Source organism: Electrophorus electricus, chromosome 11 (genome assembly GCF_013358815.1).
Source record: "Electrophorus electricus isolate fEleEle1 chromosome 11, fEleEle1.pri, whole genome shotgun sequence".
NCBI classification, from domain to species: domain Eukaryota; kingdom Metazoa; phylum Chordata; class Actinopteri; order Gymnotiformes; family Gymnotidae; genus Electrophorus; species Electrophorus electricus.
In genome coordinates this window covers 9916059-10029548 of record NC_049545.1, presented here as the reverse complement: position 1 = coordinate 10029548, position 113490 = coordinate 9916059, and the positions used below count along the sequence as shown (strand labels likewise).

Sequence of the window (113490 nt, the reverse complement as noted above, 5' to 3'; positions counted from 1 at the left end):
ATTATTAATGCCGCATTATACTGGAGCAGTTGATATTACTCTGTGGCCCATTTTCTAAGAGGTGTATTAGGCCTAGACTTCATCTGAATTGTCACTCATGATTCACCATTGACATTACCTTTTTATCCAGGTTAAGTGTGGTCTGGATCTTGGAAATCAATCCTAGACATTCTGGGAGCACTCTCAAATTTGGAATCTCAAGCATATATTACAACAGTTGCAGTTGGGGGAAAAATGTGAGTCAGCTAAGAGAAAGATGATGTCTTTATGAACATGCACACATGATTATGAAGGTTGCCCAACTTAATTAATTTTCTTTACAAATCTTCATTCTGTGACAACTGTCTCCAGTGGGAACACTATTATTAGTGTATATTTGCAGTCTTTATAATGATGCAGAATTTAGTGGAAGAGGAGGTTTTTCCACTGAAACCCTGGTTATTTTGATGCTGTGACAAACTGGTTTTCTTCTCCAGGGGTGACTGAAAGCTACATCATTATTTATCTAGACTTCCATCCGAAAGCTCTAATATTTTAATCACTAAACGCTAACAGAAGGAGAGGGGAAACAAAACATTCAGATGTAAAAGCAAAGTCAGAGAAAATGTTCCTAGACAGCTAATCATTTGTCAATACATGGCAAGGCATGTGAAAATTTTTCTGTGGAGGGGTATTACAAAGTTACATTTATAAATAATAAAAATAGGCTACATTGTCTAGTATGGCAATAAACATACCATAAAATGAAATGTGACCATAATAGAGAACCAAATGTATATATTATTAAATATTTATTTGATTATTTATTTTAATGATGCAGTATAAGATGAAATTTGTCTTGATTATTTAAACTGTCACAGTCAGCCTTCAAATGCAAATAACTAATGACTGGATGGATGAATGTTTCAAACTGGTAGCAGTCCAAAACGAGAACGAAAGGCGATAAGATTTTGAGGACAAGCAAAGTATTGGTGCTCAAGACCAATAACCATCCATCAGTTTGACAGTATCCACAAAAACAAATATCAATGCCACAGTCTGACAAGACATCCGTCAATACAACTTTGTCAAGCCCTGCTCACTAAGGTACTGTTACTAATGCTAACCCTAGCTTCTCATGATTTAAAACCTCTAATGCAACCAAAGTATACTTTTTGTAGTGCAGTAGCTATACTTCTATAAGTTACATTGCTACATTGCCTGTCAGACCCATGATGGGAACCTAGAAAAATTCAGTCTCTCTCCCTTCATGGTGGACTACACTTGGGTAATCAAGGCTGATCTGTTAAGTTGCCTACAGTAGACCATGACTTTTCCAGCACAATCTTCATACCTTATATCAATGAAAAACTTGGAAGGGCCAACAGAGTGTATGTTGTATGGAGTTACTATGAAGTTAACAGGTTAAAGTTCCAGAGACAGAAAAAAAGCATTCAAGAGGACGTAATTTGCATTGTGGACCACTTCACAATTCTCCTCTGTGATTGTACCAACAGCCAACTCACCATTGATCATCTTGAGTTGCTCACGAAGAAAGGAAGCGGAAAGGCGCAATCCCTCCTCCCACTAAGGATGCACTGGTGCAGCACCTTAAAAGAGCACTGTACCAAGGAGGACACTGCTAGGCACCAAATATATCTCCAGCAGACTGGGGTTGGATGGGCCCAAGTGACTGAAGACCATTGTGGTCAACTCTTCCACAGGCAAGCCAGTCTTGATCTCTTACATTATGACTGTAAGAATGGCTACTGGGTAGGTTGCAAATGTAGAAAAGCCTCCTTAAAGTGCATGGCTCTGTGTAATATGGAGGTGTATCGAAAGGAGACAGTGAATTATAGGTTCATCAACAGGAAGAAAATGTGTCTCTCTGAATTTTTAAAAAGGTATTTCTTTTTGTTTGACAGATTCTTTTTAAGGCATGATGTTAAGGCCATGTTGAATATTATTCATGCTTTTTATGAAAAGTGAACAACAACTGAACTGAAGTGCTTTGTCATATTTATGTTTTTCTTTTTTTTTGTTTAATGTTAGATAGATAGATAGATAGATAGATAGATAGATAGATAGATAGATAGATAGATAGATAGATAGATAGATAGATAGATAGATATCTTGCACCTGGATTAAAGAAATTACTTTGTTAATGAATTAATGGATACTTCATGACACATTTAATTATGTATAGATTAAATTTCACTGAATTCCCCACATTTAACTGTATGATTAGGCCTACTTGTCATACCACGGAAAATATTTATTTATATATATTTATTTAACTTCGTTAGTTAATTCTGTCTAAAAAAATACTGTTCTCGCTGAGGAGAATGAAAATGGATTGAGTTTATCCATTTTCTCTAAGTGTCAGGTAGCCTGCCCATGGTAGCTGGTTGTGTTGTTAGAAACCAGAGTACACATCCGGGAGACACCAAGAACATCGTTCCAATGCAACCTAACCCCACCTTTTCTTTGCCTCTATTGGATAGTAGAATGTTTTGACCTCAAATAAAGTTTAACGTCATAGGGTTTCTGTTATGTCAGTCACAAAGTATCAAAAATAGGCTGATTCTAGCGTCGTCCCTGAGGTAAACTAAGAGGTGTATGGTTTGTAGAGAAGATGCCCTAAAAAATAACAATGTTTTCTTAAGGAACGCTATAAAAATAAATCATGTTTAGAATACGTCTTTTACATCTCATAAAAATCAGTTAGAGACCTACTGGCATCAGTAGCGATACTCGTTGTTAGCTCGTGTATGCTACAAAACAGTTGGTAGCTAGGTAGGTAATTAGGTTAGCGAGCTAGCGAGCAGAACGCTTGTAAGGTTACTTTAGCTAATATTTTCGTCATTGTTTCCTGTTGACTTGTTTTTACTTTTGTGGAGTTGACTCTCAGTACGTTGTTTTTTTTTTCTCGATTGGGACGTCCAAGAAGTACTTTTGCCAAGTTAAACTCTTGTACTAGCCAGCCATCCAGCTAGCTAAATCATTAGATTGCAGCTTCCTTCGATGGTGCTGCCGTCAAGGTAAGGGCTGTCGTTAACGGTCTTTAATTCAGTTTATGTATAGCTAAGTAAAGCTTTACTGTATTTGATACAAGTACAATATTGTTCCTTGTAAAGGCTGAGTTACTGGCTCAGCCTCCTGTAGAAGACAATTTAGCTAGCTAGCTTGTCTTTCAAAGTTGCTACAAAGTAAAATGATAGAATGCTACTTAGCTATTTTTCTGTTTCGATGAATGAATGTTGTCACTCACGTTAGCGTTCTTGATTTTTAAATATAGATAGGTGTGTAGCATTAGGTAGCTAGCTAGAATCTTAACCTACATAAAAATATTTTGGTTCCTGTTTTGTTGTTAATTTTACATAATATGATTGGTTGTTTTAAAGATGTAGCTAACCAGCTGTTTTCATTGCAAGATAGCTAGCGTTAGCTAATCTAGGTAGCTAGGTTAACTTGGCTAGGTTAGCCAGCTGCATAGCCCATCTTAAACGTGCAGGCAGAGTGGCGAAAAGTCCTCAAAGTTGATCATTTATTTTGGGTTGACTTTAGTGATGCAAACATTAGCTAACTAGATACCAACCTTAATTCCAATATCAATAACCTTTTTACCTATAGCACTATTAAAAATCACGCTAAAAATCACTAGTGAGGAGAGGTTTTTAAGTGTTGTGTGCGTAATTTTTAAAATGTTTCAGGGTACTGTTATTTTACTGCTGATGTATGCTATTATTAAACAAGTTTCTGAGTGCTTGTCTTTGCTGACGAATTTTTATCCATTAGATTTTTTGTTAGGAAATATTTGATCTTGTATGATCACCCTTTCTCATTTAATTTGTGAGCTTCCAGCATTTGTAACCCTATCCACACCTGATTTAGTGTTTTCTGCAAGAGTACAGCTTTCAAAAACCAAATAAGAAACATTGATTAGCTGTACTGGCATGTGTCTGGCTCTCATTTAGTGTGTACAAGCTATTTATAAAGATATTATAACAAGGAGACACTGCTTGTACACACCTTTATGCAAACAGACCTTTAGGGATATTAAACTGTCAATCAATAGCAGTTTTATTCATGCTGTGGTGTTTGTTGCACAGTTTTTATTAAACCGTGTGTTTTGTCTTTTCAACAGCATAGAACTCTTTACAGGATGAGTGTCTACAGAGGTAGTAGTGAGATCACAGCCCTCAATCTTCCTCTGTGGGCAGAAGTAATCTCAGTCTCCTCCTGAGTGCCTGCCTCTCCATGTAAACATGGCTGACAAGAGGGAGCCACCATTTTTCAATGATGATAACTTGGGGGTTGTCCACTACAAGCTGCCCTTCTATGAGACTATGGAGCTGTTCATAGAGACTCTGACAGGGACCTGCTTCCAGCTGCGAGTCTCTCCATTTGAGACGGTCATCTCGGTCAAAGCCAAAATTCAGCGCCTAGAGGGTATGTTTGCTTTCATAAATAACTTTTTATAGGCCTTTTTAATCAATTGGTTTGCTTTATTATGGTGACATTGACATTGCCAGCAAATTACACAATGCAGGCTGTCATCAGGTGTAAGCGAGTTTGTTTCCTGGTTTGCTTGAGTTTTTCTGTGTTCTTATGTCTGGCTATGTACAGAGGGAATTATGGTATGACTTGTCATAATTTTATGGAATAACACCATACATAATGAAGCTGTAACCAAATATCCTTTATTATCATCTGTTATTATTAATGAGTCCAAACAGAGCTTTGTATTCTAGTTGTAATGAAACAAGCATACATTTACTGGCATTTCTAAGTCACTAACATTTACCACCAAATGTTCTGTCATCTCTTTGAAACTTGACTTAAGTCTTATAAATACAATGAATTCTTGGAATCATCAGAAATACCTCTTGAGGGAAAAAAAGCAATATTGCACTATGCTTCCTTGAAAAAGGTTACATTTGCTATTTTGAAACACCTTTCCTGTCTCTGATAAAAAGAGATGAGCATTGGTTGTCTCACAGGGAGATGAGCATAGTGAGCTGATTTCAGTTGCCTGCAGTAATTTATTTTCTTTTTCTTCTTTAGCAAGTCATTGTATTCTGCTTGTGTGCTTGATTAACACTATACACTTTACAGATAAGTGTGAAAAACACAGACGGAACATTAGTTTGCCTCCTGAATGGGAATACAGAGTATTGGCTTGGATCACTATTGGCTTGGGTTGCTGTTCTATAGTGCACATGGGTCTGTAAACGTGCCAGACTGTGATGCATGGAGATCTGCCTGTCAGCCTCATGCTCTGATTTGCTTGTAGGTGTCAGACAGCCTGCAGCCTGAGCACACGTCTACTACCTTGCTGTAGCAAGCTTGGCTCTCTCCTTCACTCCTTGCCAAAACTAAGCAAGTTACACTGTGCTATGTAGTATGTCTTTGCATTGTCTCGCTCATAAATGTGAATCTTTTGTGTCAGCAGCCTTTTTTTCTAGTAGTTTTGCAGCTCTGTAATTTAATACTAGTTTACTAATGTGGTTTTATTTCACTTATTTATGAGCAAGGAACACAAATGAACAATTGATGATGCACTGTTAATTATCCAGTCAAGGGATTATTTTGCTAATAAGATTTCTACATTGACTAAGCAATAATGTTAACATAAACGCCATACCTGAGTGTATATGTTAGTATAAATAATAATATTAATGTTTTATTAAGTGCCTTTCATGGACTCAAGGATGCTTTACAATAAAAGAGAAACAGTAAAAAAAAAAAATTATATGGACCCCCTATGTAGAAAAACTCTGAGTGAGTTTTGATTAGTATCCTTGTGGTCTTGCGGAGTCTCTGTTTTGAATTTGGTGGTATCACAGTAGAGACGTCAGGTGATCTTGTCCCTGGAAATCAAGGCTGCGGTCTGTGGAGGTTTATAGTATCCCAGGACTGTGTGTGTGGCAGCTAAAGGGCATGATCAGGCATGTTTTAGGACAATAGGTGAGACAAAGCCCTGCCCACTGCATCTTGCAAAATATAAGCTGTCTATCCATCTCACAGTATTATGGTTTTCATCTCACCTCAGTCATTTCTGAAGGCTTGGGCTGGCAGGGTAGGGATTAGACAGAGCCCCCCCCCCCCCCCCCCCCCAAAAAAAAACAAATGCCAAATCTGTCATGAATGATTGCCCACTATTTGAAACATTACTATTTTATTAATTGTATTGACAAAATGTATAAATATATGGATAATTTTCCATTTTATGAAAATCATTCACTTCTGATGGTCTAGCTATTTGGTATTTTGGGCATGCATGGTTTTTGAAGTTTGTGATAAGTGAGAAATCGCAAGTTTCAATTAATGCAATTTAGTATTATGGCTGCTTCAACATATTTATTCCAGCTATATATTCTGTTCCTCATCAAATGAATGTTATAAGAAACAAGAATTTCTGTTGTGTGTGTTGAGCTCTCTGAGCCAAAAATAAAAATAGAGTGAAATATTTATTTTGAATATTCTGAGAGTGCTGGCAAATGACATGTAGTCATGCACATGCAACCTAAGAAGGCTTGTGTGTTGTGATGTGATGTGATTTATTCATAGGCAAGTACTAAGAACTGCTAATCGCAAACATAGCCTATTTCTCAGAAATAGCACAAATGTATTTTGCAAGTCAAACAGATCTATTTATTTATCCCAGGAAAAGTGAACTCTTTCTTGATTTAAAAGTCCTGTGTGGCTTTTTGATTTCTATTTTATGGATTATTTGAGAAGTTATGCTGAACTACTGAGTAGAACGTTACTGAGCCACACAGCAAGAGAGAGTAGCACACTTTCTAGTAGTAGAAAGTTTTACAATAATTAATGTTGAGTTCAGTCTCGTCATTGTCACTTGTTCTAACAGCTATTATATAAGCATTTTAAAAATGGACTGCACTGTGAGAAAGCTATTGTGTTAAGTAGACTGCTTATTATGGTGTGGTATTTTATTGCTTATATCTAAACATCACATTAAACAGCATATATAGTGTTTGAACTAAATAAAGATGTTTCTTAGTACTATTATTATTAATGCATCTAAACTTTAAGATTTGAAAGGCACTATGAAGCTTAAAAGAAATTGTGAAGGAAGACAAATATTTGGCTGCCCATATCAAACTTGCTTGTCAGTAGAAACAGCTGAGACCTGTGAGCAAGGACTCATTTTAAACAACAAAAAAGTTAATCATTGGCATCTGGTAACCAAAAACACACAACCTGATATGATGAAAATCTACACTGGTGCTGTAATATATTCCAGGAACAAGCTTGATCTATATCCAGAAAACTGGTGACATATTGTGTAAAATGTAAATAAACAGAGTTCAATTTTATGGTAAAAGAGGAAAATGATGGCTTCCCCAGTTTGTAATGCTCTTCTTCCTGATGGTAGGTAAATTAGGGTGAGCCCTGTCTTTTCAGTGTTACCTGGCACATTTAATCACAGCAAGAAATATTGATTGTGAGTAAGTATGCTTTAAGGACTGATCCTGGCCTCATATATTGAGGTGCTCTGACTCATGTTGCTCTTGTATTTGTTATATATTAGATAAAATCTGGCCATAAACTGGGTATTGCAAGCAATGTCATTCATTTACCCTGCCCCCATTTGTTATTTCCTTTAGTTTCCTGACCTCTACTCTGCCCCACTTAGATGTAGGAGCTGCAGAGAATTGATGTCTTATATCCCTGTGCTCAGATGCTACTATGCAGAACAAACTAGTTGTTACCGAAATAAGCCCTTTTCAGGAAATTTCTTTAAAAATGTAAATCCACTGCTATTATCAAATTTAGCTTCAGTGCCAGACGAAGATGAAGCACTTAAAAGCAGCCTATGTGAAGGTAATGATGCTAAGAACAAAAGTGGCAATAACCACCTTATATACCTGTTTAACAAAAATGGCCCATATTCTTTGGCAGAAATGAGAACAGAAGAGCACCCTGTATCATTCTGCTGAAGTGTATACTGTATGTAAGCTACAGAAGGTGGCAGCACTGAGTCATATTTGTTCTTCTGCATGTCAAACCTGGGAGACATTATGAGGAACTTTGCTCGATTTCATTTACTATTTTTTTTCTTTAATGTTTCAGATGAATTTCCAATGAAAGGCCTATTAGCATCACCTGTTCGTTATTAAATTTGGTTCTCTCTCTCGTTGTCTCTCACGCTCTTTATAATGCTTACTGGCCTTGAGGTTAGATGAGAGCTGTTTAGACAGATACGTGTGCAGTTTTTGAATGGTTTCAAATTTATTTTTAGTTTTATTTATCTCTTCTTATTTATGCTGCTGTTTGCTGCATAGTTCACCCTTAAGTGAAAATCCAATGCACTGTACAAGGTGGTTATTGCAAATGGTATATAATATGAGGTTTTGCCCACAGCCATTCTCAGAAGCCTTCCACTATCAGCAAGGTCAGACTCTACCCAGTGGCACTTTTGGGTATTTTGCAATGTAGATGTTGGTTATCACAGACTCCTTATGTCTTTTTTTTTTAAATTTATTTATTTTTTTAATTTTTTTATTTTTTTCTCTCTAGGTATCCCAGCCACCCAGCAGCATTTGATCTGGAACAGTCTGGAACTTGAAGATGAGTATTGTTTGCATGACTACAGGTAATTATTTTCCTTTCTGCAGTACTTTACATTGATTAGGAACAACGTGGCACCAAGGCATTTCATTGTGTTTACTGGAATGTTAGCCACATCAAGTGAAGTTCTCAAATTCCGAAATGTTCTCTCAGACTGAATTTGCAGATGGTAAATTCTTGCCGGTTAGCTCCCCACTTGGTGGTTGGTGGAAAGATGTTTTGCTGCTGGGTGCCACATGTCTGTAAATGTTGTTTATGTTGCATAAAGAGAAGAGTTTATAGTCTGGGGAATTTTTTAATGAGATGGTAATTCATTAAAATTCCTGCACATTATTGATGGGTCTTGTGAGATGGTGCTGCTTGGGGTGACAGTAACTGACTGACTGCCATTTCAGCATTGCAGAAGGCTGCACTCTTAAGCTGGTCCTTGCCATGAGGGGTGGGCCTATCAATACCAGACGAGGTATCTGACCAGTACTATCTACTTTTATTATATAGCAATACAAAAAAGCTGGGAAGCATGAATTTAGCTAATTTACTGATTAAGATGATATGTCTGGCTTTTTTTAATGAGGTTTATGGAATGTCTGGTATTACTGTAGGTTCTAAAGTTTGGAGGGATGGTCATTTAAAATGTGATTATGGATTGATAAAGGGTTGTTTTGCTCATCAGCTGATGGATATTTCATAGAAGCCCAAATCTTTTTTCCTTTTTAGTGACTGTGGATGATTCGGTGAAAGATGCATCTGACTGCTTGAATTCAAGACAGGATGAGGTGTGGGAAAAGTCTCTGTCTAATAAACAGGTTACTTTCCTGGTATACAGAGAGGGCGACCAGCTCAACTTCTTCCGGGTTGTGGATCGTGGAGATGGAACCCTTACACCTGTGTCTGAGTCACTAAGGTCTGTTCAAAGAAAAAAGAGACAGTTCATGTTAAGAGGAACCATGTATTGCTTTAATTTTTAGATAGAAACAGATGTGTCCAGGAGCTAATTGTTTATAACTTGGCCAACTTGGCTGGCTCTCTCTCTCTCTCTCTCTCTCTCTCTCTCTGTCTCTCTCTCTCTCTCTCTCTCTCTCTCTCTCTCTCTCTCTCTCTCTCTCTCTCTCTCTCTCTCTCTCTCTCTCTCTCTCTCATTCTCTTCACTCTAAATTATATATACACTTAACAGCCATTTTATTAGAAATACATATTTTGTACCTACACTTATTACCACTTAACTAGGTTGTTATAGGTACCTTTTGTGAATGTATACTCGTATACTCCATTTGTTACAAAACATAGGTCATCAGTTTTCTTCTACTTGATGTCAGTTTCTGTCCACCAGGGCTGACCAGTTTCTATTCAAGACTATAGCTGGACAAGCGTTATTTGGGTGGTGGACCCTTCTCTATGCTCTGTGCTCTGACTGTTCACCTGCAAGCGGTCTCTAATATGCTGCTGATTATTGCAACTGTAATGTTATTTTACATAATGTATTTCCTCTTAGGTGAACATGCATTGTGAATTGAGGGAAAATGAGAATATCAAATTGGTCCAAAAGCTAGAATATTTTTTTTTCATAGCTGGCAGGGTAGTATTAGAATGGTAAGTGGGTTGCCAGAGGCTCTAGTAATGTTTGTCTTCAAACAGACCTAGTCTAGACCAGGACAGTTTTGGTTATGAATAGCTTTATATAGCAGTTTTGCCCTTTGAAGTTAGATAAGCTTAGTCATAGCTTCAGAAGTGAGGTTTAACTGATCCATGTCTTAGACAAAGCACTTCTAGTGGAGGTTTGTTGAGAAGAACATATTATAATCAGACTGCAACTGCTGCATATGCACAGTGTATGTAAACAATAACACTACATCGCAACACGTCATGTCACCAGTAATGGCTTTTGAGTGTTTTAGCATATTACACTGAATTGTGTTAATGCTATTACAAATTTTCACTACCTTTTGTCATATAAACTCTGGGGTATAAGCATGTATAAACATGTAGTTGCAATCCTAATGGCAGTTGGCTTGTCATTTAAACCAGTACAAGAAAAACTTTGTGAACTAATAAAAAAAAATTGTTGAAAAAATCTGGAAGGATTAAGTCACTCGGTTTGGAAGTACAGAATTTGGTATGAAACCGTGTTTGCTGCAGTGATCTAGAAAACAACAAGAGTACTGAACAGGCTTGAGGATTTATGCTAAAGGATTTGTGCTTGTATGTTGGTGATCATTTCAGTGGTGGTCCCCAGCATAATGTGTACACTGAGGAAGAGGAAGAGGGTGTTGGCAGTTCCTCTAGTCATCTGACACTGGAGAACTCCATCACCATGAACAAAATGAAGTTGCTCAAAGCCAAGATGGAGAATATGAACCTCAATAAAAAGGTACCAAAAACAGAAATTTATAGATTTTTCTTTAACCTTTCTGATGTGTTTATTTTGATGTTCTTATATTTAAGTGCTACTGAATCAGTACTTGCTCAGCATATAAAACAGCAGCCTCTAAAGGAGACCCAGTGGAATGCAGTTTTCCAGCTGTCTGCAGGAGTGTCACCAAGCCCACAGTGATTTTGATTAAAACACCCGGTTGATAACTACAAGCTCAGCACACTGACACATTGAATTCGTTATTCATACTTAACTCAGTAGTCATTAGGATCCTGACAAATTGTTTGGATTCTCCTGCAAGTATTTATGTGCATTTAATATCTAGAGGAAACCTAGATATTGGGCTTGAGTCCCCATTTGAGTCCATGACTGATGATGGTGTGTGTGTAAATGTTTACACATCCCAGAGAAATGCATTGTGTGTTGTTTTGTTCCTGTCGTATGTGTGGTGTGGTTTGATTTTCAGCCCAAGAAGTCTGCTAAGTTAAAAGTCAGGCCTCCAGTTGGCCCGCGGCCTTGCAGTAGCTCGCTTGGCTCTGCTCGCCACCACCGAATGTTCCGGGTCCTTCCTCAGATAGGCCACACCTCTGCAACACATCTACCTCCAACTGGTGACCAGCAGCAACCTGTGACCCCCTCCTCAGCTGCCAGCCCCTCCAGCATGCTTGTCGTCCCGCACAGGAGTTCTGCCTCTAGCAGAGCTACTCCTGCACTGGCAACTTCTAGCATATACATGCTTCAAGAAGGGGAGCCTTGGAATAATCCCACCCCTAGGAAGATTAGGCTGCCTCCCAAAGTCTCCCGACTAGATGTGGCTGGGTCTAAGGTTATGAGGGACTGTGTGTACCCACCTCTCTCCATCCTATCCAGTCCCTCAAGTCAAGATGAGGCAGATCCCCCGAGTGACAGAGTAGCTCTAGTGGAAGATGCAGTTTTAATGGAGTCACCCAAACCTGTTGCGTTCAACAGCCAGCTTCCAGAACCACTTAGCCTAGATGTGTCTGCTCAGCAGGAAGCCAGACTAGACTCCTTAGGACCCATGGCCAAGCCAGTGGCAACAGCTCCACTGCTCTCCCAAGCCATTGGCGCAGACCCTGTGAGCACGTGGCCGATGGGCACTAAGATGCTGCAGGATGAAGGGCCTTCGTTGAGCTCCCTGCACCTATCCGCAGAGCCACTTATCCCTCCACAGATGCCTCAGCCCTTTGAGTTCACCGGGACTTCCCTGCGGCCCGGCCCATCTCGCACACTCCTCGCCCCTGCTGATGGCTCTCCTGCCCCGCCCTGCACGCCTCCCCAGACCACGCATCTGCGGAGTTTCAGTGTGTCCTCTCCTGGCGAGCGTCTGGAAGTGATCTCCAAGAGCGAGGTGCGGGATATGACTACGGCAGCCAACAAGGCCTCCAAAGAGCAGCTGGGTTGCATGAGGAATGCTGCGCTGCTGGCGTCACTGGCTGGCCCTGGCAGTGAAGCGACGCTGGCAGGGCCCTGCGCGCTGGGCAGATTGTGTGGCACTTCAGCTCCCTTGCCAGCCAGCATCCATCTGCTGCAAGAGGACCTGCTGCGGAGGTTATCACCCATGCAGACATCAGCTGCATACATGGTGAGGACACCTGTATCTGTATATCCCTGAATTTCTCGTCAGAGAGCTCAGCCTTATTTGAGCTCAGTGTAGTGGAAGGGGAAATGTGATCGCTTCTGTTTGATAAGTTGATTTTGTTCAAATCTTTGATAGTACCGATGGATTTCTTGAGAACCGCACTTTAGGACTAATGTCAAAATTATGCCTCTCAGCCTGCACTCACACAGGAATACACACTAGGCTATAAATGAGCTCTTGCAATGAAAAACCATGCATGTCCATATACTGTTTTTCTGCAATCTACAATATAAAAACAATAATGTAAACCATTATTGCAAGTTTTATTTTTAAATGCCCTCATGAATCAAGCAAGGTAACACTTATTTATCATTTGAATGTAATTTTAATGTAAAAGTTGTAAAAAAAAATAAAAGTTCTAAAAAAATTACAAAAACTAAACTGATTACACAAAAAGGGGATACATATGGTTTTCATTACAAAGGCTCAAATAGTACCAGTATTCCATAGTTTTACAAAACTTTTTTTTTTTTCCCCCCCTTCAGCCATCAGGAATCCTAGGCTCATCAAGTGGACCCTCCACTTCAGTGAAAAGACTAGGTGAGGTTGTACACTTTATAATCAGGGTGTGTGTATTGGGAGAGATGAATCTATAAGATAGAATGCAATGATCCTAGTACACCATGTCTCTGTGTTCCGGTGCCACATCACGTCCACCAGCACTCCTTGTCATCTGCTGTAAAATGGCTGTTTAGCTTCTCTTTGCCAAGTGCGTCATCTATGTGGGGAATCAAGTGTGTGATGCTTTTCCAGCTGTGACTGTTTTCAACATTTTTCTGCCCCTCTTTCACATGCTGCCCAATTGCTCTGCATCCCAGACAACTATTTAATGCTACACTGAACAACATTGGGAGGAATGCCTTATCATTTCTTGAGCCTTGGAGGCTGCTGACGAGCTGAATCTCTCGGTCTTGGAAACCGCACAGTTCAGGCCTTGAAATGATCTTTGCTACTGCTAGGCTCATTATCTTAATGATAGGATGCATTAAGCACCTCATGTCGAGGGTGCCAGAAAGTTACTGAGTTCTCGCCTCCTGGCTGGCTTCATTTTTCTCCTGAAGTGCCTTACTTCAGAGGTGACCTGATGTGGTCTGAGCCAGCGGTGACATGAATAAGTGAAATGCATCACCTCCTGTAGTTATTTATGTATCAGATAGGATTTAAGAGTTTATAAATACACTGATGAAACAGATAATATGAAACACAGCTGTCCAGCTTGGCTCTAGCTGTATTTCGTGACTGACTACTTTGTGTGGATTTCCTGTAGTGAGTTGAGCTCACCTGTGATGGGGGGGCAGGACTGTACTGCTTTATAGGGACTGATGCATGTTGTATGGGGCCAGCAGTGGGGTGGCAGGACTTTAATTATTCACTAGCATTCAAAAAAGAACTGCTGCTGACTACTGATAGAAACCAAGCAACAGGGAATGCAATCTGCACCTCTCCTGCCACAGCTCTGCCCCCCTTGCTAAAACACATGTACCTGTTCTCAAATTCACACTCATACAAGCAGTTGTGGTCAGAGGGATGCACAGTTGATATAAAATAGCCCACAAGATACCAACTGTTTAGACTAATACTTCAGGGTTGCAGAAATGAAGAAGTCTTAAGGGTGCGTGGGTTGAATGCAAAACATTGTTCAGCTTTTGGTGTTCGTGGTTTTCTGCCGTGATCCCAGAACCATTGCTGCCAGTGTCCTTGCACCATCTCCAGTGCTCTGTCATATCTGAGACTGTCAGTGGCACAGAGGCACGTCTGTCGCTGAATGGATCAGAACTGATGGCTCTCAGAATGCAACCACAAATCCGGTCTCATGTCTCAGCACCTGGCCTAGTGCCACTCCTGGCAGTGTTGTGACAAAAACGTTCCTTTTTCATGTTGCTGTGTGCTTCTCTCACTTTGTAACTTTGTGACTCGTTAACTGTATAATCTAAAACATGACTTTATGTGGCGACCCGACTGACTGTTGTGATTTTGTGAAGTGCTTTTTTGTGGGTATTGCTTCTGTAGTTCAGAGGTGAAATCTACATTTGAGAACTTGTTCTCATTTCCAGTGCGTTGCATGTAGCTTGGGTTCCACAGCAGAACTGACCATACTACAATTAGAAGGGAAAGATGGCAGGGCTCCAGTCCTATCCCAGTGATGCTGGTCACATATAGTACCAACCAGAATGGTTGTCTGGGAGTTGTAGATGAAGTCAGAAGGTTATTGCATTATTCAGCATGAGGTTGCATGGCCAGTAGTTCAAGCAGATGCTATTGCTGATTTAATGTGTTTTGGTAGTGTGGTAAACCAGAAATAAACCTGCAGCACTGGGAGATGGCTGAACTACAGGATAATGTTTAAAAAGATGCAAGAAATCTTAGAATCTTGAACATCTTCCACCAATTTTTTATTTCAGTGAGGCTTTCAATATTGAATATACTGGAGTTTTCCTTATGATATTGCTTTCTATAATGTTTTAGGCACTCCAACATATCACCTCCCTCCTGTGAAAGCCCCTGTTGGCACAAAGAAGAAGACTTCAAAGCACTGCTTCCTATGTGGGAAGAAGACTGGGCTAGCCACCAGCTACGACTGCAGGTACTTATCTTAGACCACAGGGAATAGCTGTTAGTCTCTTGCATCTTTTGAGCATTTCTTACTGAACCTGCATAGACTAGATCTTTTACTCTAAGCAATATGATGTAGAGTGTTTTGATCAGAACGGTAAAGTTTGTGGACCTTTTAAATATGTGGAGTCGGATTCCTTTTCAAACACAGGATTTGTCTCACACGTTTTTGATCTTGCATCCCTAGAGAGTCCTTTGTAGAGGACTTCTGTTGTTTTACAATATGCCGTGCTGTATTCCACACAGCGCTCTGAGCAGGGGTACCGATGTGGGATCAGACTCCTCCTCTGTTTATAGTGAGCGTAGTCAGAATAAAACAGGTCCAGGATCAGTACCTCTGCTCCAATAGCTTTGTGAATACATACTTCTGTGTTTTGGCATTGTCAGGTATGGTGTGCCATCCATGGCTGGCCTCTGTATTATCTACATCGCTAGTTCTCCTAATGCACAGAACCATGTGCATCAACTGTGGAATAAAATTTTAAACAGCATTATTTCAGTCTTTGCTCTGTGAGATGCCCTATCTTTCCAGTAAAACTGAAACGTTTCTTTTTTTTATACATGGCTTGAGTTTTGTTGAATTGACAGAACAGACAAGTGATGATGCCCATAGAATCTAAGTTTAAGAAGAGTGAGACTTGGTTGCAATCACTCCAAATCCTGAAAAACAAAGAACATCTCATTTTTCTGAACTGTCTGTACTGTAAACTGATACGCCATTGTTAATGATTGACTTCTGGTTGCTTATTATCTGTGTTCATGTCCCTGGAAAACAAAACTGACCACTCTAATAGGATCTGACTACTTACCAGATTTTCAATCTGTATATTGTAGTATCTTGTAGGGTTATATAATCTGACAGTAATTTAAATGAGATGTTATAGGATCTATCATTGCCTTGCTAGGCTAGTTTCATATTTCATCGCCATACATTTTAATATATATAAATATCTCCTGATGATGCTCCTCTGTTTTCCTAAGATGTGGCAACAACTTCTGCTCCATGCACCGCTATGCAGAGACCCATGACTGCAGTTATGACTACAAAAGTACTGGTCGACGCTTTCTACAAGAGTCTAACCCTATCATTAGTGGACAAAAGCTGCCCAAAATATGAAAGCACTATATGGACAAAAGAAGAGGAAAGAGATGATGACCATGAGTGATTAAAAGCACATGACCTTGACCACCAGATTGTGCATTTATCACACACTCTGCTTAAATGTCAAGGGCTTATGTGTAGAAACGAAAACTAAAGTAGCACACTATTTTTTTTTGTTGTTGTTAGTTACTTTTGCACAAACATGATCTTTTTTTTTTTTACTCTGTTGTCTTATTGTAAGAAACGTTATAGAACAAGGCATGAGAAATAGCCCAAGTTGTTTCTAAACAAGTTTCCATCATACTACAAAATTTTAAATGAACACAATGCATGGCTTTAGATATATATGTATACATATTTTTGTTTTGTTTAAAAAAAAAAAGATACCTTTTATGAGACAAGTCTTTGAGAGATGCACTTTAGAAATAATGTATATTTCTTGAGAGGAAGCGGACTGTAATGGACTGTAATGTCTTTGTGATGAAGTGTTATGTTGATTGAATGTCCCAATATCCAACAGTTCAGGCATCTTATGTTTTCCTTTCTCTTAATTGGTCAGGCTTGCGCCACTCTAGACATCATATCAGATGTCACACATTTATGGTAAAAGAGGATCTCTATAACTTGAGTTTCACTTTGAATGCAAGGTGTACATGTTTGTGAACTGTAAACACCACTATGCAGTATGGCCTCGTAGCATTAATTTTGGGGAGAGGTTGATATGGTAGAATTTGACACCTAGCTGGTTGCCATTGTGAAGGTTCTGTTTTGTACTTTGGAATCATTTTTTGAATACAAAGCACAGTCAGCAGTCGATGCTTAACATTTTCAGTATTTATTTGGAAGATTAAACTTATAAAAATACCTGTGTTTCTGTAGCTGTTTTATTGATTTGATTTTGAACTGGAGACTTGCTGATGCATGAATATGGGGATGTTTTGCTTCACCACCACATATATATTATGCTTTTATATCGAGAGAGGCAGAAAAAATACTTTAATTTGTCCTCGTACTTTTTGAAAATACTTTTTGTCTACCTCTCCTTGATAAAACAATGGAAACCCTATTCATTACCTGATATATTTCAAATTGGGCTCAATAAAAAAAAATAAATAAATATAAATAAATTAATATATATATATATATATATATATATATATATATATATATATATATATATATATATATATATATATTAGTTATTCTTTGTTTTAGATCTGGCTGTTATTTAAAGTAATGCCTGACAATGCCAACACCAGTTGCTTGAGACATGGTTTCAGAAGCATTCCCTTGAGCATGTCATTTCTACATTAAAAAATATGACTCCCTTTTCAAACCTTCCTTCATGTTGTTGAATATGTGAACAATTTTTGGCCACTCTAAAACTAGCATAACATTGTATGGATTCATTATACTTAAAGACCCTAAATGATGGCTAAGAAAGTGTATTGATTGATTAATTTTATACTCAAAATAAGGTGTTTTGCAAAAATAATAAGCAGTGTCCAAGAGCATTTCCCTATGTTCATCTGACCTGCAAGGTTTGTATTGGTGCTTCTGAATGCAAACGTAAAGTTAACAGTTCGATTCCTTGCAGTTAGATTCTGCAAATGATCGACTCCATTGTTGATCATCTTAGGCACTATGTATGCCTTTGTTATTACATGCACAAGTTCCTTGTGGGGAAGTCTTATGTTGTGTAATCCAGATAATCTAAAATTTATATAAGTAGATAACAAGGATGTAATCTTAGACAATAACCTGTTGTATCACTTTTTGTTGTAAAAAGGTGGGAAAGATGGAACATGCATTTGGCAAAGAAAAAAACCCCACCTAAAACCTTGGATGGGGAGACTGGACTTCTCTTTGTTTGACAGGATCCTTTCTCAAACCAAGAGACATTATAGAGCATTGTTCATAGAAGGTCAGCAGTGCTCAGAGGGAGTGTGCTCTAGCTACACACTTATTTTACTGCATAAACCCAGCCAAGCATTGTCAGAAGCTCTTTAAAATATACAATTTACCCAAATCAGTTACTATTGTATTAAACTAAAAATGAAAAGTATCCATTTCTGCCATTTCTTAACAGTTAGGATTCTACTCTTGTGCAACATAAAGCATGAATTGACCCATTAAACCATGAAACTATGGAACAAATAACAAATCCCCCCTACAAACTGGATTTTGGTTTTACTTGCTTACTTGATATGAAATTGGATGCCTACTGCAGATACATGTTTGAGAAAAACTGGGCAACAAGAACTTGCCTAACAGGTTAATCTCTACACATCCACTCCTTCACCATGATTAAGCATCTTTTTTTCTTTTTGGAACAGCGAATCATGTGTCATCCATTTGCATAAAATACCCGTTCCTGACAAATGCTATATAATAATGAACTGGGCCTATTGTTCAAAAGAATATCTAAAGAATAACTTTTCCAAAGCCCAACACATGGCCTTTAGCCTTTCCTTTCCTGTGGCTCACACAATGCAAACACACAGAAGTGCCTGGGTACTCAATGAGAAAGGCAGAGAATTGCAAATGTAACCATACACAACAAATGAGCTACTAATGAATTCCAAGAAACACGAAAGGAAGCTTTCTAAAATCAATAGTTCCTGATTTTGTCTCTGTATTTATATCTGAAAATAGAGATCACTATAATCTGACATTCAATTTATCAACCAAATAATCGACACAGTAAAACCATTTATTTAAATAAGGTGAACCTTCCAATTAGTGTAACAAATTAGATGACCAGTGAAATTTCCATGAGTTTGTGTTTAAATGACATAGGAGGTCACCGCACCCAGAAAATAAGAGACAATTGGGGTTGATAGGAGGCACAGCTGACGCGCATGCCCTCTTCCATTGATTTTTTTCTCCTTCAATTTTTTTCACCTCCACTAACGCGGAAGTCAGTGACATGACGCATGCAATCAGATGGGGACTATGAAATAAACAAAACATCGCCTTTTAATCCGGACAAGGAAAAGGTGAGTAAAATCATTTTAAATAAGCGTGACCATACACTGGAAGATTAATTTATCCATTTTTGTTAGACATGCTGACGCGAAACATCCTAAAATTCCCCAGCAAGAAATTATAGGCATTACTCTCTAACATAGAGCTTGAATCGCATATCCGAATTTCTATACCCCGTGTCATTTTGAATTTGGCATTGTATTTCCACTCTAAAGCATAGTAATTTAGTTACTGCTTTTCGGTAATGATGTTCCTAATAAGAACTTGCCTTCTTCTCCGTTACGAGACTCGAATGGCTCAAATAGTCTACCACACAAAGCCCACACTTTAGTTTTATTTTAAGTAGGAAGTCGGTCAGTTCGTAAAATATCTGGTGTGTAAAACCTTTTATCCTAATAATTATCTACCTTATCTTACACTACACTAGTCAAAGAAAATAGTGTGTGAGAAAATTGTTGGAATATTGCACTGAAATTATCGTACCTAATTACTAATACAAATATTACATTATTTCCAATCGCAAATAGCCTAGAATATTTATATGCGATTCGATTACATTTATGCTTCTAAAAGTCAAATGTCTGAACCTGGTGAGTTCATTTTGTTTCATGACGAAGTAGGCGAATATCGAATCGGGTTTTGTTGAGACAACGCATCCAAAGACATACGATGCCTTTTGCAATCTAGTGACCGCGCCGACTAAGTCTATCATCACTCACTGAAGCCAAAATAGTCTGTACTCGTGTCTACAGCTGTACACAAAGTGTGGGGTCACTCGCGACTAACAAAATCGAGGATCGCAGTGGATGGCAGCAGTTCCAAACCCACAATCGCATCGATTCGGTGTTGCGGCACCTCGATGCATGCTTGTCGTGGGTTATGGATTACAACGCATCCATGTATGTAGCCTACTATCTTCAGTAATAATGACAGCATTTATTTTTTGCAATGTTGTTGTTAATAATAATAATAATAATAATAATAAACAATAATAATAATAATAATGTTATTATTATTATTATTATTATTATTGCTATTATTAGTAGTATTATTATGCATTCGTGTCTCGTCAGGTTTGGCATTTCTTTGTCATGGAATAATCTCTGAAGTACGTTAATGGGCATGGCCAGCACATTTCGGTCATATTAGCGAGAGTGTGTCAAATGGAACGAGCAGTGTGCTGTAAAACTAGTTCACTTGTTTTGCTGGTTAATGCAGGTTTTGCTCGCGTATCACTACATTACGCTACCAACTATGCGCTTCGCCTCGTCTTAGTATCTTGTATGACTTTGTTATCGCATTTAAGTTGCTAAATATTTTCAAGTAACCCTTTAATATTTAGTAAGTTGTCTGTGCGTTTATCATTAAACACTTTAATTTATATTTTTTTGCTGCTTCCATCAGTTTTGTTTCGGTTTCCGAAAGTGCAACGCCGAGCAGCCTGGAAATCTCTTGCTTAACATCCTCTTGCTGTGTCATCTTATTGTTCCTTTATTGTGGCCTCTCCTTTACGAATAACTCTGCATTCTGGGACTTATTTAGTGGTCCTGTCCATTTGTAGACACAACATTCATTCCTAACCTCTTTGGGTATAAGAGGGTAGATACCATCTTTTGGGTATATATTCAATAATGTTAACGTTTTTCTCATGCTGTTTTCAAATGCGGATGTATTACTGGCATAGTATACAAATTTTTCATTTTGAGCCTGTTTAGCATATAAGAAACCTGTGCTGAAAATAAGTGACCAAGTGTTTTGAGATTTTTGACCGATTTCACGCACTGTTGAAAATACCATGTGCACTATTTTTAAAGGTTTGTTGAAGGCTTTGTCTCGCCCAGCTGTGAAGCTGATTGGTGACGTCATTCCCACCTTCAACCAAAATTTGATACAATGGAAAGGTAACGGGTTGTTTTTATTTATTTGTTTGTTTTTGTTTTTGTTTATCTATCTATCTCTATTTATTTATTTATTTCACAGGAAGGGAAACTGCTGGGATGGATGTTCTTATATTGCACCAGCTTACAGTCAGGTCAACTGTGTTGTGAAACCTTGGTCACTTTATCAACACATCCCTGTTTAGGGACAGTATGGAGATCTATGGACCCTGTTGCATGCTGTCTCTGAGAACAACTGTGCCATCCCTTTAAAGGCTCAGTTGTGTTGTCCTAGTGACATGATGATTTTGTACATAGAGTCCAATTCCTCTCTCTGTACTCGTGTGCATGAAAGAGAGGTTGGCTGTGCTCAGTGGCACAATACTCAAGCTAAATTGGAGACACCTCTTCTACTCTAGTTTGTTTAATAGGATAAAGTAAAGTAACAGTATCTGTCACTGACTTGCAAGGTAATATTTATTGCTAAATACATCCGCATTACTTGATAATGTTCCTACTTACAAGTTTTTAGTACCGCACAAAGCTTCCTTTTTGCCCAGTCAGTTGACAATTCCTATGCAACAGTAACAATGGCTTGGTTATGAACAAATACCCAGAAACACAAGATTTTAATGACCTTGCAGAGCGATTAATATAAATGGAAAAGCAGCCAATAGGGTAGCAAAAAATTTGCTTGCAGTTGCTGCTGCCCAGTATATTTTTGCTATAAAAAGAAACCAAGTCTTCAAGGAAACCATATGAAGGTTGTGTTTCTGTCGGTAAGCAGAAGGCATTTTTATTAAGTGTTGAATAATTATTAATTTTGCAGTAGGTAAGCCATCACAGAGCTTTACAGTGACAGAATATAATGTATTGCTTCTGTGATGCAGAATCTGTCATTTATTTCAAGGCTAGCTGGAGGTGGAAGCCCTGTTTTGTCAGTATTGTAGGGAATAATCAAAGCTGCATCTTATCTTGTTGGCATGCTTGGCCCTGTGCATCCTTTGCTTCACAAAATGTTTATAAAAAATTTAATTCCAATGTCATATTCTGTTTGGCTATTCTGTTTGGGAACAAGACAAAGATCTGTAGGATCCTTGTGCTTGTCTCTCTCTCTCTCTCTCTCTCTCTCTCTCTCTCTCTCTCTCTCTCTCTCTCTCTCTCTCTCTCTCTCTCTCTCTCTCTCTCTCTATCTAAATATTAATAATGGTGGACAGATCTTGTTAAGGTGATGCAAGTAATTTTTTATTTGTTTCTTTTCTCTAACTGTCTGTGCTTAGTAAATTTATTTAGAAGTGTGAGGGCTTATCCCTCCTCATTCCTTCAGGGAACCAAGGGTCCAACATGAACCTGGATCTTCCCTTTCAGTTTCAGTGATTGATCGGGGGATCTGCATCATAGTTGTGCCCATACCACAGACCGTACCCTTGCCGTCTAAAAGCTCTGAATTCTCGGCTCAGCCACATATATCAGAAGGCCGAGGTGCTGGTGCTCTGGAGTGAGCTTAGCTGTGAGCAGGCTAGAGTGTCCCACACTGAGCAGATGATGGAAAAAATGAGAAACGCAGAATTGCATAACTCTGGACCTCAGCTATTCAGTCCAATCATCAGGGGTTTGTTTTAATGCTCCTGGGACTAGTATTTGCTGCCCACCCCCTTACCTGCCAACACAATTCTCATTGGTCTGTTAAGCAAAAGGGAGGATGTTAACCTAGAAAATGTAAAGGTTTGGAAGCAAAGTCCAACCCTTGGTAAAGGCCGAAGTGGTGATTGATAGGGCAGTGGGAAAAACGGGGTTTTCCTGCACTGATTTTGCTTTAGCGGTATCGCAGTGACTTTTGCCCTCAGATGCCTCCTGAAGCTGAGAAACAGCTGGAGTTTTTGTGACTCATGTTAGCCAAGGTAGGCCACATGTGGCACTGTTCAAAATTCTGCCTTTGGCTAGGTTGGAACATCTTGTGCCCTTGTTAATATAAGTGAACTCCAAATGTTCAACCCTGTTGAGCCTATTCCGTATCTTAAAATCTACCTCGGCTTGACCCCACAAGTGATTTGACTTGAATCCATCCATGTTACTGCCAGCTGTAAATATCTCTTATTGTACAAATGAGTTGAATGTCTTCGCTTTAGGGCTCTGTGTTTGGGGGAATTTGAGAGAATCGGTGCCTCCTCTGAGCTCCTCGATAGTCTCTAGAAAGAGATTCTGTACACTGGCACTGTGAGTCAACATGCATTGCTTGCACTGAGTGTGCTGTTGCCCTCTGATGTCCCTTCCTCTTTGTTCACTTGAGATTTTCTGTCCATTTCCCGAGTCTGTTGCCAGTGGCTTCACTCTCACTTTCAGAGGAAGTGTCCCTGAGTGATGAGGTTAGCTGAATCTACAGTACTCATTTTCAGTATCATCAGAATGTCCAGTGTTGTCCAGAGCTCTCTTTGGGAACTTATAATGACCCAGTGTTTGTTCAGTATTAGCATGTAACTGCGTTTATCAGAGTAATGCTTAGATTGTGCTTTGCAAGTATACTGAATTGGTGATCATGTTGCACTTTGAATGCCTTTTAATTTCAATTTTCATAACAAAGTTTCTGAACTCTTCAATATAGAAGGCCTAGGAGTTTTGTTTCATACAGGATATAGCTCTGTGCCATAGCCAAAATGAACATGCCCACGTTAAAGGAAATTGGCTGAAAGGCTATCGACAGTGTCTGTGTGTATGTGTAGGTGAGGCATGAGAAGAATCTTTTTAGTTTTTGTTTCACTCACTGGTTAGTATAGATGTGTGTTTGTTTTTTCTAAGCTATATTCTACAAGTTACTATAATACAGTATACATAGTATTCTGTTCACTACATTCAACTTTCTCTTGAACAGCATGTCAGTTTATTTTAGTCACTTTTTTGCATGTTTTGGTGAAAGCTTTTTTTTCCATGTCAAATCAAATATACAGTATTTTTGCTGTCACAGTTAATTAACATAATAAAACCTCTATTGTGAAGACATCACCGATTGAATGTCACATTTGTGATATTGTTAACATAACAGCACTATATCAGCGAAAACATTCTCTGTTTAAGATGCCTGCACGAGCTTGTACATTCTTTTGGGTTCTGTCTGCCTGTAAGGTTACATAACATCCTGGAATGCAGTTTCTGATGCATTCCTGTTCTTTGTGATTTGTCTAGTTTTAACTTGTGTGTGTGTTTGTAATGCAGGAAGTGCAGTGCTTGGCTAGACACACATTTTAAGATGTCATGTCATCTACTTTTACATATTAAATTTAGCCTAGATCAAAAGGAAACAGTCTAGTTCAAGCTAAACTTAATCGAATGGATATATGACTTACTATGAAAGTAAGGATAACCCAGCAGTCCTGCATCATGAGAGATCTTTTGCTGGCTTGGTAAACACAGCTCTATACAGTTAATGGGTATTGATCATATGTGATCTGCGGTGATTTGATTTCATACCATAAGTCTGTAGTAATTATTGCCCTAGATCTCAGACGTGGCATGAGAACGGGCCATTAAACAAAAATGTTTACGTAGTTCGTTCCAAAGGAAAACGGCACAGTTTAATAGAATAATTTTAAAACCTTGTACTTTAGAGTTTTGCTTCAGCTAAATAGTTATGCAGAAGTGGGTTCTTTTCTTTCTTTTTTTTTCCTTCTGATGTGTAAAGAAGCAGCCTTTTTAATTACACGAGAAGATGGTTTTTCCCTATGAGCTAAGAAGCCAGGCGTTTAATACTCTCTGTCCTGTGTGTCTGATGTCACATGCACATTTTAAAGGCGTGACCATGTCAAAGCTTTAAATGTACTGCTTGGCATATAGATTTTCAGAACAGCATTTATGACTGTGAAATACAGACTTACAAGTATTAGAAGGATTTGTGGTCAGTTTTGATTAGTTAATTTATGATTTTGTTTGCTGACTTGATTGCATCATTGAAATCAATGAGGAGCTTTTTTTTAATTTTTTAATTTTTTTATTTTGAGGTTTGAGCAAATTTCTTTGCCATCAAAGGAAAGTTCAGAATTCTCCCCTTGTTGCCTTGCAGCCTCAAAGCAAAAAGAATTCTGCTTCATATGCTCTGGAGTTCTTTCAGCAAACACAGAAATTCTTTTGTCTACTAATGTTACACCCAGGCTTGCTTATGTCTCACACGCGCGCACAAAGATGAGCCAGTGTGAGTAGGCTAGCTGTAAACCAAGGGAAATGATGTTGGAGAGAGTGTCTGTTGCCTTTGGCGTTAATGCTCTTATCTCGGGCTTTCCCGAATGCTGTATGGTACTGAATATTCCAAATGTCATGAGTTGGTCTGAGCTAACCTTGCCCTGCCCATAACACAGATTATTTGCCTATTCTATTATCAGTGGTCAGCAGACAAAAGAATGGGCTCATGTACTTTAGCTCCAGCCACTCAGCTTGACCTCTCCTCCTCCTGTTTGTGATGCTGTCCAAAGCCAAGGGCCTCCAGTGTTCATCTCACTCTTTGCAGCTCCGTGACTGGGCAATTTCACCTCCCGTGTTTTGTTTTTTCCAGCAAGGATCGTGTTGGGGCTGAATCCTAGCAGAAATCCGGCTAGAGGTTTGGGCGTCAGGTTTCTTTGTCTAACAGTTTGTCTCCAGTGTAACTTATTTTTAGTCCAAAGATATTTAAGTAGTAGTTTCCATTCAAAGTGCGGGAGCCTGATGTGACTGTCATCACATGAATAGATTTAAAGCAGCCACAGGCTTTGTTATGCAGACGAAGCACGATACAGACTATAGCATTATTCTGAGAATGTGATGGACTGGAACTGCCATCACTGCTTTTCTGGAGCTGTGCGCTGCTTAACAAATCGAGTTTGATTTATTTATTTTTTCTGTTTCCAGGTGGACAATGGTATCCACTGAGGATACAGAATGTAGAAAGCATTGGGTATACTGTGAGTATACTGTTCTGTCATGAAGTTAAATTCATTACATGAAGGACCTTGTATACTTAAAAGTACATGCTCTAATATTTTGTGTCTTTGGGGCTTCACTACAGTGCTGTTCACCTGTAGCTCAGTTATGCATTGCTGATGAGATTGCCGATGAATGGTGTAGATTTACTGTCAGAAAAAAGTCCCTATTTAAGGTGTGATGTGGCTCCATAACTGCTGCAAACATTGCTCATCATTGTTCTGCTGGTAGCATAGCAACCGGGAGCTTTATTTAATGTCAAGGAGCTAGCCACTGTGATTCGCTCCAGTTCATGAGGAGAAATCAATAATCCAGAATTCCACACTTCCTGTTAAATGTCCTGCCCCACGGAGTATGGAAATTAATACTGATGGCAGTGGCCAATGATGTAGCTCACACTTCCAACCCAAAACAAGGATTTGATTTAACTAAATGTTTTTCCTCCACATTATGCAATATTGACATCTGTGGATTTGGGTGGGTGACAACATTTAAGAAATGAAATGTAACTAAACATTAAGCTTTCATGTAGAAAGGATAACTTTTATTTCTTCTTTTAACTTGGTCATTTTATGGCTGTAGTTCCCCCCCCCCCCCCAAGATTTGAAATGTTTCGTTGCACTCTGTTTGCAAAATGTCATCAGCTGCCACTGTGTGGTTTTTTTGTTTGTGTGTTTTTGTTTTTTTAAAGCCAGAGGTTGTCTGCTTTATGAGGTGTGCTTGTTAAAGCCTGTGGACGGATTGCCTCAGAAGAAAGCATTATTTACCTCTAGGCAGAGCACTCCTGTTCTGTGCAATAGAGTGATGCATTCTTTTGATTCAGGGCTGATGTTTGTGAATTTTGAAGACAATTAATTTTTTCCCTTCATTTTGTGACCAGTCACAATATTCCTTACAAGCTGTTCTTATTCATCCTCTTTTGTATTAAAAAAAAATCTTAAAAACAAAATTATTCACTATAGAGACCATTTTATTGTCTGCTCACGTATTAGGTCTAATTGAGAACTCAGGCAGGTAGACTGACTCTTTTGAAATGTCTGTCAGGGTTTTTCTTCTGCCACAGTTTTGCAGTTAAAGACCTTTTATGAGGGCAATGCATTTTTCACTTCTCCAGCATTTCAGCACCACTGAGCTAATGGTATTGTCTAATTACCATAAAGTGGAAATTTACAAATATTATGCGGAAGTGGAACTTTAAATGTTGTGAATCTGACCTTTTTTTGGTCATGCTGCAAAGGCAGGCAATTTGCAACAAATTCACAGAGCCTCAAAAGCACGGCGTGTTCAGAAGAAAACATGATGATGATTGTGATTTTATTCTGCCCTTTTATTTATTTTCCTTTCACTGTACTTTTAGAGTTGGAGAGAAGAAAGTGTCACTCTGCGTTGGTGTGCACAAACAGCAAATGGGCTGGAATTAAAACATAAAAAAAGGGCTCATAAAACAAATGGCTTTTATTATTGAAAATAACCATTTGAACCATACAGTGCAAATAAAGACAATATGATCCTAGTAGTGTACAGTCAGGTTGTACTTTTAAGAGTAAGTTTTCAATGTGGAAAGATATATCAGTTATATTGGTGTCTGTATAGCTCCTTGTTACGGGTCAGTGGCGTGAAGAAGCAGATATGCTTTCCTGTAGCATTAGGGAAGTCTGCAATAAATGGGATTCATATAACTATGCTGAACTGCCAAGCAGCATTATATGTAAACATCAAATGTACAAATCTATGGCATCAGTAATGCTGCTGCAGAGTTTGCAATAGTGCTTATAATGTATGTGCACCATAAGGTATAGTGCAGTCTGTAAGTAACTAACAGTGAGGCAATTCAGGACATTGCATTTATATAATGAAACTGTGATTATGCATTAAGGTTAAAGTGCAGACTGTTCACTTTTAATAGTAAATGCTCAAGGGTCCATGTCTAAAAGAAGGCTCTGAACCCTCTATGGTTTATCTAGTATAGATCACCTAATCAAATTATAGCTCCAGTTTGGTACTCAGGAGTAACCTGAAAGTTGTTGTTTTGTACTCAAGCATCGAGGATTTGAAAAAGAGCAAAGAATCCAGGACAAACTGTAAAAATCAGATTGAACTGTGTATATATTTACTGTGTTTGTGTGTCTGTGTGTGGGTGCATGCATGTGTTGTACACATCTCCCAGAACATAGACCTCCTTCTCTAAGATGCTGTTACTGTAGACCTAAATTACTGTTGAATCCCTGTTCTAAACAATGTTACAAGATCTGATCTGCTGTCAGTGACAAAATATTAAAATTGATGTATTCACAGAGATGAGCAGGGATGGAGGCTAAATTTGCAGCTAATCAGAGTCCAAATCCTGACTTTATTTTACATTTATCTTCACATTTAACCTCTAACCTGGCCAGTACATTCTCCTTAATTGCATGCTTCCTTTTGGCAGTACTATTAGACAGCATGGTCTCTGGTTCATTGCTATACTGATGAACAAATCTACATCCACGCCACACCCTCAAACATGTTGCCACCTTTTTGTTTTGATTAACTGCCTGACTGATGTAAAGACCTGGCTGGCTTCCATTAAATAATATTACATTTGAAGCCATTCTATTTGCATCCCCAGCCAACCTGAATATTACAGATTTTGTTATGCCCTCCATAGTCGGTCTTGTTTTCAACTTAGATTCCACATTGTCATTTGATGGTTGCATTTAAAAAATATCACCAATACTGCATACTTGCATCTCGGTAACATTGCCAAATTCGTCCTGCTCTTTCCCAGTCTGTAGCTGATCTCCTTACCCATGCTTTTATCCTATCTAGTGTAGACTACAGCAATGCTGTTCTTGATGAATTTCCTGCCTGTGGATTAAAAACATTGCTGAATGTCCAGCGCATGGCTGCTAGCATTTTTGGATAGATCATTTTAAAAGAACATGCAACTCTCATACTTAGATTTACGCTGTTTTGCTGTTCACGTTTGCATACAGTACAGAACTTTTGATTTGTAAGTGCCGTCATGGTCTGTATTCATCTTCCCACTGTTCTTCTGATGTTGGCCTGCTCGTGGACCATCCCTCCAGGCTCTGGAGAAGGAGTTGTGTGGTAGACATTTCGTATTTCTGGAGGGGCCAGAACAGGGACAGATATACAAAGGCTCTTGTATTTTCATGGTGGTGTTGGGTATCATGAAACACACTTATGAACACTTTTAAAAAAATTATTATTATTTAACCAGGATTGCCAGTGTTCATTAAACAAAGAATGTTTAGTATAAATAAAATATTAATTGGACATAGTGTTAAGGAGTAGGCAGTGTTAAGCGCTTCCTATGTGTATCCCACTGCACAGCAGGCTTTCATACTTGCTTGTCAACTGACATTTCTCCCACCCTAATCCAACATGCAAGGCCCATGCTCCTGTATAGGCTTGTTTTAAAGCTCCTGATCATTAAAGCACACACCATTTGTCCATTTCCTGGGCGTGTGTGTGTGTGTGTGTGTGTGTGTGTGTGTGTGTGTGTGTGTGTGTGTGTGTGATGGAACTTTAGAACCCCAATGAATGTTATTTTTTAAACTACTTTTTTATATATATAAACTGGCTCCTCCCACTACTAATTCAGAAGCACTTTGCTTGTACAGCTGATGAAGGACCTCTGTTCCAAACGTACTGTTTCTCTGTTAACTGTACTTTACTACAACTTTTTATATATAATTTCATTCAGCTTTGCTTCATGGCATTATTTAAGGAAGATCATATCACAGCCTGCAGGCAGTGTTCACTCTGGACTCACTCAGAAAGGCATGACAGCTGATAAACCATGAGATGTAGATACAGATAGAGATTAATCTCCAAGACATCTAGTGGATCCAAACACTATCTGGTACAATTTAAGACCCTGTGATTTAAGTTAAGAACAAGATGGAATAATATGACTTCCTCCCTGCATGCGCTGCCTTAAACTGCTTTAGTATCTTTGCTGTTTTCATTTTTTTTCAGTCCATGGGGATTTTCTAACTATGCATCTTCGGCGAGGTGCAAATGAGGAACCTTATCTGGAGTCGCTGGATTCTTATTGCTTACCATTTTACTGTGAATGGCCATTGCAAGTTTATTGTGGCTTCTGGGACTAGGAATACCTGAAAAAGATGGGGTTGACCCCTACAGTTGGATTGGTCTTCTGTTGTTGAGCTCAGGTCATTAGTGCTGAGTATTGTGCTATGCATGGCTCTAATAGTACACAAATTATTTATGATTACTTTTGTAGTCGAGTACTTTTGCAAGACACTTTTTAAGCACTGAATATTAGCAGAATTAATATATGGCAGTTTGCAGAGTGTTTGCACTGTGATCCAATACTTCTCATGTTGCTCATTTTGACTTTGACAGTCCAGGATAGTAAAGCTGGATATCTCTCTATCTCTCTATCTCTCTGTGTGTGTGTGTATATGTATATGTATATGTATATATATATATATATATATATATATATATATATATATATAATATGCGCGCACACACACACTCTTGGAACTTTAGAACCCCACTGAATGTTATTTTTTAAACTACTTTTTTATATATAAACTTGCTCCTCCCACTACTAATTCAGAAGCACTTTGCTTGCGTAACTGATGAAGGACGTCTGTTCCAAACGTTCTCTTTCTCTGGTAACTGTACTTTATATATAACCTGACATGGGAAAGGAACCAATCGGTCCCTGCACTCTCAGTTTTTCCCCTCCTTGAACTGCATTATGACCTCTCAGACTGAATAGCTTGATGAATCTAGAAAAAAATTTGCTCTGCTCCTGTTGCGCATAAAACAGGAATCCAGGAAGCTTGCTTTGTTAATGACACAAAAAACAAGCCAACTGGGCTGGTCATATGATAGCAACACCTGCTGACTGGATTTTGCTTGTATGCTTCCTTGGGGTTGGTTGATGCATAATGCAGCTCTCTGGTAGTCTGGGGTTATATAGCATTTCAGCTCAAGCCTCACAAAATAGGCTGTAGTATCAAGAAAACTATTTCAGTGAGCTTTTTTTCCCCCCCCACATTGCCAAACTGAACAACCTTTTGAACTTTGGTATTTTGAGACATTGGAAAATGTTGTATGGTTAACATGTGCCTATTTGCCTAGTTGTTGTTGTTGTTGTTGTTGTTTTCTATATTAAAAAAAAGCAGAACCCCCCCCCCCCCCCCCAAGTAAATAAATCATTTCCTTTTGCCAGTCATAGTTATTTATTCCTTCTACATTGCCTGTTGTCAGTTTTTTTTAGCTGGACTAATGCCTGTTGTTGGCTATATGTAAAGGAGGAAAAGGATGAAATACTGGAATATCGATGCATTTTCTCAGCCAGCCCTTTCTATCAGCCCTTTTCAGATATTTCTTGGTTTTGTTTTGTTTAGCTTTTTAATAGATGCCCAAGCAAGAGGTACTCCACTAAAGTGATACCCAGAAAAGATCCAAACCAGTTTGTGGCAAAATGTTTTTGACATGTATACTATAAATTAGAGCTCATCAGATTCCTGATGCTAGACCAGTGACCCTGAAGTCATTTTATAGGTTTTGTACCCAGTGCAGAGCAGTGTGCATATTTTGAAGTTTTGGATAATTTTGATGAACTCTCTCTGCAAGCCTAATGTATTCTACCTATATTAAGATCTCTCGGTGAACCTTGTTTTATCAATGTGCTGACTCCATGCTGCATGGCTTGAAGCAGAGGAACCAATGTGTCTTATTGATAACTGATGCTGGACCTGCCATTAATAACTGATGCTGGAGCTGTCTCTCAGAGTGGACCACAGACTCTTAGAGTTAGGTTTACAGAACTTGTTTGGTAACCTTATTTATCCAGCCTTTCCTGCGTGTGAGGTGTGTAACGTGTTTAGTGGTAACTACCATCTCCTGTGTGTCAAGGTGTCATTATGGATGCTTTTCCCATCAATACTACAGGTTCCCGAAATGACCATAGCCATTTATAAAGCACCACTTAAACCTCACTGAAGCTGCGTGCCGCTCTTGACAATAGTGGAGGTACTTTATTCCCAGCGGATGTTCATCCAACGAAGTGGTCTGCTCTCGCGTTTGGGCTCTGGCCCCGAGTCACTGAATGCGATTGCTATGCCTCCACCCCAACACACAAAGCTAAGCCTGCATGGCCGCACTGAGCTGACCCCATTTTTTCTCCCGGCTAGAGCTCTTTGCCATTGGCCAGTTCCCAGCTCTGCCCATATGGTGGCATAGCGCACTTGGCACAGGCCATACCAGAGAGAAATGTAAATGCTGGGTGAGTAGCTGGACAAGGGTAAGAATGCAGGTTATTTCTAAGTGGGAACTGTATAACTTCTCAGCATGGGAATAGTACTCACTTTCCTGTGAATAAGCGCCTCATTATTTACAAGATCAAGAAGGCGACTAGCAGTGTGTCTGTAGTGCCAAGGCATTACGACTTTGTCTCCATGATGTATTGTAATTGTGAATGTTTTGGCTTACATGAATTGTGATTATTGGATATTTCAGTGTAAACTCTCAATAGAAATGTGTATTACATCTTTCAATGGGAATATCGGAGTCAAGAAAATTTCAGATATTTGTTAGTGTTCTCATTTGCTGAGGGGAACTGCTTATAATGATTGTAAGCTACTCCTACAAGGAATGCATTAATTACACCTTTGTGCAATTAACTGCTTGGAGCCCTACTGGTAATTTTTGCAATTTTTCTGTCAATGTCTGGCTGTGTCAGTGCTGGTGTACAGTCTCCTTCTCCCTCTCCCTCAGGTTGGGATTAATGGTTCTCCGCATCATGCTGCTGGTGGTGGGCTGGTTCCGGTTTGAGTGTGTGTGAGCTCCACTGGCCTGCTGGGATGAACATGCCACTGCATCAGATATCTGTCATCCCCCGGGATGTCACTTCCTCCAGGGGGTCGGGCAGCAGTGGGAAGGCCAAGGACAAGGACCGGGACAAACAGGTGAGCTTCCTCCATGCCGTAGAGACCAGCTACCTCTCCAGTCCTCCACTTTAATAAGCCCATGGTTCATTTCTGTAGCTCCTTTCAGTGGTTGGCACAGCCAGAAGTGGATCTCCAGGCACTCTGTGCTGCAGTCCCTGTAAAAATTTGGGTTTACTGCATTCCTGCTGTTTTGTTTTGCTGCTTGTGAAAGCACAGGCAGTGTAACACCTTCCCTCCATTTTCATGCTTTGGCTACAATAAGGGAAGTAGGTGAGCCAGAGGAAGGGGTGTGAGTGTGTGGCGAGGAGGGTGGGGGGTTCCAGTAAGAGAAGTTGAGCAGGATGATTAGGCAAAACCTACTATATGACAAGAACTAGAAAAGAAAGTGGCTGTTCCTGTAATACAAGGCTCATCCAGACTCAGTTTTCTTTTGCTGTCCAGCAATAGCCTGAAATGAAAACCTCAGAGATCCTCCCTGCCCCCTCCAAGGCTGGAGCATGTGGGTTAAGGTGGGGATTAGTGTCCAGCGTCAAGCCTATGTCTGGGCTCCTGCCCAGACATTAGGACCGCAGGCAGCTCCACTCACTTCATCCTGGCAAGGTAATGACATCAGGCTGTGTCAGGCCACCAGGAGGCCAGATGTCTGTAGCTTGAGCCACGCAACGGAAGCAGTGCTATCTCTCAGCATTGTAGGGTGATGAGTAGGTCTGCTATGAGTTTTCTGGTTTTTGTTTTTTTGCCGAGTCACTGGTTCATAACTTTCTCAGTGCATGTTTGAGCTCACTGTTTACTGTAAGCCCACCCCCACATATACACTCTCATTCAGGCATTCATGCATGCACAAGCACTTCTGCAGCCTTGCAGGAAAGGCTAAAATACCTCGACTGTGCCATCTGTTTTAGTCCTGGAGATTGTTTGAGGAAGGTGATTGGGAGATGACACTAATGAGCATGCTATCAGTGGACAGCCATGGGCTGCCAAGGTTTGTCAAAGCCCAGCAGAAAAGAGACTTAAGTAGCTGGAAGGTAATACTTGTATACAAACGCATCAGTCACTAATCCTGGCTGGTTTCAGAGTGATCATCTTCCAATGTGCACTGCATGCCACAGCTTAAAATAAACCCTAGATAAAGGTGCTATCTAAGTCGCTGACAGCACCACTCAGTGCTTCCTGATCTTTAAACGCACAGTTAATGTGTCTGCCCTGGTTCATTGGGCCCAGTTCACTTCTCTTAATTGTCTGTTGTGCTGTTGAATTCCTCAACTGTCATGGCAGTGGGTTGCTTCACCTCAGGCTTGTGTCCTCACTCTCATTGGGCCGTGACGAGGCTCCTGCAGGCTGCTGCCTATATGGGCGCAACGGCACGGTGTGCTGGATGCCACTGCCACTTTCACTCGCGCACACTCCTTTTGGCCTTGTGGAGTGAGGTTAGCCCGCTGGTGCTTAAGCATTGGCCTGGATGGCACAGAGTCTTCACACAGCTCCATTAAGTGCAGACGCTTCCAGTTTGCAGATTTTGGCTTCAAGATTCTCACAGGGATGGTGGAATTTGCACGTGGGCGTTAGTCGGTGAATCAAAGAAAAAGGGATTGTTCTACATTTGGGTCTTGTTCAAGAACATGATGCGCACAGTCTGTCAAACCTCCAGCAACACGCCCGGACGCCCTATTCAGAGCCAAGGTCTGATTCGGGTTTTCGCATTACCTTCACTCTCACCCCAGTCAACTTCTCACATCTTGCATTATCAGCTGCTCTGAGATTTACTGGTGCACTTTTTGACTGTATCTTTAATGTACAGATATCAGCATGGCTCTTTTGCCTTGCACAGAAGGCCTGCCTAGTCTGTGTGTGTGGCTGTTGCGCTTGCCTGGGTTCACTGCACCCATAGAGCTAGTTGTAGGGGTGGGTGGGTGTGTGTCTGTGTTCATGCTCTCCCAGCATGCACAGCAATGCCTGGCACTCAGTCAGAGAGTGCCCAGCCCATCTGCTTGTTGCAGACAACTCCTCTTCTGTGTGCCTGTGGATTAAAATAAATAAATAAAAAAAACCACTTCCCTCTGCTTTAGATTCAGTGTCCGCTGCCTTTCACACACAAAGCGCTCGCAAATGTTCATGGCAGGACAAGTGGGTCACATGTCCTGGATGTGAAGACGTGCTGCTATTTCTTTTGCTGTTTGTTGACTGCCTCACTGTTTTCAGACGAGGTTGGCCATCGTAAAACTGACCCATGTGAATCATGCTGGGCCGCCTGTTTGCGTCCCGCTGCACCCTAATACATATTGATGACATGATTAAAGACATCGCTGCCTTGATTGATTAGTATGTAATGATGAAGCAGCTTATGTTGGCTGCATCAAGTGACTCTCTTCTTGGATGCATCTATGGCGCCGATCACTGCTCTGGAGGCAGGGTGGAAATGGGTAAGAAATCCAGAAAGTCCAGTCTGATCGGCTGGTGACTTCCAGGGAATATATACGCCCTCTTCTCTGGAGAAGACTTTTTCTGTTTTTGATGTTAAGTTGGGCGTGGGTAGTTTACACACCCATGTTTGACTAAACAGCATCTCTACACACACTTCAAGTGAACCAGAACAGGAGAAATGTTGTGTATTCAAGGCTTCTCCGTGCTGTGGGTATTTAAATACTATTTTGTTTATTTGCACCAAAGAAAAATTCAAAAAATAAAACAAACCCCCCTACTGTGCTGTGGTCTCTGGCTGGGGTGATTCTCTCAAAGGCCTAGTTGATGCACCTGGTGCCTGCCTGTGAAGGACGGGGTGGAACAGGAGCAGGCTGGGACTCACCCTGCTTCCACTTCTCTGGATCCTGTCCAAGCAACTTGAATTGCACTGGACAAATGTGCATGAAGCCTCATGAAGTACCTTTACTTCGGACAACGTTTTCATGACTCACATGGCAGTATTACACGGGCCAAACATCAGGGCTGCCATTTTGCCCAAAAGTATTTCTTGCAGAATAAATCAAAGCTTGCCAACGTGAAGGCCGACAGTCTCGTAGCTCTGTGAAGTAACGTATGTCAGTGAAGGCACCAGGCTGCTTGAGGGAATGCAGCTGCAGTACGTCGGCAGGGTTTTAATGCAGGTGCTATCTTGCTGGGGCACTTTTCAAGCGTTGTCAACACTGTAATCTCTCTGGTGGAGATGAAGTTGCCATTTTGATTACTGACGTGCCTGTTGAACCCACTGACTTTTGTTCGATTCCCTGGTTGACATTAGGAGTGTTATTGCCACAGCTTGTAGCGTGTGCTAAGTGCTGGGCTAACAGACAAATCTGACAGCAGTTTGCATGGACCATCAGCGTGAAGAAGGCATTCCAATTTCTCTGTATAGGAAGCACCTGTAAAACACATTTTTAGTTCTGCTTATCGCAGTTTTAAGTTGATGTTTCTGACCTACCAAATGGCCAGCCTCTTGCAACAAAGACAAACTTTGAAAACATGCAGGTGGTCTGGCCACTTGATACAAAGACTGGATTTGGTGGGGGGTGGCTGGCCCTTCCCTTTCACAAACATTGAAAATGTACTTTTAATGTACATGTGAGTCTGCACTATCAGCACAGATGACTGCTCCTCTTTCTGTCTGAATATTACTGATAGATAGGCAGTTTGCTTCAGCATGGGCAACATTTGATTGCGAAGCAGCTTGCTTTTTCTTTTCTTTTATTTATTTATTTATTAAACCCTTGCACCCTGCTGTGCAGTCAGGTTTTGGTTCCTTCCTGAGCTGATTAGAACTACTCCAATAGCTGTAATCGCCACTGTTCCCCCTCTGTTGGAGTAGAGGTGGACGTGTGTGGCTCCTCATGATTGTGAGATGACTCTTGTGGGGGTTGGCAGCAGCTGCACTCATTAGGGACATGGGCCTCCCCTCAGGGCTCAGGCCCAGACACGGAGCAGCACTCCCCGTGGGGTGTGCTGTGCATGGACAGATGCAAGATGTTTGAAGTTAATGCATGAGACGTGTTCTGTGGAATTTCACAGTTTTGCTGCTAGCAGTAGAAGAGAAATATAGTTTGCATTATCTAATCATGTCCAGCATTATGGATGATGCTCTGCTCATTATTAGAACTTTTTTTTGTCATACTGTGCTAACTAGATGTGAGCTCGGAAACTGTTGTTCTCCTGCCCCACAGGTTTGTGTACAACATGTTTTAAATGAAATATTTTTGGCTGGATGAATACAGTGCTCGTGTCCTGGATGCTCAGGATGGTGTGGAGTTTGGTGACCATGCTTGCTGTAATGCTTCTTATTTTCATGGAGAGCATGGTTATGAACAGAGTTTGTCTGTTGGGGGCATACCCTAACCTGTGTGAGGGTACTCCAGGGCTGGCTTGAGACAGTTCTGGGTTGAGACAGGGCCATTTCCCCAGTGGGCTGTCTAATATTGCCACTACAGGTCACCTGCGACGTGCAAGGTCAACTGCATAAATAGCCATTATGTGGCTTTTTTTTTTTTTTTTTTTTTTGTTTCAGATCAGCCCTAGACTTTTTGTGGCTTGTGTTTTATAAGGAGCAGTCAACCAGACAGAAGAGTCCCTGAAGCTCCCAACAGATATGACATGGCCACTTGAGATCTGGAGTGTTGAAAAACATAATTAAATTTGGAGTGGAGGACACGATGCTCCTAGCCTCAAGGCATTAAGAGCCATGCTGGGAAATGACTTTAAATACACATTGTTGCATTAAAGTTTTATTACATGGACCTCACATTAGTTCTTTCATTTTGTGTTAATTAGCTGATATTTTTATTTTTTCTGCCTTAAAATGCATTTTTACGAAGGGCCGGGGGAGGTAGAAACAACATGCAGTTGTAAGGTTGTACTTGATGTCTGGTTGCTGAGATGTCAGAGCAGAGGGTCAGTGAGGAGCTGCAACGGCAGGATGCTTAGGAAGCCGTGGGTCTGCCATACCCTTTTTAGCAGACATGACATCCTTGCGAGGTGAGCTGTGAAGTTACCAATATTGTTGCCCATCACGCTGTAGGTGTGATGCTCCATTGCTTCTTTCTCTTTTTCATGCTCTCTCTCTCCATCTCTCGTTCTTCTTCTTTCATAGACTGCACCCATTTAAAAACAAACTTACTATGCCCTGAGCTAATCTGCTTTTAAGCTTAAAAGTGCATTATATATTTAAAAAATAATAGAACAGTTTCTTAAATGGTAGTGCTAGATAAAGATATTCTTTTCTTAAACTGCAGAGTGCCTTTTTGCACCCTGAGTGGTGGAGCAATTAATAAGGAGAGGAGCTGAGCAGCAATGTAATGGCCCTTAATTAACCCTGAGGCAATGCTTCCTCTCTGCCTAGCCCTCCCTGCCTGCTTTAGGGCTTGACCAGTGCAGCTGGCAACACTGCCTCTTCTGCCCTGCCATAGCTGGGCCTGCATGGATCAGAGGCACCTGCCTCCTCTGTCGCATCGCAGAGAAGGAACTGTTCTCCAGTGAGTCTGAGAGAGCTCTCCTCCCCTCCGCTCCCCTCATGCGTGTCTTCAAGTGGGGCCTAATTAATAGTGACATGTTGATTGTGGTTCTTAGACTCCCACAGCCCTCATGATTCACTTGCTGAGGAATCAATTGCTACATTCCTTTAAAAAAAAAAAATTAAACATTTAAGCGCACTGCCAAAGTGGAGGAAGAAGCAGGAGGCTTTAGCCTGCCACTTCCTCTTCTTGATCTTCGAACACTTGTGCGCGTGTGTATGTTTGTATGTACGTGCACACACTAAAGGTTGATCATTTTCTCAAAGTTACCATTAGCCTATCAGACTGAGGAGATTGGATTGTTTAAGGTCCTTAAGTGTGTGAATGTGCCAGTGTGAGCGGATGAGGATGGGTGCTCCTTCTGGACAGCCGGCCTGTCCTTAGGGAAGGACAAATCGCTGTTTAAGCCTCATGCTGTGTAAAGAGATTAGCGGTCACAGCTACACAAAGTTGGAGGTAGTATTTCTGTTCATTCTATTCAAAGAATAAATTGCCCAAACATGCTAACATGGCTAAAAGTCAATAGAAACAGCCATCCCCCGTTAGCATTACACCATTTGCATAATGCTAATTGGTGGCTATTGGTATTCACTTGCTGTCGGCTAGATTAGCATTTTTCACTGCACTACTCCTTTAAGCTCTGCTTGAATATCTGTTCAGTACTTCTGTCTTCGGCAGTATGTTCATCACTTGTCCAAAGGCACAAAGCCTCTGCAGATTCTGTAGAGAACTATAGTCTGTACAGTGGTCAGGAATCTCCCCTCACAAAGCTCCAAAGCTGACAGCCATATGTGGCTGCAGATGGTTAATTTTGTGTGTGTGTGTGTGTGTGTGTGTGTGTGTGTGTGTGTTCTCAAAGGCTGCAATGCTGGTTCTCAACTACAGTTTCTTTTGTCTTGGAATGTTGTGTGGGGACTGAGGGACGGGTAATCTCCTCGGAGCGCCTTGAGGAAGCTGGGAGTAATATAGGTGTTGCTGAGGTCCCCAAAGAAAAATCAGAACAGAAAATGTATTTTTATTTGAAGATTTCTTTATTTTCTCTGATATTCAGTTATGATGCACACTGGCAGTTGGAGAGAGATGATTCATCTGGAAAATGAAGGTTTAGGCTGCAGCAACAAAGGGGAGGGGGGGGCGAGTTGAAGAGATGTTTTTGCTCGGTGGGTGGGTTTGTGTGTATTTTAATAAATAAATCTATATATATATGCGCCGCCTTGTGTGTTTTGCTTCATCACTCCTGTTAAGTCCATCATGCAACAGAAATTGCATCTTGGACCATCCTGGTTAAATAAACACATGTAGGACCAGAGAATGAGCTGGCTGACATGTTGAACATGAGCACTGTTGTAAAGGAGCGAGAAGCAGAGAGGGAGGAATCTGATATCCATATCCTCAGACAGACGAGCCAAGACTGCTGGTTGCTGGGGTAACCATTTCCCCTCAGATAGTAGCTTGGGCTAAATAAGGGTTTACTTTCCTCCTTTTATCTAACAATGCCCCTTGACCGTGGATTTGTTGCATTTGACCATGTATTTGACAGCACTACTAAAGCGTTTGCAGCGGTACCATTTTGTCTGGATGTTAATCAGGTGACTGGATACACTCGGGGAAGCTCTCCTAAATTGTATGTGGAGTATGTCTGCTGTTTTATAATGGACATGCATATGTAACATGATTTCAAGGAAGACTTTTCACAAGGTTGCTGAGTTCATGTTGATCCTTTTTTCTTCTCAGTGAAAATATGACACATTTCAAATGGGGTTGTGAGCTGGATGCTGCTTCCTTTGGACAGCACTGAGTGACTAAAGCTTCCTCTCTTCAGACGAAGAGCTGGCAAAAGGGCCTTGTGGGTGTAGTAAACCGGGTGAGGCAGGCATCCATGTCTTTTATGTACAGTGATGCACAGGCTTCAAGGCCTCCACATGAGAAATGACTGTAGTCAGAGCAGAGCCTGCAGAGAAAGCAGTATACCCCATAAGGGGCATGAATAGGATGGGGAGGCTTCCGAATATGATTGTAGAGGATTGCATAGGTCAGCACTGGGAGGCTCCTCTGAGAACAAGAATTGTGTTCGAATGGAAGTCTAAATTGCCATAGCAACCATAGTAGCTCTACTTTTGGTAGTTTATTTCTCCTCATCAGTCATTTCAGTTGCAGTCAAAATGACTTGTTTGGACAAGAATAGTTTGACAGATTGACTACAGGATTTCTCACAGGTGATGTTTCGTTTTCAACGAGTTCTGATCAACCCATGCTCATTTATAGAGAGATGATTTTGAAGTTGGATGCATCGACATAGACTGGTTAGATACTTGGCTTGCTGTTTATGGGATGTGAAAATAACCTGTTCCCTTTGCCGAGATGCATGTTTGGCAGGAAATGAGGGGAAATGATCACAGGCTTTGTTACAACCATTAGGCTGGAGCCCTGCAGCTCTTTCACTTCCCTATTCTACCAGCAAATGCATGCACAGCTCGCTCTTCAAGGGATTTCTGCAAAAGCACGCTGCTGCCAGAGAGGTCTGATAAGCAGACCAGAACAAACAAGGTGGCGGCTGCCTTTTAAAAGCAGAGCCTGATTTTGGAAAAGGGAGGGAGGGCGGAGCAGAGGCAGCACCGCACTGGGGGCTTAGCCCCCGTCCAGGGAATGCAGAGGCAAAGAGCAGATCCGGGCACAGAAGGAACCTTTTCAAGTGGCTTTCCTTTTCTGCTCCTGAGCTCTGAACCTGTCGAGGAGCAGCAGCTGTCAGAAGTGGTCCCCGGGCATTACTGTGAAGCTCTCGCCTGCAGGCAACGTGCCGAATAAGTGAAAGGAGTGCTGCAGCAGCAGCGAACAGTCGAGCGCTAACACCAGACAATGGCACTCCCCTTCTAACCAAATAGTCCCCAGTGCTGGCGTCAGCCTCAAACGTGTGGAAACTATGGACTTTTAGGTTGACAAGGGTGAAGTGACTGAAAACCAACCTTTTTTGATTGGTTGCCTTTGAACCTAAAAAACATGTATAATGAGGTGATGTTTTAAATGACACTAACATACTACCTATAATAGTTTAATGGAACAAGGCATGTGGTGCGTACAGTATCTTCATCCACTTCTCAATTCCGGTGACATCTCATGCACTGCATTAGTGATTATGGCAATTTACCATTTCATTTCCTGTATGGACTTTGTTGTTTTAAAATTATTCCATTTCTCTCACTGTATATATGATCTAATCCTTTTAACAAATCACAGCTGATTTATGTGGCTTATTTCTTATTTTGCTTTTTCTTTTTTTTTTGACCCAAAATGAATATGGGTCACTGTGACTCATGGAGTCTGCAGCGGGAGCAGAGAGACTCTTGCTTCCGTCACCTAGCTCCATTCCGTGTTCTCTCCTTAAGCCTCCCTGTACAATAGGTGCCTGGATAGCTTTTTACAACCTTGTTCACTTGCTGCCGTGAACATTGTTCATAAAAGAATGAGCTAAGTAACAAGGGGTCAGACACACCAGAAGATGTCATTGGGAAAATATCACCATCTGCTCCGGGTGTCGCTTTGGATTTTGTACAGAACTCTGTAGGGAAGATGAATTAGATATTCGTTCAAGATGTCTGTAATCATGGACATTCTCTTTAGTACCAATTTTTTGTCCAACTACCTCCAAAGATCTTTAGGGTGTTTTAGCTATTTCATAATTATTTTTATTTATTTATTTATTTATTTATTTATTTATTTATTTATTTATTTATTTATTTTAAAGATGGAGCAAAAATAATCACAATAAGCTGCTGGAGAGCTGTCTGTGCTTGTTAATTGGATATTGGTGTATGACACTGATTTGCTCTGTAGCAGAGATGGACCTGGTTGGATATACCATTGGCGCCCTGGAGGACATGCCAGATGCTGTCTCCACTTGTCCATGGAAGTTATGTTATGTGAAGGAGCTATTACTTTCCCTATTAGAAAGAAGAATGTGCACTGAATGCTCCTCTCCACTGGCACTTAGCCGTCCATGTTCCATCAGTCACATGTCACAGTGAGGACTAACTTGGACAGCTGTTTGACAACAGCTTGGCGCCTCACAACCATTTTTAAAGAGAAAACGTGTCTGTGCATCTGAGTCAGGGGAGATGGTCAGTAGAGGTCATCGAGAACCGCCTGAGTGAGAATAGTCAGCCCTCACAGAGATTTTTCCTAGTTGGGTCAAAGGAAATGACTAAAAAAATCACTAAATTGTTATTCAAGGAGTGAATGATCTCTTGAGTCTCAATAAAACAAAGGAAAGCTTCATCACTGTTGGCCTCTTTGTGTCTGTGATCAAATGCAGGATCTTTCCTCGGCACTTATAATTTAAATAGTAAATCTGTTCCTGGTTGAACATGTTTGGATGTTTGCATTGTTTCCCAAATGCCCTCTTCATCTCGGCATGTTTCTCTTGTGTTCTTAAGTGTCTGACCAGTTGAAGCTGTTGGAATGCCTTCAGAATGCTTGCCTTACAATTATTTAAAATCTGATTGTGGTGGTGGTTGTTGTTGTTCCTTCCTGATCCAAACACAAATGTGGCTTTTTCTATTTCTCTAGTTGGAGTGAACAAAGGCAGCAAAGGGCACTGTTTTAGTGGTGTTTGTGGGTAGTTATGCCCCTTTTAAAAAGATGCATTTCACAGCCCCTCTGTTGCATTCAGTATTGCATTCAGTATTGCATTCAGTATTGCATTCAGTCCTTAATTACGATAAAGAACTCTTTAGCATTCAGCCGGATATAATGGGGTGAAGCTGTTTTGCCATTATGCAAGGCACGTTTTCGTCTTTTTGAATATTTTGATCTTTTGTATTCAGTAGTAAAATTAGTTAATGAACAAATTGGCATACTCTTGTGAACTCCTAGTGTGCATCAGGGAAATTAAATTAAATCAGCCATAATTTCCCACATTTGCCTCTTGGGGCACATTCACTAGTGCTGAGGTAAGCTGTCAGTTGTACAACCTGGGGGCACAAGGAGTTCGGACAGCCACTGGAGTTACTGTGCCTTGAGCACAGGAGTGCTTCAAATTCTAGAACCATCAAGGGTGGGTTCACAGGTTTTTACAAGGCAATTGGACCCTCAATTCTAAATTGTAACCCCTCTAAAGAAAACACCAGAAGAGATTAGAATAAAATACTTCAACCATCTAATGTTACATGCCTGTTGTCAATCAACATGTAATTTGAATACTCATAAAACAAGTTTAGATATTGTTTCCTACACTTTATAATACAAAAAAAAAAGTCTGCTAGCTAGTTTTGTTTGAGAAGAAGACTGGTGTTTCTTAATTTTTTTTTTCACCGCTTCCCTTTCAGATGGCAATATAAACTTTCTGATTTCAGTGCTCATAATGCTAATATATGAGCTACCTTGTTCAGATGCAGACTTCCAAATGGATGGCATTTTAAATGCAAAATTCTGTGCCGTGTTGCAGATGTATTTCAGGCATAGTAAACAAGAAATGACATTTTCATTACAGCAGTGCTAACTTTCAGATGAGAAGGAGCATATTTGGTGGGGAGCAATACAAGGCCTGAACACTGCCTGGTCCAGGTCCCCTGCTCTCATTACCCATGCGTCTGTTCCAACTCTGACACTATGCCTTTCCCCTTACAATCAGTGATATAAAACAAAAACATTTGGCAGGGGTAGTGGGATGTAAGACTCTGCCTTGATATCCACCTCCACCAATAAATTGACTCACAGAGCAAAAAACCTACAATTGATTTAACCTTTATTGAACCACATGGGTCAATGGACAGCCAATACACATCTACTTGCTGAGAGATTGAGGGTAACAAATACATTGAACATGTTGCTGAATAATGTGTTTTTTGCTTATACAAGGATTCCCATTTTCCAGTGTATTTGCTGTTATGCATGTGGAGAGGCCCAATTAACTGGTGCAATGCAGAATAAAGGGGTGTTTCTCTGACGAAACTGACGACAGCACTGTGGTGTCCAGTCTGTCAATGGATTTCTTGAACACCAGCTTGTGAATAATGAAGATAACATTCCCATATACCAATGTAAGGAAATTTTAATTTGCACATAAGTACGCCTGAGAGAGCAAGTGAAATAAGCCTTATTGCACGAAGTGGATTCTGCTTTTAACTTTTAACTAAAGGTCAATGATGTGGAAATGAAAGAATTAAGCCACATCCCTGGCTCCAAATCCATCCAGAGAGGGGATTTACTTGCAAGTTGGTTATGACTGAAGAGCATAAATTTGGTTTCCCATTTATTCAGGAGAAAATGGATTCTAGGATGGGGGGGGGGGAAACAAAAACTGTTTCAAGATGGATTCCAAGAGTACTTGGACTTCAGTTTTTTTCATTCAGTGCCAATCACATCTTCCAGATTAGCTGATTATTCTAATTAATTGCAAGTAATTAAAGGCCTGGACTTAATCACTGAATTTTTCTCATTTTTCTCACACAGATCTGAAGAAGCAGATTGGTTATCTCTAACCCCTAAAAGCTATCAAACTACAGACCAAATTCAAGCAGAACCCCCCCCCCCCCCCCCGACAATAATTCAGAGACTGATAAATGGCTCTTGGGAATTTAGATGACTTTAGGCCTCTTTCTACTGATGGGGTGAGAGGGGAGTTCTTTTGCCCAATGGAAATGGCAAACTGTCCCAGAGATGTAAGCCCAGAAACAGATGGCGGCACCCACACTAGCCGAGGGTGTATGTGCGGCTGTAGCAGGTGTTCAGAGGCCAGTGTGTGGTGCTGACATCTGCTCAGTCTGTGCTATGCTGTGTAACCTGCTGAAGACCATTTAGGGAGAGTAGCCCTCAGACTGAGACTGACTGGCCCTTAGCAGCGGTAGTTCCTTATTTTTTCTTTACATGTCTTGCTCTCATAGCTGAGAGGTGCTGCCGCACATTTATGTTAAATGGGTGCCCGCTTGCTGAGAACTGCAGGCATGATGACCCAGCTTGTGAAGCCACAAACGGGCTGGTGGCATGGAAATGCACAGCACGGTGCTGGTCGGGTCCTTTTGGAGCCAATTACGCCTCCCCAGTTTTGCGTTAAACTACGAAGTCTGATGCCAGGCCACACTGCATGTCATCAAAGCATTTTCGCCACACGCTGCTGTCTCCCCAGTGGCCCTCACGAGCGGTCTCTATTAGAAGCGCCGTTTGCGTGGTGGACCCCAGTCTACAGTGCTGCTTTGCTGTCCTCCACTGTTCATCAGCCTTCATGTGCTCCAGCTCCAGCCCAAGTGGTATCGGTGGAGCTGCTGCCCACAGCTTTCTACCCTGCTGCCCACAGCTTTCTACCCTGCTGCTCACAGCTTTCTACCCTGCTGCTCTTTCTACCCTGCTGCTCATAGATTGTGCTCTTTAACTCAGTCTAGGGCATGGTTACTGTTCTTGAGTTAGATTTTGCCCATTAGAGCCAGACTACATAAAAGACCTAGTTTTTAGCTAAACAACTAGCAACAGCAGCCAATAGTAGTTGTTGCATTTCCTATGGAAAGGAAGGTAAGATGACCTTGAGGATGACCCTGAGGCAGGGCTAAATGGCAGTACTTCAGAAACAGTAGACTTGTTGCTTTTGAGACCTTGGTCCAAGAATTATTTTAGGCTGTATGTATAATCTTGGCTCAAAGGAGCAATGTTTCTGAATTTAATCCTCTTCATTTCTCTTTTAACAAGCATAGCAAAGTTAAACCCCCTGTGCGTTTCGGGTTCTCTGTTTAAATATGTACAAAAAATACCATTGTGAAATATTTCGCACCAAAGGATGAGTGCAATGCTAAACTTTTCAGGATGGCTAAAAGGGCACAAACACAATGTTTTCAGTGAATGAAAGATGAATTGTAAGGGGAAAGGAAGGAGGCCATTGAGCTAAGGAGTCGCTCCGGGTACACAGAGGTATTACCCTGTGTGATGCACTGTGTGGTGTGAACCATCTGACTCCAGTCCCATGCTGTGACAGTCCTTGGATGCCCTTCCTGTTGTCCCAGGAGCTGTCTGGGCCAGTGAAGTTGTCAATATGAAGCTTCACTTGGTGGCCACCATCTGCTTAGAGCTAGCCACTGGTGCAGCAGTGGCCAGTGCAAACTTCTGCATTTCTTATTCACAACCACCTACAAAAAACATTTAATATTACAACAAAGGGTTTTATACTATGGCAGAGCTGTTCAAAATAACCTGGTTCACATTTCATTGTGGTTTGGTGTGAAATATTCCCCTTTTTTCCTTGTATTGCTGACATTTACTCTTGTTTAACCCAGGAAATCCTTCTTGTCCTTGAGTAATGTCATCTTCACCATTCATCTTCCACTTCATTTCCTTTGCCATGATTGTGTGTGCGCAGCTGGAGCAGGCAACTCCTCACTCTCCATGCCTTTGTCTTGAAGTTTCGCTTTTTCGAGCTACAGGGGGAACTTCAATATGAGGCCTGGCCTGGGCTCCAGCCCTGCAGTTTCCTCACTGCTTGCTCTGGCTAGGCAGCTTTGCCTTGGGGCTTGACTATGCTGTACCATGCTCACTCTGGAAAGCCTATGATCCATAGGCAGACTCTGTTTCTGCCTGGCATCGCTTCCATACTGGTTGCTTTAACTCCAGGCAAAACATGGCCCACCCTGGAGAGGAGGTAGAGCAGTGCTTTTTACGTTATGTACAACCCGCTGAATTAAAACATGAAATGCCGTTTAATCTCCCTTAATTACACTGATGGGCTGCCAAGTGTAGTTGTGTAGGCAAGGGCTGGCAAAATCTGTTCCATTGATTTCACTTTTGAATATGATCATATTGCAGACATCCATCAACTCCCTTAGGAGTTAAATAGGGTTATAAGTACATGGTTAGTGGTTTTCTCTAGTAGTCTTCACCATCTGCATTGTCAGGCACTTTTCTTATGGAGCAGAACACCAACTACATCTTCAGACCATGTAGGTAGAACATTGCTCAGGTCAAGATTTTAGCTGGGTGTGGATTTTTGGAGTTATGGCTATATGAACACTTGTTAATATAAGGCTGAGTTTCTAGATTGTTCCCACAATGGTCATCACAATTCCAGCCTCAATTTATAGCTGCTGGTCACAATTTCTTTTTTTTTTTTTGGGAAGGGACGTGGGGTTTCATTACAAACTCTATTCATATTTCGCCTGTAATAAAGCTGTGGAAATACAGTTGGCTGTAGAAAATATACAGTTGGATCTCATGATTGCAAACAATTTGCCCTGTGCAATTTGTATGGAAAGCTATGAATGGTTAAGGTCAATGCTAGCAACATAGCTTTTCTCTTTATGACCTTGGTACACTTTTTAAATGTTTTTATTTATTTTTTTTGGTGCACACTGACATTGATAATAGATTGCAAACATTTCATGTCTTCTGATGAGCATAGTGTTCATATGCCACTGCACTGTACTCTGACGTTCTTCACAGGTAAGTGAATGGGGGGAGGCTGAAAAGGGAGATGCACTTTTCTGTGCTCTCCCTTTAGCCTCGAGCACTATTTTCAGTTACCTTCTATGAATAATGTGGAAAAATCTTTTACATGAAAATGAGACCTTGCTACATTGCTGTGTATTCCAGATAAATGAAAGCCATGCAAAATTCAGTGGATGTAAACAAGGAAAGAAAGTTCTCTCTCTTTGCATCCCATTTCGTGAAAGCTTTTTCAGCTGGGATGATTACAGCTACCACTCGTGCACTCGGTGGCTCACTGTATTCCAGTTTTGGAGCAAAATATGCATTAATTTGAAAGTGGTAGACCTGCTGCAGAAATAGTGCTTCAGCAGCACTAATGTCTTGTATCTGAACTCAATAACCTCTCTGCTTGCTGGTGGGTTTTTCACTGCTGATTTGACTTCCCCACCTCTAGAGTCTGCATCGTACCTGGCCAAGCCAGCTCAGACTGTAAAAATAGCCCACCAGAACAGGAGTGCGATTCCCAGAATGAGGCCTCATGAGAGTTTTATCCCTCATCGACAGATGCACTCATTTCTATTTCGAGATATGTAGAGTTTTAGACTTTTGAGTAGTTCGTTTTAAAATGTAACTATCATGAATAATCCACCAACCCACATAAATCTGTGAATATACTGTGCATGTAAATCGGATGGTATATTGTGGATGAAAAGTATCTTTTCTATATGAACCGTTTCTGCTCAGAATAAAACTTCCTTATGTGCCCTCGGTAGTGGGGGCTAATAAATGAATTCTGGAGCGGTAGGATATGACTGTATTTAAACATGGAGTTGTTAAACCCATCTCCCTCTCCTGCACAGTCCTGATGGAGAGTGTTCTTAGGAGAAGATCTGCCTCTGGCATCCATTAGTATGCATGATTTTATTTTTGAATATGGACTGAAAGGACTATTACATTGCAATTTCATGCCCCAGGGGTTATCTGATGTCTTTTTTTTTTTTTTTTTTTTTTTTATATTTTGGCCAGATTTAGCTCAGGGAAAGTTGCCTGCTCTCACTCTCCTTGCTATTCTTACCTACACCCAATTTGTCTCTCTTGCTTTCTTTCTAGCTTTCTCTCTTTTTGCCCTAACACACTCATATTCTGTCTGTCTGTCTGTCTCTGTCTCTCTCTCTCTCCCCCCATTTTCTTGCTTAAACAGTGAGAAAATTACCATAAAAGGACTATAGATAAACTATTATATTAATCCTGAAAATTAAATAGAAATAAATTAGCTTCTACAAAATTCACTCTTGGTTAATACACACAATTTATGCTTTGAATGGTTTTAATAGTTGATAAAAAAAAAATAGAGTGGAACAGAAGTAATTTTTCCACTTATCCACTTATGTTTCAATAATAAGAGTCTGCTTTTAATTTTTTTCATTGATTTTGTTCATTTTAATTGATATTTCTAATTGATGTGATTGTTTTATTGTACTGCTTATGGTTTAACGAAATGTAAGTAGTCTTTATTGATGTGTGATGTATTCAAAGAAGTTAATTCATACTGAAGGTTCATATCTAAAACATGTGAGTGTTCAAACCTTCTTTCAAAAGGCATAACTTTCCTTATAATCTCTCTCTTTTGAATTTTCTTAAACCTGTGGGGAGTCTGTCTGCTGTCCGTCACTAGCAGCAGTTGGGGCCTTTGGTACAGAATGAATCTGAGTGACTGAAATCCATGCAGGGGAGCTTTAAATATCATTGAGCAGAGGTTAGGAAAGGATGGGCCATTTAGCAGCATGGCCCAGCAAGAATGGTCGGTGTGGGGAGTGCTTAGTTCATTATCCCTTGAAGGAGCTTGTGCCATTTCCGAACTTAAGCAGGATTGCCCCAGGTGAAGGCCCACAGGCCTGCCTCCGGCTCATCTTCCCTCCCGCACTCTTCTACTGGTGCACATCTCACCGTAAGCAAGGGAGAATGGCTTTTTTAACCGTTTCGTGCATTAGGCACATGTTATTGGCACCTATTTGCTCATTCTTCTATGATTTATGCCCATGTGTGTGTATGAAACCATACATATTGACTTGTCTGTCAATGATATGATACTATAATGATACAGCTATCTGATATGATCTTGTAATGATGCAGCAATTTGATGCAGTGTGATTTTTGTAAATATTGTAGAAAAAAGGATATTGGATAAGATTACATATAAGTAAATGTTATACTATTCCTAATAATAATGATAATAAATAAATAATAATAATAATATATTTATTTAATAATAATAATAATAATAATTTTATTATTATTACATTTTATATATGTCAACTTTTAAATATCAATTAGATGTTCTTAGAAAATATTGACGTGAGCGCAAGAGAATCACAAGTATTAAATTTTAAAACTGAAAAACAAACACCATATGCAACTTAACTCAGTTTTGAGTTTATAGAGTTGGTCTTAAAATCAGCTTTATCAGCTAGCTTCTCTTAGCTACTCCAGTCTTAACCACTAGCCAAGTAGCAGAGATGTCCATTTGTCTGTTAACAATAAATTTCAATAAATAAAGTCCTCGCAGAAAGAGCCGATCACCTCATTAAGGGCTCTGATGTACTGGACGTGGGTTTTCTTGGTACTTAGTCAGGTGCTTTTTTACCTTTTGAAAAATCTTAGAAGCCTGTGTTATGGAATGTTCCTTTCTCAAAATGTAAAAGCAGTTACAGAACTGTCACACCCTGATCTTTCTTCAGTTACTATATGCTGTTTGGCAGGAACATATGCCAAAGGCAGTTTGAAATTAATGTTTGAAAGTGTTAAGAAAAACGCATCCCTTTTGAATGTGTGTAACTGATCGTGTGCTGTTGGTATTGAGAGTTGGCTGTGGCTGAAGACAATAATCTGTGAGCTGGGAAGGAGCCAGGCTAACGGCACACAAGCTGTGTATAAAACGGCGCATCATGTATGGGGTGTTTATACAACTAGGAGTTACTTTACTGTTGTCCCCTTTTCCTTTGTGTTTTTCTGCCTAGTGCTGTTCATATACTGTACATCAGTTATATTATACAAGTAATATCCTCTGTGCTTTTTGGTTTTTTTTTTGTAAAACAGCTTATCTAAATAATACAACCACACAAGTGCAATACTAATGCAACCGTTACACCCAAGGTAATTATTTCCTCTTGTAACAGAGATGGTGGCAATGTAGTGTATTTTCACTATTGTACTACTTATTTTCTTTGCATTGAGTACTGTGGCATTTGAACAGATTTTTCCAATTAAATATTTGGGGTTGTAAGTACAAGGGAGGCATCCAGATCCAGTAGCCTGGAGAAGTGTTTTTATGAATCAGAACAGAAGGTTTTATATAACTTCTTGTCTACATGCCCTTATTTTAATAAAGAAAGAATTGTGCTTGAGTGGTATGTGCTGGGCTCCTGGAGCTTTGTGAAGTGGTTGGGTTATTGTGCAAGAAGCCAGTGTAGAGTGAAGGAGCATTACTTTCAGCCATGGTAATTTCTCTAAACAATTACGTGCTGGCATCTTTGCTTCCTGGAACAATACCTCCTCTCTTTACTCGTGCTTTCTCTTTTTCTATTGGTATATTTCTTTCTTTGACTGTGTCGATAGATTAGATTATCCCCATCCTGTGATGGCGGCACTGTGCAGTGAGTTGCTATATGTCAACACAAGGCATGATCATCTTTTACTGAAAGAACTGGCTCCTCATGAATGATACAGCATGTTGTCCCAGCTGATTGGAATCAGCTGATGGAAGTGGTTTGTGGGTGGACTTGCTGACCGAGAAGCAAACCTACACAGGTAGTGACTCAGGAACTAAATTTGTGTACAAGGGAAATGTGAATGTAGGGTAGTCTGCTACCCTAGCTGTGTGTGTCTGTCAAGGCGGAGGGGTGTGTGTTGCATTTTATAGGGCCTATTTGTGCTGTTCCTGTAACTCTGCTGTACAACTTCCTCCTTCCGCTATGGCTTGTCACTGTGGATTAACATGTAACCAGAGAGAGAGAGAGCGCGAGAGAGAGAGAAGATTTTCCAATGCATTCCTGTTGGAAAATAAAGTTTCAGGTAAAAACAATGTTTGTCTATCTTTTATATTGCACATCTCGTCTAGATGCATGTAACTGAGCTTTGTGTTTGTGGTTTTCTGGTGCATTTGAATTGAGCTGAGAGTGTTGGTATGGTAATTGGCACAGAAGATACTTCTTTCACTGTTGAGGGGCAGTGGTGGCTCTGTGGTTAAGCTGCCTGACTTGTGATTGGGAGGTTGCTGGTCCGAGCCACGCCGCTGACGAGTTGTTGCCGTTGGACCCCTGAGCAAGGCCCCTTTACCCTCAGTTGCTCCTGTCTAGGTTTGGGCTGCCTGGCAGTATCCTATCCCACACCCGTCACTGGTGTTGATGGCGTGTTCAGTGGTATTCTGTGCCTCTGTTCTACTGTGTGTCAGTCAGTCAGCTTTAACTGTTGGGGGATCTCCATGGTTAAGGTAAGACCAGTTATGTGGAAATGACATGCTCGGTGCTTTATAGGTGTGTGTGTGTGCATATGCATGCATTTGCAGTGGGCCTTGAGGAAGGATGACCTGTGTGCGGCTGGATCATGGCTATGGGTACCTGTGGGAACACGGTGCAGTTTTCTGCTGATTCCCCCTTCTTTTTATTTCCTCCATGGTGTTTTTGTGCTGGCTCCTCACACCTGAGAGCTCGTGCACACGGCACTGTGGGAACGTGCGTGTGCTAGACGATGCCCTGTGCAATGCCCTGCTCTTATATACGGCAGGTTTTGTTGTGAACTGTGCAGTGGTTGGTCATTGAATGATGATGATGATGATGACTATAATAGTCCGTTGCCTGATTTAGCCATGCTGACAGCTGTGGAAGGCCCCCTACAGATGCAAAGTGTCGTCTGCATTCGGGTGGGCTCAGGCCATAATACTGTGGTGAGCCGCTTCCATCGGGCTGACTCTGGCCCTCGTGCCGTTTTGGCAGTTGCCCTCTTCTTCCTCTCCGAGTGCCATTAACTGTCATTAAGAGTCATTAGCTGCCATTGGGATGGCGTGGAATAAAATGCTCTTTCATGGCTTTGCCTGCTGTTAACTCTACTACAGTTGCTTGCCAAACGCTTGCACACCCTGGCCTTTGGATCGAGGCGGTGGTGCACTGGATTGTGGCGATTAGCAAATTGCATCACTGATAGACGTGCAGTGTCAGAGGCTTTGTGTGAAAATCTAGCAACGGGGGGGGGGGGGTGTAGGGCTGAGGGGGAGGGGTAAAGCAGAGATTAGTTCGTCATGTGACACATGGCTACTGGGAAGCAGCAGGCACAAGGGATGAGGTGTCCACTCCCACAATGGAGGAAGATGGCTGCCATATTTCAGTTGCTATTCGGGGGGTGGTCTGGATTGTCCCCCATTTTCTCTCTTTCTCTCCCGCGTTTACACCAGCTAGCAGGATGAATGCCATTGCAGCTGGTCCGCAGCTAAGGAGAGGCTGTGTAGAGGTAGGAACTGAACGCCTTGCAGATGGAAGATGATCTCTCTTGTGGGAGCCTTTTTATTTTATTTTTATTTATTTATTTATTTATTATTTAAAGTAGTGACTAGGTGTTTCGCATGCAATTAGTGCAGTACTTGCTGAACCTGGTGATACCATAAGGGTTGAAATACAGGGCCACACAGTTCCATTTCACATGATGGACATTCTGTGTTGATGAGATTTCTGAAGATTTGCTCTGACCGATGCTGTGCCCTTGGATGTGTCTGTGCCGTCTAGTGATTGATAAGAGGGACTGATGCAGAGCAGCTGTCCTTTCATTGGTATGGCGGCAGTGGACTCGTTCTCTGTCAGGAATCCAAAGTGTCTGCAGTCTTGGGAGTCACTGGGCCTGAGCTAAAAGAGAGGAATTGGATCAACTTCTTAGAAAAGGGATCAAGTGCTAAAAGGTTGCTAAGATTTGGAATGTCCTTCATTTACGATTAAGACATTGCTAAAATGTCACTTTCAGTGAAAAATACAGTTTCCTAGCAATGCATTAATCCATGTTTTAAGCTTTAATTTAATTTCTCTATAAACTTTCATTTTTTTCTGTTTCACTCCACACACACACACACACATTAACACTGTGTCTTTTGCATAGTCGCATGGAATTCCCCAAAGCACAGGCTCATATGGCTCGTATTACCTGAGCATGATCCTTTGTGGGGCAGATGAGTTTCATTCAGAAAGCCCACATGACCAGTGGTGTTCACAGCCTGCGGGAGCCTGCTGCTCCATGCTTCCTGCTCTCACAGACTGAACTGACTCTGGGAGGTTGGGTAGGTGTGTGTGCGTGTGTGTGAGGGAGAGCAAGACAGAAAAAAGGAGGGAGGGGAATTGTGATGGTGATGAGTTTGTCTTCCTGCTCTTGAAACAGGAGTCATTTCCTCCTCCTCAGCACAGAGGTTTCTGGGCTCCCCAGTAGGCTGAGCTGGATGGAATTTGCTCGCCTGGGTCAGGATTTTGTTTTGAACCACAGTAGTCAAGTTGACATCACTCTTGCACAAACTAGCCTCCACTTGCCTTCCACTTTTCTGAATCCAAATATTGAGGAAATCTGAAATGTGACTTGGAGGGGATGAGGTTCCTGTGCGATGAGTGAGCAGGAACCTTCTGCATCTCAGTCTCAGGATAGTCATGCTTCCTTCAGTATTTTCCCACAGCACACACTGATCATATTGAATGCTCACATTTTGATCATCATAAATGGAGAAGTGAGTAGAACTTTTATGGCATTTGTTTATGTATCTGTGAGCTGCAGAAGTGGTTTTCCTTAGGAGGATGAAGGATATTGTATTTCGGATGCCTGGAAGCAGATTCTTGCACACTGTAAACCACTGAGATGCACGAAGATGTGACCCAAAACATCTCAGCTTTTCCTTCCCTTCCTGTCTCTGTCTACAGAGATTAGCAAGTCAGATAATAGTCTATAGGTCACTTTGCTTTCTCTCTAATAAAGATAGCTGAATTGTACAGGAATCGTTCTTAGGACTGTAGTGTATTTCAGTATGTTCAGTAAGAGGCTGCCAAATCTAAGGCTGTGTGGACCTTTGATTAAGATGCAATTGTGTAATCAGTAATAGATTGATTCTGAACACTGTATTAAATTGATTACAGGAGTGCATGTCCTGTTCATTCAGGATCACTCATCTGTCTTGGGGCAACTGAAGACAACATTATGATCCCCCCCCCCCCCTTTTCTAGAGATTTCCATGTGCCACCTGCTGCAAGTATGATGCACCCTGGACTAATTGTCATGGAACGCTCCACCACCACAAGTCACATGGTGTGGCCCGCCGCGTGCAGGAAAGTGGCATTTGTAACCACTCCCCTTCCACGGGGATTGCGTACACCTGGGCAGGGATTAATGTTAAATGTTAGTCGGTCTACTTAAACCCCTGTCAGTGTATGATCCCCCCCCATTGGTCATTGTCGCCCTGTAATGTTGTTGAAACATCTGTGTAGCTGTTATGCCTGTTTGTATCGTCTTCTGTTGCATGTCAGTTAGCTTTGTTACATGTTAAGTGTACAGTCATGTTACTCGTAAATGTTACATGTGTCACCGTTAATGTCTGCGTTGTGTGTTAATAAACATCACTGTCACCATCGAGGGAGTCTGCGCATTCTGTACCACGCCCTGCGGCACTCGAGCCAGTGTTACACTCATATTTAGAAGAATATATGTTACGAAAAAAAAGGGATTCTATGGGGATCCATTTCAATGCCTGAAATAAAAATAATTTATCTGTGGTACATCAGCAAAGTGCTCAGACTGTGCACCACAACAGTGTCCAAGACTGCCATTAAAACAAACCCTCACACACACACCCCCACAAAAAATGTTTGCACGCCAAAATTGAATTTAAACAAGGTTGATATTTTCAACATGCGCCTGGGATTTTGAGTGTTCTAGCAATTAGGTATACAACAGAACACTGTAAAGAAATAAATCTTCCATTACAAAACACTGAGTTTTCCAAACAGAACTGTGAATCCTCTGTGGTGTGACCCATCTCCGTGTCGGGCGGCTCTCAGGAGCAGCAGAGGAATGCCATGTGTTCATCGTGAATGCAGCCTCTAATCCCTAATTCGTTTGCAGAGTGATGTCCTCTTTTGTGCAATTGTGTGTCGTTCTGCTGTGGTCGCTTGTAGTGAAATAGGGTGTAACAGGGACCTGTTTCTTCCCAAGCATTGTAGCTCTTTGAAAAGTGATCTAGCAGACATGTCTAGCCACTGATTAAGCTATGCTGAAGGATATTCCCTTATTCCTGATTGGGGGAGAATGCATGCTGAGATCAGCCTGAGCCATGCTGAGTTGTTTAGTGACTGCTCTGTGACTTGCTCCATGTGAAATCCTACGATCCACCAGCTCAGATCATGTCAGCTTAGATCATATCTGCATGCCTGTCAGGAAGCAATGTTGCTGTGTCTTCGTTGCTTTTTTGTTACTATATGGGATCTGAGGTGCGTCTCACCACATCTGGGACAAAAAAAATTCTAAGCTAGTTAAACAATACCAGCAAAGCTGCTGTAGAGAAACAATATTAACTTTGACTATGATGTGTTTTGGATATTCAGGCAGTCTGTATGTCTGTCTGTCTCTCTCTCTCTCTCTCTCTCTCTCTCTCTCGTTCCCTCTTGCTCTGTTTAAAAAAAACAAAACAAAGAAAAAGGGGGGGGGGGGGGGAAGGCTTTGTTGAAGCAACTGTCCCAGTAGCATGCTCTGGAAGCTCTTACATCTTCACTGATCATTTCCTTCAGCAGACCTGAGATACCAGGAGAAATGCTGTGTTCCTGTGTTGTATTTTGCATAGCTGGATTCTTTGAAGTGCCTGGCTTTGATGTGCCTGCCTTGCACCTCGGGCCTCTAGATCTCACCACTATGAAGTTTGGCTGAAATGTACAGGGCCCATTTTGCACTCAGAGTGCTGGTAACCATACTGGTGAGATTAGAAAACACCAGCTGTTCTCCACGGTTCTGTAATGAGGGAAGGAAAGGGTGGGGTAGCTTTGCATAAGGGCACAGTGTCATGGTTTAGGAAAGACTCGTCTGCTGCTTCTGCAGCTCTTGGACAACAAGTCAGTGGGGTTTGGTGTCCGATCTGGAGCTGAAATGAGTTCTCTGTGGCACTACGCCATCCTTTTAAAATCTCATGCATAAAACATTTGCATATGTTATGCTGGTTTGTATTTTCATGAACTTTGTAACTGTGTGGTTCAGTGGTTGGAGCCAGTTCTGGGTTGGGAGGATGGCCCTTTACAGGTAAAGGTATGCCAGTGCCATTGTGTGTTTGAAAGCTGGGTAGTGGAATGGGAAAAAAAAGAAAAAAAAAGAATTGATCATCATTTAAAAAGGCTGCTGGGCTTTTGTTGATTTCTCAGCGAGTGTCTTTCAATTTAGTCGATCAGAATAATACCTCAGTTTCCCTTCTGTGGGTGCTTCTGAAGATGAGAAGTCTTTTATATTAAGCACACATGGTGTTAAACATGGTGAGTATGGTGCATTCTTCACACACATCCTGTCATTGACGTTTATACAGAGTACAGATTGGTCTATACATTTGGTTTTTGATTTACAAGTGCGTATTTCTTCTACTCATACATTAGAAGCCTATTTAGCAGACAAAGCCACTCAATGTTCGAAACAATAACCCTCAGAGGAGGCCATTAATGTGTACGAATTTAGCTCATTGGAATCTTTTGTATTTCTTGTTCCATTGCTCTAAAACCATTTCATATGACCGTTTTACAGGTTGGGGGGTGGGGGGTGGGGGGCAGGATAGAAAGTCATCTTGCTGTTACTGCTGCGGTTTGTGCCTACACAATGGCACAATGGCTGAACTGTGTGTACCTCCCTCTGAGCTCTTTGTTCTCAAAGTGTCTGAAACCATTTTGTTTCTTACCTTTTTGAGCAGCTAGGAGCTTGTCCGTATTCCTCTTATTCTTCTTGGTTGTCTTTTCACCACACCACTGATAATGGGCATCTTCGCTGGCGTGAAAAGAAAAAAGGTGATTGAGACATGCATACCGAAAGGGAGACATTGAGACAGTAGGCGGGATTTCATCCAAATGTTTCACAAATGTTATGCGCATTTACGAAATTTTGGCGGGAAAAAAATTGTGTTTCCAACCACTATGGTTATGTGAAGAAACTTTAGGTGATGTATGCTACTGTGATTAGGGGCAGCATTGAAACAAGCAAAATGGAGCAATGTTCTCACTTTTCTATCTTGTCCTAGCATAAAAATCTTTGGCAATATTTGGGAGGTTTCTTTTCTAAATTTTGGGCTTTTTCCAGGTTTTTTTAAATTTCTTTTTCTCGGTGGATGAAAATCTCACTAGTGGCATCTGTAGGGGCTTGTTCCTGTTTTCGGCCAGTTTCCAGGAGACAGAGATAGAGGCAACGGGAGATGACGCAACAGGAGCTATATGGAGGAAGAAGGAGGAGCAGGCTCAGCTGGTGCAGATGGGTTGGTGCCAGTGATTGCTGCTCAGTCAGTGGTGAAAACAACCCCAGTTCTCCAGGCAGGATAATTCAATCTTCTTTGTGAGACATCGATCAGCTTTCCTTTCTCCTCTGAGATGCTCCGAGAGGGAGAGAGAAGCTTAGCATGCCTATACTTTGGTCTGATTGGCACATCTATTCTTTGGCTGGAGTGGCACGCCTATACTTTGGAAAAAAAAAAAAAACTTTAACTGACTAAAATGATCAAGTAGAACCAGTAAGTCTACTGGTTCTGCTTCAAGCAGTGTGGACCCCACGTTCTTGTCCTTTGATAATGATGCTCTTGACAAACCACAGGAATACCCACAGCTTTTTACAGCAGCTAGAATACTTTGGAGAAATGTTACTCTTATAGCACCACTATCCTTAACTTGGCAGAGCGAGTATTTTAAGAAAGTCTTCACCCCTGGTGTGGGCCTATCTTTAAATTCCCAACAAATTGCATCAAGCTAGAGAAACTACTTCAAGAGCTACAACACCAGGATGTTAACTTGGAGAAATTGCACATTTTCACAGCACATCAAGGAACCCTCTTGGTCCAATGTACCAGTGGCAGGTATTGAGTCAGTGTGGCCTTTGATGGGCTCTCGCTCTCCCCAGCTCTTGTGGATATTTAATTATCCTGCTGGATGATGGAGTGTCTTCTGTGGCTCTGCAATGCGATCGTCTGAGTCTGTAAACAAACCTGCCCAGTGGAGACTCAGCCGTGATGCGAGGACTCTGGTTTCTGAGTCACTGCGTCCTATCTGCCCCTGTATGCGAAGGGACATCCGATCACACTGTAGGAGAACACGGGAGTGGGAGTGCCGAGTTGACTAGGTGCATTGCTGCTCTTCCTGAATTTTTATCAGGCCAGAGGTTCTTCAGAGTTTCAGGCATTGTGCGGTTCCTAGCATTATAAGCTGTTGCTAACATGAATTCTAGCACAATGTAGTCAGGAATGCAATGCGGTTGAGGCTAATTGCTACCTGTTCTTGTTATCTGAAGACACAAAGATGCCAAAGCATTTGAAACATTACTGTGTGCATTAATCCAGAAGGATATTATCCAGCCTCGTTCCTCTCCTCTGGATTAGGATGTGTGCAGCAGGCACTACTTCAGGGCGGGGGTGTGTAGCCCTCATGTCTGCCTTGGCCCCCTGCGCTCCTCTAATCATCATGTTGCCATTATGCTGCCCAGGCGCTCTGCCTCATTCCAGCAGCAGTGTGCTCATGGCAACCCTGGAGCCGTGCTCGTTACTATGTTAGTCTGCTCACAGGTCCGGCCTGAGCAGCAGGCTCAATGGCTGGTTAGTCACCTTGCCTTCACCCTGCAGTCTGAAGCATCCCGATTTGTTTAGTGGTGCAACATTCTGTTAATATTTGGGTACAGAGAGTATGGCCAATAATGTCTCTCTAAAGCCATCATACAGTGAAGAGGCCATTGGTGTAGAACAATTAATATTCCAAAAAGTGTTTTCTAATGGGGTCTTCCTAGTTAAGATTAGTTAGTGCCTAACAACACCTAAAGATTCAGCTAAACTGGCAGGAGCACTGCTGGGGGAATTGTCCAAGTAGATATTTAAGCATATTCTCTGCATCCCTGAAGGTTGGCTAATACAAAAGCTCCCATGGGTTTTGGATGCTATGAAGGCAGGCTCGATGCAATCACAGCCGACTTGCTCTTGGCCGGGCCACTGGGCCCATCTGGACCAGATACTCCTCCTGCCTCCTCTCATTTCACTGCAACAGTCATCGGCTCACCCCACTGCAGCCCCAACTATGCACATACCAGATCCAAGAGTGTGTTGGAGCAAATGAAAGACATATTAGGCAATTAAAGAAATACCAAAAAGCAATTATTTTCTCTCCAAGCATCACAAAAATGAATATGGAATACCAGGCATCGTGGTCGCACGCTCTACTGTATTCACCTCTGCTGAAGTCATTAGACCAAAGAGGCAATTATTCCTCAGGAGCTCTTGGACTTCTGTCTCATTCATTCCATCCCCATTTGAGTCTCAGGTCTCGGGAGAAGCCAGCAACTCTTAATCACCTCAGGGTCAATGTAGCGCTTATTCATATCCATGGTAAGTTGCTTTTGCATGCTGCATAGTGCAGACTTCACCAAGGTGAACCACATCTGCTGAGGCCCTCACTCCCTGCAAATGTGTATGCCTAGGCAGAGAAGGGTCACATAGCGGGAGCGAAGAGGCACGTACTGGCAGTAGGACAGCATGTGTTTGAGAGAACACATAGCACAGTGGCACATATATTTAAAAAGACAGAATGACTGGTACCTGTAAGGTGCTGAATCAGAGCCCTCTAATCAGCATACTGCTCCTAATCTTCTATTTGTGTGTATGTGTGTGTGTGTGAGGAAGAGAAAAATAAATGTGGAGAGTGGGTCTTGAGCTCTAGTGTGGATGAAATTCTATTCCATACCAAGCAGAGACCAGCAGGGATCTAACGCACTCCCATCACTGCCATCTCCATGGTAACCTCTAAGGACAGGAGCTGTGTGTAAAGCAGTGAAGTGAAGTAATTAAAGATAAAGAACATGTCCTTCTTTAGAAACTGTGCACCAGATTTCTCACACACACACACACACACACACACACACACACACACACACACACACACACACACACACACACACACACAGACATTTACTCTTAAACCACTAGGCTTTGAAGAAATCCTACACCATCCTCCAATGCACATTCATTTACATCAACACACTGTCTAGTCAAGGGCACACATTTACCAAACTTTGAGCAAAACAGGATGTATCTGTACATCAGTCGCATTCTTCGGCCACTGTTCATAGAAGGCCCGCCCTGATGAGTGTTGCATTGTGTGCTGGGTTTGTTTTGTTTTTACCCAAAAAATGATCAGTATTGCCTCTGTTCAGTCAAGGTTGTTGTGATATGCAGGTCAGAATGTACCTTTCTTTTTGTGGGTGTGTGTGCATCTGGAAGTGCACACACTCCTCGAGCTGGTCTTGTTGGAATGAGGTGAAGCGTTTGACAGGTGTTAGCAGGTGGCAGGTTGTTCTGGAGATGGATGATGGATGTGCCCTTGCCACTGGGTGGCAGGGGGAAAAGAGGTCGGATTCAGCTTCTCCAGGATGGGTGATGGTACAAGAAAAAGAATATAGAAAAGTGTTAGTGACACCTGATGGGGGTGGGGGGGGGGGGTGTCTGTGATATTGTCATCTATTGTGTCATCTGTGCCCATGGGAAAGGTCTGTTCCTCTAAAACGAACACCCACCTATGTCTTATGGTGAGAAATTAAAAGCACTCATCACTGCTGTGCCTACTGTCCATTTATATGCTTGTGGAAATTTGCTCGGCAGACTTGCGTTAAACAGGGCTGTCAATATGACTCAGCACTGGCCTCTGTAATGTGATAATTGCAAATAACAGTAATTATTGCTTTGTATTATATGCCTGGCATAGTGAAATCAGTCATTCCCAGTCAGAATCCAACCACTCAGCAAAGGTGCACTTTGACACACTGCATGTGCTGTGGGTATGCGGGTCAACCTCACATGGTTGAGTCCATGATGTGTCCTTTTAGCCTGTGTAGCTTAATTTTGTTAATTGTGCCATTTGGACCCATTATGCCGCCTGTATTTCGCATAGCAAGTGCGAATTTTAGCACAGTAGGATATTTTCCCCTTGACATCCCACAAACTACATTGTGTGTGGTGCTATAAAGGGATGTTTTGGGTTGAATATATAGTTGGCAATACCTTTTGAGTTCTTTTCCCTTGATATTCTTTTCCCTCAGGTCCTGAGGTGTGTCTAACCTTGATGTGTGTTTTGTGCTTATAAATGCCTGATTAATGACTGAAATTTGGCACCAGAATGCAAAAAAAAAAAAGTAAACACATTATGAGTGACATTCAAGTAGAAAAATGTACCAAAGTTATAAAGGGGAACCATTTAAAAAAGGCTGTCTGCAGCCTGCTTCTGGGTGCTGTGCCGTGATGACTACATTCCTGTCTTGCCTTCATGGCTACACTTAAGCACCTGAAAGTGATTTGAGCGCAGGCCAGAGAAACGCCGATAAGTCGGCCCACTGACGAGAACCTCAAATCCCTGCTGGAAACCTCTGCCAGTTCGCAACCTGACCTTGCACTTCCACGTTTCAGTGCCGCAGTCCGGTGCTTTGAACAAGTAACTCTCTTCAGCAGCAAAACCCCCTGTTCACATTCATCCTATACTGGTCAGACCTATAATTAGTAACATCATCTGCTCCTGATGATCTAGGATAGAATCATGCTGTTGGCAAATAACAATGGCTCAAACATTTCATCACTCTACATTATAGTCATTCATAAGTTGTAGTTTCTCTGTGAATTTTTTTTGGATGTGTTTATCCATTTCATCTGATCTGACAGCTTAGAGTTTAATATTTTATGTAGTATTGATCATGCCATGGAGTTGTATTATTGAGGCACTCAGATAAGGTTGTCATTTTTCATAGAGCCAGTATACATGAAAGAATTTCACTTTTCTGTGGTCTCTGTGGTAACATGGTATCTTTCCTGCTCTCTACAGACTGAGAAGCCACTGGGTCATTCTGCAAGCAGATCCAGTAATATTTCAAAGGTATGAAAATCTCTGTCCCTCTTTCATTCATACACAGTGTGTGTGTGTGTGTGTGTGTGTGTGTGTGTGTGTCTGTGTCTAATATGTGCACGCATTATTTTCCATGAGCATCCGTGTCTGTATGTGTATACATCTGTGTGTGGGTGTATGCATGTGTGCAAGTGTTAGCTTGCATGAGCATGCGGGGTGTGTGTGTGTGTGTGTGTGTGTGTGTGTGTGTGTGATTTTTTTTTTCTATATATATATATATATAATATAAACAAAAAATATTTCAGTTACCTGCGGCTCTGGCTCTTGGCTAGCATTCTCTGCTTGCCGGATAAAGGATCGCACTTGAAACGCACACGTTTGTTCAAAGTTGAAATAAATCCAGGCATGTTTCTGCAGTTTTTGGTTCTGTTCCCATGGCTTTCAGGTTCTTGTCAACCGTGAAATAGTTCTCACACGTGTTCCATTCATCTGGTGCAAATAGCACCTCCTATAAATGGTCACTTGTTTCAGTGTTCCCAGGCACTGCTGGGCGGCTTGGCCGTCAGACAGGCTGAACGGAGAGCATCACAGTCACACTGTGGCTAGGCCTGCCAGCTACTTGTGCCCTGACGTGAAGCACTCTGGCTTTTTCTCTATGTGCAAATTTACTGGACTTCTATACTGCGAAGAGCTGCTTGGCACATAAATGCTTTGTACCTGCTAACAGATGTCAGGGTCACCTGCCTAGCAGAGTACTGGGAGGACTCTTGAGCAGTGTGGGCGGCCCCAGACAGCCTCCAGCCTATGTGTCCAAGCAACCCTCAGTGCTGTGCGGGCAGAGGTGAGGATGCATGGTGGACGGACACTGAATCAGCCCTGGCACTTACTCAGTTTGACGGGCAGTGTCTTTTTGGGTTTGGAGCCCTGTGTGCTGAATCCACATTTGACTGCTTACTTGTACCCAGCGTGAAACCTCCGCAGCCAGCCCTGTGGTTGCTACCCACTGCCCTGGATGCTGTTTGTTAATTATTGCCATAAATAACCAGAAGATACCCATAAAATAGATGGGGGAAGCAGGCCTTGATCTTTAGTGTGGATGAAAGTCTCCTCTATGCCATGCCAAGCATCGGTGTGGGTGGGTTGGCCTGCTAATTGGAGGGAGGGGGAGGGGTCCTTCATCAGCTGTGCATGTGCAGATAGTTAGATGGATAAATAGATAGATAGACTGAGAGATGGAAAATATTTCTACAGCTCACACACAAACAGTGCAAGAAGAGGTTTTGACTGCTTAAAGCTTGGAGGATCCCAACAGCGGTCCATTGAGTATTTCTGTCAGGACAGGGATCTTTCATGTTTTCACTCTATCATGTCCTGAACATTTTACATTGTCTCTAGTTTCCTGCAACTGGTCCTTGTTGGACAAGCTTCTACCCTCAATCTGAGATTCTTCTAAAAGAGAGGTTAAGAATGTCAGACCTCTGTCTGCCTGCTGCTTGTGGTGTTTGTACGGTGTCTAAATGCACTCTTTATTTCCCTCATACTATAACAACCCTATGTATGATGATTTGGTTTTAAATTGGCTTGAATTTGATTTTAAAAATTGACTTCATATACCTTCACCTAAACTGAACTCATCATGCATGTGACAGGAAAAAAAAAAAACCTCACTCACTCGTTTACATTTACATATGTTACATATGCTCTTTTCCAGAGTGACTTACAAAAGAGCTTTGTCATTTACTCATAAAATACATCCTAGTCAGCACAGTAGGTTAGAGTCCAAAATACCAATGAACTAGAATACTGTTGAAATACAAGGATCAATGCTGATGCCTAGAAGTGAAAATTCATAAGCTGGTAAATCTGATTATCTCTTTTTCTAGACTGCTATCATCAATGTTGTAGACAGTTTAGCTAGAAGGCACTGTTCTGTAGAAAGTTACACCAAAACTCCTTTTTGTCTGATTATCCATTGCAGACATTGCTTTTCATTTTTGCTTTTGTCAAAATTTGGTAATGTAACCATACATGATCCAGTAGCCCAATGTGCCCTAAATAAACATCAGTTAAGTTAAATTAGATAAGGCACTGTATATAAACTGTTATTGCAAGTGTATGTGCAGTGAATGTCCCTTTGCGGTTGCTGTTTGGCAGAGTGACACTGAAAAAGATTCTGAGAAGTAAAAGCTGAGTTAGTTGTTTTCACCACCACTTCACCGCCACTGTTCATGTGTTATAAAATAGAATTTTTTTTAGGCGAACCCTTGTAAAGCACGGTGACACTGGTGGCAGTGGTGGGATTTGAACACACGCCTCTGAAGAGACTGGATTGAGCGCAACTTTAAGAAAAAAAAGTCAAAGTGCATTACATAGCAAAAATTAAATGAAGCTTGTATTATGATAAAATACAATAATAAAACATTGCTGCAAGCCTTAATATGGAAAGAAAATTGTAGTACGCATAGGCTAGACTAAACAATTAATTGTTGGATGTAAAAACCGATACTGGTTACAACAGCTCATACAATCTTTTTAGAGTGCACCGAGCCCTTATATTATGTTACTATGCTTTGTTGTTAAATGTAAGTCATTTTTTGTATTTATTAAACACTCAGTTTCTCAAAATCAAATGTACAGAAAACCTTCCTGAAGTGCCCAGCAGGAAGGCTTGGGAATGACTAAAGACACGTGGCCATGCGCAATAGCAGAAAACAATGTTAAGTGCAGCCATGTGCCAACAGTCAGCATGCACTCACTTACTGTGCCCTCCCCCCGCTTCACCTCACCTCACCCCTCATCCTCCTCTCCCACGCTCATCACACCTCACAAGAACCCTCCCCTACTCTCTGCACCTCTCTCCCCTTCTCTCAACCTCACCATATACCCCCCCAACCTCAAAACACCCACAGTCCCCTCACAGTTTCACCACACCACCCCTCAACCTCACCATTACCCACCTCTTCACCTCACACCCCCTGCTACCAATCCCCTCACCACACCCCCCCACCCCCACCTTAATCTGATCATTGCCAGCTCCTATCAGAACCTACAAAGATTGCTTTTTATTTTGCATCTGTACATTCCACTGCCAGGATCATTTAAGTTTTGGTAGCACAGAATACAGTGGCAAATTGCCATGTATTCTCATGGTAAACAATCAAAAAGTACATGATGTCTATGAAGTCTAGTTAGGGGGGTAAATCTTTATTTTTTAAAAAAGAAATAAATGCCCATTCAAATTTCTTTTCTGCAGTTATTTTTGGTATATGCTACAGGAACTCACCCTCTGGCTTTGGCAACCTTCTGGGACAAAAGTTGGCATACAAGTAGGCTGCTGTTAATCACACACATTTAACAAATTTTAATAACCCACTGGTTGACCTGGGCTGTCTCCCCATCCAGCAGATGATGCTCAGACACACCCCCGCTGCCACATTCTGATTTGAAAGGCTTTTTTGATGTCTGCTTATAATGTAAATGTCTTGTGTATAAGTAACTGTGAAGGGATGGCTAGAACCTTTTGTTTCACATCCTGTTTTCCTCATGGTTTCGGAACATGTGTTCAAGATTGTGATGACCGAATACAAGAACTTGTAAATCTCTAACTTCATAACCCTATTTTTCATTTTGGAACCTTGGACCCTCTTTGGCCTTCAGAACTGTACCAGTTCATTAAGGTGCTGAAAAATTTTTGTTCTGCAGAAATCTTGGCCCATGCAGACAGGATAGCTTCTCGCAGTTGCCGCAACTTAGATGGAGGTATGGATAAGCTCTGAACAGCCTGTTCTACCTTGTCCTAGAGATCCTCTATTGGATTAAGATCTTGGGACAGTGAATCAAGGAACACTCAATGGCCAAGGAATCAAGGAAAACTCAATGTCATGTTCCTGGAACCAGTCCATGACTATACAACCATTGTGGTATGGTGTATTGTCCTAGTGAAAGCGTCCTTCTGCCATATGGTAATACTTAGGTAAGCCCTACTGGCCAAACATGTATCCACAGGTGTCTGAGGACCCAGGGTGTGCCAAGAAAATATTCCTCACACCATTACACCACCTCCACCAATTTGAACCACTGACATGTGAAAGGAAGGGTTCATCAATTCCTGTTGCTTGTGCCAAATCCTGACCCTCTCATCAGCATGGTGCAACAGAAATCTGGACACATCTGATCAGGCGATGTTTTTCCACTGCTCAATGCTCTGATCTTTGCACTTTTTTGCCCACTGAAGTCTTGCCTTTGTGTTTCGCTTAGACAGCGAAGGCACTCAAATCTGCTGTTATAGCCTGCCCGTGCTAAGGAACGACAAGTTGTATGTTTGGACACATTAATTTGAGCATCAGTGATGTATTCAGCTGCAGTTTACTTGCCTGTGCATCGCCTGTTCACCAGAACCAGTCTTGACATCCTTCTCTTTCATTGATGAGTTCTTTATGTCTACAAGATACTGTCACTGGATGTTTTTCCTCAGTCACACCATTCTTGATATATTCTCAAAAATGCTACATGAGAAAACTCTAGAAGGTTTGCCCTGACTAGCACCAATGACCGTGCCTCGTTTGAAGTCAAAGATTGTTCAATTTTCCTATTCTCGGTTGGATTTACACAAAAACAGATCCATGGTCACATGTCTAATTTCTATACAGGGAAGCTCCCATCATGAAGTACAGGTATGTCTATTAAATGGCCATTCAGTATGTACCTGAATAAACCTTATAAGGTATATTTTGAAAGATTGCCAGTGCTTTATTTGCCTGCTTCTGTTGAGAGCAACTAACCCTAAGAAACCATTGAGACGGGTGAAAGGGTCTTTTTTTTTTTTTTTTTTTTTTTTTTTAAATCCTGCCAAAAATCCTTTAACAGCCTATGTGGTACATTTGCAACAGTGTGTCTTAGAGCCTAATAGTTTGAAATGACAGATTCTGGATAACTGGAACACACTTTTAAAAAGTATTGGGTGTGTTTTTGAGGCAGTTGGATTGTGCTCTTCTGCTGAACCTTTCAGTGCCCAACCTATGCATGGACAGAGAGAAGCATTGGATTTTCCCTGTGGAGTGTATTTAGAGACTCTGTCCATCATTCAATTGATTGGATTGCGTTTTGCTTTTCTGTTTCTATTTATGTTGTTCCCTCACCGGCAGCAACAAAAGATTTGCCTAGAGTCTCATTAAGGGCCAATTTAGGCACAGTCACTTATGTTTGTGCTTGTGGTGTGGGTGTGTGAAAGGGTGTGGGGCCTTCTGTTAAATGGCAGAGACCATGTCAGGTTTGAATACACACACAGTGCGATTACCCCACTGGGGTTGGATGGAACTGCAGGAAGCCAGAGTGACTAAGTGTAAATTATGCACTTATTCACCACTGCTAAACACACACACACACCCACACACCCACATGCGTGCACGTCGTTTAGACACATCTCTCATTCTTTTCCACAAACAGTAGGGCGTACAGGCAGGTCAGTGTAGGACTGTGCAGTTTTATTAAATTAACATGACATCAGTATATCTCCAATGAATCACAAAGCAACCTGAGAGCAAGAATGAGATGCTTATAAGTTTCTTTAATTATAACAAAAGCACACAACTCTTATAATTTCACTGTTTGATTAGGAAGTACATTTGGTCATTTTTTTCAAATGTCTTTTTTTTTTTTTTTTTTTAATGAAAGTTGTAAGTTAATTACTTTGTAGTGTCCAATCTATGAGCTATGTTCAGTCAGATGACAACATTGCTGATGTTCTGTGTTGGGTCCACTAATGGACTCTTAATTCATGGAGAGAGAAGGTACCACTAGCAACCTGCAACTCATAGTTAAAACTAGGACATTAGTTCATATCCACACAACAAACCTTTCCATATTAATGACATCGCTTTTTATATCACTATATTCATGTCGTGTGGCTGGCTTGTTTGATGTGGACCACCAGCATATATCAACACTAACAGCTATTTGATCTCAATGTTAGCTGTTGTGCTGATAAACAAAGGACTGGGATTGGAGAGTAAAGCAAGGGACAGAGCTGTTAATAGCTCCTGCAGCAACAGTCAAAGGCTGTATGCTAATGCTAATCTTTCCTGGGAATTGGACTTTGCTTACCTTTTCCTGGCACACTTTACAACAAAACTGCAACAGGATTAGTCATCCCTACCACTGTTTCACAAGTCTGCAGGTTAACAGGGTGAAGGCAGTTCTCTCAGACTACTTGAAATGTCATGCAGTTTCTCTGGTTCGTCTCATTGCGAATCTTTGGTCTAAACACATGAGGCTGACTGACCTTCACTTCACTCCTGTTCACCGCCTCTTTAAACGACACCAGCTGTTGCCTTTTCTTAGCCTTAATTGGCTGGGTTGCCTAACTCAAAAGCATCTGTGAAAGGTGTGTGTGTGCGCGTACATGTGTCTGCATGCATACATTTGCGTGTGTGTGTGTCCCTGATTTTCGTTATGAAGGGAAGCTGTGAACACACTTCCTCTATTGATTGTCGTGCTTTGGGCTACAAGTTCTCTGTTTTGTTACAGGTTGAATTGATAGGTAATTAGTTACAGCGTGTAGCCTGGGTATACTGAGTGTATATTTAAGAACTAAATTCTCAAATATCTCTTGAATTAAGTAGTACAAAATGGTGTTTGTGACAGAATGTTCAGTACTGTTTACTTACTGAGATGACATGAAAAGTTGCACTTCCTCACAGCTCATTTGGCTCTCAGGTGCAATGCATGTTTGACTGCTCACTTCTTTTAAAATCAAATGTGAAAGTTTTGAAGGTCGTTTATTTTTTTAACCCCCCCCCCCCCCCCCCCCTTCCCCTCACAGGCAGGGAGCCCAACTTCTGTGAACGCCCCTTGCAGTTTCTCCCGGACGTCGGTTACACCCTCGAACCAGGACATCTGCAGGTACCGGCTCGCCCGCCTCACCCCAGACTGCTCATTCAGATGCTCCCGAATTTGTTTGTTCATGTCCTCAGTGGTACTGGGACCGAGCTATAGCTGTAGAGCTACATGGGGAGGTTAGAGGTGGTAGTGTGTGATTTGATGCCAGTAGAGACCTTGCTGCATTTTCTGATGGGCTGGCTCCTGCCGCCTTTACTCTTCTGTCTTTTTTCACCCACTTTCCAATTCTCACCTGTACTTTTTTTGCTGGTACACTGTTTCCATGCTGTCTAATGCATGCTGCTTGTCTGTGCCTGGTGGTTCTCTCTCTCTCTCCTTGCTTATGGCCCCTATTGCTGGCCTGTGTTCCTGCCCTGGCCCATACCTGGGGCGTGTGGTTGTAGCGTGGCCGCTCCACCCCAGGAGCGGGTGTCTCAGAAGCCAGCGCAGACCGCCGTGCTTCTGCTCGACTCAGCCAGCAAGAGCTCAGTGCTGCACAGCATCACCATGACAACCCTCTGTCCGGACTCGCCCACCAAGTGCAAAAATAAAGGCACATTTGGAGCAGATTGGCTTTCTTTGCTGAAGTCTTCAGTGAGCCATCGGCCCGGTGCCGGCAGGCTCAGGTTCTCCCGGTCCCTCAACGATGTTGGCCAGAAGATGGAGAGCCTGTGCAGTGGCGTGCACTTCATCGACCATACATGCTCAGACGGTGAGTTGGGCAGGGGGGCGGAGCAACAGAGGGAGGCTCTAGACGACAAGCCGCCTCCCTCCCTCCTGGTCCACACTGCCTGCGTCTGCAGGGGTGGCCAGGGGGTGGGCCTGGACAGGTGCGGTTGCACCTCTAAGCTGCAGAGCAGTTCCAACCTGCTGTGTCTCGGCTTCCCCCTGCCACGCTCCTCCACGTCGGGGAGCCTGCAGCCGGGTGACCGAGAGGCTGGCGAGGGCTGCAGCAAGGAGGTGGGCGACGAGGAGGTGTTCGAGGACGTCCCCGCCCACTGGAGGCGGAGGGCCTTGGAGCGAGCCGCCCCGCTCTGCTCGCCAGAGGACGACGGTGATCTGGACCGTGGCCCCTCGCCGCTGTCGGAAAAAAACGGGGCCCCACTCACCGTTCTCTCTGTCGGGGGATTGCTGCAGGTTGGTGGGGCACTCACTCTGTTACGCAGGCCCCTTGTTACCCATGTGCCCAGCCCATAGCAGTGTGGCCAAGTCTGTAGAGACCCATCACCCTGCCTGCCTCCCTAAAAATCCTGAAAACCCTGCTGCTCTGGCTTGTTTAAACCCCATGTGCTGTGTAGGTGCTGCTGTCATATATTAGTAACCCTGCAACATTTTTCTTTTCCTCTGCTAATTGCTACAAATGAGACCTGTGTGATCGGCTAAAGCATCAAAGCTTCAATAATGAGCAATAAGGTGGTAGAGGATGATGAAGTACATAGTCCTGGTTACATTCTTGTGGATTGGATAGTTACATGACTTATGGCTGCACTTCTGTGATTTGCCGTGGGGTTTTGCCAGCCAGGTTGCATGCAGGGAGTCCAGTCACTCACACATTATGCATCCTGTGGCAGCTTGTCGATTGGTAGAACGCTGCCAGGATTGGTGAGAGAAAATGGAAGGGAGAGATCTGATTACAGTACAGGTCATAGTTCCTCAGCCTGGAGAGCAGAGCCAAATGACTGCCATGGTGTCCACTCATCCGTGATGCGGGGTCGGTGCACTGCAATGCACCTTATGAGCTGTGTAAGTGACATCACCAGCAGCAAACCTGTGAGTGTGGCACTCTAAAAAAGTTTCCATCTTAGCCATTTTGTTTTTCTCAGCAGATATTCATTTATGCATATAGCATGGCCATGTTAAATGTTTTCTGTTTGAGTTTAAAAAAAAGAAAAGGAAAAAAATAATTTGTTAAAAATAAGTGTTTTAGTCAAATGAATTAATCAACCCTTTACATTTTTATACATTGTGTTCATGGTACATGGCCATTGCTTGGTGAGGTACCATCCTGTAACATGACCATGCAGATCCATAATTGGACAGTCCACTATATTGGACCCTTCACAGCCTTTCAAGTCCAACGTTCAGAGTATCGCAAGTTAAGCAATGCCTGAACGTCTCTTAGGGATGCAGCTTATGTTCTATTTGAGCAAAAAATGAGTCTCCCTTTTATCAGATACTTTTTGCTCTCTTTAAGGGGATACGTGAGGTGTCTGTTTTCCTGCGTTTCTTTCCTCCTTTCTTTCTTTGTGCAGTACCTTAGAAGGCCACATACTCTGAAACTATCTGATATCAGCATAGTGATGACTGGGGTTGAGAACCTTGGAGAAGGCGTGCGTGTGTGCGCGCCTGTGTGTTCACACTCATGACCAAAAAGGACGACGCATAAATAAGGGTCCCCGTTTCACCTGTTTGTCTAATGTCACCAGACAAGGAAAGTTCATTTATAACTTGACTCTGAATGACAGTTTTACAGAAAATGGATTTAAGTGTATATCACAGTAATACTGGAAAACTTGAAATTTCGAAAATGTGAGTGTGACACTTTATTGGCTCTAAGTGTATGATGCTGACATTTTCAGGATAACAGACATGACTCTCTTTGTGCTCAAGTCTTTGCATGAGTATTTGTAGTTGCATCAAGTATGGATGTCTTCAGCTGCAGGAGTTTGTGCTCCGAGCCTGTTTAATGATCTCTGAAAGAAGCTTGAACAGTGGGATATAAAAGTGATGTCCAATTAAGCCATTCTACTATTCAGACAGTGAATCCAGAGGTCACAGACTTAATGATGATTCCCAGTACCTGTTACCCAAGTTACCCAAGCGGATGGAGGAGGTTGGATGTCTTATGTGTGCTAAGTGGATTGAGTGGGTTTAATCTTAGAATCTGGCAGTGTATGATGGGTTTAAGGTGCAGTGTCTGAAATGTGGTTGGTTTGTTGTGTGGGAAAGTTGATGAGGTGGGGATGTGGCACATTGCAGCCTCACAGGCCTGAAATCCCAGCAGCTTTTAGCATGGCATTCCCAAAAACAAATCTTATCATAATTGATGTTTTGTGGAGGGCAAAGCTGAAGTGTGTTGCGTTTTTGTTGTTTTCTGAATCAAGCTAACAGCAACACTTGTTGGATTTTATTTAGTCTCTTTGCTGTTCATTTGTCATTCTGACTGCCCTTGTTGTATTCATTCACTGAAACATAATGTTTATTCACTCTGTGTTCTCTTCTGCACAGCAGGTGTGAAAAAGCATTCACTAGTCTGTTTATCAAATTACATGCAATTGCGTTGTTCTGAATAGTTGTGAAGGCTCCACTGCTCACTTGTCAATATGAACAGAAGCAACTGGACTTCAGACAATAATTTGTTGAGCGCTGCTGTCATTACGTTCCTGTAACATGCATGATCGAGGTCTTCTGAAGTCTGCAGACTCCTCAGCAGTCTGAATTAGGTGGAGAAATGAATTGTCCTCTACCATCTGAATGCAAATATCAGTGTCAGCCACTAAGTGGCCTGTTCCTCTCCATTACTCTGAACTCGGTACAGTACAAACCTCTGCTGTCTGTAAGGGCTTTGCATGTGCTGAAGGACATATTACAGGCCTTGTTTTTCCTTTTGTTCACCTTGTCTGTTAATCTTGTAAAGCCTTGTTCGGATAAGGCCCACCTGGAAATAGTCATTATCCTGCTCATTCAGTGTGAAAAGTGATCCCTCAGCACACACAAGCACAGGAAACAGCCATATCTAACATGGATGACTGTCTGGTCCGATTCTGTGGCTGAGCCCGGTACCTCACTTGAGTGGGTCCAGCCAGACATTTGCTTGCTGTGGGTTGGTGATTTTTCTCCTAATCTGGCTCTAGGTTGGGCAGTATTCCCAAGTCTGTAAGTAGAACATTCCTAAACACAGAAGAACTGTTCTAGGAGTGAATAGTGAGCACATTTGCAGAATAGCTAAGGCTACTTTCAAACAGGGGGAAAAAAAAGCAGTGTCTCCCAGTGCTTCAGTGATGCTTGCTGGCCATTTGAAGCACAGTCTGATGTGAATTGCTTTGAGATTCACTTTGAACTGTTGCATTTCTCAGCAGTGCATGTGCTCTGCTACCTGCTCAGAAGACTGCTTCCATTTACGTTGGTGTTTGCTGTCAAAACTAACTAGCTAGCTGTTAGCTGTGGATTCCAAGTCACAAATTGGGGTGTGTGTGTGTGTGTGTGTGTGTGTGTGTGTGTGTGTGTGTGTGTGTGTGTGTGTGTGTGTGTGTGTGTGTGTGTGTGTGTGTGTGTGTGTGTGTGTGTGTGTGAGAGAGAGACTAAGGACGTATTTGTGTGCGTCTTCTGAGTTGCCTTCTTTGATCCCCTGCTTCCACTACACAGATGCTTAGCTTTTTGTTGGTGGCCTCCCGCTTTCATTCTCTTTCCTGTCAGCGCCCCCCGTAACGAGCACCTCCAACAGTGACAAGCGAGTCCAGCTCCGCCCTCACCTGCTGCAGAGGCTCCCTTTCATGTGATTTAAAGGCAGAATGGGGAGGTGTTGAGCATCTCATGCAGATTCTATTGATCTGTTGAAAGAAGTGAGTGAAGTATCATACCAGAAGTCCAGAAGGGAGGGAGACATTAGATTGGGTGTTGGCAGCATTGATCTGCATGCTGGATGAACATGCCCCTGTGTGGAGGCCTCATCATTCTCACCATAGGACCTCAGGCCTATGTGCTGGATCTAGCTTCGGGCCAATATGCTGGGTATTCAGATTCAGGACAACTAGACGAAAGGGGTCCTGCACCAGTGGCAATGTAACTTAAGCCAAGCCTAGGATGAGTCTGGGTCTAAAGGAAAAACCAGCACCCTTGCGTGCTCATTTCCTACCACATAACGCCTTATCTGGAGTTTGAAAAGCATGATGCACAGAGGCAATATTGGTAAAGACTTGCATCACAGCATTTCAAAACTCATTCTTCTGGATACAGATAAGCAGATGTTGGATCAGAAAGCTTCTAGGGTTTGCCTGATCAGTGCACTTCTGCAGCTCACCTTTGGAGGAGTGTTATTTGTACGTGAGACTGTGTGTGTCCGTGTGCGTGCGTGAACGCTGGAACAGTGCAGGCTGTACTTCTGTGAGATGTTCGCCATGCTCTGATGATGCTGCTTGTGCGTCTGTGTGTGTCTGTGTGTGTCTGTGTGTGTACGTGTGTGTGCAGGATCTGTCACTGCGAAGGTGATGAGGACAGTCCGCTGATCACGCCATGCCACTGCACGGGAAGCCTGCGCTTTGTCCACCAGGCCTGCCTACAGCAGTGGATCAAGAGCTCTGACACGCGCTGCTGTGAGCTCTGCAAGTTTGAGTTCATCATGGAGACAAAACTGAAGCCGCTGCGCAAGGTAAACACACACCCACAAACCACTGCAGTACAGTCATGTGCACCCTCGCACTGTTCACATTTATCTCATGCATTTTTCACTGTAGTGCTATGAGAGTGCAAATGTGTTGGTGTAATTATGTCAGGCATACGGTAGTGCAAATGTTCACTTTGCAAGAACCGAGGAATTTGACATTGGGGGGGGGGGGGGGTGGCCTTGAACTGCTCTTTTAAGCTTATTACAATGAGTTTGATTTTCATGATTTTAATTTGATTGTGATTATTTGATTTGATTACAATTCTCACAGTGATTCAATTTGACTACAGTTCTTAGGGAAATTATTAGATACATCATGATATCTCAGGTTTCAGTATAATTTGGTAAAATATGATTCCATTGTTTTGGAATGCATTTTTACATATTTTAGAAATAAACTGCAGTAAATACAGTAGAGGATTATAAACAAGAAGAGAGTTTTACATTTGAAAGTAGCCCAAAAATGAGAACATGCTTTATTTAATATTACTATAATAGATTAATTGATTCTAACATTTCCAAAATCAGTGCAGTTAAAATGATGTGAATGGTTTGGTTTGCTGCAGGATGCTGAGCTTTCAATTTCCTGTAAAGATTTTCATGAGTGCTATAAATGACTGTGCTAAGGATGGCTTTATTCTTCGAGGCCTGTAATGATTAAATGTTGAATGTTTGTTTATTAGTGGTGGAAACAGAATGAAATTCCAGACAGTGCCATTATTGGTTCTTATTGCCTGCTGGTTTCACTTTTTAATTAAATTTCCTGTGATGCTTTTCTTGCACAGCGCATCAGACAGGCCTGGAAGCCCCTGGGTGGCTTTACATCGCAGTGGGCTCTCGTCTCTAATAGGCTCCTGTAAAACATGTCAAGGCCAGGTGTCTGTCAGGATAGTGGTATAAGCAGGAGTCCAAGCTGGGCGTGCTGGCCGAGCTCATGGTGACGGCACACTCTCCTGTTCTGCTGCATTTCTGTGCTCTCTGCCTACTTCGTCTCCTGATATAGAGCAGCAGTGGTGTGTGAAAACGGTGGTTTGTTTGAGCTTGTATATGCCCTGTTTTTAGTTCACCGTTAGTGAATATACAAAAATGCTTCCTTAGCCTTCCTCCAGAGTAAATTCTTGTGATTTTTGAACACTTTGGGGTTCAGGGAATAGGAGCTAGGAAATGTCCTGTTTCTCTGGAAACACTTCAACCTTTATTACATGTACATCTTTAGGTTTCAGAGAAACAGTATGTTTTGGACAGAGCTTTGCTTGCACAGTCCTTTTTCTCTGAAACCTTGTGTGCTTCACTATAATTTTGAAATGCACAAACACACGCACACAAAGAAGACTACAGGGGAGTAACTGCACTGTACTGTAGTAAATGTAAAAGAGGTTCTTCATCAGCTATGTAATGCAAGAAAGGTGTCTTTTTAGGAGGAGGAACCAGTTTATATTTGAGAAAGTAGATGTTTAGAACCCCATGGAATGAATGTTATAATTTAAAGTTCCAAGAGTATAGATCAGTTCTTTTTCTTTGACTTTCCTAATTTCACTGCTGCCATAGCAACTACTGGCAATGCAAACAGATGTCATAATGCAGTGTCCATTAGTATTAAAATGCCTTCCCACTGGAAATGTCACATTCTTAATACTGATGGTCCAGATGTGTTCAACAAAACTGATTTGCAAGCCTTCTCTTGGTTTCTCAAATGTAAAGCTGATTACAAGTAATACAGTAGACAACTCCTGCAGTAATGCATAAGGAGGAATGTGTGATGGATGCAGTGATGCACGAGGAGGAGTAGTGTTGAACAGATTCTTTTAGGAACATCACAGTACTGGATCTAAGAATGCAAATATGTATGCATTCTGCTTTCAACAAGCTTTGGCCCACACAGTCATTTAGCTTTTTGACAGAAGTTTGAAGACTATGCATTGATTGTCAAGAGTTTCAGTCAATTGAATTTTAGCCAGTGTTTTGTCATTTTGTTTTGTACGACTGTTCTCTACAGACTCGGCACTGGGTCTATGAGTAAGCATTTGTTTTCAGGGCTTGTAGCTTTATGAAGAGACAGGCTGTGAAGCTGCTCTTCCCACATGATGCGGAGAGATTTACATTAAATATTTATAGTGGGTTTAAGAGCGGAAAGGCCAGGTGAGTGCAGGTGTTTAAGATGGCTTCACTGTGTCTGTAATCTGCAACACAAGACAGTGCAGCTGGTGAGACAGAATGAGTAGGTTGTGATCGAATCCCTTTTTTGTTATGCCATCAATGTACAGGTAAATACTGGCTGTTGTCATTATACACTTGTCTGAAATAAAGTCCCATCATTACTTGTTTTCTACCTTCTGTGTATGTAAATGGGCTTAGGTGTTTTTGCTTCTATTAAAATGCACCAGACCTGAGCTAATGCACTCTGCCCCCATCTTTCTGTGTAGTGGGAGAAGCTGCAGATGACGGCCAGCGAGAGGAGGAAGATCATGTGCTCTGTCACTTTCCATGTCATTGCCATCACGTGCGTGGTCTGGTCCCTGTATGTCCTGATCGACCGCACCGCAGAGGAGATCAAACAAGGTCAGCGGTCCCTTCCCAACCCCAGCCTTGCCCCACCATGTCCCCACCCCACCCAGAGCCTTCATTCCACCACAACCCACTTCACCACCATTATATTTGTCACTTCTCCTGGGATCAGTTCGCTGAGATTTTGCAGTAGGTCCATTGCATCCCTGCTGAAGTGCACTCGTCTTAGTTAATGGGGTGTAGTGTGGATTGTGTGATATGTCCCTTATCTAGTGTTTCTTCTCTTTGAAATGCTGCTCTTTTGTTGTAAGGGCTGACTAGACTTTGTGAGGTGATGTTGCTCACTTCTGTCTACCCAGTGAAATGCCTTTAAGAGACAGTCATCACATTGCATTAAATGTGCAATTTATGTAGGTTTTGTGGTAGTCTGATTGCTCCTGCAGCTATTTAAAGATGTAATGAAGTGAAGGTACAATAAAGATACAGTACAGTATTCTCCCTACTTGCTCATGCCTCCTCCTGACCGTAGTGAAATGGTAATAAACTCTCTTTGAACATGCAGCCGGGAGAATACCAGGTAAACACTTTCTCTTTTAACACCCGATGACGTGTCTCTCCTCTGACATCTGACTCTGGTTCTTACTCCACATATCCAAATGTATAATCTTTCCTCCTTTTTTCTGCTCAGATGTCTGATTTCCTCTTCTCCTCTGATCATGTGTTCGATTCTCCTTTCTGCTCCCCCCGAACTCTGCATTGCTAGAGTTTCATCTGCCATTTGAGCTTTAATTGCCAGTCAGTCTATGAATAAATGGAAGAACCTGAAATGCTTTTGTATGTTGTGCATTTCTGCCTGAAGGTGATTGCTATGATTACAATGGGCAAACATGGTTTCAGCCAGACCAGCCGCTCTTTATGCACAATTTTAACTGGTGCATGAATATACCCTCCACAGGGAAACATTGATTTCACATGTGACTGAATTAAGGCTCATGAGGTATGGCTGTGAATGATTAGAGATCGAGTAAGTCTCCAGTTATGCAAAAACAACATCTGTTCACTGAATTTCAAACCATCCATTAAAAAAACAACTTTTGTTTTCTTATATTCTGGGAGCATTTAAAAATAGACATGTTTGTTGAATCACACAATGTGTACCTCTCTTGTTCTAAAAGGATCACATGAAGAAAGTGTTGGTCTGGCACAGGACAAGTGTCTCCATCAACTAGGGGAAAGAAATGACCAGTCTGCAAGTCTGATTAGGCTTTGGCAACATATATTTTTTAGAGCTTGTTCAGATCTCCACAGAAAGTGACTGCGCAATTTCTCACTCTTCACTCTGTTCACTACATCCCAGCCTAACTTATGGTGCCTCCCATGGCAACAGAGCATTCCATTCCACATTCAGGCCATGTGGGTCAACTGGTCATGGAAAATAATGATTTACCATATGGTAGTACCCACCCAATTGATTTATTTTGCCATTAAGATATACTCTGTTATGGAATGATGAGATTCCCTACACACTAATGTGACCATGATTGACTGTATTTCTGTGAAAGGTGCTCTAAGAAGCCATTACCCTGCCTTTTCACTCCTTTGGAATGACTTTCATCACTCTTTATAGTACATTCTTCACTTTGATGAAAATTGATTGTCTATGCAATGATGGAAAACCATGTTATATTAGAGTGGACACAGTGAGATGTTGGTGGAATGGGTTTAGTAAATGGTCAGGGCTAATCAACATAACTTATGTTGGAGGTAACACATTATTTAATAGGATAAAAGCTTCACTTCACCAGGAGTCCATTCTCATGCCTGGGCAGCAGGTGGAGCTTTTTAAATTCCTAACAGAATCTAGGATGATGTGTCAGACAGAAAATACATGCTGTATGTGTGATATCAGGAGTCCTCATCTTGTGTATGTGATTCCCAGTGTCATACCTTCTTTGTCTGCTCCTAGCTAGAGCAGAGCAGTGCATTGAATATTGTAGCGAATAACCTTCCAGAATCACATGGTATGTGTGCAGAAATTATGTATTATTATTGGCAATTATCATTCTGTGCTGTTGCCAAATAGTTTTCTTCATATGATTGATCTTTAAACTTTTGCTTATGTTTATAGAAATTAAAATTGTAATAATTTTGACATTTTATTTAACAGGATTTATATTCCAGGAAGGTGAATTTGAATCAGATTCTATAATTCTTATAATTCTATGATGTGATTCCCATAACGATCCACTCCTGTTTTCTGTAGGAATACTGGAGTGGCCTTTCTGGACCAAGCTTGTGGTTGTGGCCATCGGTTTCACAGGTGGACTCGTGTTCATGTATGTACAATGCAAAGTCTACATTCAGCTGTGGAGGAGACTCAAGGCCTACAACAGAGTGATATACGTCCAAAACCGGCCAGAGACTTATAAAAAGAACATTTTTGACAAACCTGTACTTATGGAGCCCAACCTGGAAAATAAGGAGGTCCTTGCACAAGCCCAGTCAGACACAAACTCTTCCCAGTACACAGAGACCGAGGACTACGGCATGGAGATACTGCATGTGTGAGTGGCATGGACACAGCCCCTTCCTGTGGGACCAGAAATTGCTCCTTCTCCAGGCCACCAGTGGCACTACAGAGCACTGGGCGGAGTGTCTAAGACAGAACTCCTTCTGTTCTTTTGGTGTTACTTTTTCTCTTTTGTTTGTCTGTTCTGTTCCTGTAAGTTGTCGGCTAACCATTATAAATCGGTGTGCATCAGATCCAACTACTGCCATTGTAGTAATGCTGTTGTAGGAGGTGTGAAGGCCACCACTCGAGCTGTGTGTGCATCCGCCCTGCCCGCGTTTGGGTGTGTGTATGCATCTCTTCTAATAGGGAGTTCTTAACAATGCATTCAAAGCACTTTTCAGTTCCCTGTTCTGATGCTCTTGTGTTTTACTATTGAGGACATTTGTTGTGTGATGATATATATAAAAAGCTTGAACTTTTGAGAGCTTATCTCACATTTTATATGACAGCATTTGTATTCCCCACTCACCCTTTAGACAAGAAAAATTGTTTGGACTTTTGAGGGACTGGACAACTTTTAGAGATATAATCATGCCATCTTTCAGGACAAAAAGGAAAATATTTGTCATATGTGTTAATTAGCTCTTTTTTTCATTTATTTTATTCTATGTGTAATTTATTCTGTGGGGGATACTGAATCAAAGCAAATCAAATTATTCTTACCAAGGGCTAGATTCAGAAGTCTTAGCACTAGCAGATACATTGACATGTTCTAACTTGTGACTGGTCCATAAAGAACACATTGACCAGTCACTAGCTATGCTACTGTTTTTGTATATGCTAAAAACTTTGCACAGGCTTAAGACTTTAGTAAGTCAACCCCTAAATACACCTTCAGAGGGCTTTATAATGTGGACTCCTTAATAAAAAACATTCTTTATTGGTGACATCACATTATTCTCAGATGGGTGATTCCTTGTAGCATCCCACAACCTTTCTGAATGAATCATGTTTTCTATGCTTGAAATAAATTTATATTCAGTTTTTATTTTGATCACTGTCCCGAAGAGTGAAATTTTTCCTTGGGGGGGGGGGTGAGGAGAATGTTATTTTTGTAATCCTAACCAATGTTTATTTAAAGGCTTCAGTTAGATTTTTCAGATTAACATTTTGTATTCAGATTCATCTGACCCAAATTGTTGTACTGTATGCCTTTGCATGTGGCATAATTGCTTGGCATAACAAATTTTATTTTTCAACTTTGTTTTATCCTTTATTTCTTCTGTTACTCTGTTTCCTCATGCACCATTAGTACATAATTTTATTTCTAAAATTCAGTATCCTGAGGCAGTATTGAGAACATTGCCAGGCAAGAATAAGGTCATGACTTCGGTGTCAGAACTCAAAATGATGTTAAATTAATCAGATGTGCAAATGAACATGTTTTGTTAACTTGTTTGCATGAGATCAGAAAGGGTTCCCCATTTCCTGAGGCTTTTCAGTTCTGCTCTCGAGACGTGCTATTTTGTAAAGATCATGATATGCCATTCTGCCAGGGGGTAGTGTACCCTGGGATATTGTCCTGAAAACTCTTGACTTGACCATGTCCACATGAAGAAAGTGGTTTAGACATTATACATCTCATTTATCTCAAAACAATATGATGATTGTAAGTTTTTAAACAGTGTGGGTGGGTTAACTGGAAAACAGGGTCTGAAAGTATACTTCTGCCATCTAGTGACACTAGTCAGATTATAATTTTTTATTTTTTTTCCCAGTTATAATATACCATGACCACACCGGCCAAAAGGAAAAGTGCAATTACAAATTTACTTGTAGGGCGATTATTGCTGTCCTCACCACATTTTTACATGTTTCACAATGCTTTCTTATTTTGCTGTATTTACTAAGTGTCTTGGCACATCATGAAGATCATTTCCTATTTTATGCAAATAACACTACATGTTCACAGGGTTGATATTGCATAGGTAGCATCATCAGTACTTGCATCTAAATGGATTTCTTTTGTGTGGAAAAAAATTAGGTACTGTTGCGTGGACACAACTTTACCATCTACTGTGTTGAGCCTGGCTAACCGAAGAATGCGGTTATGCCCTTTACCTGCTTGCCCACGCCACTGACCTCAATTTTTCATAGCTGTAACCTGGTGCCCTTTTACACTTTTTTCCTAGATTTTATTGCACAGGTTTGAAACTAGTGTACCTATACTTTTGATGACCTTAGAGATCAGTAGGAGCTGGCTCCTGTAACTCTACTGCAGCATGGGGCCTCTGAGCATAGGCATAATCAACTTCAAACTGTGAGATTTTAGCAAGTGTTTGGACAAGGTATGATTTGGAAAACTTCTCTGTTGTAAATCTGCTGTGCACTTTGCCTTGTGGGGAATATCCATTTCTGTATTGCTGCACTGCGTCGTGTTTGTCCAGTTCTGATCTTTTTTTTTAAAGTACAGCAATAGTACTGTTTGCCTCTCACCTCTTTGCAGTACCATGCTTCAGGTTGCTTGCATTTGAGTTCTGACGATCATTGGACTAATCCGTCTTCATTAACCTACGCCCAGATGACTCAGTTGTGTTTAGGAAGCATATTCAAAACTGCAGTGCATTACTACTGAATCGACTTGAACATGGTCGATGCAACTGTTTTTTGTTTGTTTGTTTGCCCCTCCATCTTATTCCATTTTCTTTGAATAGTAAATGTAATTTTTGTAAAAAAAAAAAAAAAGAAAAAGAAAAAAGTTTTTAATGAAAGTGTGTTTTGATTTGTTTGATTTTTCTGTATTTGAGCAAAATATATAGACTGAAAACAACCAAATAAAATGAAGTAAACCTATACATTCTTGCAAATATGACTTTTGTTGATTCTACCACAAGCTGTGCTCCTGTTATATCAGCAGTTATTGCTAGACATATTACCATTGTTTCTTGGAATATCATTAAATTTCCTTATGGCATCAAAGCCTATGTGTCACCAAGGTCTTTCATAAACACTGTCAGAACAGAAGCAGTGGCACTAGATCAGCATTTTACATTGTTGTGGATTTCTCAGTAGCTAAATATGGTTTTATGAAACTGAAAAAAAACAAAAACTGTTATTTACATGTATAGTTTTGTATTTTATGTATCTTTATAATTTTTTTTTCTCAGTATTATCACACTTTTAGGAGATTAACTTTAAGTTTCTCAATTGAGATGTAAGTGACTGTTGTGTCGTGTTTTAAAGGGGAGATAAGATGGAGCAATAAAATAAAACTTTGAACAAAATGGCTGTTGTCCACTTGAGTTCTTCCAAAAGGAGTTTGAGTACTATAATAAGATCACCCAGTGAGAAAATGCATAACTGTAACAATCCAGCAATACCAGTACTAATAATGACTTTCTTTTGGTGCATCTGCTTTCATTTAGTTACCTTTGGCTCTTCTGCTGGTCAGAAGCATAAACCCCAGTTATTTTCTTGCTGGTTATTTTAGTGGCTGTATTAATACATTTCCATGTAGTACGACTGATCACTTATCTCACTTTTGGTGAGCATAGCTTATGTTTTGTCTCATCTGTAGGAGAATAGTGGAGGATCCCAGGTCTGTGTAACCTCCTGGAGGATTCTGAAGTGTTTATAATATTAGTCACTGTTATTTGTAGGATGATAACAATTACTTTGGTGCTCAATTGTTAACTTAGCAGTAGATTGTGATGGTGGTAATAACTTAACACTTTAATAAAATCATGAATTCTATAGAAATACAAATTTGTAAGTATAGGATGAATGATTATGAATCATGAAAATGGGTATCTTTTGTTTGATTGTAAGTCCAAAACTCTGCACACCTTGAAATAAAAAAAAATCAGGGCCTCATAACATAAGACATGTTTTATGTTTAGGACTGGAGCTGACTTAAAAGGCATCACTGTAGCAAAGCTTCACTACAAGTGAGTTTGTGCCAGGCACAGCAGAAGGCTTGCCCTGCTTCAAATGCCTGCTTCACACCTAATTAACTTTGACTAACCCAAAAGACACATACAGTACAGCAAAACTGAAAAAGCAAACTACAGGCCCCTGAACGGAAAAATGCTCACTTTCTGGGTTAGTGGTCCAAACAAAAGGTTTTGTGAAAAGCCTTAAATCCCAGGCAGGCATCCCAGGAAAGTGACACTGTCACTGTTATCACTTAACCATTATGCCTCAAAATTCATTATAAAAGCAGTTTTCAAACAGTATGCTATCAACATCAAATGAGGTGAATGGCAGAAGTAATAAGGCCATTAAGAAACGAGAGCATCCTTATAAATACTGTAGTGTTAAGACATAAGAACAAGCAGTCAAGGCATTGACCACTTTTTATTACAAAGATTGTTGTGGTATGAGGCTTTTGGGAACCTTTATCCAGGATAATGATGGTACTTACTCAAATGAGGTGAACAGCCCCAGCTGTGGGCATCATTTGCTTAGTCTATTTAACCTGCTGTTGTCACTTAGTAGTAAACACAGCATGCCAGTCCAGATCACATCCATCCAACAGGAATCATTGCAAAGCTGTTTGTTTTTATGCCTCATTACAACCTGTTCACAACATCACTAAGATTGCAAGCCTGGAGCTTTGCCCAGAATATGTAAAAAGCACCTGAATGAGATGATGAGATGAGATTCACTTTGAGCATTACAGCTCAGTGCTTTCAATGTGTGCAGAGGCACTTGGCTCTGACATTCCTTTTCATAGTTCTAATTATTCTTCTGTAAGGAAAGGTTGTATGTGAAGCCCAGTGCTCAGACCTCAGTGGACTGAAGAAACTGCCATGCCAGTCCTCAAGGTTTCATCTTTTCATACAAAGACAATAAAGTAATAAAGTACAAATCCTCAAATGAAAGATCTGTTAAGGTAACTACAAATCTTACCTGTAGTATGTTTTAAATCCAGTCAAATCCAAACAAAACAGTCTGACCTCTTAATTTTGTTGTTGTAAAATGACTATCATAAGAAGCACTATAGCAGCAACCAATGTTCCTATAGCTCACTTGGAGGAGCAAGTTGAGCAGTATACTAACACCACCAAGGTCTTAAAGTTATTCTCAGCCATATTGATAATTGATATGAAAACAGCATCTGCCAAATGCTGAAAATGTAACCATTATGTTAACTGACACAAAATGAAATCAGGTTAGCACCTGATTATAATGAATAATGAGTATTACAGTTAGTTGTATTGTATGCAGCTTATGAAGTATATAATACAGTTAATGAAATTCATGATGTCCAGGATCATATTTGACAAGAATTTCAGGAAGTAGCCTGTGACATAATACAGCATTACATATCATTGTTCTGAACATGATAAGATGCACAGATTGACAATGCCCCAATACTGACAAAACATTTGTAAAATGTCCTCCTAGTGTAATGTTGACAGCTGAGTGAATTTGTAAGCTCCCTAAGGCCATGTGCTACATCAGTCGCAAGATTTGGTGTTATAACTAACTGTCACATACTGACCTCCAGTGGCAAAACAGAGGACAGAGGACAGAAAAATAAATAATAAAAAAAAAAATCAAATACATAACCAAGCTCCCCCCCCCCCCCCCCACCCCCAAAACATTAAAAATTAAAAACAAATCAACCAACCAATTATATATAGGCGGGGAATATATATTCTATGCTGTCATTCACATTCATTGTTATTAAAAACGTTTTATTATTTTTTCAAGTTTTCTTTTCTATTTATTGATGGGGGGGGTATTTTCTCAGGAATATTTCTGAGTTTTACAAATGCTTACCCAAAACGCCCCTTGATTGCATTGAGACTTTTACATTGAAAGCTACCAACGGTTTACACAATAGAACTACGGTTGCGGCTCTCATGCCTTTCTGTTTGTCAGAAAATAAATAAAGTTGTAACATTTGAATTCCTAAAATATAAGAATAAATGTGAATATATGAGTCCAAATTACTGTAATGAAAATGGGCAATAATCAACACGAAATGTATTAAATACATAACCTGATTTTTATTTGTTTTATTTAAAAGCAGGCAGATATGCTATGGCTGACAGAAAGGGTCCTATAGGTTTCGGATATGGGGTGTGAAAGGTGTGGATATCATTGCATTACAGTCTCCTTCAGTTCGCCCTCCAGTCGGTGTAGTTCATTGTAGCAATTGTGCGTTGGTGACAAGTTGATTGAACTTACTTGGGTTAATCGCTAAAGCTGTCTGCTAACTGGTAAGTCATACGAAAGAACTAATAAATCACATTTTCAAGTGCCATTTTTCGGATCTTGTGTAGGGACGCTTTACACTTTGCTAGCTCATTCTAGCTACGAGGAGCTAATGTTAGCTGGCTAACCAAGCTAGATAGCTAAATGACAAGTGGGTTGGTATGGCCTGCCGCTGCTATTGCTGGAAAGGCACGCAAATTGCATAATAAGTGACTGATGGAGCTAGTATATGAATAACATGAATATAGCTAGAGTCAGCGTTATTAGTCGGACGATACGAGTAGAGCTCCTGGGTTTATTCTTGTCAATGACAGACGTGCTATCTTATGGTAACAGCTAAGTGAATGTAACAACAGAGGTGAAGTGGCTAGCATACCTAGCTAGCTACTCAGCTAATACTTGGCTAGCTAACTTAACCCACAGTACTCGGTTGCAGAGGAAGCATGCACAATATTACACAATTCTAACTTGCTTAACCCTTTAACAGATGTTGCATAAGTAATGCTTTACACGTAATTACGTTCCGCAGCTTTATTTCTAGGTCTAAAACTTGGTGGCTAGCTCACTGTTTAGCTATAAGTAATTTCTGGCATGCTGTTCTTAAGAGATTTATCTAGCTAGTTAGTTAGGTACGTACCCACTCTGCCATGCAAGATACGTTAGCGTGTAAATGTATTAAAGATTGGCGCCTACAGTCAGATCCGTTCCGTACCACTTGGAAAATGTTATCCATACCTGCGTTATTGAGGGAGATCATATCTGTGTGAACACCCATGTTTCTTCCATAGGGGCTGTCCGGTCAAGATGGCCTCCAATTTTAACCTTGCCAGTATTTTGTCCTTAATGCTTGCTATGTGTTTTATTTTACTTTCAGTGCTTCTATGATTTAAGCACAAAATAAATTGACAATTTTAAGCATTTTATGAGTGAGGTGATCCCCTCCAGAAATAATTTCTTAATTGACTGAACAAACAAATGTTAAGCTCAGACATTTGATTTATTACCTTTTTGACACGGAATGTATGGGCATGTTTCAGAGTCCAGGAATTCAACCACTTTCTCTTGCATACACACCAGCATAAATTGCAAGGACATGCTGGGCAGTAGTGCTGGCACTGAACCTAAGCTATACCTATACTGGGGCACTGAGATGTGTTTTGAGATCAGTTTAAGCAGCTAGCAATTCAGTGCAATTGCTTTCAAAATAATTCTGGACAGCTTGGATGTCAGGACTCTTAATGTCATCATGGAAATGCAGTGTGCTGGCTCCCATTATAATAGATTATAAAGAAGTCAGTTAGTGCACATAAGTGTACTTGAACATGGTCATTTCCTCCTCCTGGTTACTCATAAAGGTGTGGTATTTTGTCAGGTTGGATAGCTCACATTCTTGTGTGAAACACACAAGCTAGACAGATAGCACAGTGAGACAAAACCTGGCACAATCTTGATTAGATACCCAGAGTCATCAGACACACCCTTGCTCATATAAAGAAATTCATTTTAAGACGGTCAGTTGCCAAAGGGCGTGTCTCTGTTGTCTGCTACATGGTCTTTCAACTGCCTTGAACTTCATTTTTTAAATTTTATTTTACTTCTTTTGCTGTTTCTGTGCACTTTTACAGAAAGAATGGCAGTACCCCCAGCCTATGCCGATCTCGGAAAATCTGCGAAGGACATCTTCAACAAGGGATATGGTAATGTCTGTTAAAAAAAGTCAGTCATACATATGAATATTTCTAGTTGTGAAGTGGGTATGGTTGTATGTTGTAATTAGCTTTGTTTTCTAATAGGCTTTGGTCTAGTGAAGCTTGATGTCAAAACCAAATCAAGCAGTGGAGTGGTAAGTGCTCTGTATAGCAGCTACTCAGCAAATTAATGTTAATCTTGTAACATTAAAGTAAGATGATTATCACCTCATTTTTACTGGACATGCATATTACTAAATGTTCCTTATACAAGACACACTTCCAAACAAATTGTTTTACATATTTGTACATGCACTTTTGGACTAAGAGCCTTGCATGCTAGATTTTTTTTCCCTTATTTTGTATTAGTTTGTATAATTTGTATTTTGTATAAAAAAAATCAAGTCTTTCAATTTAATTGCAGAGGCACTAATATGATGCTTGTTTTGTGAGAGAATTGCGTACTGTATGTAATGCATTGAGCAACTCCGTGCATGTAGCAGTGTTGTGAAACAGCTGGTGTACACGTGCTTACAATGTGTGATATTGTTCTTTCACACCCCTTGGCAGGAGTTCAAGACCTCTGGCTCCTCCAACACTGACACCAGCAAAGTTGTGGGCAGTCTAGAAACCAAATACAAGAGGCCTGAGTATGGCTTGACCTTTACAGAGAAGTGGAATACTGACAACACCCTGGGCACAGAGATCACTGTTGAAGACCAGGTCTGGCCAAACATGGAGAATAGATGGGTTTAATGTAGTTCAGATGAGAACCCCCACCCTGCCCCCATGTTCTTATACCATTTCTTCTTGCTTTAGATTGCAAGGGGCTGAACTCACTTTGATACCACCTTCTCACCAAACACAGGGTAAGCTCTGTCCTTACTTGTAATCCTAGTTGTCTGAAGGTTGCTTATAAGGCTGATGGAGGAGTGTCAGCAGAACCTGGACATGTAGAAGCTTTTTATTTGGGCTGTGGTGATTTAGCATTGACTCTAACTGGATACCGTATTGAGAAAGTAGTAAATTGTCATGTGTTTGGGTAGCACAGTGTGTTTGTTTTTATGGTTCATGGATGTTGGCTCACTGACAGTAACAGAGGCCAGTGTGGGGTCTGGTGCAACCCAACTGTCATGGCTGTCTGGGCTTTATAAATCATGTCAGAAAGATGGATGAATGAGCAGTGTCTGGTATAGCTTGGGCCAAATGACTGAGTCTGTGTTCTCATATGACCATCACATTGACCTTGCATTCTGTGAGGTACAGCTGTTTGTCCGGGCCTTGACATTTTATAGCAGTGGCGTAGGGACATTTATGTGTATTGTATAAATTAACATCTGTACATGTATTAATAAATGGGTCTGGAGGTTGGTGTATTTCTGCATAAACACTTTTGCTTTTTTTTGCTTTTTGAATCCTATTGTAGGGCCTGGGCCATTGTATGTGAAACAGTGTGGAAATATGATAAATGCAAAGGCAGCATTTTGTGACTTTTTGAATATTTTAAAACGGTGATGAGTGGGAACAGCCTATTTAAGGAGCCAACTTTGTGCTGACCACTGCCAAATGCAAGATCTGATTTATAGTGCAGACAAAGTGGGAAGTAGCACCATTACTCCCTCCAAAAGCATAATAATCAGACTTTTTTTTTTTTAAAATTCAGACTGGTTCTAGTGAGTTAGGTGAAATCTTCAGAGTAGACATATGATGCACTTGGATCAGTGAGTCCTCTCCAGCACCTCTGACTTTGCAGGAATTTAGCTGGTTCCTTCAGGACCGTTGTTTGGGCTGTAACAGTTTTCAGACACTATAAGTTATGTTGCAGCTAGCTCAGACTCAGCCGACTTATTGTTTGAATGTGTTGAAAATATTGACGTTCTATGAGTGGCTTCGTTTTATTAATTAACTTTGAAGTTTTACTAATGATTTATCTCAATGATAGTAAATTAATTGATGAGATGAAATTGTCCTTGAAATAATTCCAACATCATAGAATGCCCAACCAATATGGAATTTATTTATTTATTTATTTTACAGCAAGAAGAGTGGAAAAGTTAAGACAGCCTACAAGCGGGAATACGTCAACTTGGGCTGTGATGTTGACTTCGACTTTGCTGGCCCGACTATCCATGGTGCCGCTGTGGTCGGTTATGAGGGGTGGCTCGCTGGCTACCAGATGACCTTTGACACGGCCAAGTCAAAGATGAGCCAGAATAATTTTGCTGTAGGTTACAAGACGGGTGACTTCCAGCTGCACACCAATGTGTAAGTACACAGCCACATAGTTAGCTTTAGTGGAGGTAGATCGCGAATGCCCCCAAAACATTTCCTCAGGAAATTGCTGTAAATGCAAATGACTCATACATTTTCCAAAGGGCAGCACATCAGCAACTTGTCAGGCTCATAGAGTTATGTCCCCTGTTGATTACAGTTTGGTGTGAGTCTTAAATGGTGATATTAGGGTTCGGGGGTGAATCGAGGGCACCAGCCAATGTTGGCTGTTTAACAGGTTATGTTGAATTGTCTGACAGGGTGTCTCATTCTCCTGCTGAAAGGTGGGTGGAACTGTCAGTGGATGCAAAATAACAATAGGGCAGACATCCTGACAGCAGACATCCTGAGCCTAATATAACAATAGGTTTTACAAATTCACATTTCTTTGAGCACCATTTGTTTGGGAAATGAGCAGTGGTTGATGTCACAATTGTAGCTAAAATGTTAGACATACAATAAGTAGAAATGTGCTAAATTAAATTTCATTACAGGTACTGTCCAGTGTTTTTCTAGGTTAGTGAAGTGCCAGTTTGTTAATGTTAATTAGTTTTAATATTCATCAGACCTACCTGGGGAATATTATTGATGTCCAGTTACTGTGCTTTTTTAAAGGCTTTTTATTTCGCTTACTGCAGTAATGATGGCTCCGAGTTTGGTGGTTCCCTCTACCAGAAAGTGAGTGACAACCTGGAGACAGCCGTGAACCTTGCCTGGACGGCTGGCAGCAACAGTACCCGCTTTGGCATCGCTGCCAAGTACCAGCTGGACAAGGACACCTCCATCAGTGTGAGTGCATGAGCGTTTCACACCGGGGGCAGCCAGTGCAGTGTGTGCGTAATAAGACCATGTAGTGTATAACCAGTGATTTCACTGAAAGGGGATAGCTTGCTAAACAGTTAGCAGGTTTACTGAGTACTCTAAACGTTTTACACATTTTGTGATGGGTATATTGTACATTGTTGTTCTGACCTGAAGTCAAAGAAAGTCACACCTCTTTCCAAATGAACTAATCTTTTAACCACACCATTAGTATTATGATGTATCTATTCAGATTTCTGCTACAAATGTGTTTTTAACCATTCAATTGTTACTAAATACTTCTAAACAGAAGATCTGCATTTAGGCAAAGCTGTGGGTTTCGGGTAATAAAAGCTTTGGCAGTGTATTTTCAACAGTTTTGCCATATATAAATTATTTTTTTATATATATATATATATATATATATATATATATATATCTTAATATTGCACTAGAATTAGTTGATGAGCTGCAAATGTGTGATCTTAGAGAGGTATTGTACTCTTTGTTTTGGAAGCACACTTCTGTACAATATTATAAAAAAATTGGCTGAGTTCTAAACCATGTCTAAGTCTGTTGACCAGATTTGTCTTTTCCGAAGTACAATGTCATAGACTTTGAGAAGCTGTGATGTAGGTTTTTCTTCCCTGATTTATAAACATACACGGGGATTAAATTTATGGGAAAGGCTGAGACTGGTTCAGTAGGCATTTCAGTAGGTAGTATAGTTTCTGGCAGTATTGCTGATCTGAATAATTTGTATAATTGTTATTGACTTCTTTTTTTCTTTTTTCTCCTTTATGCAGGCCAAAGTGAACAATACTAGTCTTATTGGTGTTGGCTATACACAGACCCTGAGAAAAGGTATGATATTGATTATTCTGTTAGTCAGCTGTAGTATTGGTGCAATCAAAGAGTTAATGCATATATGTTCTGCTTGTGCACATTATTATGGTATTTTGTAGAAATATTAATATAAACATAAGACAGTGTTCTGTTGCAATCAACAAGGGCTCCTGTGTGGTGATGCTTCTTTCACTTTGGTCTCACACATCTCTCAGGCCTTATACCTGATAGATAGACAGACACACACACCCCTCTCTCTCTCTCGCTCTCTCATAATAGTGTGTAAATATACAAATACATGAGGGATTGCCACACATGCACTGAAGTGAACCCATTCCCAGTGAGCTATCTGCAAAGGACACATCCTGGCTGGAGATATTGTGGCTTTCTAGTTGGTCCATTTGTGCAGAAACCACTTTCATATGCCATACAACTGTGGCATATCTACTGAGCATTAAAAAACAAACAAATATATATATATATATATAATTTTTTTTAATTCACACTATTTTGAAGTCCTCAATCTATTTGCTGGCCCTGTGTAATGGTACTCTGGTGGTTTGGTGCAGGTGTGAAGCTGACCCTGTCTGCCCTGGTTGATGGAAAGAACATCAATACTGGAGGTCACAAGCTGGGCTTGGGGCTGGAACTGGAGGCCTGAAGGCCTTCACTCACTTGCGTCAGGGATGAGGGAATATCAGAGGAATCTGGCCTTAAATCTGTCTCCAACTTAACCAGCAGGGGAATTCTGGATGGGATAGAATATGTTCAAAGGCTACAACAAAAACAATCATTTTTTTTATTAACCATTTCAGTGGTATTTGTTCTCCTGTTTTCAGTCATGGTGAACATTTCTGGATTGTTGCAGTTCCCTTAAAGACCCATTGGGTCTGATGCAAATGAATTTGTTTCTCTGAATCCAGCACTGCTGCAGCAATGAAATCCTCCACTTGCGGTATTGGGCATTGTGAGCCTATGTGCTGCATTACCTCTTCAGTAAGACAGTGGTGGTCTTTGGGGGGGGGATGTGACTCTGTCTCTAATTTCACCCTTTTGTACCATCTGATATTCCTTAGTCATATGAACACAACCTATGAAACAACTTGTATCATCATATTAGCAGGTATAACCTTGTTGTTGTTATATCTGCTAATATTTAAATACTGTTATGCATTTTTCCATACAAGGAAGGACGTATTTAAACTATCCTAATGTTTTTTTTGTTTTTGTTTTGCTTTGTCAGCCATTAGAATTTGAAATGTAGTTGTACTTGAAGTCTGCCCTTAAACTTGGTAGTTTTTGGGTGGCCTAACTGGGTGAATGAATATAATGACAATACAATTGTCAGAGTATGGCTGTTTTTTTTTGTTGTTGTTGTTGTTGTTGTTTTTAGCCCAGACAACTAGGTGAGGTTTGACAGTGTCAAAATGGATGTGGTATTTAAGTTCAGTACCTGAAGCTTTCAGTGTCACCATGAAGACCCTGACTTGCTGAGGTTATGCTGTCACAAAACCATAGAGGTCCTTTATGTGTATGTGTAAACTTTTCAATAAAGTCTTTGAACTCCACAAAGGTTTCATTTTGACTGAATAGTATAATTCTAAGCAAACCTTAAGACAAGGAAAACGGATATCATTTGAAAGTAAACCATATTAGTGAGTGAAATTTAAAAATCTACTAATACATGGATCCGGTACTGGAGAGTGGAGATTTAGCAGAGAAAAGTCAACTCAGTAAATCAACCACAAATCAATGTACTTTAAATTATGACTTTATGCAGTTCTCTGAAGCTGCATCTAATAGGCTGTCCTATAATTTATTTATTTATTGACTAAAGGGTCTTTGTTACTTGGAAGCTTTTAATGTATTATAAATTAACTTGTAAATGCTGTTTATGCAGACAAACATTTTCATGGGTATTTAAAGAGGAAAAATACCAAACACCCAGAAATTGCCTGATATTTCCCCCCCCCCCCTCACTTTTTAAAGAAATTTATGAACGAGTCCACTGTAATGAGAACAAGATGTTACATTAGATAACTTTTGAGTTCATAGAATTGACTGAAAAAAGATTGGTAACCCTTAGGTACAGCTGTTGGGCCTAATAAACTGGGATTGCTCTGTACTTGGTCTTTATAGTTAAAGGCTTTTGTTATAGTACGGAGAGAAGGTCCAGATATCCTTCTGTAAACATGTGCCATAGTCAGCATTACATCTTTTTTTTGTTCATGCACATCAATTTGTGGTGCTCTGCTATGTATCATTTACATATTAAAAATGAACATTATTAAAAGTGGAAGACTAGCAATGCCAGAAAAATGTGTATTAATGTATAATAAAAGAATGACTCATTCACAAACATTGATATGCTGAAATATTTATTCCTACAACATGTAGCATTCTTTTAATGTACACATTTATCTAAATAGAGCTACCAGTATAGCAAAAATATTTAATTTGATCATTAAACATTCTTTATATATTTTTTTCTTATACTCATTAGGTTCATTAGCTTCAACACCTAGATGTCAATACACATGCATTCATTAGTCATGGTCATTAGACATAGCCTTTAGGCTGTCACTGCAACTATTTGTTATTTGGTCACCTGAAATCTGGTCATGCATTGTTTGAAAGCTTTTAATGCCATATACATCTTCATTATTTGAACTGACATTTAAATTCCAGTCTGCATCTCAAAGCCTGTTCAGGTTAACATATCTCAAAAAGTGTTTCCACAATTTGAGTCTCTTAAGAAGTTATTCCATTTTCAGTTACCTCTGGCACGTCTTTGTTCTGCTTGGGGTCACCCTGCTTGTCAGGAACCCTTGCTTTGTCTTCATCTTGCCCTTTCTCAGATGACTTTTTTGGAGCAGACTCTAGACTTTGATCAAGCTTTTTGCAATCTTTTGATGCACTGTCTGTTTTAGGACCTTCAGGTTTTGTGCTGTGCACTTTTGGGCCTTCAGCCTCTATTCCACTCTCTGTCTTGTCTGATTTCTCTGTTTTTGTGTCCCTGCCTTCATGCAAGTCTTTGTCATTTTTTGTGTCATCTTTCCGTTGCTCTTTTTCTAGTGAAACCTTTGGAGCCGTTTGCTCACGCAGACTGTCCTTGGATGTTTTGCTGTGCATTTCTTGACCTTTAGTCTCAGCTATATCTGCCTCTTTAGTTTCCTCAGAAGTGTCCAGTTGGCTCTCTTTGGTCTCTTTTTTATCCATGTCTTCACTAGATTTTGTTTCCTTTTCTGCAGCTTTAGGGGGTTCTTTCTTCTCAACATTCTCTGTCTGGTTTTCAGATAGTTTAAGAGTTTCTTTGTGAACTGTTTTAACACCATTATCATCATCTGTATGTTTGTGAGATGGCTGCTCTGATCTGGTCTCCACCATCGCAACTTTTTTCTCTTCTTCCTTTGGCGTTTGATCAAGCACTTTTTCTGCTCCCTTTAACTTGGCACCTTCCTCTTTGTCTTCTTTTGCACTGTCTGTCATGTCTTTTGCGCTATTTTGCTTTCCCTCAGACATCTCAACTTCTTTTTCTTTGGCAATGGGTTTAGAGGCATCAGCCTGCATTTTTTGGTCCTCTCTTGACCTGACACTTTCTCCAATTTCTTCCTCCGCAGGTGCTGTCTCAGCAGCTGGTTTGCTGTCCACTTTCTTCTCTGCCTGCTCTTCAGATTGTCTTTCCTTTTCTTTAGCTTTTAGTGGTACTTCTTTCTTTACTCCATCTACCCGCTTTTTTGCCTCCAGGTCTTTTTGCACCTCCTCCACTTTGTCTTTTGCTCTTTCTATCATTTGCAAATCGTGTGGGTCAGCTTTCGAAGTTTCTGCACTGCTGTGTGGTTCTATTTCGCTTGCCCTTTTTGAAGCGATCATCTGTCCTACCTCAGCTTTCGGAAACGCTGGCTGCGGGTCAGCAGTACGAGCACTGGCCTCTGTGAATTGCATCTTGCTGTTTTCCATGTCTTTCTTTGTTGGTTTTGCCATTGCAACATTTTGAGCCTCAACTGCATGTGGTGTCTCTTCTGTCACCTTTTTGTCCTCAGATTTCTGCAAGATTTTCTCTGTTGCCTTTTCACTTGGCTTGGGGTATTTCAGTGGTGGTGGAATAAGATTATTTGTCTTTTCTTTAGACTTTGTCACAGTCTCCCGCAAGGCTTCCTCTTCCGTTAGCTTGGGTTGCTTTATGTTATCTCTACATATCTCTTCTGCTCCTTCTTGTTTCTGTTGTTCAATATCATGGACCATCTTTTCATCACCAGCTATATCTGCTTGTGGTGCCCTTGTTTCAGCCTCCTGGCTTGTGGACTCCATGTCAGCAGCCTTGCTGGAATCTTTATCCTCCTTCTCTTCAGTGAGTTTAGATGTGGTTATTTGGCTTTGTGTTGGGTTAGTATCAGCGTTTGCTTCATTGTTAGGGATAGAAACATCAACAGGCTTCTCTGATGATTTCTCTCCTTTCTCTGCTGGTTTTCCTCCATCTTCATCTACTTTGGGGCTGCCTTTGTCATCCACTGCAACTGATTCTTGGGACTCCAGTGTCTCAGAGGCAGTTTGACTCTGTGCTATCTTACATGCCTCCTCTTCTTCACTTTTGACCTTCTCTGGCTGCTCTCCCTTTCCCTCCCCACCAGCATCATCAGACCCCATGTCTGATATCTCTACATCTTCCCTGGTTGTCTCTGTAATGATCTCCTCAACAAACTTGTACTGTGGCTCTGCTTTCCGAGTCACTGCCCCCTGCCTTGTGACACAAGGGAGAGTATAGACAGGCGACTGCCTATAAACATATGGTGCTGAAATATGTGCATCAGAGAGAGTGGAATACCTTGATTCTTCACCTTCCAAAAGTTTTCTGTAGGAGAAAAGTATAATAATAATAATAACAAAACATTGTATTTATATAGTGCTTTTAAAGGACCAAAAGACACTTATAATAGTCAATACAAAGTATAAACATTACAGATAAAAATTTGAATGAATATTTGGAATAATTTGAATTAAAAGTATTAAAGAAATACTTCTTATAGCCTTATAAAAAGTGCTTATTTTATATTTGGTGAGATACCTGATGATATTTGATTGAGACTTTTACCTGTATGAATATATTTCAGCATCCAAGGCCATTTTCACATTGAGCAGGTCCTGGTACTCCTGCACATGGCTGCCCATGTCATATTTGGCATTTTTCAACTCATGTTCCAGTTCTCTGATGGTGTCCTGTCAATAAACATCCAAAGGACATATTAATGCCTAATAATCACTTACTGTCAGATATCTATTGACTGGTATTATTTTTCACTGAGCATATAAACAAAGATTATTTGGTCTAGGTAATTAAGAGTAATATGTCTGGAAATCACACAGTAACAAATCGTAATACAAATCGTAATACTGTAGACTACTGAAATGTGTGTCAGGCTTTAGAGTTCAGAAAAGGTCTGGATGGTCACTCACCTGATACTGATGGATTCCAGCGTTGTGACGTTGCTCTACGTCATATATTTGTCTTTCCAGTGCTTCTCTGGTTCCTTTCACAGAGTCAAACTCGAGGTTCTTGGACTGTAGCTGCCGCCTGTATTCTGTCATTTCCGCTTTAGTGGCTATCAGTGCTTCTCTGTTGACCTCGGCAGCTTTGGTCAGTTTGGCTACCTGTGTGCGGAAGCGTTCATCTGCGTATCGGATATCACAGACCGCGTGACCTTCAAGTTGCATCCTGATGTCTCTCAATGCTGCGGTGATATCGCTTCCACCCAAGCCACTTACTTCTGTTGTTACTTGTCTTTCCTGGATTTGGGCCATAATCTCTACCACTTCAATCTCGTGGTTTTTCTTGAGGAAATTAATCTCATCTTCAAGAGCTTTCGATTTTATATTCATCTCTTGTTTTGCCAAATATGCGTCACTGATATATTTCTTCAATACTGTAATGCTTTCTTCAGCCCCAGATCTGCCGCGCGCTTCTTGTTCGTATTTCTCCCTCAAAGTATTAAACTCATCCTCCAAATTCTGCTGATTTATCTCAATCTGACGTTTTTGCACAGATATTTCTTGCAATTGTCTCCTTAATTCTTTCAACTCAGGTTCGTACTCCTTGGACAGAGAGGCGGACGATTTTGCTTTTGATTTAATGTCTTCTATTTCCCTCTCAAGCGCTCTGTTTTGGTTTTCTAGTTGATGAACCCTTTCGATAAATCTAGCGAAGCGGTCGTTCAGGCCGTGGAGTAATTCTTTCTCATTCATTTTTCTCAAAGGCATTTCACCTGAAAACTGATGCGAGAAGTCAAAGCTGTCGACTGATTTCCCAGCTGACCCAAATTCTGTTCTTACGGTTCCATTTCCTATGCTCAGCGAGGTTGCTAAACAAGGGCTAAAGCTAGCCCTTGACATCACCTGGGATGATGTGCGCGTTTGATGCCGTTCTTCATGTCTCCTGCCGGGTGACTTCAGCAAACGCTCCATTGCGAGACTGATGGTGCTTCTGCTGTGCCGTAGTATAGGGGGTTTATATACTGCGTTGGATGCTAGGGTTGCAGAATGGAACTGTCCATGGCGCACAGAATCAGCTGTTCAGCAACACGCGCACTCGGTGAACTGTTATGCTGCGAGTGTGACGTCCTAAGAATCCCCCAACGCTGCTTTATTGTTCCAAATTAACTTTGAGTAAACTAGTACATATAAATTCTCTGCTAATCTGACGATGGTCGTTGTATCATTATATTTAATAATGATAAACTGCTAAGCCATTTCCTCGCCACCATAAATTGCCTACTGTAACAATAAACTGGGCCTATCTATCTTATTTTTAATGGAGAAAGGTACATTTAAATCGACCTACAGCAGGGTGTTGTACATTGTTTCTTCATGTCCCTTTAGGTTTTATAATGCACATTTTGACTCGCCAAAATCATTATTTTGTATACGTTTGTGCTGCAGATAGAAATAGGTGAAATCTGCACTTTCAGTCACGCTGAACAATCAGTGAAAATCTGGGTTGAATCCAAAAACAACACGCCACATAATAGCGAGTCATTTGAAACTCCTGCGCTCCACTTGAAAGTTCTTAATATAAAATAATTATTTCTAATATAAATCAATGTAAGTCATTGCATGCACTGTAAAATTGTATATTTTTAAAAAAGTAAATGTTAAAAGCATCTCAAAGTAAAAGATAAGTTAACTTACTACACATTTTAAAATGCAAATTGCTATATCTGTGCTTGATATAATGGAAGCTATGTTAAACTATTTCTAATATTTTTTTCTATATGTATGGCTATTTCAAAGATGTAAGGCTTTTCTGTTGGAAGAAAAAGTATTAGGAATATTTTTGTTCTAATATTTCTTATGCCTGACCATTAAGGATAATTCACAGTTGTCAGTATTATTAAAATTTACCCATGATTCTTTTGGAGACCAAAGGCAGTTTATTTCTTAGCAAAGGAATTAATGAACTCTTGAATCTGATACACATCTTTTCTGTTATTGCGAAGAATTTTGTAGAGTCTGTTTCTGCACATCCTCCATTCAGTGGATATATTTTGCAGTACCATGCCCTCTTTGTAATGGTTGACTGCAGTTGCCTCTGAACCCAGGCGGTACAAGTTGAAGTCTCCATACAGACGATGCCAGGCTTGGAGATCAGCCGGTTGCAGGTTTGTGAGCTCAAACAACTCCTTGAACTTCTGCTTGGCTTTAGCATAGTCCTTAATTTCAGCATACCTAAGCGCTAACTCAATCTGTGGATAGATAAAGCTGGGATTGAGGCGGGCGCCCTTTTCTGAATGGTGGATGCAGAGGCTCAGAATCTCCGGGTTGTGGATGTCTCCTAACTGCCAGGCTTTCCAGCGGTAATTGTTGGCAATCTCATGATGTACACGAGACGAGTCCGGGGCTTTCTCCAGAATCTTATGCAGCACTTCCAATGCCATGTCATAGCACTGTTCTTTCTTCATGAATTTAGCGACATGCAGGTTGACACTCAGATCATTTGGAGCCATGCATAACGCCTTCCTCATGTGTCCCCAGGCCTCTGCGTTCCTCCTGTTTTTGTGGCACTTCAGCCCCAGGTAGACATGGATCATGGCATTGTCTGGGTCCAGGGTCAGGGCTCTCTTCAGCTCGATCACCGCAGAAGACTGCTCGAAAGGTACGCGCTTGTCCTCCCTGACCTCCAGGCCTTCCAGATGGAACAGGGAGAAGGCGTAGCCAGTGTTCCACTCTCTGTCTTCTGGTTCATTCTGTAAGGCCTTCTGAAAGCTCTCCTTGGCTCTGCAGTAGTACTTTTTGGAGAATCGCAGGAAAGACCATGCCTTTTCACTCTGGACTTCATTGAGCAATTTAGCTGGTGGAGTAGGAAACGCTCCAAGAATTTCTGCCAATTTCTCAACATAAACTTTGGCTATAACATCATTAGCCATATGATGGTGCACCCAGGCAAAATTTCCATATGTAACAACACATGGGAAATGATCATTGCATGCTTCCTTTGCTCTTTCCAAACACTCAAGTGCCTTGTCATTTAATCCCTTCAAGTGTTTAATGTAGGCCAAAAAATTTAAGCCTCTTTGTCTGAAATTCCCTCTGTCTGTAGATTGGACTGAAAGACTCTCAGTGAATTTGATCTCCAACAAATTAAGATCAGCATCCTCCTTCTGTAAGTCCCATGTGAAGTGGCAATCCAATTTCTTAAGTTCCTCAAGCATTATTTTCCTGTTCCTATTGCCTAAAGGTTTCGATATTTAATAAATTATGTGCATTAGTTTATTTATGCCAATGTATTGTAACTATGCCATTATTTACAGTGTAGTGAACCAATTAAAATGTGTAACAAGACATTTATATTCTGCACTTACATAATGAAAGATATGGGAGATTTTTAAATACACTGTAATTAATCATAGCCTAGAGTTACACTGTATCTGGTGGTAAGGTAATGAGGTGCCTTATTGTTTATTAAGCAGGAAAGTTTGCATTTTAAGTTATGCTTCATTCTGTCACTTTGGTGATATAGTTTTGTATTGCATTGACATGTTGAAATAAAAGTAAATAATAATAAGTAAACAGTATCATTTATCTGCATTGTATCTTATTGGTTTATTACATCAGTTAAATCAAAATCACCATTTTTCAGCATGGGTGATTTTCAGCATGGGTGGTATTTTAGACACAAAAATATAGACATTCTAAGAAGTGAAGTATAGCCTATGTTCGTATTGTAAAGTATGTTAAACATCGGCTATCATATATTTCAATAGGAAAACACGTACCTTCTTTTCATTTATTAACTCCTGAAACTTCCAAGCGTATCTCGTGACGTCTGTAGAATTCACAAGTGAATGACTACACAAAGTGCCAGATGCCTTACTAAAGTTTCATTTTCTATTTCTGCAAACAAGTATAATGAAACTGTGAGCTGGTACTTTTAACCACGCCCGCAAATAACTATTAATAAAATGTTTACTTTTACTGGTTAGCAGTGTTACATTTGACATAATTTACAAAATTACTTGAATCCTCGAAACAATGCGATTATCCAGTACCGTAACTAAGAGTGAAAATCACTTATAATGACCCAAACAAACAAATGCCTGTGTAGCTCCCTTGATATAATAGACTACTGGCTCCATCTAGCGGCCATTCACTGAAGTATCTCAGCATTCTTTGAATGGTCGGCCGAATATTCGATTCTGATTGACTGGCATGTCTGTATTAAAACCGTAAAATGCGCAGGTAGTTCCAGTCAACCAGTTCATACACTGATCAAAAGCAACATCAGCAGGCCGCTTTTTAACAACCGTGTATCAAGATTTGTATGGCTGTAGCCTATCTACAAACAGGCCTACATTAGACATCACATATACACCACCTGGATGAGACAAAGAGCCGGTCTTTTGCAATGATACATAAATATTTTCTTCATTTTGAGCAATACAAATCATTACCATGGTTCAAAACCAAAAATGGTTCAGTGTCTGAGAAGGTGTGCGCCCTGACCAAATGAAAACCTGCTGGATGGAAAATTCATCACAAATCTCAATTTACTGACTTGGAATTTATAGAGAGAGAAAAACACTTCTAAGCAACAGTCAGAACATATGTCGCTAAAGACTATAGCAGGTGTGCGCATCTGGAGAACTGGGGTCCAGTATGGTTTGCTACATGGATAGGGTCCACTCTGCTTTCTTAAAAACATACACAGCACATTTAGAAACTAGAAATTAGTAAAAATTGAGATACAAAATACGTCATTCAACATTTGCTTTCTCCAGACATGGGAGAGTAGAGCGTGATTAGGTGATTTAATAAAGTCCAAGCCTTTAATGAATAGTCAAAATGTGATTAATAATCAATTAATAATAGCTAATATCCAACACTAAGAGCATAACTGGCTCTTGTTTGGCTATAGAATCAGAGATCACATGTGGGTAGAATAACCAAAAACAGTAAAACAGTAAAATTGCTGTTACTGTGCTGGCTGACTGCTTCAAAGAGAGACAGAGCATGGAGGGCTCACATGAAGGGGAGACCTCACAAGGACAGGAGGGGCCCATCTCTTGGGAGTGGATGTACTGGAGCTGGCCAGGATGGAAAGCTATAGCTCTGCAATGCTATGATGTGACTTGCGATAAATGAATAAATATTTAAGAGTGCATATTAGCTATACAGTTCCTATGTTTCTGCTTTAACGGACATACTGCTGACATGCTCACCGAATAAACTGAATAAAGAAATAAACAATTTCTAACACTTTTAGAGAGCAAATTGCACATGAATACCCCGCAAAATTAAAAGGACATACATTGAAACAAGACAATTTATATGAAAATAGTTTAATTGATCCTGCTCCCGTTAAAATATTGTTTTTCAAACTCAATGTCACAGGCGTAGAACGTGCAGGAAATGAGGAAAAGTGAGTCTCCAACTAAGAGTTTAATGGAACTAACGAAAATGAAACCGAACATAAAAATGTACTAACGAGAACAAAAGAAATTCAGCGTAAATTCAGCGTGACCATCGACCATCAGGAAAGCAAAAACGGCTCATAAAGAGAACATAACCCACTGGTGGTGCGGCAAATGAGCCCACGTGGTGACAAATCCAAATAAAGTTTATGTGCAACTGAAACACAAACGCCACGCGCAAAGCCTCCGAATGACGGAAGCTACCGCACACTTAACAAAAAAAAATATCTTGAAATAATACAAAATCGGGTAGAAAACAACTTAGATAAATTTAAATTAGACATGTTGGTTTAAAATAATTCCCGTAATCATCAAGGCCATCAACTCCGCACAGGGCGCTTTTCTTTTGTCTCCGTCAAACACTTTCCTCACTGCTTCCTCGGTCATCATGCTAACTAACCTAGCGACCCATCCCAGCAGTCCACACCAATCTTATGGTAGCTGACGGGGCTTAATATGATTGGTCAAATGATGTGTGTTTAACCCAATAGGTCAAATAAGAAAATCGTTTTATTTACACACGTCATGTCAGCAAATCTCTTATGCATTGCGTCTTTTTCGACGTGTTTATTGCGTATATTCACATCGCGATGACGATGAAAATACAATTTATCGGTCAGGACTACCGGCAGACTGTAACTTAATTAAAAAGGCATTTTTAAAAATGTTTTAAAGACTCTTTGTGTGTGTTTATTCAGTTGAGCCTGTTCCTCCCATTTTTATTAATATTAGGGATATGTTACTCCCTTCATATTGTGTTTAGTTACCTCCCCGTATTGCCATAAATTTTGGGGTTTTCCGTTGTTAACCCGTCGCTTAATAAAAATTGCAATTATTTTGCATTTAAAAATGGCTCTTCCATGCAATACTAAATGAATTTAAAATAATAATTACTCACGTTGACGTAAAAGTTGTCATTCAAATTATTACTTAAGTAAAAATAAGATCAGTACGTCCTGGCAACCCCCAACGGTGTGTGCTCTGCTACAGATAACGCTTTTTGCTCTGTATTAATGACTGCACCTCCACATAGCCTTCTATCGAAAGGCTTTTTTGTTTGCAGATGACACTACATTTATTGGTCTTATCAAAGACAATATTTAGTCCGCTAACAGATGGGTGGATGAACGGCTGGTCCTCTGGAGCAGTCACAACTTAGAGCTGAACATGCTCAAAACAGTGGCGGTGATGATGAAGTTCAGAAGGAACTATCCAGCCCTGCCATCTCTTACCATCCTTGACAAGACTTTGATGGCCGCAGGGTCCATCAAATCCCAGGGAACAACAATCACCAGGGATCTGAAGTGGGACATCAACATCAGGTTCATCATAAAGAAAGCCCAGCAGAGGATGTTCTTCCTGCGGCAGTTCAATCTGCCGCAATCTGGCTTAGTTCTACATGGCCATTACAGAATCTGTCACCACTTCCATCACAGTCTGGTGCAGCTCTACCAATAAACTTGACATTCACAAACTGTAGACTATTACCTAGTCTGTGGAAAAAAAATCACTGGTGCTAACCTACTCACCCTGCTGGATCAGTACTCCTCCAGAACTAGCAAGCGAGAAGTGAAGATCATGGCTGACCCACTGCACCTTGGCCATCATGTTTCAGCTTCTTCCCGCACTTCATCAAAATGAACAGCTAGACTGCAGAAAAGCTTCTTTCCCCAATCCACACTTATGAACAACCAGAGTATATAGGTTTTATGTTTCTTGACACAGTTCTGCACTTAAATCGCCAGATTCTATTCTATTTAATTATTGTGACCTCCCATACAGCTGCTGTTCTCTGCACTCTTCTTTTCAACAATATATGTATGTTTACAGGAATGAACATTTACTGCCATGTAAGTGTGCATATGTGTGACCGTGTATGGAGCATGTATATGTGGTATGACTGAGGTATGGATGTCTACTACTGTGTACTGTGAGCTACTGTGACTATATCCAAACATACTTGTGCTAATAAAACACTTTTCTGAAAGTACCCAGTGGAATTACATCCTCTGATTTCTTTTAATAATCAAAATGGAACTGCAAATCAGAGCCTGAGTTATGCTGCTCATAGAAACACCAAATCTAAGATGCCCAAAACAGTTTCAGATTAATTGTAACAAAACTTGTTGCCACCTTCAGATGATGTACCATGTCATTTTGGATACTTTATTTTAACATCGCATATATAACGTTTGAATGTATTGGATGTGGTTGTACTGGATGAATGTATTGGATGTGGAATATAAAACGTGAGACTAGCTAGCAAATTTGCTGTGCCATGCGTTATAGCGAAACATAGCTGCATGATGTTTATGATAATGCTAAATACCGTGCCTGTAACAAGCACCACAATCTATTTGATGATCACTTTGTGGGAGCTCCTGTCCAAGATAACTAGGTAGACATTTTATTTTTGTGATATTTACCGACTGATTAGCTAGGCCAGCCGGCTATCCAATGATCATTACCTAGCTTGCTTAGTTAACCTAATACAACTACGCGCATAGAACAAACCTTGATCTTTATATCCGCGGACAAGTCTTTCCCTTAACAGAATGCCTCAGTATCTAGCATGTATTGACGGACACTGCAGTGGTAGTTGAGCTGCTGCATTTAAAAATGTTTTTTGGCTTGTAGCTGGTTTGTTTACATGTAACGCTAGATAGCCATTGTTTTTCTATTAGAAAAACCTTTATGTCGTCGGATTACAACACTTTCATATAATGTTGAATTTGCACACTAAGAGAACTAACATCTTTGACGCGCTGATACGGGAGTCCTAAAAATATAAAATACATTTTAACCTCGCAAATATAAGTAACAGTATAAAGTACCTAATTTTAAAAGAATTCTTAAAATTCTTAAAAGTAAAAGTTGTTAAAAAAAGTTACTTAGGTAGGCTAAATGTAAATGTATTGCTTACTACCCACCTCCGCATAGGGTTATGATTTAATGACCGCCCTAGGACCTCCCTGATAAGCATACTCAAATCAACTCGCAGAACTGTATGTTTTTTCTTGTTCACTTTGTCAGAGGTCTGTGAGGTGGTCATTAGGTTTAGGACCTGAGGAGAGGGACACCAGGACAGTGACTGCACTGAAGCAAATCACGCTGACCTACTTCTAATTCAGAGATTATATGCTGGAATATCCAGGTGCTGCTAAAATTTATCAGTGTGAGATTGACTTCCGTAATTATTATGCCACTTATTATGTCACATTTTGAAACATTCATCATACTTATTCATCATTCTAGACCATACTTACATTATCAATAGCTATTTTGCCTACCTTATGAATAAAATAGAGAGATTTTTCATAGTTTGTATCCATGTTTCCCAGGTTGGCATAAGTGAATACAAAGTTGTACATTTAAGATTCTACAGCCAAATTAAGGAATTTGTGAGGAGAACAAAACAAACACAGATTGCAGTCACACTGAAACAGTAAAAGAAATGGAAAGTAAGCATCTAAAGTAAGTTAACAGTACCCAAAGTTTGAAGTGAATGTTGAAGATGACAGTCTGTTTTGTTTTGTGGGAGTGCCACCTAAAGCAAAGAAGCATTACCTCTTTATTCATTAGAATCACTTATTCAGTAATTTATTAATTAGCATTATGTCTTTAACTGTGAACTGTGTTACAGTTGTGGAATTCAATAGTTGTAAGTCTGTTCAGCTCTTGGTATTGAAAAAGCATAGCTCAAGCAAATTACTGTGATGCTTGGTGTTGCAAGTTGTGCAGACATTGATACCCACGTTGACATCGACCTGTGCTTCCCTCAGCACTCTCTACTCTCTGATGGACATTTCTGCAGCTCTGGAATCAGCACTCTAGTAGTCTTCACACGGTCCACTCCATTCTCATGGGTTTTGGCAGAAATCAATGGGTTCATCTGTAACTACCTATGCTGCAGATTTTCTTTTAAAGAGCCTATGCCATATGCCAGAGATCTTTATAAGATGGATCATAAACTTTGAAAAAACATGTTTTGGACAGGGGTTCTTCATAAGCTGAGCATGCAAAGTTCACTGAATGCAGTGAAACACTGGCACCTCTTTATAGTATAGCTTCCCTATTTCCAGAAACCAGAATTCAGAGACATAAATCAGATTTATCATAACCAGGACTGATGTCTTAAATGAAACAGCTGTTTCTATTTCAGTGGATTTGTTGCCTTTGAATGGTTTTATCAGCTTGGTCATTGTTATGACCCCACAGTATCCAGGGAGAAAACCACAGCAAAAAATGTTTAGGCGTATTGAAGAAGTGGGAAGTGCACAGTGTGATCCAGGAGTAACACGCAGACAGACATAATGAGCTCCTCGATATTTAATGTTTTGTGGTATGTGGTAGTCCAGTGTCGCATCAGTAACTGTACACTTAATGTGCAGTGATACACAATGGAGGCAGTTGGACCATGGGTGGCACTAAAGAATTTAAAGAAACAAAATAAAAAAAGCCAAATTAAGTGCCACACACTTAAGTACAAAGGAAATATCAGTTTACCTAGTCTTGCCATAAACAAAACATAAATATATAGCTAACCCTGCCCCTTGTCTTCTGTGTCTTTTTACCAGGTTAGCTATGTGAGTTAATGTATGAGTATGCTGCCCTGTATAACCCCCCAATAAAACAAGAACTGTTATGATTGAGCCACCATTTCTAAAAGGTGGGTGTGTTAGCAAAAGAACAAAAAAGTTGTCTCTTGAGACGAATGGTATCTTTCATCACCCTTTCATAATCCAGTTCCCCATGTGTCATGGCATTCATAGGTGTGTAGTCTCAGCCTCATTGTCTCACTGCTCAGCCAACCTGTATTTTATCGAAACACTCTGCTCTCCTGGGGAGTTACAGGTTGATGGGTATGGGTACATGTCACCTGCAAAGGAAAATCCAGGTGATCACTACCTTCATGAACCTCTAGGAATCTTCCATAGTTCTCTGAAAATTAAAAATGCTAAGCAATAAATATCACTGGCCGGCAGTGGGGCCAAATACGCATAATGGCCAGTGTTCTGTGATGTGAGGTCATGCCTTCACACATCATGCTCTGCTGACCTCTAGTGTTTGTAAACTCAAACATACTCGTAACAGCAAAGCACATCTGTCTTAGTGATCAGAAAAGAAAAAAAAAAATCAGAAATGTGATTTTTATTATTTGGTTGGATTTGTAGGAGAAAAATGTTTTTGAAGTTTGTTCATCATGGATGACAGCCTATACCAAGCACCATTTGCACTGGATGTTCCCTGAAAGAGTTGCTCACCACATAAAGTAACAGCGGGGTGTCTCCTTCATGAGTCCTGCCAGTAAGGCCTGATCTTCCAGTTCTGTTGGACAAAATAAGGTCAGAATGAAATTCAAATTGTTAGCTGTTAGAGAAATTAATGTGTGATAGACATTCACAAATGCCTAGATATGGAAGAGAACATGTATTAACTGTGATATGTCAGACTGGATTTATTATTACACCTTAGTTTTTGAATGACTGCTTTCTCTAACATTGTTTTATTATTTTTCTTATGAAATTACATTTGTTTTATGTACAGTATAACCCAGTGTTAAGATAGACTGCACCATTTCATTTTCATTTTATGAGCATTTGCAAACACAGACTGTACCATTACTCTTGCAGTTTGCATCTTTAAAATGGTTTTAAAATTTCTTTATGGTCTTTGCTCTGCTTGCTGTCCCCCCCTTAAAGGAATCAGCTACTCTGCCTTTTGATTAGAAGCCGTATTAGATTCATATGTGACCTAAATAGCATTGATTTTGCAAGCACCGAGACTTATCTGACAAGGGCAGGAAAAGCAAACCAGTAGAAAGTCTCACCATGTGTGTGTTTGAAGTGAAATCATTGCACTGATTGTGATAGAAACATTCAATTTGCACATTATGTGCAAATTATTTCACCTTTACAGTTACATTGTGTTACCATGTGTGGCTTTAATGTGGTTTTTATCATAAAACATGTGGCAAACATTTTAAACCAAAAGCCAAGAAAGAATCTGTCCTTTAAAAAACAAACAAACAAATAAAAAACCCCATAAAATATAGGTTTATAGACCACTTACAAAGTAGATCTAATCTGACAAGAGCAATGTCCTTTATAGGTTTAAGCTTGTAACTCAGTCTACTGAATCTGTTATGCAACTGATGAGAATATACTGGCATCCCAATATCAGAAGAATCAACCTTTATCCAAATCTGATCCTGAATTGGGTAATCACTAGTAGTTAATTGAACAGCTGATGGATCTCATTGGCCACTTTGCTGTCACACCTGACTGTTGGTAAAAGGAAGGTGTAATATTTCCAAAACCTTGATTTTTAGGATTATATTTTAATTAACTTTTCAATACAATTTTTGAGTTATTGGATAGACCCCTCTAGTGGACAAATAGAGCAATTACACAAACACATGGTTCATTGCACATTTACGTTTCCATCAAGATTGTTTGGTCTTGTATTTAGAAATAGAACCGAAACAGAACTGCTACCTCTAGAGAATTAATCTGTTTTCAGATTTGTTCGCAGTGTTCTGGTTTAGCCAATCTGAATAAAATTCATGTTAATTATTAGACTCTGGAATATTGCAGGAGTACTGCCTATGGATCTGTCTCCCACGTGTAGTGTTGGATGTCCTGCTGTCAGTCTCCAAAGCAGTGGAGTGTCACGCTGCAAAATTGTTTACTTGTTTAAGTCTGCGCGCAAACGCCCGAGTTTGTCTGTATGGGAGTTTGTGTATGAAAGCAAGAGTGGGATGTCAGAAAATATTCCCAGTGTTGGAGGTTGGGGCACTCTGAGAGGAGCAGCACACTTCCTCCGTCGATTTTCTAATTAGGTATGCACGGTACAAACACTACCCCCCTGCCCACACGTAGGCATCAGTGAAATGAGCCGTGACTGCTGCTGTCTTTGAAAGTCGCCCGTGCTGGGCGTCACGGGGGGGGGGGGGGGGGACGTGCCCGCCACCGAGTGTGCCGTTCAGGCCCGTTCGGTGAAAATAAGATGCCGTGTTCTCCCATCCTCTCCACCTCCCTGGCGCTCTGGCTCCGCGTGTGACGCTAATTGTTTCTGCTACTTGTGCCAAGTACGTACTGTTCGTCGGCGCTTTCTACAGACAGGGCCCAGTCCCTCTGCTGCTTTCTGAGCCTGTTTAAGGACTGAAGTGATGCGCCTTGCCATCTGTGGAAAGCGCCCCTCTTCCTCTTCGCGGCCCTGTTTGTTTTGGCATTTCCTGTGCCTGTCAGCGTGTCATGCTGATACATACTCGCAGACCCTCTCAGGATGTGTGTGTGTGTGTGTGTGTGTGTGGTTGGGGGGGGGGGGGGGGGGGGGGGGGGTGATGGGAGGTAGGTAAGGAACGCTGATATGAAACAAAATAATTCAAGAGGCTCCACCTTTTCATTTTTGATACAAACACGACTGTTGTTGGAATGGGCTTTTCTGGTTTGCTAACTCAACTCTAGGGAGCAGCATGAACCTCTTGAGCATTATGGGTTTTTTTTTAATTTATGCACATAAATGATTGATTTTGAGTTATAGTAGAGGTTTAAAATAAATCTTGTTTTTCATTTCACTTTTGTTTTATTTAATTGTGGCTGAAAACATTGCATGTTGTGTTTGGTGTAGAGTCCTACATGTCTATGTGAGGAAATCGCTTTTCTACAGTACTTAAGTGATTTGAGTGCACTAAGCCTTTGCTTGGGTTTTACTGCATTGCTCGAATAGTTTGCAGTTCCAGTACAGAACGATGCCCCAGAAGCGTACAGAGCAATAAAAACAAGCTCATTTCCACAATTTTTCAAGGACACCAGCTGCACCACACCCTGAATGAGAGGGGAACAAATGCTTTGTCCATACTGGTTGTCCAGAGAGGTTGGTGGTGGATATCTTGTGATGCACTTATGTGTGCTGTGCCCTCTCTTCCAGCACTGAGAAAGAAACCGCTTATGGTGACTATTCTGTGCGTACTCACACTGACACACAGCTTTCATGCAGCGTCATGGTCTTGGTTCTTATCTGTCTTGGTGCTGACTGCTCCTGCCTCTCCAGGATCTTCTTGTGAAATTATTGCAACCATGATATTTAATACATGACTCAAACTAAATACGTCCAGATCGTGGAGAAGTAGAAGGTTAAGCAGTGCTGAATAGCAGTACAGAAAGAGTGCACTGTTGCCATATATAGGTGGGACGAGGCGAAGCAGAATGGCTATTCTCTCTAAAAGAGCTGAATGCTGTTCTTGCTGTTTTGCAGCAAGTGGCAGTGTTGCCTACATAATATCACATTGTAAGAATGCAGTTTATAAGAATAACATGTTTAAATATGGTATATTGAAGATCATGAAAAAAGAAAATAAAATGGATCTGAATATCAAGTTAACTGTAATTAGTGAGCATTTTAAGAGCCTTTGGGTACAGTTTAATGCTTGGATTAACAGAAGGTTAAAAGGCACAAGAAATACCAAATTGCCTTCTTTACAAGAAGTAATATTTAGTACTACCAATTAGTATTATTTATGGAAATTCTTATTTTAAGTGCTGGTGGAAGTGTTAGGTAAAAAACTTTTATCATACAGTTTGATATCCTGCCTTATTCTGTCATTTAAAATTCTGCCTTTGTATCTCTTCCCTGTTGTAGCATGCCGAGGCATGTCTGCATAAAATTACACTTGAGTGGCACATGCACTTAGGAATCTTTTTCTATTAACCTCGCATGTAAATAAATACAGATTTCAATTTCTGGGGAGTTGCATGAGGAAGTGACACTCCTCAAAACATCAAACAAGGCGCTCCAGGGCAATCGCACCATCACAAGCCCTCTAATCTGAGAAGCACTGACACCTGAAGCAAGGTGCAGAAAAAGACAAATGTCATTTTTTTTCAGAAACAATTAGGCAAGGAGCCTTCTGCCACCAAGGCACAGCGCGTGGTGTAGGCTGTTGGCTCTGGTACGCCACAGTGCCACACCGCCCAAGAGCCCTGTCCATATCACTCACTAACAACGACTCCCTGTGCCTGTCAGTCACAGCTATAAGCTACACACTCACTCACACTCACACACACACACACACACACACACACACACACACACACACACACACACACACACACACACGTGTCTGCAAACGTCCCCTCTGCCCAATGAATACCAAATAATGTAGAAAATACTATATATGGTTAAAGATATTTTGTTATTTTATATGAGAGTCGCTAGTTCACTAGAGGTGATGTATGCTTGGAAAATTTGGTTTATGTGTTTTTAGGAGCTCCAGCGAAGAGTGCAGTATCTTTGTTGCATGCAGGCTTTTCAAATGTGCTAATACTTCAGCCTACAGAGTTAGCATTACCTTTTTGTGCCCTTGTCACTGTTTTTTTTAAAAAAATCGTCGGTACCTGAAATGATTTAGTGGGAATTTGACATCAAGCCTCAGAGCTCAGAGCTCAGAGCTGCATGCACAGCTGCGGCCACTGGTCCAAAGTGTAGAAATCCTCCTGCGCTTGTCCGTCTGCTGAGAGATTGTGTGGTGCTGCTGTAGAGAAGGAGAAGCCAACCCACACGATGGGACGTTACACTACTTTTATCTCCATACTGCTGACACCAGGGCTATTTACACCACCCAGTGCGTCTGAAATGGATGTCCTTTTGTGCAAAGTCACTTCATTTTCCTTCTTTATTCTTCTTGCCTCTCCCTGCGAATGTCCTATAATTGCCATACTTGAAGTGCTAATGATAATGTTATAACTTGGATCAATTTGCAATGGCAATTGGACCTACTTAATTGAGTCGATTATCAAGCCGGTGTGTGCTGAAGCTTACAGAGAGGGAGAGAGTGCTCTCCCTAGGCTGCGAGCTGTGTATGTGCCTGTGTGTGTGTCTGTCTGTGTGTAGTGACTTCTGAACTAGTGCCCTGGGCCGGAGGTGACGGTTTTGGGTGAAAGGGGGGGTGGGGGTGTAGGGAAGAGGGGAGAGGAGAGAAGGGCAGATCACAGAGCCTCTCCTGTAATACTCCCAGACACTCGCTACATCTGAAGTTAATCCAATCATGAGCAAATACCATACTTTCATCTGCTCCAGACCCACTAGCAGAAGGTCAAGAGCAACTTGTATTAGCACAGTAAAGTCAAAGAGAAATGGTGTATATAATTGACTTTCAATGCATTTGACAGAAAATCCCCCCCAACAGTCAGTTAGCCATATGTAACATATGTAACACGGATATGTCTGCCCGTGCTTTGTTTAAGGGCGGTCTAGGGAGAGTGTTCAGCGGACTGGCGTCTCCTGGCATCCTGCAGCTCTTTCCTGTCTGGCGGCATGGACAGCCTTGTCAAATGATCTCAAACAG

At 41.0% G+C, this 113490-nt stretch overlaps 5 protein-coding genes across 5 annotated transcripts; 3 read left to right on the top strand and 2 right to left on the bottom strand.

Moving 5' to 3' along the window:
• The first annotated feature begins 2555 nt into the window (after positions 1-2555).
• Positions 2556-17201, top strand: zfand4 (zinc finger, AN1-type domain 4). Its single transcript, XM_027022769.2, has 10 exons — positions 2556-3020; positions 4127-4431; positions 8527-8602; positions 8973-9040; positions 9295-9481; positions 10798-10945; positions 11415-12551; positions 13094-13148; positions 15075-15192; positions 16203-17201. Exons 2-10 carry the CDS (start codon positions 4248-4250, stop codon positions 16336-16338), a joined length of 2109 nt encoding a protein of 702 aa, XP_026878570.2. The 5' UTR covers positions 2556-3020; positions 4127-4247; the 3' UTR covers positions 16339-17201.
• Positions 17202-23393: 6192 nt separating this feature from the next.
• On the top strand, positions 23394-83205 carry march8 (membrane-associated ring finger (C3HC4) 8). Its single transcript, XM_035531612.1, is given in 10 exon segments — positions 23394-25773; positions 26061-26113; positions 32898-33088; positions 63054-63104; positions 69895-69974; positions 70280-71039; positions 71041-71087; positions 75138-75318; positions 77757-77892; positions 80102-83205. Coding segments are annotated over 8 exon segments (1665 nt in total). The 5' UTR covers positions 23394-25773; positions 26061-26113; positions 32898-32983; the 3' UTR covers positions 80407-83205.
• A 3231-nt stretch (positions 83206-86436) lies between these two features.
• Positions 86437-93749, top strand: vdac2 (voltage-dependent anion channel 2). The gene is given in 9 exon segments (XM_027019614.2): positions 86437-86580; positions 88201-88272; positions 88369-88418; positions 88834-88986; positions 89083-89132; positions 90301-90528; positions 91173-91323; positions 92142-92199; positions 92751-93749. Coding segments are annotated over 8 exon segments (849 nt in total). The 5' UTR covers positions 86437-86580; positions 88201-88205; the 3' UTR covers positions 92843-93749.
• Positions 93750-94556: 807 nt separating this feature from the next.
• On the bottom strand, positions 94557-98896 carry LOC113586652 (neurofilament medium polypeptide). The gene is made up of 3 exons (XM_027024987.2): positions 97636-98896; positions 97274-97398; positions 94557-97033 (listed from the first exon to the last, which is right to left on the bottom strand). The coding sequence occupies exons 1-3, from the start codon at positions 98638-98640 to the stop codon at positions 94933-94935; spliced, it is 3231 nt and encodes a 1076-aa protein (XP_026880788.2). The 5' UTR covers positions 98641-98896; the 3' UTR covers positions 94557-94932.
• A 146-nt stretch (positions 98897-99042) lies between these two features.
• On the bottom strand, positions 99043-101704 carry ifit8 (interferon-induced protein with tetratricopeptide repeats 8). The gene is made up of 2 exons (XM_027025104.2): positions 101448-101704; positions 99043-100903 (listed from the first exon to the last, which is right to left on the bottom strand). The coding sequence occupies exon 2, from the start codon at positions 100881-100883 to the stop codon at positions 99606-99608; it is 1278 nt and encodes a 425-aa protein (XP_026880905.2). The 5' UTR covers positions 100884-100903; positions 101448-101704; the 3' UTR covers positions 99043-99605.
• Between the last annotated feature and the right edge of the window lie 11786 nt (positions 101705-113490).

Excerpts from the sequence above, each read along its gene's own strand:
- LOC113586652 (XM_027024987.2), bottom strand. The coding sequence starts at position 98,640 with ATGGAGCGTTTGCTGAAGTCACCCGGCAGGAGACATGAAGAACGGCAT. Across the intron at positions 97,399-97,635 it reads CTGGAATCCATCAGTATCAG|GACACCATCAGAGAACTGGA; the intron begins GTGAGTGACCAT and ends GTTTATTGACAG. Across the intron at positions 97,034-97,273 it reads GCTGAAATATATTCATACAG|AAAACTTTTGGAAGGTGAAG; the intron begins GTAAAAGTCTCA and ends TTTCTCCTACAG.
- ifit8 (XM_027025104.2), bottom strand. The coding sequence starts at position 100,883 with ATGCTTGAGGAACTTAAGAAATTGGATTGCCACTTCACATGGGACTTA.
- zfand4 (XM_027022769.2), top strand. The coding sequence starts at position 4,248 with ATGGCTGACAAGAGGGAGCCACCATTTTTCAATGATGATAACTTGGGG. Across the intron at positions 9,041-9,294 it reads GCCTATCAATACCAGACGAG|TGACTGTGGATGATTCGGTG; the intron begins GTATCTGACCAG and ends TTTCCTTTTTAG. Across the intron at positions 15,193-16,202 it reads GCCACCAGCTACGACTGCAG|ATGTGGCAACAACTTCTGCT; the intron begins GTACTTATCTTA and ends TGTTTTCCTAAG.